This window comes from Phycodurus eques, chromosome 13, assembly GCF_024500275.1.
Source record: "Phycodurus eques isolate BA_2022a chromosome 13, UOR_Pequ_1.1, whole genome shotgun sequence".
Lineage (NCBI taxonomy): Eukaryota > Metazoa > Chordata > Actinopteri > Syngnathiformes > Syngnathidae > Phycodurus > Phycodurus eques.
The window spans coordinates 1,613,329-1,738,748 of record NC_084537.1 but is presented as its reverse complement, the minus strand read 5'-3'; the positions used below and the strand labels follow the sequence as shown (position 1 = coordinate 1,738,748).

Genomic DNA, 125,420 nt, shown 5'->3' with positions numbered 1-125,420 from the left:
TTTTTTTTTTTTTGCCTCGAAAGTTTAAAAATGGGCGACGCCGCCATGAAAGAATTTGGGGCAGCGGCCTCCTACTTGAGGAAATCAGACAGGGAGCGTTTGGAGGCTCAGACTCGTCCATTTGATATGAAGAAAGAATGCTTTGTTCCTGACAATGATGAGGAGTTTGTGAAGGCTTCCGTCACCAGCCGTGAGGGGGACAAAGTCACCGCTCAAACTGCAAAGGGGAAGGTCAGTGATCTGGCAGGGTGCTTCCTAACTATAAGTGTCAGAAGTGCAGACAACAAACTATTTAGTCCGAAATAACCAACATATGACACCAACACAAGAAGGCAGAACATTGTCTACTTCTATGCTCCAACTACGTAGTATTCAGGGATGTGCACACATAGCCACTAGGCGGTGTTCAAGCACATGCCTTTTGCCCTCAACGAAAATTATTTTCATTTTTCAATATTTAGAAATAAATATAAAAATTATCCCAGCAGCCATCAATTTTAGCCAAAGTGTTTTGAAATCTGACGGGCATTTTTTTTATTCCTTGGGAGAATTGCACATATGCTTCTGCCTTGCCCCTGCCCCCCTTCTTCTGTCATTTGAACAGGGGGGTGTTGACTTTTAAATCCACTGTTGCCTCACTTCAACTTCTTTGTTAATAGTTGTATTATTGACTGTGTTGATTGTGCTAACAAAAATAAACAAGTTAAACATACTTCAGTTTTTTCCCTGTTTTTGGGCTAGAGCACTTGCCCCCAAAACTGTCTGTGCATGCGCCTGATAGTATTTATTTATGTACTGTATCTGTGCATATGTACATTATATTGTATATGTATACAGTACAAATGCTCAACAACTACACTACCACTAATGTCTATTGGGTCTACTTAAACATAGTCCACACAATAAAGTGTTTGTTCACAATGAATGAAATTGCAGTCCAGTAATTGCTTCCAAATAATGAGCGGCTCACTTTCTTCACACTGATGTGTATGAATGGTATGCACAAAGAAGTGTGGCTATAAAAACCAAAGGGAAAAAAACCCTAAGAACTTTCAGTTCCAAATCAATGTGAGCAATGTCAGAAATACACCGATAGGCATAGCACAAGCGTTGTTGTTGTTAATGATATTAAAAATGGACTAAAAACATTGCATCTTCTTTGTTTTCAGACTGTGACAGTGAAGGATTGTGACGTGCATCCTCAGAACCCGCCAAAGTTTGATAAAATTGAAGACATGGCCATGTTCACCTTCCTCCACGAGCCCGCTGTGCTGTTTAACCTCAAAGAGCGTTATGCAGCATGGATGATCTATGTGCGTGAGGATCTTTCGAAACCATGTTAATGATGTTTCCTGAGAATTATCGGAAGCCGAGTCTAAGTGCCACTTATACCAGAGCATCGCTATGCCTCTTTTTCTTTGCTAGACCTACTCTGGGCTGTTCTGTGTCACTGTCAACCCCTACAAGTGGCTGCCAGTCTACAACCAAGAGGTGGTTGTTGCCTACAGGGGAAAGAAGAGGAGTGAAGCTCCTCCTCACATTTTCTCCATCTCTGACAATGCCTACCAGTACATGCTAACTGGTAATTATACAGCAGCTTTATAGACTGTATTCTCACATTAAAGTGATAAATACGAATTATGGAGGTTGTGCATACAGTTCTTAGTCATTCTTGCCTTTCCTTTCCAGACAGAGAAAATCAGTCAATTCTCATCACGTGAGTTAGATTTTAGTCCGTTTTTGTTTGTTTGTTTGTTTGTTACTTTTTGATAGAAGAATGATGCTTGAACCTAACCTACAGTTATAATCACCCACGTTAATACCATTATTGCTAATATTATCACAAAGTCCGTTGGAGGACATGACTAAACATTATTGATCGAATGCCAGTGTCATTACACATTTTCCCTTCCTACAGGAAGAAAAACTTTGATCTTTTTTAATATCTGTAGCCAAGCAAATCACTTTGTTTCCACAGTGGAGAATCCGGTGCTGGGAAAACTGTCAACACCAAGAGAGTCATCCAATATTTTGCCAGCATTGCAGCTGGCAGTGGAAAGAAAGACGTAGGCTCTGAGAAAAAGGTGTTTATCATGATTCTAAATCAAAATTGTAAATTGATTTCCTGGTTTTAGGAGTTACATTTGAATAAATACCTGTGTTTTCAGGGTACCTTGGAGGATCAAATCATCCAGGCTAACCCAGCTTTAGAGGCCTTTGGAAATGCCAAAACCATCAGAAATGACAACTCCTCCAGATTTGTAAGCTTCACTTATACAAAAAAATAATAATAATAATAATAAATTATGTTTGTTTGTGGATTGTATTCTAACACTTAATTTTTTTATTTTTTTTTTAACCAGGGCAAATTCATCCGAATTCACTTTGCTGCCAGTGGGAAGCTTGCATCGGCTGATATTGAGACATGTTGGTAACATTTCAGAAATGTTATCGGTTATGGCAATGGCCCAGCATTTTTTATTTTTTGTATTTGTTTGTTTGTTTGTGTATGTATATATGTCTGTATGTAGTATGTATGTACAGTATGTATATATTTGACCACCAATCTTTTAATATATGTCTACAGATCTGCTGGAGAAGTCCCGTGTCACCTTTCAGCTTAAGGCTGAAAGAGACTACCACATCTTCTATCAGATTCTCTCTCAGAAAAAACCAGAGCTTTTAGGTAAATGAAAAGCAGCTAACATTCAGATCGCTGATTAAGGCTTGTTTCATTGTGTGCGGCACACAAAGTAACATATTCGTTGTACTCTTTTAGAGATGCTGCTCATCACCAACAACCCCTACGATTATGCGTTCATCTCCCAAGGAGAGACAACCGTCGCCTCCATCAATGATGCTGAGGAGCTCATGGCCACTGATGTGAGGATGTCAAATGTTTTGCTTGTTAGACATGAGAGGCACTGCAAAAAGTCACAATAATGAGTCACGGCAGTCAGGCTATTAGTCGTTATTGAAATATTACTTTATGCTACTGCAACTTTATGCTATTACTTCTTTTTCTGTGTAGTGTACATCATCATACAAATGTTGATGACAGTTATTAATCAATATCATCCGTACGTTGAACGCAGGATGCCTTTGATGTGTTGGGCTTCACCCAAGAGGAAAAGAATGGCATTTACAAACTGACAGGTGCCGTCATGCACTATGGGAACATGAGGTTCAAAAACAAGCAGCGTGAGGAGCAGGCAGAGGCGGATGGCACTGAAGGCGAGATGGGCTCTCTGGATTTTCAAAACTTGTCCATAAAGACACAAAAATATGATCCTGATCATTTTTTCTCGTCCTCATAATTTTTTAGATGCTGACAAAGTTGCTTATCTAATGGGGATGAACTCTGCTGACCTCATAAAAGGTCTCTGTCATCCAAGAGTTAAAGTGGGAAATGAGTGGGTCACCAAGGGACAAAATGTTCAGCAGGTTGGTAAATGTTACCAAAGTGGTATGAATGTTATTGATTTTGTAACACATGATAATACTTGATGCACACATACCACATAGAAATAGAGTTTATGGACCAATGGAATAAAACCAAGACGTCGGTTGCATTAGGACAACACACCGTAGTTTATCCATTACAAGATTTGATGATTTCCATGACTACTACTACAGAAGCCTGCACTGTAGAGCCAACCCACTAACAACAAGACAACATCATACGTTGATTAATTTCTTGTTTCTTTTATAGGTCTACTATGCAGTCGGTGCATTGTCCAAGTCAGTGTATGAGAAGATGTTTCTGTGGATGGTAGTCCGTATTAACCAATCTCTGGACACAAAGCAGCCTCGCCAGTACTTCATTGGAGTTCTGGATATTGCTGGATTTGAGATCTTTGATGTGAGCTTCGTCTATTATTGCTTGATACAAAGATAAAATTCAGTTAGATTTTATTTTTAGGCAAATAATGACGATATGGGTGAGTAAATAAATGTTTATCCACCTTCCATTTCAGTTCAACACCTTTGAGCAGTTGTGTATCAACTTCACCAATGAAAAACTGCAACAGTTTTTCAACCATCACATGTTTGTGCTGGAGCAAGAAGAATACAAGAAAGAGGGCATTGAATGGACGTTCATAGATTTTGGTATGGACTTGCAGGCCTGTATTGACCTGATTGAAAAGGTGAGAAACACTTTTGTGAGAGGCTTTGATTGTTCAGACACAAAATTCAAACCTACCATCTAATGTTCTCCCTAGCCCATGGGTATCATGTCCATCCTTGAAGAAGAGTGCATGTTCCCCAAAGCCAGTGATGCGACCTTCAAAGCTAAACTGTATGACAACCACCTGGGGAAATCCAGCAACTTCCAGAAGCCCAGAATAGTCAAAGGGAAACCAGAAGCTCATTTTGCCCTGATGCACTATGCTGGCACTGTTGATTACAATATCAACAACTGGCTGGTGAAGAACAAGGATCCTCTAAATGAGACTGTTGTTGGACTTTACCAGAAGTCTAATTTGAAACTATTGGCATTACTCTTTGCAAATTATGCTGGGACAGATTCACCAGGTAAGAATGAACTAAATGCACACAGTGAGTGTATCCATTTCTTTCCCTACTTGTGTGCTATAAATGGTGTTTCCTGTACTTGAGCTCTACTCTTGTTAACTGGCAGATGCCGGAAAGGGAAAAGGCAGCAAGAAGAAGGGTTCATCCTTCCAGACTGTGTCAGCCTTGCACAGGGTTAGTACAGGCACGTGATCGTGTAATGGATCACTGGATCGAATGGAATTTGACGAAAACTTGATTTTCAGCGTAAAAATGTATCGCAATTATCACCCAGGTAAGGTGTTGTACACAGCGTATCACTACCTTCACAGGAGAATCTCAACAAGCTAATGACCAACTTGAGGTCTACTCACCCCCACTTTGTACGCTGCATCATCCCCAATGAGACCAAGACTCCTGGAGCCATGGAGAACCCGCTGGTCATGCACCAGCTGCGCTGTAACGGTGTGCTGGAAGGCATCAGAATCTGCAGGAAGGGCTTCCCCAACAGGATCCTCTATGGAGATTTCAAACAGAGGCAGGACATCTAAATAAATGTCTTTACACAAAAACTAATTTGTGTATTAATTGGGATTTTTTGTTTTCAGATATCGTATCCTGAATCCTGCCGCTATCCCTGAGGGTCAGTTTATCGACAGCAAGAAGGGAGCAGAAAAACTCCTTGGGTCTTTGGATATTGACCACAATCAATACAAGTTTGGACACACAAAGGCAAGTTATAAAGGGACTCATATAAACTAAAGTATCTACTTTGTGAATTCTAAATTCATCCAAAATATCTTAACTTGTGTAGTATTTATCTAATATTTGAGGTGATACGATAATAACACAGAAGGTAGTTGTTATGATCATGATTTGAATATAGTTTAATAAAAATGAACATCTCTCTGATTATTTGTTCACTTTAGTAATAATAAAGGTTAGTTATTACAGCACCAGTACACCAAGCATAACTTTCTGAAACTTAAAATAAACTCCGTAAGATGCCTCATTTTGTTCCCAAGCTGATCCAAAAAAGCTCGTAGATAATAACATTGATGTACAATTTTCTAAAGGTGTTCTTCAAAGCTGGTCTCCTTGGGCAACTCGAGGAGATGAGGGACGACCGCTTGTCTCTCATCATTACTGGAATCCAGTCTAGATCGAGAGGTCTCCTGGCAAGAATGGAATTCCAGAAGATTGTTGAAAGGAGGTTAGAGGAAATAGGCATACAAAATAGATTTTAGGACAAACAACTGTAATTGTTTTATCTATTTTCTGCATATTTTTAACAAACAGTTAAAACAATGGATGATCTTTGACAGGGATGCATTATTAGTAATCCAGTGGAATATTCGTGCGTTCATGGGGGTTAAGAATTGGCCATGGATGAAGCTGTTCTTCAAGATCAAACCTCTTTTGAGATCTGCTGAAGCAGAAAAGGAAATGGCCAACATGAAGGAAGAATTCCTGAAGTTGAAAGAAGCTTATGCAAAGTCAGAATCCCGCAGGAAGGAACTGGAGGAAAAAATGGTTTCTCTTCTCCAAGAGAAAAATGACCTGCAGCTCCAAGTTCAGGCTGTAAGTTTAATGATATCATTATTCAGTAATTAAGCACTTATTTATATGAATTATATAATTAAATAAATGAACGTGTATAAAATTGTGTTTGTAAATTAGGAGCAAGATAATCTTGCTGATGCTGAAGAAAGATGTGAGGGGTTGATCAAACACAAAATCCAAATGGAAGCAAAAGCCAAAGAGTTATCCGAAAGACTGGAGGATGAGGAGGAGATGAATGCTGAATTAACGGCAAAGAAAAGGAAGTTAGAGGATGAAAGTTCTGAGCTGAAGAAGGACATTGATGACTTGGAGTTAACGCTGGCTAAAGTGGAGAAAGAGAAGCATGCCACTGAGAACAAGGTATGACAACTACTTGGTTGTTGTTGTGTCCTAAAAGAAAGAATGAATAGGAAGTACACGAGACTTAACTGAACTATCACGATGCTTTCCAGGTGAAGAACCTGGTTGAAGAAATGGCGGCTTTGGATGAAATCATTGCCAAGTTAACCAAGGAAAAGAAAGCCTTACAAGAAGCTCATCAGCAAACACTGGATGACCTTCAGAGTGAGGAAGACAAAGTCAACACTCTGACCAAGGCCAAGTCAAAACTAGAGCAGCAAGTAGATGATGTATGTGTTTCAGTACTATTTGTTTGAAAAGTATGTTACTAGTCTAGGCACTTTTGAGCTAAAAGTTTTGAAAAAAAAAATTTCTAGCTTGAAGGGTCCCTTGAACAAGAGAAGAAGATTCGAATGGATCTTGAGAGAGCAAAGAGGAAGCTGGAGGGAGACTTAAAGTTGACCCAGGAGAGCCTAATGGATCTGGAGAATGACAAGCAGCAACTGGAAGAGCATCTAAAAAAGTAAACACCACTATTCTTTCAAGGAATATATAGTGAAGGCATAAACAGGAAAAGGTAAAGAAAAGATTTCCGTTAATGGCTACTTTTTGATTGCAGGAAGGACTTTGAAGTCAACCAGCTCACCAATAGAATAGAGGATGAGCAGGCAATTGCCATTCAGCTTCAAAAGAAACTGAAAGAGCTTCAGGTAAGAAATGGTTCAAGTAATGGTTTGAAATGTGTAACTTATCAAACAGTGACTAATTAATAGCGTCTGACCAGGCCCGCATCGAGGAGCTGGAAGAAGAGCTTGAGGCAGAGCGAGCTGCTCGAGCCAAAGTGGAAAAGCAGAGAGCAGACTTGGCCAGAGAACTAGAAGAGATCAGTGAGAGACTGGAGGAGGCTGGTGGAGCAACATCTGTACAAATTGAGATGAACAAGAAGAGGGAGGCTGAGTTCCAGAAACTCCGCAGAGACTTGGAAGAGGCCACTCTCCAGCATGAAGCCACTGCAGCCACTCTGAGAAAGAAACAAGCTGACAGTGTTGCTGACCTGGGAGAGCAGATAGACAACCTGCAGAGAGTCAAGCAGAAACTTGAGAAGGAGAAGAGTGAACTTAGGCTGGAATTGGATGATGTCATCTCCAATATGGAACATATCGTCAAAACAAAAGTTAGCTCAATGTTTGTTTGTCTGTAGCTTGGAGTTTATTAAATTTAGCCTGATACGGAACATTGATATTCCGACTGCAGACAACTCTTGAGAAGACATGCAGAACTGTAGAAGATCAGATGAATGAATACAAGACCAAGTTCGAAGAAGCCCAGCGGTGTATCAATGACTTCAACATGCAGAAAGCCAAGCTTCAAACTGAAAATGGTATGTAATGTGTTACTTTAATTTAAAGTTGTTCAACACCACTATGTCCAGACATGAATAAAATATGGCCAAAATGCTAGGTGAGCTCTCAAGACAACTTGAGGATAAAGACTCTCTCGTGTCTCAACTCACCAGAGGGAAAATGTCATACACTCAACAAATTGAAGACCTAAAACGACAATTGGAGGAGGAGAGCAAAGTAAGATCACCACTGCTTTGAGGCAGGTGCCTCACCATTTGATGTTTAGTAGAAAAGTGTTGTGTGTTTCATATACATAAACAATATTTTCCTGACAGGCCAAGAATGCATTAGCCCATGCTGTGCAGTCCTCTCGCCATGACTGTGACCTGCTCAGAGAGCAGTATGAGGAGGAGCAGGAGGCCAAGGCTGAACTGCAGCGCGGCATGTCCAAAGCCAACTCGGAGGTGGCTCAGTGGAGGACTAAGTATGAAACCGATGCCATCCAGAGGACTGAAGAACTGGAAGAGGCTAAGTAAGAGATTGAGATTTGATAATTTACCATGAGTAATTGAGACACGTTACTGTGTCTGGCAGCTCAGCTTTTTGTTGGCTAAATGAGCAGCCATTTATTGAATAGTTTTACTTTAAGTGAAAAATGTAACTGGGGGAACGTTAAAAGTTTTAAATTATATTTCCAAAGGAAGAAGCTGGCTCAGCGTCTACAGGATGCAGAGGAAGCTGTGGAAGCAGTGAATGCTAAATGTTCCTCTCTTGAGAAGACTAAACACAGGCTGCAGAATGAGATCGAAGATCTCATGGTGGATGTCGAGAGGTCAAATGCTGCTGCTGCTGCTCTGGACAAGAAGCAAAGAAACTTTGACAAGGTGAAGTGTGCATGAAACATTTGTACTGGTAGACCACAAAATTGATTGCACCATTGTGTACATGGCAGTTCGATGGATTATGATAGAGAGTTAAATAACTCAGAGGCTCATTAGGGAGATCACAATATTTGCGGATTTACATCATGCACCGACATTCATTGATATGATATGATGAGGGGTAAAGGACCTAATTAACAATGCATTGGTTCAAACATAAAAATATGGCTGAGGTCTGGATAGGTTTACATGAAAAAAAAAAAAAAAAACTGGGACTAGGGAAACAACATTTTGAAAATCTGGATCATAATTACAGTATTTCAAAATGCAAGAATGGCTGTGAAACCAGAAACCAGAAATTTCAATGGTCAACCAATATAAGACGAGCATCGAGCTCATTATACAAAATTACATTACCAGACCTGTAGCTTTGTGTTCATAAATTTCTCACATGTAATCAATCATTTGTGCCTTTTTATGCCTGATAGGTCTTATCTGAGTGGAAACAGAAATATGAGGAATCTCAATGTGAGCTGGAGGGCTCCCAGAAGGAAGCCAGAGCACTGAGCACAGAGCTATTCAAATTGAAGAACTCCTATGAAGAGTCTCTGGATCAGCTGGAGACCATGAAAAGGGAAAACAAGAATTTACAGGGTATGCTCTACTGCTGATGTGTACATCGCAGTTGTATTAAAGATCCAGAGTTTATCCCTTTATCCCTAATGCTGCTTGATATTCTACAGAGGAGATTTCTGATCTCACTGAGCAACTTGGTGAGAGTGGAAAGAATATTCATGAGCTGGAGAAATTAAGAAAACAATTGGACCAGGAGAAAAATGAGATCCAGTCTGCTCTTGAGGAAGCAGAGGTTAGGAAATATTACCTGTGAAAAATCCATTACTGTTTTAATCCAAATCATTTCAGTGAAACCTTGTCTCTGCCAGGCTTCCTTGGAGCATGAGGAGGGTAAGATTCTAAGAGCTCAGCTTGAGTTCAACCAGATCAAAGCTGACATTGAACGGAAACTAGCTGAGAAAGATGAAGAGATGGAGCAGTGCAAGAGGAACATGCAGAGGACAATCGAAACTCTTCAGAGTTCTCTAGAAGCTGAGTGTCGAAGCAGGAATGAGGCTCTCCGCTTGAAGAAGAAGATGGAGGGAGACCTCAATGAGATGGAGATTCAGCTAAGTCAGGCCAACAGGCAGGCAGCTGAGGCTCAGAAGCAACTCAAATCTGTTCATGCACATCTGAAGGTAATCTACAAGCAACACATTTTTACAAGATAGTAGAGTGATAACTAACAATATTATGATTCAATGTCATCCCATGAAGGATTGCCAAATTCAGCTGGATGAGTCTGTCCGTGCCAATGATGATCTTAAAGAGAACATTGCCATTGTGGAGAGACGTAACAACCTCATTCAGGCTGAGCTGGAAGAACTGAGGGCTGCTCTCGAACAAACTGAAAGAAGTCGCAAACTTGCGGAGCAAGAGTTGCTGGATGTTAGCGAGAGGGTCCAGCTACTGCACTCACAGGTGAGAGACTTTTATACAGCATAATCATAAAGGTTAACAGATGGATTTTTCCAGCAGCACTTTCTTACTTTCTGAAATCTCTCATCTGAATAAATGCAGAACACCGGTCTGATTAATCAGAAAAAGAAACTTGAAATTGACGCATCCCAGCTTCAGAATGAAGTAGAAGAAGCAGTCCAGGAGTCTAGGAACGCTGAGGAGAAAGCCAAGAAGGCCATCACCGATGCCGCCATGATGGCAGAAGAGCTGAAGAAAGAGCAGGACACCAGTGCTCACCTGGAGCGTATGAAGAAAAACATGGAGCAAACCATCAAAGACCTGCAGCACCGCCTGGATGAAGCTGAACAAATTGCAATGAAGGGAGGCAAGAAGCAGGTGCAGAAGCTCGAGGCCAGGGTAAGAGTTGAAACTATATCAGAAATTTCTCCCAAACGCATAAATGGGGCAAAAATCTGCATGGTCAGTAGAAAAATACAACAGAATGCCGCTATGGGACCAAAATTCAAAGGTTAATTTAACATTGGCAGCATTGATGATAATCCTGGTTGTGGCCCAGATGGTGTCTCAACTGTAATGTTTCACATTTAATGATGTGCTCACCTGCAGCCCTGTGGATCATTTAACATGATACAGACTCCTATTTACCAATTCTGCTGTATGATTACAGTAGAATTATACATTCATTTACTTCTATGGGAATAAATAGCCGATATTGTAATCAACAGTCACAACAAAGTGTATCAAGGGCAAAATTGGCCTCTGGGAGGTTGAAAGAAGTGGCATTTTTAACTTTTAAATTTAAACCGGATAATCCAGTTAATTTCCCATCGTGAGAGGATTCAAATGTAAAAAATCTTTGTTACCTTGAGAGACGTTTAACACAATCAACAACCGTTTGTTGGATTAACGGTACATTGTGGTGTTAGTTTGAACCACTGCAGTTCAGCCAAATTGCACATCAATTACTCAATCAATTACTCATATTAACTCGCCAAGTTACAAGTTTTTTCTTTATTTATTGGCTTTCAGGTGAAGGAGCTTGAAAATGAGGTGGAGTCTGAGCAAAAGAAGAGCAGCGAAGCAATAAAGGGAATCCGTAAATATGAGAGACGGATCAAGGAACTCACCTATCAGGTGGGATTTTTTTCATTTTTTTCCAGATAGTAGAAATGTTATGAACACAAATAGTATGTATGCCTCTTTAGACACTGTCCACACATTAATTGATTGATAATCGTAAAATATATTCCATCATTGAGGTATGCCACACACAGCTTTCAATGTGTCTCATCATATTAAAGTTAACGAGCTGAGAGAATATCTCCCTTGAACTTGTGTGTGTTACGTCCTCTTTATAATGACAGACTGAGGAAGATCGCAAGAATGTTGTGCGTCTCCAGGATCTGGTTGACAAACTACAACTGAAAGTCAAAGCATACAAAAGAGCTGCGGAGGAGGCTGTAAGTAGCTTTCAAAGTGTGCGCCATTAAACTTCCCCTCCTTTACGGTTAAATTGTGGGTTACTTCTACAATATACAGTACTCCCTTACTAAAATGTTTTCGTATTTAAGGTTTGTACATTATGTGAATGTGCGTGTAGCTGCAACAAGTTACCGTCACGTGTAAACAAGTACATCCTTTTACTTTGTGATTTGTTTTGGATTCAACTACCAAAAAAACAAAACAGTTAAAATCAACTGCACACTCAAGAAGTCGAAATTCCTTAATCATATCCTTTATATAACTTTGTGTTGTATGGTTTTCTGTAGGAAGAACAGGCCAATACTAATCTGAGCAAGTTCCGTAAACTGCAGCACGAGCTTGATGAGGCTGAAGAGAGAGCTGACATTGCTGAATCTCAGGTCAACAAGCTGCGCGCTAAAAGCCGTGATGTTGGCGCCAAGGTAAATGACGCTTCTACTCTATATTGCAGACAAACTTAACAGACCACTGTCTTTTATTGTATTTTCTAGGGCGGGCAGCTAACTCACGTGCCTTGCTGTGTAGAGTTTGTACGCTCTCCACTGCTTCAGAGGGTTTTCTCTGGCTATTTCGCCTTCCACCCCATATTCCAAAAACATGAATGTTAGGTTAATTGAAGACTCTAAATTGTCCATAGGTGCGAATGGGCGTGTGAATGGCTGTTTGTGCCACGGGATTGGCTGGCCGTCAGCCTAGGCCTGTCACTCAAAGTCAGATGGGATAGGCTGCAGGTCACCTGCAACACTAATGAGGACAAACCCGAAAATGGATGGAAGGATTTTCTCTGGCCGCTGTCAGTCAAGGGCCCAATCGTCATCACTTTTCTCCCCCTTACGGTGCCCCTGTTTAAAACAGAACACATTTACAGAGACGTTTCCCAGGGTTTTTTCAAAATAATTTATTATTGCGTGTTGTTAATTTTGTTATCTATCCCTAAATAATCTCACTTTGTCACTCTTCATTACAGAAAGGGCTCGATGAGGAGTGAAACATACAGACAGCCATGCAAGAACTTTGAGATCATCTGTAGTTGACTGTTTCCAAAGTGTCCGTAGAATAAAGCAAATGTGCAATAAAATGTATGCTCACTGTTTTTTCTTTTATTTCCAGCGAATACACTATATACCTGTGACATAAAGTCTGAAAGACCTTTTCAGTCAATAGCATGAGGTAGTGTGTCCAAACTTTTGAGTGGTATTTATACATTTGTATAAGAAAGAGAGAGTATTTCTTGATGTTAGACCATTTCATAGCAACCAAGAGCTACCACTGTGAACTTCATACTGATTTTGGACTATTATTGAAAGGGTGTGCTGTGTTCTTTTCTGACTCTGAGAGGCAAAATATTAGAAATAGAAAGATTGGTCCACTAAATCAATTTATTATTTCAATGGAGGTTACGTTGTCTGCGCCAAAAGGGGCATTGATGGATTTCACTACAGCACTTGCAGGAACCAGCAGTGTGCAAGTAATTCAGGCCCCGCCCCAACTGGTTTGCTGCCTTAACGGCCTGTATGTTTTTAATCGCACTTAAGCGTCACAAAAGGACCCTTGCCAGTCCACAAAATGCATGCACATTGATAAATGAACACCATGCAGGCACATGTTGAGAAAACAAGTTAAGTAGTTATTACATGAACTCATTTGTTTTATTTTAGTAAAATGCATTGTTAGTAGGCTCCAGCACGTCCGCGACCCTAGTGAGGGTAAGCGGTACAGAAAATGGAAGGATGGATGCATAGTTGGTGCAACTTTTAAGCAGAAAACATCTTCAAGTGATACATTATTGCTTTCATTTTAAATACAAACTAAGTTGGACTGGTCGTCAGTCAATGTTAATCACAAAACACAACCATTCACACTAGAATTTACACCTGTGGGCAATGTAGGGTGTTCATTTAACCTAGCAAGCATGTTTTGGGGAGGGAAAGCCATGCAAGCACATGCCGAGGGCGGTGGAGGTGCTTGCATATGGTCAAATTAGTGTAAAAACTACAATAATACAGTCATCAAATATACATGATGAACACACATTATATCGAAAAATATAACTGTCCATTGAATACTACATACATATAGTTTAAAAATGTACAATATATTAAACAAGAGAATATAAAAATGTTTTGTGTCCAAATTACTCAAAGGTAAATATAGTACATTTAGGTCGTAAATTAGCTCTATAGTTGAATGAATAAGTGGGTTACTGAATGTACTGCACTGTAATCAGCTGCAGTGGCACAAGTGTCACACACTGTAAATCTCACTCTGCCTGTTGATCTTAATCTTGATCTTAATTAAGTAAAGGTATCCCTTCGCAAAACTAAGTCAATCTGCTTAGATTTGGAATATTATTATATCTTTTAGGTTCTTCTACAAGTTGCTTTAAATTGAGGGAGTCTGCTCTGACAACTGAGAATGAGTGCAGCGATGTGAAATCAAAGTCAAATCAGGTTTTAGCCGATTGGTATACATTACTGCATGATAACGCACCATACGGTACTTCAAAAGTGAAGAAGAAATTCATTCACTTAGATGGGAGGTTAGCTGGTCTAATAATCTAAAATTCTGCACTTACTGTGAATGAGTGTGTCATACAACCAGATTTAGAGAAGGTGTGAGTGGTATTCATAGAGAAGGTGTGAGTGGTATTCATTTTTACATTTGTATTATGTTGATAGAATACGGTGTAAATACAAGTGTAGCCATCATCTTAAGATATTGATAACAAAAAGAAAAATCACGATATGTGTGGTTTCAATAAAAGGAGACGTAATTTCAAAATGCTTTGCACCTGTCGAGCCTCACCCACTATGAGGCCTGACAGCTGTTGCGCTTTTCAATCAGGGAGAAACAATCCCGGCAAGAATTTCACACCGTTATCTTTGTCGTCAAGGCCAAAGGAAAGAGAACAATGCCATGACGACACCACAAGATAAAGGGTTGGAGACCTCTCGGGGATCAGCTGTTGTGTGAGTGAAGTAAGTACATGACCTTCGCTCTCACTCAACAACTCACTCACAGATATGTTGCTGCTACCTTAACAACTGACCTTCATTGAACTTTTGGAGTAGGTGACCACAGCTGAGTGTTTGAAACGTCATTTACTGGAACATTTCAATTTCTAAAGATGATACAATAGCAGTGTTCTTGTTTTTTTTTTTTTTTTTTTTAATATATAGTCAACAAAATAACAAAAACAAAAAAAGGAAATAATTCCGTCGGCAAAAAAATCATTCATTGGATCTCACTAGGGATACAGTGGGTACGGAAAGTATTCAGACCCCCGAAAGTTTCTCACTCTTTATTTATCAGTTGCTAAAACCATTTAAGTTCTTTTTTCCCCTCATTAATGTACACACAGTTTACTGTTTCCAAAGTAAAGTAAAGTATTCCCCGTATTGACAGAACAAAAATTGAATTGTTGAAATTTTGGCAGAATTATTAAAAAAGAAAAAACTGAAATATCACACAGCCATAAGTATTCCGACCCTTTGCTGCGACACACATATTTTTAACTCGGCTGCTGTCCATTTCTTCTGCTCATCCTTGAGATGGTTCTACACCTTCACTGGAGTCCAGCTGTGTTTGATTATACCGATTGGACTTGATTAGGAAAGCCACGGCCCTGTCTATAGAAGACCTTACAGCTCACAGTGCATGTCCGAGCAAATGAGAATCATGAGGTCAGATGAACTGCCTGAAGAGCTTAAGACCAACTCCGTGACTGTTTTTGAATGGCCCAGCCAGAGTCCTGACTTAAACCCAATTGAGCATCTCTGACATCTATGATTAAATGTTTTGCTTTAAAAAAAAAAAAATGTATAGGAAAGAATTACGTAGAAATTACAATGTTTCATCATTTCTTCTCATGCAAAGAAAACCCACATGCCACAAACATATATATTACTGACTGAAGTCAGTAACTACTGTATATAATGAATAATGTAAAGTGTAAGGTTATTTTAACAATGCCTGTAAAACAGGCAATGGTTTAAAACCAGTTTGTGATCGCCACCTCACCTCTCACCCTCCCCGACGGCCTTGTTGATCACAACGAATGGCAGCAATTCAAACCTCCCCAATGAGGAGAAAGCTTTTTATATTGTGCAACCTTTATCCAAAATTGTATCCCATATTTGGCAGACAAACAACCTTTAATAATGGAAGGAGGGCTGCTGTAAGGTCAGAATCAGAATCAGAATCAGAATAATCTTTATTTGCCAAGTATGTCCAAAACACACAAGGAATTTGTCTCCGGTAGTTGGAGCCGCTCTAATACAACAGACAATCAATTTACAGAACACTTTGGGGACATAAAGACATTGACAAAAAACAATTGTGCAAAAAGATGCAGAGTCCTCTAGCACTTAGAGCAGTTCGAATGACTAATATTGCAATTGTCCGGTGCAATGACCATTGTGCAAAGGGCGCTGAGACTTCAAGGAGTGTATGCGGTTTAAAGTGACGAGTAGTGCGATCATCTGGGGCAATGTTGGTTGTGCAAATGTTACAGATACTCCTCAATCGATGTGCAAATGGAGCAGATGCTACTCTGGCATGAGTGGCCAGTATATGCAAATAGTGCAGCATGGCGAGACAACTACAGTGAGTGCACGAGTAATACATAATTGGCCCCACAGAAATGTGACAACGAACTCAAGTCAAAAAATTTCCAGCTTGTTGTAATGGAATTATAGGTTAGGTGTTTAAGAAGTTGATCGCAAGAGGGAAGAAGCTGTTGGAATGTCTATTAGTTGTAGTTTGCGTTGATCGGTAGCGCCTACCTGAGGGAAGGAGCTGGAAGAGCTGGTGACCGGGGTGCAGACGGTCCGAGAGGATTTTGCACGCCCTTGTCTTAGTTCTGGCAGCGTGCAAGTCCTCAATGGTGGGTAGGGGGGTACCGACAATCCTTTCAGCAGTTTTGATTGTCCGTTGCAGTCGGAGTTTGTCCTTTTTTGTAGCAGCACCAAACCAGACTGTGATGGAAGAACACAGGACTGATTCGATGACCGCTGTGTAGAACTGTCTCAGCAGCTCCGGTGGCAGGCCGTGCTTTCTCAGAAGCCGCAGGAAGTACATCCTCTGCTGGGCCTTTTTGAGGACGGAGTTGATGTTGGTTGCCCACTTCAGGTCCTGAGAGATTGTAATTCCCAGGAACTTGAAGGTCTCGACGGTTGACACAAGGCAGCTGGACAAACGTGAGGGGCAGCTGTGGCGAAGGATGCCTCCTGAAGTCCACGATCATCTCTACCGTCTTGAGCGTGTTCAGCTCCAGGTTGTGTCGGCCGCACCACAGCTCCAGCCGCTCCGCTTCCTGTCGATATGCAGACTCGTCACCGTCCTTGATGAGGCCGATGACAGTGGTGTCATCTGCAAACTTCAGGAGCTTGACAGTCGGGTTCGCTGAGGTGCAGTCGTTCGTGTAGCGAGAGAAGAGCAGTGGAGAGAGGACACAACCTTGGGGCGCCCCAGTGCTGATGCTGCGTGTGGATGAGGTGGCCTTCCCCAGCCTGACCTGCTGTGTCCTGCCCGTCAGAAAGCTGTAAATCCACTGGCAGATGGCAGGTGAGACGCTGAGCTGGAGAAGCTTGGTTGAAAGGAGTTCAGGGATGATGGTGTTGAACGCTGAGCTGAAGTCCACGAACAGGATCATCGCGTAGGTCCCTGCACTGTCGAGGTGTTCTAGGATGAAGTGCAGTCCCATGTTGACTGCATCATCCGCAGACCTGTTCGCTTGGTAGGCAAACTGCAGGGGGTCCAGCAGGGGACCTGTGACACTCTTGAGGTGGTCCAGCACGAGACGTTCAAAGGACTTCATGACCACAGATGTCAAAGCGACAGGCCTGTAGTCATTCAGACCAGAGATTGCAGGTTTCTTGGGGACTGGAATGATGGTGGAGCGTTTGAAACAGGATGGAACTTCGCACATTTCCAAAGAGCTGTTGAAGATCTGAGTGAAGACTGGAGCGAGCTGGTCCGCGCAGACTTTGAGGCAGGATGGGGACACATGGTGCGGTCCTGCCGCTTTGTTAATCTTCTGTTGTTTGAAGATGCGTCTCACATCCTGTTCATGGATGGTTAACGCAGAAGTCAGAGGTGTGGTTGTGGTCGCGGGTGCGGCCGGATGGGTGTGTGGAGTGAAACTGTCCTTTTCAAATCTGCAATAGAAGGTATTCAAGTCGTTGGCTAGTGTGCTATTGTTCTCAGCTTGGGGGGATCGTCGCTTGTAATTAGTCAGCGATTGGAATGCATGCCAGACTGATTTTGAGTCGTTCGCGCTAAACTGTTTTTCCAACTTTGCTGCATAGATCCTCTTTGCAATGTTAATTTCTTTAGTCAGCTGGTTTCTAGCTCGATTATACAGGGTTAACAGGTAAGCGAAGAATGATATGAAGTTAAAAATATTCTTCTCATATTGCTTTGCTTATTATAACACAAGTTGATTGGCTAAGTTTATCATGTTGGACTGTTGGAAACGGATCCTGGACTCAAACCAAACCAAACCAAACCACCCAAGGTGAGGGTGATTAACAGTATTTTTATTTTTTACGTGTACATTTTAAACAAAATGTCATGATTGACATGTAATGTTTGGCACACAGATCAGTATATGTAATCTCAATTTGCAGGGACATGCATTTATCTGATTTCCATGTAGATTATGCAACTACTGTACTGTTTTAAATTAAGATATTCTGACCTCTGCTGCAATAAATAATCTAACAGTGGTCATTAGCATCACGTCACATAGTTACTATATACAGTATTTGGTGTCTAATTCGTTGAATAAGCCAGCATGATATATGGACACTATATTATTTATAGATGTATTGATCTTAGGTTAAAATGGGTTATTCTGTCACGAATGAGTTTGGGTCGGGTGCTCCTTTTTTCTTTTTTTTTTTTTTTAAAAAAAGATTAGGAAGCGTTTGGATGAGCAGACTTGTGAATTTGATATGAAGAAGGGATGCTTCGTTCCTGACCCTGAGGTTAAGTACGTAAAGGCATCTATCACAGTTGAGATGGTGACAAGGTCACTGCTGACACCGAATTTGGAAAGGTACTTTCGTCAAAGCCATTTCTTGCAGAAAGTAACCCAGGTTTTGGTAATACATATAAATTCATTATTATCTGTCTACAGACTGTTGCAGTGAAGGAGACTGACACATCTCCTCAGAATCCACCAGTTTTAATGAACATTGAAAACATGGCCATGTTCACGTTCCTCCATAAGCCCACTGCACTATTGAACCTCGTCTGACGAGTCCACATTTCAAATTGTTTTTAGAAAACATGGACATCATGTCCCCCAGGCCAAAGAGGAAAAAGACCATCCGGATTGTTACCAGAGCAAAGTGCAAAAGCCAGCACCTGTGATGGTATGGGATGTGTTAGTGCCTATGTCTTGGGTAACTCGGTCATGTGTGTCATTCAGACTGCAAGGTACATACTGTCATGTTTGCATGTGTTGTGGTTGTTAGCTTCCCCCTGCCTTGTGCACACCTGCTCCAAAGTGCATCTAGCCCACCTGCACCTCATTGACACTTATTACCCCATGCATATAACCTTGTGTCTCATTCTATCTGGTCGCCAGTTCGTTGTACCATTCTTAATATTCCATGTCACTGACAGTAACAAGGCCCTTTGTGAAAAGACGATGGAGGGAGACTTCAGTGAGATCGAGATTCAGCTAATGAATAGACTGCACAACTCCAAACGCTCACTAATTCAAATTGTCGACATTCAAGTATTCCCAACTACAACTTGATGAGTCTTGTCCATAGCAGTCTTCAAGAGAATGTTGCCATGGTAGGTTTATTGAAGAATATCCCGTCGATGTGAGTGCGAATGGTTGTTTGCTTATACGTGCCCTGCGATTGGCTGGCGACCGGTTCAGGCTGCCTCTCGCCCGAAGATAGCTGGGTTAGACTCCAGCATGCCCGCGACCCTCGTGACCCCCTTATACGCCTCTAAGTAGGTCTACTGACCTTCAAGATTGAAGACACCATTAGAGGACACACCATGTTTGAACATGTCACTATGGTCAAATTATTTTCAATCTTTCCTCGGGGTACCATCATTTCTGTCTAGGCCTGTTTCATGAGTTCCATATCCATTTTCTGTACCGCTTCTCCTCACTAGGCTCGCAAGCGTGCCGCAGCTTATCCTAGAGGCAGGGTACACCCTGAATTGGTCGCCAGCCAATCGAAGGTGTTGCATGGGTTTGTTTTGTAAAATAAATCTGTGGAACCACAATTCAAAATCAATCTCTGATTTTCATTGGTTAATTTTCATTACATTTTTATTTATTAATTTTGTCAGATTGAACATTTTTGTCCACACACACACACACACACACACACACACACATACAGTACATCATATTACATTTACCCTACCCCTATAAGAGCGCCACCTGAAGGTTTCAGTATAATAAGGCCGTGTTTTGGAATGCCTGCACATTTTTTGTAATTACATTTAATTGCAAAGAATCACAATAAATAAACATATATAAGGAATTGATATTTTGCCACACTTCCAATGTACTCTCCCTTGGTACAATTAATATGAAACTGTATAATACCATAGTAGAATTCTGTGCCACTGCAGCTTGTATATTGTTAAAATCATAAACCCCTGACAATTACAACTCAAAAATATTTTCCTTGTTGCAACACCATATTTTTTGACACCACTTAAAGCATTACATTAAAATATATTTTTCAGGGGTAGAAGACACCCTATCTTCACTCCTAATTGAATTCAGTTGTCATTCAGTTGGTGTTGCAAAATTCAATCAGCAGAGGGCACTTGCCAACTCTGATAAGATGCTACTTGTTAAAACACTGTTTGGTCTTCCCTCTGGTTTGCTGAATAAAACATGTAGGATAATAAATTGGAACTACTAACCATTAAATCAGAGGTGATTTTTTTTTGTTGTTGTCTTTTTGGAGCGTCTGAAGAGTGCTGAAAGGAAAAGACAGACTTTTGAATTAAATTATGTGTATCGCGTCAAAGCAGACCATTTGACTGCCAAAATATGACACATTCACATCACTGCAAGATTTTTGTCATCTGAGGAATTGAATACGCTTGCATTTCCTGGACACATCTTAAGTCCACACAGAGGGGGTGGCCTCGTGTTTCGTATTCAAGTCAGGCAAGGTGCCTCACACCTTCCTTTATCTGCGCATTATAAATCTCAGACATAGAAGGACTGTGGACAGCTGAGTATGAGAACTTTGGTGGAAGGCAGCATGTGCTAAAGTGTGGGTACAGGCTAAGACCGATGAGCAATGGCACTAACATTTTTCTTCCATCGGGAATCAAATACAAACTTTTAGGGATGCAAAGATGCTGCTGGAAAGTTGCGGTTTTGGTGTGAATTTCACTTTCTGGTTGCCATTTTCCATGGTCGTGGTTATTTTAACAAATGATCTGACAGTATATTTCAGAATTCTTTTGCATATGATTGCTTGTGTATGATAAGGAATACGATGCAACGTTTCATGAGCTCAAACACGCTGTACATTGTTGTTTGCTTGTGGCCTTGTCACCTGTCACTGCTAATCAAAGAAGAAATTAAAATACGTCCTGGAAACGTATCATCACCAAGCGGTCCTTTGAATTAACAAAATCCCAGGGGTAGCCAGGAGAATTTAACAAGTTATCTTTGTACGAAAGTATACATACAAGACAACAATGCTGTGTGAAAAAGAAAGACAAAGGCTTTTGTACTCTGCCCCTTTTGCATAGAAGGTTGTAGTATAGGTCATAGTGGCTTCAATATACATTGGTATATTGGTATTTTAATGACTGTGAAAGCAACATAAATTGTATTAAACAATTACTTTTTTTAGGATAAAGGTAACCTTAGAAAGGGTCAAACAATTCTATATTTATTGATTATTTTGCTTGTTAATTAATTATAAATTTACACTCAGTCGAGGGATGAGATAATCGCAATAAGCACTACTTGGCTGCCACCAATTAAGACTGGGCTTTACGCGATCAGGATTTTTGGGACCGATCAGTGAGTTTAAAAAAACGATAACCGATCACCGATCCGATCACATGATAGAGGAATATGTACAGTAAATGACCTGTTCATTTACTTGTGTACCTAATTGCTCCAAAGATATATTGACAATAAATAATGTATCTTTGTTCCTGTATTTATGCCAGTGAGGCATAGTGACAAACAGAACAAATGATAAATGGTCTTCTATTAGATGGCAGGAAGTAAATACAATGATTCATGTTTTCACCTTTTGTGACATTTTTGTTTGTTGGTGTGCCGTGAGATTTTTCAATTGTAAAATATTTTCCTTGGCTCCATAAAGGTTGGAAATCTCTGCTCTAGTCCGATTGTGTATTAAAAAAAAAGATAAAAAAAGATAAAAGTCCACTGATCGTAAAAAACGGGATGCGGTGGTATCGGAAGACAAGATTTTATAGCAGTAGTCTGACATAGAGCAAATTTGTCTTGGAGTCTGATCCGGGCATTACGTGTTGTCTGTTCCACACCGCCGACTTTTTTTTTTTTTTTAAATAACTTTATTGGCCGTCAGATATTTACAGGTCTATGTCAAAAGACACGCGACAAGGGTAAAAAAAACTGAAAAAATATATACTGTGCACGATGGCGACGCGGAGTACATGTCTTTTGCGGAGCCGATCAATGTCGGCGAATTATGACATTAAAGCCGATCAGCATAAAATGCTAATTATCGTCCGATACCGATAAGGCCGATAAAATCGGTGTAAAGTCTAATTCAGACACTCTAAATTCAGCCTCTTATAATTTGCAATTTGGGGTTTGCATCACAGCGCCTCTGAGCTGCATCGTTCCGCTCAATACAATACTGATATAGAAACAAATTCAGATAAATTCGAGAGATTCTCCAATCTCATTAAAATACTGTATGTATTGAAAATACAACAATTACTTGTTTAATCGATTGTTTATTTACACAGTAGATCGAGGAAATTAACCCCTTGTCCTCATTAGTGTCGTTGGTAACCGGAGCCTATTTCGAGCTGACTTAGCTGGCTTTGCACCAAGAATTGGTCGCCAATCGATTGCAGGTCACATATGGACAAAAAAAAACTCGGACTCACATTCATACCGATGGACAATAATATGGAGTTTTCAATTAACCTGAGAAGAACGTTTTGGGCATGTGAGGGGAGACCACAAAAAACAAAAACGTAAAGGGGATAAGGTGTGTAAACCACGGTTTGAACCCAGATCTCCTGACTGTTACGCAGGCAATGATAAGCACTATTTTATCATCCTCTGTGGTCAATAAAATATCATTTCTTACACCTTACAAGTTTAGTCAGGAAGTAAGATGAACTTGCCAAATATTTGGAGAACACGTTTTGCTGAAAACCAGTGTCAGTATCACTGTTAATTTATTTTAAACTTATTGTGCAAGTAAAATGCATTACAGGCACTACCACTACCCAAATCTTTTACCAAGTTACCTATAATAGACAGCGTGTAAGAAAGTTGGAGTGCTTTTAATTGGATTTGGATCTGTAACAGCATCTACTGAAGGGGTAACGGGTTCTCAAAGCTGTATACAAAAAATGAAGTTGGACAATTTTAAGAGCCTTGGGACCGAGGGTATAGATCTACAGTAACTGTAAACGGTGATGAGTGATGATCATAAAGGGATGCCACAGCTGTGACCTTGGCCCTGTCTTGTCCCCTTGTAGACAGCAGCTGCAACTCTCTGTTCTACCTCTTGAAATGTGTTTCACACCACATCACTTGACAGACTATAGTTGATCTATCTTGTGTTTGGGGTCTCATAAATCTGGTTGCTTACAAGTAGGCGATACCTCATTTATAAAAGCAACAGAGCCAATGTATGTACAACGCAATCAGGCATTCATTCACCTATAATACAATGAAAACTGTGCAGTATATCCATTATTTGTCATCTGTTTTGTCCTTGCTATTTTCTGAGTCATGACGATAACACAAAATAAAAAGTTGGAGTTAAAGCAATACATTTATAGCCTGAATAAAGACTAACCCAGTATCACAACAATTATGTTCCACTTTGCATTCTTTAATTAAACTGTTATTACAAGTTGCTGTTAAAGCAGTACTGTACTTGATAGAGAGTGGTCTGTCCCCCCCCCCCCCCGCCTACTACCACCCCTTCCTTTTGTCATGTCCAGTCTGGCTTCTTGTTTTGTTGTGCACAAGGTGATAGCAACAAATAGCAGCACTAGACTCTACCCAATTTGGGGGATGTCTTTTTTCTGATATGCAAATGAGATGCCATTTCTCTCATATCCACCACCTTATTTGGCGGAGTAGCAACCTTTATTAATGGAGAGGACACCTGGCGCCAGCTACCAGAACTATCATTCTGCTTGGCAGAGGTTGACAGTTTAAGGTAAGCACAAGACTACACTACATATTCACTACGTCAGTTAAGTTTACTTAAATAAAGATATTTTTCTTCACTTAACTGTTTTTTTTTTTTTTGACCATTTCTATTTTTTTTTCATTCTGGTAGGTACTTGTTTCTTTCAGGTAGGCACTTGATGAAATTGACTGATGTGGTATAGATCTTTGAAAGAATGAGACATTCAAAGTTTAGAAACTAATAGCTTGCTTCTGTGTCGATACGATCAAAAGACAATGTAAATACACTTTTGAATTGCCATGGTTTAAAAAATGTGGAGCAAAAAGCAACTGGAACATCGTTTATTGATTTTCTCTTCTCAGAAGGAAAAGAAAAAGCAGCAAAATGGGTGATGCAGCAATGGCAGCGTTTGGGCCAGCTGCTCCTTTTCTTAGGAAGTCAGATAAGGAGCGTTTGGAAGCCCAAACTCGGCAATTCGATATGAAGAAGGAATGCTTCGTTCCTGACCCTGAGGTTGAGTACGTCAAGGCATCTGTCACTAATCGAGATGGTGACAAAGTTACTGCTCACACTGAGTTTGGAAAGGTATACGATTCATAGTCATTTAGTTGAAACCCTAAGAAACACCTATAGGCGTTCATCTTTAAGAAGCTATCATTTGATTTCTACAGACTGTGACGGTGAAGGATTGTGACGTGCATCCTCAGAACCCGCCAAAGTTTGATAAAATTGAAGACATGGCCATGTTCACCTTCCTCCACGAGCCCGCTGTGCTGTTTAACCTCAAAGAACGATACGCAGCATGGATGATCTATGTAAGAAAATCAATGCGATTTCCTGTCATTCTTTACGTCTCCGAATTTTTTTCTTTTTTTTTTAAATGTATCGTTTCATTTTTATTATGGCAGACCTACTCTGGGCTGTTCTGTGTCACTGTCAACCCCTACAAGTGGCTGCCAGTCTACAACCAAGAGGTGGTTGTTGCCTACAGGGGAAAGAAGAGGAGTGAAGCTCCTCCTCACATCTTCTCCATCTCTGACAACGCCTACCAGTACATGCTGGCAGGTACAGAATCTAGTCAAATACTCACTTTTAATATTCAATTTGAATGTAAAACACATGATTGATGAACACTTTCTTTGATTTACAGATCGAGAAAACCAGTCCATTCTCATCACGTAAGAAAGGCAGGAAAACACTTATGAGCATTTGATGTTATGCTTGATCTAACCACGAACTTGTTTTAACACAGAGGAGAATCTGGTGCTGGAAAGACTGTCAACACCAAGCGAGTCATTCAATACTTTGCCAGCATTGCTGCAGTTCCAAGTGGTAAAAAAGATCAAGCAATTGAAAAGAAGGTGACACATTTCAGAAGGGAGTGGGAACCTCCATCGTTGAACATCATTCCGATTTAGAATCAATCACGAATGAATGAAGCCATCCGGATCAAACTGTCACCAGTATAAAACGTTCATTTATAGAAATGAAAAGGGGTATGAAAGGAATTGAACGCTTGAAAAAAATAAAACATACAAACAAAATGTTTTGTTTTTAATATTGTGGCAACAACTGGCATACAAAAGTATAAAGAAGTAAAGAAATTGTGTCCTCACAATTAACTTTGATGACAAGTGACAGACATGTAGGGGAAGATAACTGCTTGTGCTTCTTTGGGTGAGTGTCGTCACATTAAAACTTAAAATGCAGCTCACCTTTTGGTGTCCAATCCAATCTCCTGCTCGTGTTATTGTCAAATTTGTCTTATCTTTCAGAGGAGGAAGGAAAGTGTTCCATTTTGGGCTCTATGGTTATTACTGCATTGTTTTCCCCTTTGCCATCGATGCCACTCTTCTGTGATGACTTAACAAAAATTGGAAAAAAAACAACAACTAAAAAGCCCTATTTTACCTGAAACGTTTTGGTCAATTACAAATTATAAAACCTTAACTGTGTTGGCTCTTTGAGCTATCACCAAATTAAAATAATTGCAGCCATGTTTATTTCCCTATAAAGACATGAAGTCATATATTTTCTCTTCAGGGTACCCTGGAGGATCAAATCATCCAGGCTAACCCTGCTCTGGAGGCCTTTGGTAATGCCAAGACTATCAGAAATGACAACTCTTCCAGATTTGTGAGTATATTATTGAGTAACTGAAGCTGATTTTCTATCAACATCAAGCATTTATTTCACTTTTCTTTTCAGGGAAAATTCATCAGAATTCATTTTGACAACCGAGGGAAGTTGGCTTCTGCGGACATTGAGACCTGTAAGTGAAGCTTTATCTCCCCGCGTGAATTTTTATAGGGCTGTCACTATTGAATCTCTTCAGAATCTATTCTCCTTTTGTTATTGATCAAAGAATTGAATAATAACCGTATATAGCCGGATAGATATATATACACATATATATGTCCTTTAATTTTTCTACTACAACAATATTCCATACATATACATCAAACAGATCTTCTGGAAAAGTCTCGCGTGACCTACCAGCTCAAAGCAGAGAGGGACTACCACATTTTCTACCAGATCTTGTCTCAGGTGAAACCTGAACTTCTCGGTAAGTACATTAATTGACAACTAGTGATGGGGATTATTACAAAATCAATACTTGCCCAAAGTAACGGCCCAACTTGCCCTTTTTTTAATTGTTTTATTCTATGCAACATCATTTTAGAAATGCTGCTTATTACCAACAACCCCTATGACTACGCCTTCATCTCCCAAGGAGAGACGACTGTGGCCTCCATCAACGACTCCGAGGAGCTTATGGCTACTGATGTGAGCTAAGAACTGATTGGATTGTAGTTTTAAATCCAACAATGTAATTCCTGTTTTTGATTGATAGTTTTGTCATTTTCAGGAGGCCTTTGATGTTTTGGGCTTCACTCAAGAAGAGAAGAACAGCATTTACAAGTTGACCGGCACCATCATGCACTACGGTAACATGAAGTTTAAGCAGAAGCAGCGAGAAGAGCAGGCGGAGGCTGATGGCACTGAAGGTAGGAATTAATTCAGTAATCTGTTAGCATGGCACATCCTATAATGACAATATTGGCCCACTTATCCTTGTCAAAAATGCATCGGAAAATAATATACAGAGGTGGTGTTGAAAGGTCAAAGGTCTTATGGTCAAATCCAAAGATTCTCTAAGAGCTATTAATTACATCTAGGTGTGGAAAAAAATCTGAAATTATTTTTCTTGGTCTCATTTCATTTCAACAAAGACTTGGCATTTTTAGGTTTTTAGACCTTCCGACTACACAATATACACACAGGTACACATGAGGAGTAAACTGTAAGTTGTCAAAGCATCACTAACAGAAACATCAGAAATGCAGACAAACGATGTCTGATGCCAAGTTGAATAAAAACAGACTATATGCAAATATTCTCCCTTCAGATGCTGACAAAGTAGCTTATCTAATGGGCCTGAACTCAGCTGACCTCATTAAAGGTCTCTGTCATCCAAGAGTTAAAGTGGGAAATGAGTGGGTCACCAAGGGACAAAATGTTGCCCAGGTAAGTATTTGTGGGGAATCTTTTGAGGAAAAGATAGGATTCCATTTTATAGGAATATCTTTTTTTTTTTTTTTCCAGGTTTACTATGCTATTGGTGCATTGTCCAAGTCAGTGTATGAGAAGATGTTTCTGTGGATGGTGATCCGTATTAACCAATCTCTGGCCACCAAGCAGCCTCGCCAATACTTCATTGGTGTTTTGGATATTGCTGGATTTGAGATCTTTGATGTGAGCTGTGTTTATTATTCATGGAGTAAAATAATATTTCCTGACTTATATTGGTTGGTATAGTCTACATAAGACGATAGAGGTAAAAATTAGGCAACTTTGTCCACTTTCTATTACAGTTCAACACCTTTGAGCAGCTGTGTATCAACTTCACCAATGAAAAACTGCAACAGTTTTTCAACCATCATATGTTTGTGCTGGAGCAGGAAGAGTACAAGAAGGAAGGCATTGAATGGACTTTCATAGATTTTGGTATGGACTTGCAGGCCTGTATTGACCTGATTGAAAAGGTGAGAGACTGGTTATAACAAGTTCCTCAGCTTTTTACAATAAAGCTTGACCAAAGAAATTTTCACTCCATCTCTTTATTTCTCCCTAGCCCATGGGTATCATGTCCATCCTTGAAGAAGAGTGCATGTTCCCCAAAGCCAGTGATGCAACCTTCAAAGCTAAGCTGTACGACAACCACCTGGGGAAATCCAACAACTTCCAGAAGCCCAGAATAGTCAAAGGGAAACCAGAGGCCCATTTTGCACTGATGCATTATGCTGGGACTGTTGATTACAATATCAATAACTGGCTGGTGAAGAACAAGGATCCTCTAAATGAGACTGTTGTTGGACTTTACCAGAAGTCTAATCTGAAACTATTGGCGATACTCTTTGCAAATTATGCTGGAGATGATTCTGGTATGTTCAGCATTTAGAAATAATCATCGTGACTAAATCAAATGTTGCAAGAATACAAACCTAAAATGTAATGGCTTCCAGTGCACTGTATCTTACAATCCAGTTATGTTCATTTTAGCTCAAGTGTCTGGCGGTAAGGGTAAAGGTGCCAAGAAGAAAGGGTCCTCCTTCCAAACTGTATCTGCATTACACAGGGTAAGAAATTAGCTTTTTAAAAGATTTTTTGTGGAAGAAGAGTTATGCAACTTCACGATTGTTACAGGCTCACTGATTATATAGCAACATCAGAGACAGCAGCACCAAGCGTGCATCAATAATTCTCAATAACGCTTACTAACAAATGATCACAGGGAAATTAGGGATCATCTATCCAAAATGGCTACAGCTGCATGAGCGCCTGTCACTAGCCATAGACTGCTTTTGTAATTTCAGCTGCTGCACAATGTCTGAGATAAGATGATGATTGAAATGTTTAACAGTCAAATGCTATTTGAAAAATAGGAAAAATATAATTACAAGTTGTATTTAAACGGCACAGTGATCAAACAGATATATTTATGGAGTGGATAGAGATATTTTTTTATATATAAATAGTAATAAGGACCTGTTGAAATGTGGGGTACTAATACTTTTGAATGTTAAAAATCATAAAGTGGCCGAAGAATTCATTGCTACAATGTACATACTGTATTACGAAACAAGCAGAATAAGCTCTCATACTGCTGATCAATAATCATTTCCCCATCAATTAAAAATAATATAGTGAGTGGGCTACTGCTTCATGGTGCCAGTGAACCAGTCAAGTCATTAAGGTATATAACATTGCAACACTGTGTACAGTGGGGATGGGGCACTGCTGACCTCGACTTGGGACGTTGTGAGTTAGTGGGGAGAATACTTTGAAGACCTCCTCAATTCCACCGACACGCCTTCCCATGAGGAAGCAGATTATGGGGTCTCTGAGGTGGGCTCTCCTATCTCTGGGGGTTGAGCTCACCGAGGTGGTTAAAAAGCTCCTCGGTGGCAAGGATGGTGGATGAGATTCGCCTGGAGTTCCTAAAGGCTCTGGATGTTGTGGGGCGTTGACATGCCTCTGCAACATCGCGTGGACATCGAGATCAGAGCCTCTGGATTGGCAGACTGGGGTGGTGGTGCCCCTTTTTAAGAAAGGGGACTGGAGAATGTGTTCCAACTTCAGGGGGATCACCCTCCTCAGCCTCAATGGTGCTGGAGCAGAGGGTCTGTCGGGAAGTCAAATCTCAGATTCAGGAGGAGCAGTGTGGTTTTTGTTCTGGCCGTGAAACTATGGACTCGCTCTACACCCTCGGCATGGTCCTCGAGGTGCATGGGAGTTCGCCCAACCAGTCTACATGTGTTTTGTAGACTTGGAGATGGCGTTCGACCGTGTACCTCAGGGACACAGGGTGCTTCAGGAGTATGGGGTACCAGACTTTCTGATACAGGCTGTTCGGTCCCTGTATGACCAGTGTCAGAGTTTGGTCCGCATTGATGGCAGTAAGTCGGACTCTCAACCTTCTGGGGAGGGTTGGACTCCGCCAAGGCTGCCATTTGTCACCTATTCTGTTCATAACTTTTATGGACAGAATTTCTAGGTGCAGCCAAGGCGTAGAAGGGGTACGGTTTGGTGACCACAGTATTGCATCTCTGCTTTTTACAGATGATGTGGTTCTGTTGCCTTCATCAAGCCATGATCTCCAACTCTCACAGGAGTGTGAAGCGACTGGGATGAATATCAGCACCTCCAGATCCTGCCCCAATTATTTTATTGATAATATTAACATTATTGGCAACATGGAAGATCTGGAGGATGGATATTTGTAGATGTTGGACCTAAATTGGTGGGGGAAAAAACAAAACAAAACAAACACACACATCAAAACATCACAGAGAAGGTATCAATGGAAAAATGGGTTTGTGGTAGCCAACTACGACTTTGGATTTCAGAGGAGAGCAATAAGTATGGGCTTCTTTTTCCTCCATCCCCATTTTGAAACAAGCTTGCTGTTTTGTTTGGTATTTTGTTTGTTTTTGCTATGTTTTGTCAGTTGGTAGTATTTGTTATGTTTGAAATTAAATGTTATTTGTTGATTGGTAGTATCAGTAGTGGTCACAGTTGAAAATTGTGACCAGTTGGGTAAACATTTGATGGTTGTCCTCAACATCCTGTTGTATAAGCACTAAATTAAAAACAGTTCATGTTTTAACAGTTTGGCAGCGTACAGAAAGAATATACAGTACCTACGGTATACTTACACAAAAACTAAATGCTGTCCATATCTAAGCAAATGCTTCATAGATTTAACATAAACGATGAAAACCTTGTCAAAAACCTGCAGGAGAATCTGAACAAGCTGATGACCAACTTGAGGTCTACTCACCCCCATTTTGTACGCTGCATCATCCCCAATGAGACCAAGACTCCCGGAACCATGGAGAACCCACTGGTCATGCACCAGCTGCGCTGTAACGGTGTGCTGGAAGGCATCAGAATCTGCAGAAAGGGCTTTCCCAACAGGATCCTCTATGGAGATTTCAAACAGAGGTTTGCATCTGAGTGAATTAACTCTTTAAAAACGCATGTAAACTGAATCAATTGGATAATTTCAAATGAGAAATGTTTCATTTTCTTTTAAGATACCGTATTCTGAACCCCAATGCAATTCCTGAAGGACAGTTTATCGACAACAAGAAGGCTGCGGAGAAACTGTTAGGTTCTCTGGATATTGACCACAACCAGTACAAACTTGGACACACTAAGGTCTGTAGGGCTATTGTATGCCTGGCATAACAGAATATTATTTTTTTATGATTGATGCCAATCCTAAATAATGTGCCCCTACAGGTGTTCTTCAAAGCCGGACTGCTGGGTCAGCTTGAAGAGATGCGAGATGCCCGATTAGCGCTGATCATTACTGGCATCCAAGCTCGGTCAAGGGGTCTTCTGGCAAGACTTGAATTCCAGAAGATTGTCGAACGGAGGTAGATAGTGAAAGCCAAACTGCCAAAAATTAATGCTCACTGATCACGCCAAACACTATATGACAGAGACACAGTTATACTTATATTTACACAGTTATACTTTTCAGTATAACTGTGTAAATGCAAGTGTGAATGGCTGTCTGTCTGTCAGCCCACCATCTAAAATCAGCTGGGATAGGCGAAACCTAAACCATGACCCAGTCAAGGATAAGCGTAAAAAAATGAATAGAGGAATTTCAATGTACTGTACAAAGTTCGAACCTAAAATCAATTATCATCTGTTCTCAACAGGGATGCGTTACTTGTGATCCAGTGGAACATCCGGGCCTTCATGGGGGTCAAGAATTGGCCCTGGATGAAGATGTTCTTCAAGATCAAACCTCTTCTCAAGTCAGCTGAGACTGAAAAGGAAATGGCCAACATGAAGGAAGAGTTCACCAAACTAAAAGAGGCTTATGCAAAATCAGAATCCGGGAAAAAGGAACTCGAAGAAAAAATGGTCACACTTCTTCAAGAGAAAAATGACTTACAGCTACAAGTTCAGGCTGTATGTCTAGCATCAGAAATACCAATCTTGTTATGACTAAAAAATAACACATTTTTAAAACGCCTGCCAACTCATCACTATGTGTCTTTGTTAATAACAGGAGCAGGATAATCTTTGTGATGTTGAAGAAAGATGTGAGGGCCTGATTAAAAACAAAATCCAGATGGAAGCAAAGTACAAAGAGTTGACTGAAAGACTGGAGGATGAGGAGGAGATGAATGCTGAACTAACAGCTAAGAAACGAAAATTGGAGGATGAGTGCTCTGAGCTAAAGAAAGACATTGATGATTTAGAATTAACCCTTGCTAAAGTGGAGAAGGAGAAACATGCCACTGAAAACAAGGTACAACCAAAATACACTACAAGCCCTTAAGAAATTCATGCAAGAGCTGAAAATAGAAATTTCTATGAGTAGGTGAAAAACCTGACAGAGGAAACGGCTGCCTTGGAGGAAATCATCGCCAAGCTGACCAAGGAGAAGAAAGCCTTACAAGAAGCTCATCAGCAAGCGCTGGATGATCTTCAGAGTGAAGAAGACAAAGTCAACTCTCTGACCAAGGCCAAATCAAAACTAGAGCAGCAAGTGGATGACGTAAGAGTCAAGATAAAAGGTATTTAGCCAATAATCAATGCTAGATAAACAAAATTATTGTAAATACCCAACAGTTGGAAGGATCCCTGGAGCAAGAGAAAAAAATGCGAATGGACCTTGAAAGAGCAAAGCGAAAGCTTGAAGGGGACTTAAAATTAGCTCAAGAGAGTCTTATGGACCTGGAAAATGACAAGCAACAACTTGAAGAGAGGCTTAAAAAGTAAGAAGTTCCAGATTTCAAAACACAAGCATGTTTTAAATAACATTTTGATTGACATATTTTTTGTCCATTCACAGGAAAGATTTTGAAATTAACCAATTTATGGGTAAAATAGAGGACGAGCAAGCCATGAGTACACAGCTACAGAAAAAATTGAAGGAGTTGCAGGTAATATTTTTTTTGAGAAAAATGTTAGTTCATACACCAATTGAAAATTAAATACATAAATGTGTTAGTTTGACAACACAATTAAAAGCAGCCTATCCAGACTTAAGGTTGGGAACCAAAAGGGCCTCAGATCATTTTTTTACTGGGTTGATTGACACAAAGGCATTTTGATTAATATTGGTTCTGTATTAATTAAAGTGTTCTTTACATAAAAATCCCAATTTGGCTCTTGAACTTCAAACAAATTTGGGAAATCCTTGTGATCAGCTTTTGTATTTGACTTTGCTTTGGTATAGGCCCGCATTGAGGAACTTGAGGAAGCGCTTGAGGCAGAAGGAGCTTCACGAGCCAAGGTGGAGAAGCAGAGAGCAGACTTGGCCAGAGAGCTGGAGGAGATCAGTGAGAGGCTGGAGGAGGCTGGTGGAGCAACATCTGCTCAGATTGAGATGAACAAGAAGAGGGAGGCTGAGTTCCAGAAACTCCGCAGAGACCTGGAAGAGTCCACTCTCCAGCATGAAGCCACTGCAGCCACTCTGAGAAAGAAACAAGCTGACAGTGTTGCTGACCTGGGAGAGCAGATAGACAACCTGCAGAGAGTCAAGCAGAAACTGGAGAAGGAGAAGAGTGAAATTAGACTGGAACTGGATGATGTCGTCTCCAATATGGAACATATTGTGAAGTCCAAGGTACTGTATGTCACATGTTTAATATACTGAACCTAAATACAGTGGTCTCCACCACTTTTTACAACACCAATTCCTATTGAAGTTGGGATGTTGTGTTAAACATAAATAAAAACAGAATACAATGATTTGCAAATCATTTTCAACCTATATTTAATTGAATACACTACAAAGACAAAATATTTAATGTTCAAACTGATACATTTTATTGTTTTTAGCAAATAATCATTAACTTGGAATTTTATGGCTGCAACACATTCCAAAAAAGCTGGGACAGGTGGCAAAAAAGACTGAGAAAGTTGAGGAATGCTCATCAAACACCTGTTTGGAACATCCCACAGGTGAACAGGCTAATTGGGAACAGGTGCATGCCATGATTGGGTAGAAAAGGAGCTTCCCTGTGGCCCATTATGAAGCGTAAAATACGACAACGGAGACCCCGGACTGCTGAACAGCTGAAGCTGTACATCGAGCAAGCATGGGAAAGAATTCCACCTACAAAGCTTCAACAATTAGTGTCCTCAGTTCCCCAAACGTTTATTGAATTTTGTTATAAGAAAAGGTGATGTAACACAGTGGTAAACATGACCCTGTCCCAGCTTTTTTGGAATGTGCTGGAGCCATAAAATTCTAAGTCAATTATTATTTGCTAAAAACAATCAAGTTTATCAGTTTGAACATTAAATATCTTGTCTTTGTAGTGTATTCAATTAAATATAGGTTGAACATGATTTGCAAATCATTGTATTCTGTTTTTAATTATGTTTAACACAGCATCCCAACTTAATTGGAATTGGGGTTGTACAACTGTTGCCAACAGCGTGGACAATCTGTTAGAGCGCGTGAACACAATATTAAGCGCCCGCTATTTGGATCTCAGTAAAAGATCGCAATCCTAGTAAATCACAAGCAACACACCGACTAACAACACAAGCAATCTGTTAGCGGGAACATGCAATATAGTGCCCACTATTTAGGATCTAAAATAAATCTGGCCCACAGTCAAAGGTCAGAGCCAAACATGGCAAACACATTTTAATTCTATTGATCCAGTTGTCTCCAAACACTGTGGAGATACAGTAGATCGTTCACCACTCTACTACCAGTTACACCTGTTGCACATTTGAATATCAATCACTGTTTTCTTCTTGGCAGAGTCATTTAGAGAAAATGTGCAGGTCCCTGGAAGACCAAATGAGTGAATATAAAACAAAGGCAGAAGAGGGACAGCGTACCATCAATGACTTCACCACACACAAAGCCAAACTTCAAACTGAAAATGGTATTGTAAGTTCAAATTAATTTGCATTATGTCAAATGTACCAACAAAAATGTGTATTATTCCTCTCTGAAAATTAGGTGAACTTGCAAGGCAACTTGAAGAGAAGGATTCTCTGGTGTCGCAACTCACTAGAGGAAAACAATCCTATACTCAACAAAGTGAAGACCTTAAAAGGCAACTGGAAGAGGAAGTCAAGGTAGCACATGACTTTGCGATGAAAATTGTATACATAAGTGTTATTACTAAATGAGGCACCGCCAAATATATTTCATTGCAGGCCAAGAATGCTTTAGCCCATGCTGTGCAGTCCTCTCGCCATGACTGTGACCTGCTCAGAGAGCAGTATGAGGAGGAGCAGGAGGCCAAGACTGAACTGCAGCGCAGCATGTCCAAGGCCAACTCTGAGGTGGCTCAGTGGAGAACGAAGTATGAAACTGATGCCGTCCAGAGGACTGAAGAACTGGAAGATGCTAAGTGAGTAAACTGTACTATATCCAATAGTGACGAGGACAGTGTCACAGTAAACTAAAGACCATGATTCATAATGCAGGAAGAAGCTGGCTCAGCATCTACAGGATGCTGAGGAAGCTGTGGAAGCAGTCAATGCTAAATGTTCCTCTCTGGAGAAAACCAAACACAGACTGCAGAATGAGATTGAAGATCTGATGGTGGATGTCGAGAGGTCAAACGCTGCTGCTGCTGCTCTGGACAAGAAGCAAAGGAACTTTGACAAGGTTTGAATCGTTAGCTATCAACTGCCAGTAATTGTCTTAATGCAGGAACACAATAAAAATGATCCACAAATCACGGACTGTCTTTCAGGTCTTGGCAGAGTGTAAACAGAAATATGAGGAGTCTCAATCAGAGCTGGAAAGCTCACAAAAGGAGGCAAGGACTTTGAGCACAGACCTTTTCAAACTGAAGAACTCCTATGAAGAAGCTCTCGAGCACCTAGAGACTATGAAGAGAGAAAACAAGAACATACAAGGTCAGTTAAAGTAAATATATTTTTTTTATAAATTGCAATATAATATGTACATCCATAGAACTGGTGTATTTACAATATGTTTCATTTCAATGCAAAGAGGAAATATCTGACCTCACTGAACAATTCAGTGAGGGAGGAAAGAGTATTCATGAGCTTGAAAAAATACGAAAGCAGTTGGAACAGGAAAAGTCTGACATTCAAACTGCTTTGGAAGAGGCAGAGGTAGGTTGCGTTGTCTAATAAAGAACTACATCCAATTCAGTCTGCATCATTAATAAATCAAGCTAGTGCAACTAATATACATGATTTGATCTTTATAGACCACATTGGAGCATGAGGAAGGAAAAATTCTCAGAGCCCAGCTTGAGTTCAGTCAGGTGAAGGCCGATTTTGAGCGCAAGCTGACTGAAAAAGATGAGGAGCTAGAGCAAGCAAAGAGAAACCAACAGAGAATTGTAGACAACCTTCAGTGCTCCCTTGAAGCGGAGACCCGAAGCAGGAATGAGGCCCTTCGTTTGAAGAAGAAGATGGAGGGAGACCTCAATGAGATGGAGATTCAGCTAAGTCAGGCCAACAGGCAGGCAACTGAAACTCAGAAACAACTCAAATCTGTTCATGCACACCTAAAGGTATGAAAGGATTGGGGAAGGGGGGGGGGGGGGGGGGGGGGCTCTAAGCTATCTCTAAAAGCATACTTTAACATTTGGGTTTTAATTTTCAAGGATTCCCAACTCCAACTTGATGAGTCTCTTCGTGCTAATGATGAGCTCAAAGAGAACATCCTCATGGTGGAGAGACGTAACAGTCTAATTCAAGCTGAGCTGGAAGAACTTCGGTCTGCTCTTGAGCAAACCGAGAGAGGACGCAAACTTGCTGAGCAAGAGCTGCTGGATATTAGCGAGAGGGTGCAGCTCCTGCACTCGCAGGTAGAAATGCAGTTCTACTAAATGTAAATTAATCTGAAATTATGTTTGGTGTCAGGGGCAATTCTTAGAGCAGAGGTTAAGGGGTGTTGAACTCCCAGCCAGGCAAGATTCTGTACATTTCACTGTTTTCTACATTTTAAGGCAATTTCATTCCCACATGGCTGAAAGAAAAGCATAACACTTGTTGGAAAAGTCTGTGAGCAACAGAAAGGGATGAATTGATTGAGGCGAAGGTAGCTTATTGCTCTGTGCAGGTATAATGCTAGCGTTCAGAACCCAGTCCGAGAGACGTGTGTGGAGCAAATAATTTTTGAGGCAATAGAGGGGTGCTGTGTTTTTGTCGTTGAAATATTACGTTCCAACCGAGTACTGTATGATTTTACACTTTTCTAGGTTGTTTAAAAAGGACAGAATTCTTTTTTGATCTCTCAAATCTCTCTTTAGGGGTTCTTGGACTCATTTTAGCGGTGTTTCAGCATCCCAAAAATAGGCTAGAAAAACCTATGGTTGATGTGCTAATGGTTTCTTTCTCCCTTTCAATAAGAACACCTGCCTGCTAAACCAGAAGAAAAAACTGGAAGCTGATACATCCCAACTTCAGAGTGAGGTTGAAGATGCAGTTCAGGAGTGCAGGAACGCTGAAGAGAAGGCCAAGAAGGCTATTACTGATGCTGCCATGATGGCAGAAGAGCTGAAGAAAGAACAGGACACCAGTGCTCACCTGGAGCGTATGAAGAAGAACATGGAGCAAACCGTCAAAGGCCTGCAGCACCGTCTGGATGAAGCTGAACAACTTGCAATGAAGGGAGGCAAGAAGCAGGTGCAGAAGCTTGAGGCCAGGGTAAGAGTCAATAAATCTCATGAAATCATAACACTGACCACATTGCAAATCTCCAGTGGACATTAAAAGTCTTCACAACCCTGTTCAAATGCAGTTTTTTTTATAACAAAAAATTAGACCAAAATAAAACATTTCAAAATGAATTTCACCTATAACGTGCAACTCAATTGAAAAACAAGAATTCATCTTTTCGAGAGCAGAAGTCAAAATGACCAACAATGAGGTTGCACAAGTGTGCAAACCCTTTTATAACAGAGGATGGGGTTGTGTTCAAATTTAACCAATCACAATCAAACTCATGTTAACGAGGGGTCAGCACACACCTGCCACAAGTACCTCTAATTACCTCCAAATAACGTTTTTCTCTTCTAGTATGCTTTGCCAGACGTTTTATGCTTTTTAGTAGAAGCCGGAAGGTGTTGTGCTAACACTCAGTGGTATTTTGAACTGTTCAAAATTCCCTCCACCTTGAATGAGGCGCAAGTTCGAGCCTTAGAAAAAAAGCCCCAAAGCCAGCACCATGCTTCATTGTGGCTATGGAATTTTTGGTTTTTGGTCATGAGGAGTTTTGTGTTTATGCCAAACATACCGTTTGGAATTATTGCCAATTATGAAATTAGGTTCCATCAGACAACAACCCATTTACTTTCTCACATGCGTTTGGGAGATTTTAGGTTCTTTTTTTTAATTCTTAGTAAAATTAGGCTTTTGTCTTGCCAAATGACCCCATTGCCCAGACATATGAAAATTGAGAGAAACTTTACAGCCAATACTTAACCAGGAAATCCTTCAATGTTGCTGCCAGCCTCCCTAACCAGTTTACTTCTGGTCTTTTCATCAATTTAGGCGAGATGTCCAGTTCTTGGTAATGCCACTGTTGTGACAAAATCCCTCCACTTGATAATGACCGTCTTCACTGTGCTCCATGGTATATTTTATTCCTTGGACATTCCTTTGTATCCTTTTCCTGATTGATACCTTTGAACAATTGGATCCCTCTGATGCCGTGAAAGCCCTTTGCGAACCATGGCTTGTGCTGTAAGATTTGACTACAAAAATGTCAGGAAAGGCCTCCTCTAATATCTAAATCTTATTTGGGGTGAATTTCAATGGTGGCCGGTGTGTGTCATTTAACATGAGTGTGAATGTGATTGGTTGAACACATCCATCCATTTTCTGTACCGCTTATCCTCATGAGGGTCGCGGGCATGCTGGAGCCAATCTTCGGGCGAGAGGCGGGCTACACCCTGAACCGGTCGCCAGCCAATCGCAGGCCACATAGAAACAAACAACCATTCACAATCACATTCACCCCTACGGGCAATTTAGAGTCTTCAATCAACCTACTATGTAATGTTTTTGGGATGTGGGAGGAAACCGGAGTACCCGGAGAAAACCCACACAGAACATGCAAACTTCACACAGGCGGGGCTGGGATTTGAACCCCGGTCCTCAGAACTGGGAGGCAGATGTGCTAACCAGTCGTCCACCGTGCCGCCCTAGTCGAACACAGTTGTTATATTTACTTCCCCTCTCTAGAAGATGTCTTTTTCCAGTTAACTTATACAGGTTACCGGCGGCATTCAAAAGCTTTGAAATGATTAATCTTGGTCTGATTTTTCGCCAAAACCCGGAATTTGAACAGGGATGTGTAGACATTTTATATCCCCTGTCGCATAGAACATATAAGACAACACTCATTTAACTTGAAATCAACTTCAAACATTCCATTCCATAATTTTTTTTTTTTCGCTTCACATTATCCTCCGAACAGATCAAAGAGCTGGAAAGTGAAGTTGAAATGGAACAAAGAAAGTCAAGCGATGCTGTCAAGGGTGCACGGAAGTATGAGAGACGCATCAAAGAGCTAACATACCAAGTAAGGTTAAATCAATGACAGAATGGATAACAATGCTTGCAATGTTTTCTGTTTCATGTGAAAAATATGGGTTGCTTTCTTTATTCATATTTATTTCAGACAGAAGAGGATCGTAAGAACCTAGCCCGTCTGCGAGACCTTGTGGATAAACTCCAGTTAAAAGTCAAATCCTATAAGAGGACTGCCGAGGAAGCTGTAAGCGCTCATCATATATTACTGTCGACTCTTACTGTAGTACAACCCTGGAACAGTAACGGATATGTGAAATGACCACGCAAAAACGTTGTATCAAGTCTGAATGCCTCACAGCGCACAAAAACTAAAACGTTTCATGGAAATTATGATGACTGACTCTTTTGAAACAGTCACAATCCCACTTAAAATGTGACGATGATCATAATGCTGCGTCTATAGGAAGAACAAGCAGACAGTCACATGGTGAAGTTCCGTAAGATTCAGCATGAGCTTGATGAAGCGGAGGAGAGAGCTGACATTGCTGAGTCTCAGGTCAACAAGCTGCGTGCCAAGAGTCGGGATGTTGGCCCAAAGGTCAGTTCCTAATGTTCGGTTCATGTTTTAAACACACCAAATGAGTCTTGGGTTCATATAGCTCCAAGTTGTGTTGTCACATGGATGTCATTGTAATCCAATTATACGGTATATTATAAATAAAACCGAAAGATTGACTAAATACTGTAGATACCGGTTGTTGCTACAGTCGACAGAGCAACGACTATCATGAATTCTGCCTTGGCGCATTCGATCTCTGGCAAATTGAATCAAAATAGAGCAATTGCTTAGTAAGAAATGGCTTGATTTTTTTTTACTATCAAGGTAAAACGAGTTTACGAATAATCCTTGACCAAAGGAAATGTCTAAATCAGGCAAGTCAGAAAATATAACTTGGATAGAAATTCTAAGGGAATTGTCTGATTTACCGTCTTTTGTCTGTTGTTGAAGAAAGGACAGAATGAAGAATGAAGCTCCATGATCCTCTTCTTGCGTCGGAGTTAGCTGTGGTCAAACTGATGCTGATTCCCTCAGTGTGTTATCCAGTAGAATAAAGAAATCTGCATCTCACACTGTGCTCTGCCTTTTTTTTTTTGGGTCATTATTCCCACTCCACCGCCATTCTATCTATCTATATATATATATTTATTTTTCACTACTAACATGCATTTTATTCTCATTTATGAGGGATGGACCTCAATCCTTAAAGCGCTTGTTGACCATTTAGGTCACTCATACTTATCATGTTATGTGTACATTAAACGAACAGTGTCTTCAAAATCACTTACAGATGTTCAAAAAAAAATAAAATCAAATGGTTAAAAACAGTTTAACGCTATATACAGCATCCACAATTGAGTACGACATAGTTCCGGCTTTGCATTTTTATCAGAATCTATTTATAATCTCTTAATTCACTCGAAAGGGTCTTTAAAGTGAAAGGAAAGTGATACAGTTTTCGGTCACTGTTGAGACCTCGAATACGGTTTCAAACATGCAAAAATTCAAATGTGATGCAAATAAAGAGGATGACTCAAATGTACGGCCCGGTCTTTTCTAACACACAAACACGCCAACAACTACATACACTGCACAATATATACAGTAAAGAGATCATCGAAATATCAGAAATCTTAAATCCAAATCATTTCTTGTCAATGATGACTTAAGTCCAACACAGTCATCTTTATATAACTTATTACACTTTAATATTAGTCTTATACATTGAGTGGGTTTTTTTGTAATTTTTTTTTACAAAAACAAGAAACATTTTAAAGTGATAAAGTGCATTAGTATTAAAATATATTCAATTACGCAATGAATATTGCAGATGTGACGATATAAACACGGATGTGTTCAAGAAACCTTTTTGTATGCGGAATTGTTTGTGCGAAAAGTCATAAATGTCTCACCCGCATGTTGTTTCTCCATTATGTGCAACGCTCAAGTGCACTTTCCCTCGGCAGGAGAGTCCTTCTGTGTTTTAGATCTGGGTCCCAATGCATTGTCTGAATGGTCGCTGGCATAAAGGACAAGACGAGAAAAGGACCCACGCAGGGCAAGGTCCAATACTCAACACCTCCTCAAGTGTCTGTCTCTAAATAACCATTCTAACAATAGCGCCTTCATCGGACGGACTTCAAACTTAAAGACGCACGTGCTGCCTCACTCCTTTCCTTTTTGCACATGCACGATGCGACCGCATAAGTGGAAGATGCAAAGACCGTGAACAGCTGAGAATGGCACACTTAACGAGAGGCTTACAGTTCATCCTTCTCCTCGCTCGCCAGGAATAGATTAAGAATAAGTTTCAGGAAACTAAGAAGTCAAACGCATGAACTGTAACGGATGTGAGATGGTCTAAAATTCCCATACCCTCCCTGATGAAAGACTGACAAATCTGACATCTCTGTAAGAAATACAGTATATTGTGGTGGGCCACTCGGAGGTTTTGTATGACTTTTGAGGCCTTCTTTTCCTGACACATTTTGTCAAATTCCAAATTGTGTGACGTAAGCGACATTTGTCTTCAGAGTTGCTACTGTCTCGCATTTGCAGAATGGTTAAAGGCTTGACTTTTTCCTCATTGAATACTGGAGGCCTACCAGGCAGATAACTAAAAACAGAAACAAGACTGCAGTGTATATAAAAAGTATACACACCCCTGTTCAAATGCCAGCTTTTTGTGTTGGAAAAGAATTTTGACCAAGATAAATCATTTGAAAACTTTTTTTCCACCAGTAATGTGACTCAGAACTCAACTGATTTATTTATTATTGATAAAGTTGTGTGTGTGTAGGTTAGAGAGAGAGATTATTGATAAATGAAACTAGCGAGCGGCTTGTAGATTATTGTAAGGAGTAAAAGTAAATATTTTTCTTAACATAAATACTTGAGTAAAAGTAAGAAGCTTCATGAAAACTACTCTGACAAGTACAATTTATCCAAAATGTTACTTGGGTTAATGTAACGGAGTAAATGTCGCGCATTCCTACCCGCCTCGGATCATTTTACACGTCATGGAAACAATGAGTCCCAGCCCTGAAACAATGAGTCTCTGCAATTTATCATCACGGAATACAGATAAGAGTAATCCTCCTCTACATTGCATTACATTTTTTTTTTTTTTTTTTTTAACAGTTGTTAATCTTTTATACTGTTTGTACAATATTTTTGTGTTATTCATTGCTCTCATCGCTCTCAATATATTATGTGTTTAGGCCTGCCACGATAGCACATTTTTTAGAACAATATATCTTCCCAAAAACCTTCAAGATAAACGATAGTATCACTGTTTTTTTTTTTTTTTTTTTATGCCACTGATATAACGATATTAGAACATAAAAAAGAATTGTACACATCTTACAAATTCTGTCCTGGTAATCGTACATATAAGCACAACTGCGTAATGTTCGCTCATTTCTTATATCAAATAGGGCTGCATTTCATAATACGAGCAAGTAAATAAAAAGAGAACATTATATGTGTTCAAATAAAGTGCTGAACTTAAGAAAAATGAAGTTTGAGTTTCCCCTTTTCCGTTTGGCATCTTGACACAATGATGTCTCAAACATCCATCCATCCATGTGTGAGGGAAAAAAATCAGTTCAGCGTGTGAAAGTGTTTCACTTGTGTACGAGTTGGGGGGGGGTAGCATCCATTGTGTGTATGCTAGGGATTCAGTCTAACCCTGGGGGAGCGTGGCCAAGAAATGACAACCGTGTTGACGTCTGCTCTTTTCTTCATCTTTTTATTACATGATGAACGTTCACATCACTGGTTGACAATCACAACGAACATCTCTTTCATACCAAAGATTCAGAATTGGAGGGGAAGATAAACTGTAGCTAAAAGATGGATGTCTCTAATCAGCAGTTAGTTTGTTGTCTTTTGCATGCTCTCTTACTCTGGTGTCGTGCCCTACACAATAACTGCACACACGACAGTGGGCCCACTTAGCAGCACTGAAAAGCAGAGTTTCTTTTTGTGTTACACGGTAAATGTGACTGCGGCACGCACTTGTGCACAGATCGACGTACAGTATATAATTGCACAATAAAACAGTATACTTATACAACAAGGTATACAGTCAATTAAGCAGGTTTGAATCTTTTCCATTCACAAATGGAAATTTTTTTTCTGACGAGCATTCAAGATCTACATTTCAGTGCTGAAATGCTGACAAGGCTTTTGTAAGTGAGGCATAACCTTTAATTTCTCACATACGTTTCAAAATGTATTCCAGTTAAATATAAACGATTGCTTGACCAAATGGAACAAATCCTTTTAACAGTGCAAATTGGTCCATAACAGTCCAATATTTAGAGTCAAGTTTTGAGTATTTTGATTATACCTGCCGTACGTCAGCATTTGTCGTCACTAATGGGCGGTCTAATAAAGAGCAATAACTATAAATAAGACGCCAAAAGACGATCATTGTTCACACTCATGTTTGGGGAATGGGAGTAACTGGAAGAAAGGGCTGGCTAGTGCGTGTCCTACCGTCCTGCACGAAATGCTGAAAAAAGTAGATGACCTATTTCAGCTTAAATATAGATAACATCTTTAAGTCTACTCTGATTCCAGGTTCAAATGATTTCATGTCTTTGTGTAAGCGTACTAAAACATCACACTTTGCTGCCCTTTCAACGGGTCCTACAATTGCATTTTTCATCCATCGTCCAGAGCAGAACAAGAACAGACCTCATACGTAAATTCCGCAGCTTACGTCTTTAATACATTTGAAAACATTCTTGAAATTTCAGAAGTCCCCGAAGGGGAACTCTGCCAAAAAAAAAAAAAAAAAAAAAAAAAAAAAAAAAAAAAAACCTCTCACACTGTTAATTTAATAATAATAATAATAATGCCATTTAAAGTTGTAACAGGTTTATGAGCAAAAATGTTCATCTGTCGACATCCACAACACACCGCGAAGCATGATTTTTGTTTTTAATTACATCAGGAGTGATAAAAAGGTGGTGCTATCAATATACAGGGGATAGTGAAATCCTCGTGGGAAAAGTAGAATTCCAGTGATATAATTGGACACAATTATATCACTGGAATATAACACAAACACGCATGGGTGGACATCATCTAATTATCACCTGTAGTGCAAGTTGCAGAGCTGCAACATTAACTCAGTCCTCCTCACGCTGATTCCAAAAGTACAAACGGAACGTGAAGCCAATATTAGATTGTTTGCAATATCACTGGTTAACCTGACTAACTTTTGTTCAGTGTAGAGCATGCCAAGTTCGGGTGTGCATTGCAGGGCTGCTGCCAGGGATTTGGTTCCTCATGAAGCAACATCGCATTGGGCCCCACCAATTCAATGTCCGTGTCAGTCATCATCACGTGACAATTACGGTATGCTAAAAGGTAGACAGTCAAATAGAAATATTCGTCGAGGTTTGGTCAGGGCACACTATAGTGCTGCTTTTTAGAAGTGGTTACAGCCAGTAGCACAACAGCAATGACCGAAGTTTGGCCAGAATCCACCAAAGCCATCAAATATTCACATCTTCTTCACGCTAAACCAAGACATTAAACCGACTACATGTTCATCTGGCCATACACATGAACAACTTACTATTTCTATCAAAGTGCTTTTATCTCTTTGCTCAGTTTTTGAAGTGAAGTAGTATGCCCAATTTAGTTTTACGCACGATCCACATATTTTACGCATAGGCATCCCATGGATATGCTTTGGAGGGTGCAAGTACAATAGCGAATATGATCATATTACTGTCTAGTTTTCCTTGTGACTTAATCATAAATTTAGCTACATAGTCTGGTTGGTTCCCAAAAAACACAGATGTACAGTACACAGCCGACTTTATCCATTCACAGTACTGTAAAAACAAAGGTTTCTATCAGTTTAGCGCCTCAAGAAACGAACGAGACTTGACATTCTTAGGGGAGCTGTACACCATGAACATGATTTGAATAGTATTTAACGTACGTATACATAAATAGCATGAGACACAGCTCAGCTTTGTGAGACAGCCTTAAGGTTTCCCAGCCAGACTATCAGTGTTCCAAACGCTGAGCGGCGCTCTACAAGATGGATGTGGAGGCAACACTTCACACATCTGACGACGACAGTCACAAATACCTTCACTGTTTAAGTGCATGACACTTGAGCGGGAAATTCATGAACTAAAGGCCCTTCCGTAAGTTGATGGTGGGCTGAACCACACAAAAAAGATTCTGTCGGTACGTTGGTGTATCACAGTGTAAAATGCAATAATGTTGTGAACTCTTTAAGTTCAGCAAAAATAATGCGCCATCACACTTTGGGTTCATTCGCTAAATGCCCTTCAATAACCTACTAAGAAAAAAAAAAACAACAACAAAAAAACATGCGCATTTATCGCTCTTAAAAAAAAAAAAAAAAAAAAAAAAAAAAAAAAAAAAAAGATTTTTAAAAGTATCTTTTAAATGTGTACTGAATTGGGCACAATGACACTACATGCAGATGACCAATGCTGAAGTACTGATGGCATTCATAATGTGCAGTCAAATAGTTCTCAGTGCTTTTTAAATACTTCTTTTAGTCGTAAGAAAAGCAACGATATTCATGTTGATATTTGACGACATGTTCTTGTGTGCTGCACAAACACATAACATTAAGGATCTAAAGCATACCATAAACTGGGCAAAATGTTTAAAAAAGCATCTACACAAAAAAACTACCCACTTCCTATTATTTACACTACAAATCCAGGCTCAAGTGAAATCAGAGATTCAGATTTGACCTCCCCCCGTTAATGTGCATTTGATTTCTTTGTATCAGTATCTTTTGGAGCACATTATTACACATTATGTCCAGGCAGCAAAATAAATCCACATTTCAATTTATTCAAATGTAACATACCCAGAAGACGGCACTTTAGATTCAACATTTCTCTCGTCCTGCTAAAATCGACCTTTTCTGCCCCGTGCGTCCGCATGCGTATATAATCACCAGTTAGTATCACTGTATTGCTCTAATCAACGTCTAATGAAAGACCAGAAGTGGAACTAAATGAATCCAAGGCTGGGTCGGGTACGTAAGACTACGATGAGTATGAGGTATCAACATACCTTATAATTTTTTTAATAGTATCAAGCATAGACCCTTGCACAGCAGCAGAACACATACCATCAATAACCTGACTTGTTTGGGTCGTTATAGCTGTGCAATGTGGATCTTTCGTTGCATGCGTGCGCTTGCATGCGGATGTACTTGGGATACTTTGTGCTTTATGCGTGTGTAATTAAAACTAACGGGTTCCAAAAGAGCACATTTTCCAAAGCAGCAAGAAGTATGCCGTCTCTGTCACTTCACTCATTCATGGAGCTCAGAGTAACACATCTTGCATCGCTTAAGGCCCAACGCACACTGAGGAATGCGGCTGAAGTGCACTGTCGTGGAAAAGCTACAGTTGGCGACTCCTCGCCGCACACCAAGCAACCGAGCGCTGCACATCTACCGAAGCGCCGCGCCAAGCTATTATTTTTTGATTGACAAGACAAAAATATGGCCCGGTTGTCAACGAACAAGCAGATGGCCACAAAGAAGAGGAAACGGGCAAGAAGAAAGGAGAGTGTGGACCTTTTGAGAGGCTATTGGCCTTACTCACTGACTGGACCCATGCATTTCAGCAACAGAGACTGCACGCTTTGCTTTCTAAGCACAGGTACGTAGGAAATTAGAAATATAGTTGAGAATCATTTGGAAACATAATGTATACATATATACTGTATTGGTACAGCTTGGCGGCTCACTTACTTACGCCAGACCCACAAACTTGTTTTTTGGTGAAAGCTTGCATTTTTAATTAGCCGTTACAGCTGCGACAATGTAACACCGTTCACCAAAAGCAAGGGCTGACGGTCGGCCACTCGCGAACACTCGTAGCAGAACTCTGCACACCGCACGACAGCTCGGTCGTTTTGTCCGCGTCGCTCGGTGTGCGACGGGCCTAAGCAATGTTGATGCAGATCTGAAGAATTAAATGAATGACAAATCCATGCATTCATCCATCCATCTTCTTCCGCTTATCCAGGGTTGCGGGGGCAACCTCTTAAGACAAATGACAAAAAAACTTTTACCATTACTGAGCTAAGCTAAACATTCCTGGTATGTCGCACAGGTCTTGTGCAAAAACCACGTGACCAGAAAGTCCAAGTGCTGCACACACTTTAATCAGTAGAACGCAAGAATATACTGCGCATGAGCCAACAGTTCAGCAATGCTGAAACATTCACCAAACACAAAACAGCCGACAGTTAAGTCGTGTATCAATAGACAATTATCACATACAGCCTACTGAATATTACGGTTTCCGGTGACAATTTATATGAAATGCAGTTTGAACAAGTGCAGCAGCGAGCAGATTAACTCCCGGGTTAAACACAACTCAAATGCAGCTAAATTAGGGTGACGCAGCAGTTCAATACAGATGCACAAAGTTCCACCTTTAAGTACAAGTCACGCAATTGACGACAAACTCCGTCTACCTGGTCTGTTATAGCTATGTTATACCAAAAGCGTTACGCGCAAAGGAATTCCAAAAAACTACTCTCCTATTGCTTTAAAAATGACCTTTACCTCCTTTACTCCTGACTGTATTAACCTGTTCAATCCTCATCCTCGACAGCTTTTACCCCCGTGATACTGATACCAATGAGTAACTGCGGGCATAAGGGATTCCATAGAGACGATGCTAAGCAAGCTCTCGTTACCTACAGTGACACAAAGTGCAGCGCTTGGAGTTACCGTAGATTTACAAATCACGAATTGTTGGCTAAAAGGATACGTGCGTCCATTCAAAGCAGATGCGTCATTTGCTCTCCAGCAGGCTTCATAGGTAAGCCTCACCTGGTTAGGAAGGTGTGGCGCTGGCTGAATGGATGTGAACATCAAAGTCATTTGCTACTGGTTGGTGGATCAGTGGATTGGTGAGTAAATTACTAATGTAGGTGAAGTTACTTTATGGAAAATATGCCCAACTAAAAATATTTATTTGAAGCGTTGGGGTGTACAGTGATGGGATTTCAGAATGGCATTTACGTCCTCTACGTCAGTGCTATGAGACAGAAGTTTCACAGACAAACATCAAGTGCTCTTCTCTATGGTGGGGTGAGCCAAAGGTCAACCGACTGGCATCGAAGGTCAGGGTTGGTGTACTGGCAGGCAGTGGAGCCCAGAGAAACACTAAGAGGCGGACTTTCAGCTTGGTGCTGCAGGAGGCGAGATGGAGGGCAGGGCCAAAGGGAAGTGACCATGGAAGGTTGGTTGGTCAACCGGCGAGCGCTTGGTGTACCCCACCAGAACTCTTGTGCTGAGATTCAATCTGCGAGAGGGAGGAAGACAGATTCAACTTGCAGTGCACAGTCACCAGCCTGCTCAGAAAGATTTACAATATTGTCATTTAATGCTCTTTTGTATTCAGTTCTGTGCTTTGTGTTTGTGTCCAAAAACGGGCTAGTTCATTTTTTTTTTTTTTTTTTTTTTTTTTATTACCCTCAAACTACTGACATTTCATTTTCCCACCGTTGCCACCCATTCAGTGAACACTAGTAGCCCCCTGCAGCTTTCACCCTACAATCTCAAAAACATGTTGCTTGAATGGGGATTTTTTTAAAATGAGGAATTCAAACAAAAACAGGACTTTTGTGCAAACAAAAACACACAACACAGTATGAAAGGAATGATGGTGAAATTACATTGATAACTTTGCATTCCCAGCACAAAATATTGTGCAGCCCCAACACTTACTTTTCTCAGCAATGCGCCTGTCAGTACCAAGGGGGTCTCTCACACCGTCCGCCCCAAAAGGACGAGGCATGGGCTCCTTAACCCCATTTTCCTTTGCAACACCTCCTGGTGCCGTCGTTGCCTTGGCAACGCCTGCTGGTCCCGCGTTTGGAAGTGACGGTGTCTTTTCCTCTCCTCTCTCCTCCTGTCGCCAGACAAAGACACGCGTGGTAGGCAAGGAACACAAAAGCACACAAACTATGTATTACTGTCCACTGCTAGTCATGCTACCACCCCATCTAGTGGTGATGACTGTGAAGAGCACAATGAGTCAGCAGAAGTCAAGTAAGTAACAGGCGACACACACGCTCCCTACATCCATCCATTTTCTAATCTATACCATGAGCTGGAGGCTATCCCCAGACTTTGGGCGAGAGTCAGGGTACGCACTAGACTGGTCAGCAACCAATCGCAGCGCACGTATAGACAAACAACCATTCAACGCTCACATCCACACGTCATGACAGTTAAACTTTACGTATGTTATTTTTGGAATGTGGGGCTGGGGGGACACACACAAACACAGGGACACCATTCAAACTCCACACAGGAAGATTTGAAACACTCGCAACCATGTACTATGAATACATTGGGCTACTAGATTAAAATTCCACCTTGTGTCCATTTGTCTGTGCATTGCCTTGGCCCACGTTGTCCAGTGAACCAATCTTGGACTTTGCCTTAATGTTAAGCTTATGAGATTCAATCTTCACATCACCACCACCTGCGTTAAATGTGTTAATATGAGACCAGAATAGAAGAAACGTTTTTGATTGGTTAGAGAATACGCAGACACACGTGCGCACGGACGAGAGACAACCTGGCTTGTACTTGATGTTGTCCTTGGAGCCGCACTTGGACGTGACCTTGCTCACATCGACCTTCTTGTTCAGGATCTGCACCTGAGGAGCAGAGATTTCAATCGATGAAGATTCCATTCGTGTAAATACCCACGCTCTGACCGACCCGCCATCAGTGATGTGACACCTGGCGCCTTTATAGAGGAACAAAACAACAACATCTCTTCCGGAGTCTCAACCTCAGTGCTGTCAACTGTATGTACAAACAACGGCCTGAATTCTTTTGAGTTCCCTACTGAAGAGCTAATTATAACAAATCATTAATAACGCTGAATAATATTTTATTATTGATACAGTATAATTAAATTGCTTTGTATTGATGGCATGGATGCATTATAACAGCGTATACACTGTATGACTGCTAACCAGAGTGGTAAAAAAGATTTGTTGAAGACACAAACATTCTTAAAAATCTATTTCATTCACATGCATGTCCGTGCACATCACAAACCTGTCTTTGAACAAATTATAATGCGCACAATTTATTGTAGGTGAATACCAGTACTGCAATTTTGCAGCCTCGGGGAAGCACACTTTGACAGCACATTAGTAAATACAGTCTTGAGATCACAAAAGGAAAAATAAATAATGGATATACTGTAAGATAAGGAGGAAAGCATGAGAACTGAAAATGTGGAGCTAGTTTCCCATCTCTCCTGAGGTCAGGACTCTTGGGTTCTTCAACTTTCGAAGTCATCCAACCATTCCTTCAGTTACTGGAGCCCCCAAAAGTTTTTAGCCCCCAAATTAAAGTTAGGTAAGAAAATGAAGGGGTCCATCAAACCCTTATTTGTTTAATAAAGATGTGTGACTCACTGTGTAGTTATTGACGCTAAATTACGGAATTTCTCTTATTTGCTTTAAGATATGCTCCCCCCCTTCCGGGGGGGCCCTTTTGATGCCTTTATTGATGGCTGCAAGCCTCGGAATACTGCTCAACGACAGGAATATTCAAGAAATTAATCAATGCCATCAATTTGGGGATTATCAACACAGTATGATTGTATTTATTGCCACTAACATCTTGTTGTTTTGTCAGGGTAGATACAAAACATGCATACAAAAATTAATAACGTATGAATTCTTCTTTTAAGATCCCATTCAAAAATTGTCAACAGCACCGGGATTGGTTGTATACTAGTTGTGATGAAACACATCATGCTTTTGGATACATGCATTAAGGCACAGATTAACTCGAAAGATGATGAATGCTAAACGTTCACATTCATCACAGTGAAGGCCAAACATCCATAAAGCAACGACAGAAAACATACCTTTTAGAATGCGGGGAATTTAAAACAGCAGTGTGAAGAACACTAAGGTAAAGATCAGTCTTATAAGGTGCAAAGATTTTGTCTAAATACAGCCCAGTCAGGTCTACATGCTAAAATATGCACACAGCCACGTAGCTTTTCATAACCCAAACTTCTTTCAGAAAGCAATGTAGGCTTTTCGTGGCTGCTACAGGAGGGAAATTGATTCTTAGTACGCCACAAATTTGGAATTTGCTTAAAAATGTTATCTCAGTCTCATGCCAAACCAATCTACTCTCACCAGCAGCAGCTTTACTTACATTGCCACCTCCAGGGACATGTTTGATATTGTCCTTGGAGCCACAGCGAGACGTGACATGGCTGAAGTCCAGCTTTTTGTGCACTATCTGAACCTAAAGACAGGCAGGGAGACACATAGGCAAGCAAGAAAAGGATAGGTATCAGAAAGAGGTGTTAAAAATATAGACAGAAAGAGAAAGAGAGTTGAGAGCAGCAGAAAAGAGCAGATCAGCTGGCAGCTTGAAGTTAACAGGAAACTTGCACTGTTATGGAAGTGTTTCTGTCATCCAAATCAAATGCTTCCTCTTTCATTAGCTCAGTGTTGGAATATCAGGTAAATGGAGCTGACGCATGAGGCTGTACTTTTTGTTGCTGTTGCAACAACCACTAGGCAGTTTTAAAAAGAATAATAAAGTAAAATACACAAATTTAAATCCAGTTTCCAAGATGAATGTTGACGTGAAAAAGATGAGGATACTGACTTAATAACAAAGTTCTTCCATTGACAGCATAAGAGAAAGCAAGCAAAAGGACAGGTGAGACAGAGCACATGCGTCACAATATTGTACTGCACAAAACATGCAGGGCAGTTGTGTCAGCGCATGCCATTCTACACAGAAATCCAAAGGTTGTTCGACTGTCACCGGGTTTGCGCACAAACTACCACGATGTTTTTGTTTTTTTTCAGGATGGATTACAGACAAAAGAAGAACGCTGACTTCTGTTACAGTGGTCAGGTCGAGTTCAAGCCATCATCATGCGTGATCTCACCTGAGACATCGGCAGATCTTGCGAGACTTCAGTCTAACTCAGGCAAATCAGTATTAACTACTGCGTGTTTTCCTTTTTTTTTTTTTTTTTTTAAGATATTCCAGAAGAAGGACCAGCTTCATCGCGATGTATTAAGATACGAACACGAATAAATAGCAGAATTTTCATGAAATAAGCCGATTGACAACTAAGTGTCAAGTATTAGACAGTATTTTAGTGCAAATGCCCCCTGGAGAAGATGCAATGAGGAACCAGGAGTTGATTGCTGGTAGCCATGTGCATGAGTCAGCAGAAGTCCAGGAAGGGTCCCTCGCTAACTACTGAACCGAGCACCATCACCTGTCATTTGAGGGTTTTGTGGTTGGAACATATAGCAATACGTTGAAACTAAACTCCCCCATTTTTGGGGGGTTTTGCAAGAATACATTGCATGTGCCTTCCCTAGTCTAAACACGGTATTTAGATGAATATTGCATTAGTGGAACACGAATTTAACAGTTTACTCCATCATCCTGTATTATTAAAATAAATGTAAAAGATTCATACGTGCAATTCAATGTCAATATGTGATAATTTAGAGAGGTGCAAGTATTATATCTGTCCACTGTGCTTGTGTAGATGAAGTTGTGTAGATGAAGTTGTCATCTACACAAGCACATTCCTTTAAAAGGTGGGTGCGCTCTGCTTGAGAGACTTGAACTTTTAACTCACGTGGCCGTGCTAAAGTTGGGCGAACATTATGTGCTGTGCCTCACAGTGTTGGTCCCAAAGCTTCATGGCAAGTAGGGCCGGCAGATTCTGCGGCTTCCCACAATTCTTTGGGTTGCTCTTTCCAACTACAGGTTGGTTGACTATGGCTTGTGTGTTAAAATAGTGACATTCCGGTCGTGTTCACTGCATCACAAAGCAACTTGATAACTTACCAAATGTACGAGCTGAAATTGCTCAGTAAGAGTCAATGTGAGTCATTTCTGCCACATTATAGTCAAATAGCCAATAATGTACCAGAGATGCGCAGGTGTGTAACAGCAGTACACTGATAAATAAAAAATAAAAACAAAATCTGCGATGTACTGAATATGCAATAAGTGGACCGGGCCCGATATGGCGAGGGACTATCGTATACAGTACATTTGAAAACTTTAATTCTTCACAGTGTGAAGAATTAGAATTATATTGTATTTCCTCATTTTGTGTCTGGGGGTATTTAACCACTCAACCAGGTGTAAGGCATTTATTAAGGGGCTGGCTTTTATTTAAAAATACTCATTTTAAAATAATATTTAATTACGATATATATTGTTTATGTCATGGATGCAGCCCTATGGGTGGGCACAAGCCAGTGCAAACTGTAGGCCGGTCCCAAGCCCGGATAAATGCAGAGGGTTGCGTCAGGAAGGGCATCCGGCTTAAAACTTTGCCAAACCAATATGAGCGGTCATCCAAAGAATTCCATACCGGATCGGTCGTAACAACGTCCGCCACCGGCGCCGGTGGAAATTCAGCTACTGTGGGTCAAAGTCGAAGAAGAGGTGGAAAGCGGGTTCTTCGGCAGAAAGAGGAGAGGAAAGCACAGCGCCTAGAACTGAATGTGGGGACTTTGAATGTTGGGACTATGACAGGAAAATCTCGAGAGTTGGTTGACATGATGATTAGGAGAAAGGTTGATATATTGCGTGTCCAGGAGAGCAGGTGGAAAGGAAAGATGACTTTGGCGGTAGGGAGAAAGATTAAGAAGACAAAGGTAGAGCACAGAACAATGTGGTGGAAGCTGAGAAAGGAAGAATGGTGTGCAGCTTTTCGGGAAGAGGTGAAACAGTCTCTCGGTGGACAGGAGAAGCTTCCAGAAGACTGGACCACTGCAGCCAAGGTGATCAGAGAGGCAGGCAGGAGAGTACTTGGTGTATCTTCTGGCAGGAAAGGAGAGAAGGAGACTTGGTGGTGGAACCTCACAGTACAGGAAATCATACAAGGAAAAGGTTAGCTAAGAAGAAGTGGGACACTGAGAGGACCGAAGAGAGGCGAAAGGAATACATTGAGATATGACACAGGGCAAAGGTAGAGGTGGCAAAGGCCAAACAAGAGGCATATGTATGCCAGGTTGGACACTAAAGAAGGCGAAAAGGATCTGTACAGGTTGGCCAGACAGGCAACGTGTATAGCAGCAGGTTAGGGTGATTAAGGACAGAGATGGAAATATGTTGACTGGTGCCAGTAGTGTGCTAGATAGATGGAACAAATACTTTGAGGAGTTGATGAATGAGGAAAATGAGAGAGAAGGGAGAGTAGAAGAGGCAAGTGTGGTGGACCGAATGGTTGTCGTTATTTGCCCTGTGACTGAATGGCGACCAGTTCAGGGTGTAGTCCGGCTTTCGCACAAAGTCAACTGGGACAGACTCCAGCAACCTCCCACCCTGAACAGGAAAAGTGGTATTGAGAACGGATGGATGGAAATCGTATTATAGAGAAAAAAAAGTCAGACTACCGGTATAATGAATTCTAAATAAAAATACAGTTAAAAAGCCAAAACAGAAGCAGACTGGGGATAAGTAATAAGAAGCAGTGTGGCGGCACCAATCATGAAATGGACAAATACATCACTGCCGAGCGAGCACAGAAGCTGCTCCAAATTGTTCTGACAAAACAATTGAACTGAAGACTCAACAAAAACACGGGCCAATTATCTGAGAACCGCAGCAAAACACTTTTGTGCACACCACATGGCAGCAACAAGTGGCAGTTTATTAGTTTAGCAGTATTAGTTCTCTGCATCATTGAATATTATTTCAGTGAAGTTTTAGAATCCATCACAAATGAGTTGAGTAGCCTGTATGCGTAACAACATTGCCATGGAAAGACAAAAATGGTACTTTCAAGAAAACACCATAGGCAGTTAAGAGTACTGTAGTTGTCCTGGTTTAGAGACTGTGCTCCACTTTTTTTTTTTTTCCTTTTACCAAAGCTCTGACGCATGGTGTGACTTCTTGTCATCCGTGCATTCACAAGCGATACTGTATACTTCTTCCTACAGCACCACAGCAGGCAGGCATGAGATGCCTACTCCCATTCTCGAGCTTCAACTCTTTCTCCAGGATGAAAACGGATTGCTGACGTGAGTGGCGCGGCAACAGCAGAGAATGACTCACTGAGAAGCGCGCACGTGCGCGCGAAGAAGGATGCTACTGGCATCATGCATAACAGTTATTAACTATCACTGAGGTCTAATATCATGTGATCATCTGCAAACATACATTTTCTGTTTACAATACACCGTGGTCTGCCATTAGCGGCATAGGGACGTTTGCCCCCACACATTTACACAATTAAATGAACATCTCTCTTGGCTACTCCAACATCCCTAAGTGATATTTGAGTGAGGAAAAAAATAGGACTAAGTCATTCAGTCCGAAATTTCCAGTGCAGCCTTCTGCCATGCGCAATTCATCTGCTTGTAATGTATTTCGGGGCAGGCACCCTTCTTGTTCACTTTGATGTCCATCTTCAGTTCAAAGGGCCGCTCAAAAACACAGGAATTTGAAAATTACTGTACATAGTGAGAGGATCGACCCAATTTACTGCCCCCCCCCCCCAAAAAAAAACAACAACAACAACAACACAATAAACAAACACACTAGTGCTTGTATTAACATACTGTAGATATTGTGATGTGTATTATTTCTGTGTACTGTATTATGAGTTGTGAAATCAGTGCAAGTTTATTCGAAGAAACAAGACTAGTTAAAATATGTGTGACTACCTACACACACGTCGGTGTGATTTACGGATAAAGAGGACTTAAGGAGGATGTTTAAAGTAGTTCAGTTTGGATATGTTTGACATTTTCTGAACTAAGAAGTGTGATTGTGGAATGGAAAGGGATGTGAAAATGAAAGTGTGGAATTGTAACACTGTCGAATCCATAAATTGTTACGTTAAATACTGTCCGTATCGACGCAGGATCCACAGCACAAGGGAGGAGATGATCTTTGAGCTAATGCCAGAGGTATTCCTTAATGCAGCGATAAGGAAATGATTCTCTTCAAACAAATGTTCCTTTCGAGCGACATAAAAAGGAAAATTGCAAATAGTTTGAACATTCAGCTAGGGAACTGAACTGATTTGATTTCCAGGTAGCCAAAGATACAGTAGTTTGAAGTAAACGGTTTGGATTAGTTGTATAAATGGTGGTACTCCGATAGCCTCACATCTGCAGTTTTTTCAGTTATCATCATCATCAAATGATGAACGAAAAGGAAAGATTTTGTTCTCATTAGTGTGTACTTAGGGGAAGCATAATAACTGGTTGGTTGATTCTTACCAATTCTGTGGACTCCAAGTGAAACAATTATTAATGAATTGCTTCTTCGCTGCAGGCAGCAGTGGTGCTGTTCATTTCGTTCCAGCTAGTTTGTGGCCTTAAAAGCATCACCGTGATGTCAATTTAGGCTAATGAGCGGCTAATCCTCGCAGACCTCTGCTATATGGCACAGCAACTGCATAATTCCGGCAATAGAAATAGAAGTTCAGAACATTCAAATAGAAATTCTTCAATCGTTTTGATTGCAACCCTGCACAATGTTTCAAGTGTATTCTTGAAATAAAGACATCTTTGTGGAAAATAATTAAATTTTCTCTGGCCATGTGGCAACGGTGGTGTATGTGGTCAATGTAAAGAGGAGCAGGGAGGATGGTACCGGTGTGTAGAAGTGAATATGTGGAGCCCGGCCGGGGACTCACTCTGGCCTTGGTGGAAGGATTGGAGGGGTCTGCTGTCTTGTTGTTCTGTATGGAAGAAACCTGGGGAGACACCCACCCCTTGGTCAGTAAATCTTGCTCTGTTGTAGGTATGTACATGATCATTATCTTCATTATGAAACATGGCTCTAGCAGTTTTGTAGTATTTGGCTGAAATGTGAGCCGAAGGTATGGCCCTATACATTTCATCTGGTTACTTCTGCCAACTGTCATGTAATCAATACAGTTGAAACCAATAGTTTACATACACTGTATAAGAAGACACCTGCACATTTTCCCCTCCCTCTCTGACATGAAATCAGACTAAACATTTACTGTTTTAAGTCAATTCGGATTACTAAAATTATTTATATTTGCCAGAATAATGATAGAAGTATTTATTTTGACATTTTTTCCCATTACTTTCTTCAAAGTCAGAATTTTACATACATTTTATTTGTATTTGTTACCTTTGCTTTTAAACTGCGTGACCTGGGTCCAACATTTTGGATATCCTTCCACAAGTTGGCAGGAATTTTTACCTATTACTCCTGACAGAACTGATGTAACTGAGCCAAGCTTTTAGGCCACTTTGCTGGCATATGCTTATTCAGGTCTGCCCATAAATTTCCAATAGGATTGATATCAGGGCATTGCGATGGCCACTCCAAAAGATTGACTTTGATTCTTAAGCGACTTTGTCACCACTTTAGCAGTATGCTTCGGGTCATCGTTCATTTGGAAGATCCATTTGCACCTCAGCTTTAACTTCCTGGCTGATGTCTGAAATATTTGCGCATAATTTTCTTTACTTATGAGGCCATCTATTTTGTGAAGTGCACCAGTCCCTTCTGTAGAAAAGCAACACTACACCATGATGCTGCCACCCCTGTATTTCAAAGTTGGGATGGTGTTCGCAGGCTGGCAAGCTTCCCTCTTTTACCTCCAAATGTAAAGACGTTCATTATGGCCAAACAATTTTAGTTTTGGCAGACCACAGGACATGTCTCCAAACATTATGATCTTTGTCTTTGCATACCATAGGAGGAAAAACTAATGATTTGCACAAAGGGGATTTTGCAAAATGTGATTTTATTGTACCAGCCCTCCTTTACAGGTATCATCTTTGGGCCAGCATAACTCCCCCAGAATTAACTTTAACCCAATTTCCACTATTTAAATATTAGTTTTATATTTGCTAATATTAGTTTTAAAGTTGGAGTTTGTTTTGTTCTATGCTTGTAACTTTGGAAAATGTGCACAATTATGCTTTTGCAGCGCAATGATATAGGAAATGAATTAGCCATTGGGGAATTTGCTGCTTTATGCAGGAATACTGTATAAGCCTAATGCCCCGATATAAGGACATACACGTATATTTTCTAAATACTTACTGTTAAAAAGATCATTTGTGAAGTAAAGAAGTCGAACTGACCCCATACTACCAAGAATAAATTAAAGGTTACCAGAGATGAGGTCTCAGGTGATTGAACAACGATTACAGTACAAACACCTGCAGTAACCAATCCCAGTGGAATCCACATCAAAACATGATGAGATGGATAAAAAAATGGTGATATGAAAAAAAACCCTTCTTTGGGCATTTCCCCAAGAAACCCCCCAAAAACGAGGTACGCATGAGGCATGGTAACAATGAAAAAGGCTGCACCTTTGTCACTGTAAATATAGCATGCGTGCACAGAAACAGTGTGGACGTGTCACTGAAAATGTGATACCATAAGGAACAGGATGGTGGGTTGGAACAGTACAAATGGGAGCATCTACAAAGCATGTACTGTAAGTGTACAGACCACGCTATTTAAGACAACATTGGTGCAAGGATGGTATGTAATTGTATTTTTACCCCATTGTGGCAAATCACCGATCATACGAAGTTGGAGCATAATCTATAAATACAAATTAGTCTTGCACAGCATGAGGGGCAGTCAAAAAGTAATGAGCCCAATTTTATTTAACCTACTGATAAGTGAATTTAGCCTTGCACTATTCCCAGGATTAACTGCTGAATATTGTCTGCCACTCCTTTACTTGTCACAGAGATTACTCAACGCAAGCTCTTTTTCTTCACCTTTGATCCTGGACACCCATTTTTTGACCGTGCTGTAGCCTAGTGCAGCTTCCCCATACACATATTGCAACCTTATGTTGTTCCAAATGTTTAGTGGTGTTTCTGCTTCTAAAGCAAGAAATTCAATCACAGCTCTCTGCTTCTGATGGGCATCCCAGAATTATGTAATTTCCAAAATGGCTGACAGGAAGAGGACAGGCTGAAACAAAACTAATTTGAGATCAACCTTCAAACAATTCAATTATAAATTAAAAACTGTGAACATTTCAGACTTTAAAAAAATAATAATTAGTGGGTTAAATTATTAATAATAATAATAATAATAATTAACTACTAATTAAGTTTTAGTATGTTACAAGTTCACAATACACAGAAAACGAAATTTGCAAAATATAGATGCAAAATGCGCCCTTAGTTTAGCAATTTGTGAAGAAATCATCACCTCATGATTTGCAAACCCCAAATTTAGCCCATTTGGTTGTCCTACCTTTCCTCCGCCAGGCTGGTACTTAATGTTGTCAATGGACCCGATCTTGGAACGGACGTTCTTCAGGTCTGGTGTTGGCGCGTTGATGGGCCTGAGGGTTCGAGGAGCACGGGGCACCGCTGGCTTCTTTTCCAGAGCAGTTTGCTTAGGAACAGGAGGCTTGGTGATGACCCTGCGACGTTGGGTGGGAGCGGCTTCACCGTTGGCTGTGTTAGCTGGAGTCGTCGGGGACGTGGTGGAACTGGGACGTGGACGAGCTACAGAGATAAGACAACCTTAAATCTCTTAAATGATGTACTGAACCATTATGGTGACACCTGTTGTATCAATTTAATAGACATCTCGTCAATAATGTAATTTTTTAGGCTTATTGAACATCACAAAGTTATTTTGTGTCAATGGAGAGTACAATTTTGGAACATTTTAAACCAGTAACTGACCATTCACATCCATAAAAAGTATGTATTTCTTTCATTGTAAATGAGGAAAAACACTGTGCTATTGTGTTGACCATGTTTTGTATTAGTATGAGTTAAGTTTCTCACCTGTAGGTTTGGTTTTCTTGGCCTCTCCTGACTTGTTCTCAGTCTTGTCATTCTTGTTTGCTGTAAGAAGATAACGGCAAACAAAGGTTACAGCGGTGCTTGGACAATGGAGAACCAATGGGAATATTGTGGGCTATACCACTTATCCTCATGAAGTCGCGGGTGAGCTGGAACCTATCTCGGCTGACTTTGCGTGAGCGGCGTGGGACAGCAAGGGCACATATAGACAAACTACCATTCAAACTCACACTTCACACAGGAAGGTGAGAACCCAGATTCAAAACCCTACCCTCAAAACTATGCGCCAACAGTGCCACTGTAACATAACAATAAAATTAGTTCCAAAAAAAGTACAAATAATTGCATTTGTGTACATTCCGTGAGATGTTGCAGGGACAACGAGGAAGGAGGGGCCTACACTAATGTTATCATCCGACCCGGTTAAGAAAACATCACCTCCGCCAACCGAAAACTATTTTTACACATGCCTTATGCCCACCGTTAGTATAAAAGTTCTACGGTGGTGACAGTTTGGAACAGATTACTTTTATTCGCTATTTTTTAAAGGAAAAAGTATTTTAAAAAAAAATAAAAATTAGAGGTCAACTAGCATTCCAGAATGGATAGTGTTACCTCAGCGGTTCCACTGTAGTTGACGTTTGGGTTAAGTCCTGCCGTGGAGACTGAAGCATCGACATAACAAAATATTTTTTTTCAGTTGTGTGTGTGTTTTCATTTACCAGCGGTTTTGGTCCCAGTAGAAGCAGAGGAATTGTTCTTATTGGCAACTGAACGGGGAGTAGGACTAGTCTTTTGCGCAGCTGGGCGTTTCTCAGCTGCTCCACTTTCTGGAATCTGAAAGTCAAACCAAAATAAATGTAAATTTATGTGTGTGTCCATCTGTCTAAAAGGATTATGAAAGTAGCTGAGTGCATAAATGCTGTTTTCCCGCCTCTTTATATTCAAAGATCCCAGAAGGAGAGTACAAAGACAAAATTAGTTGACAGCAGTTGTTAAAAGGAAGTGAAGCAACAAGATAAATGTGTTTCCAAATAACGTTTGCTGACATAAAGCAAAGAAAAACAACTTTAGACACGGAAACATTGGAGAAGAGTGTCTTGATTTTCTGTTACAGTTTTACAAAAGAACATTTGGCAGTGAGATACAGTGCATCCCAGTAGCCGGGTTTACATGCAGACTTTTTTGTCCTTCGATTGAAATCATTCCCATTGAAGATCCCTGGTCAACCTTTTACGTCAGTGGTGTATAAACGTGCACCGCATTTAATCGGAACAGCCGTGTGACATGCGCACATTGATGTAAATGTCATTTATCAAGATGGACATCAGGTGTCTATTTAGCCCAGTAGTTGGGATTGTTTTTATACTTTTAATAACTCATGATAAACGCTGGATAAAAAAACCAAGGAAGTTAAAAAACAAGATCTTCATTGCATATGAGCTCTGGTCGGAAGCCACCGTATTTCCGTGCGTAAACGATGACATCATGGTGCAAATCCGTCAAGACAGAGCCTGCGCAGATAGAGCATAGCCCGGCACCATTCCGATTCATGGTTGACATGACGAAAAGTTACTTTTGATCGATTTGGCAAAAGAATATTCCCCCCCCCCCCCCGTGAATCCGAATGAAATTCCATTCAGTCGGCCTGTATATTGGGGTTTTTATATGGAGCATTTTCATTTGGTTTGGACTTCTTGCCAGATTCTAATCAGAATACAAGGTTTCCATGTAAACCCTAGTGTTTCACTTTTTCCACATTTCATTACGTTACAGCCAGTAATCCAAAATAGAGTGAATTGATTTTTCCCTCAGAATTCTGCACACAACACCTTATAATGACAATGTGAAATCATAAAACTAAAAAATAATAACTAAGAAGTACGAAACCACATGCACTCAAGTATTCACAGCCTTTGCCTTGAATCTCAGAATCTGTGTCCACTGATAATCCTTGAGATGTTTCTACATCTTAAGAACCTGTAATGGACCTCTGGTCCATACAGTTGATTGGACATGATTTGGAAAGGTACACACCTGTCTATGTAAGGTCCCACAGTTGACAGTGCATGTCAGAGCACAATCCAAGCATGAATTCAAAGGTATTGTCTTTTGACCTCCAAGACATGATGGTCTCGAAGCACAGATCTAGGGAAGGCTAGAAAAATGTCTACAGCTTTGCTGGTCCCAAATAGAAGACGTTTGGAAACACAGGGAGTTAGCTGCCTCTCCAAACTGAACGACCAGGGGAAGTATGAAAATGGGCGTGCACCAGCTGCATCGTATATGGTGCAGAACTTCAAATTAAATAGTTAATCTTTTATTTTTGTCATGCCTTCATTTTTTATTTGAATAATCAGTACCCTCTAAAAGTATTGAAAAGGCAACGTCAATTCCTTTGTTTTTGTTGTATACGGAAGATGGGTGGGATGAAGGTATTACAATCCACTGTCCGAAGAAGACTTCAAGAGAAGAAATATACAGGCCATCCCACAAGATACAAACCACTCATCAGCGAAAAAGAATGATGGAAAGGCCAAAATATGGAGAAAGAAAGGATCTGCTTATGATCCAAAACGCACAAGCTCATCTGTGAAGCATGGTGAAGGTCATGTCATGGCTTGGGCTTGCATGGCTGCTTCTGGAGCAGGCTCACTCGTCTTTATTGATGATGTAACTCATGATGGTAGCAGCAGAATAAACTCTGAAGTCTACAAAACCATTTTGTCTGGCAATTTACAAAAATATTGATCCAAACTAATCGGGAGGAGCTTCATCTTGCAACAACACAATGACCCAAAACACACTGCCAACACAACAAAGGACTTCATTAAGGGAAAAAAGTGGAAGGTCTTAGACCGGCTAAGTCAATCACCGGACATTAACCCAATGGAGCATGCATTTTACCTGCTGAAGAGGAGACTGAAGGGAGAAACCCCCAGACACAAACAAGAACTGAAAGAGGCTGCAGTAAAACCTTGTAAAATCAGTTCAATAGAAGAAGGCAACAGTCAGGTGAAGTCCATGGGTCACAGTAATTCTGTTGCAGTAATTTTGTCAAATGCATTAGGCTACATAAAGAAAATAAACACACGTTTTTGCACTCAACGTAATACATAAGCAACACATCAACACCTTAAATATGCAGGAGTCACTTCAAAAACGGTATGCGCTGTGCTCAGTGTGAGTGTAGGCATACTTGGGATACACTTATCACGATCGTCTTTGCATCACCAAATTTGTAAGTAACAGTGTATTTATTATATTTGACTTTAATTTAATCCCGCTCGAAACATAATGCACAAACTGGACATTTGTGGTGATAGTAATAATTCAGCCACGCAGATGGTTCACTTGTGATGCGCCAATGACGTGATGTCATCTTTTGTAGATATCCCCGTGAAATGAGATCATTGAGGAAGGAATGTCTCAATTCCCCCAAACATCGCTACCTCCTGCCGCCTTACTCCTGCGTCAATGTCCTCGCTCCGCAATGGATTTTCTGGTGGGAGGAGCTAGCGTGTGAACTGAGGAGTGAGGAAGTTGCAAATACAGAAATGAGATGGGTCCTTTGTTTTCCAGATGTCATTCTCGGGTTCTCGGAACTGAACTGTGTGTGGTCACCGTGCCGCCCGCTTCCATACATGTGACATTATTTTTATTTTTAACCGCTAAACACCTTTTTCATCTCATCACCATAGAATGTTGTATTTAGAATTGAGAGGAAACAAATAATTTGTAAAATTTTGGAATGAGGCTGTAACATAGCAAAATGTGGAAAAGTGCTGCACTGTAAATACATTCCAGATGTACTGTAAATATGACAATACTCTTACAATAATGTCTTTCTTACTTTTGCAGATCCAGGTGCAATTGGAGAGCTCTTAGCAGCAGTGGGGGTTGCTGCCTTGGGCAGAGGGCTTTTTTTACTGGCTGGAGTCATGGTTGGGGAGGGGCGTTTGACTGAGGTGGCTTCACCATTGGTGTGGAGGGTGGATGGGCGAGATTTAAATGAGTTTGTTTTGGTCGAAACCACCTCAGTCTAACGGTTCAATGAAAATAAGCCACAAGAACACAATTGGAAATAAGGAAAAACAAGATACAGGGAGGAAGAAATGAATAGGTTTTGATCAAATAAAACAGGGAGAGAAATAGAAAAAGAACAAGCAGAAATGGAGTGAGCAATGTCATAGCACAGCAACAATCACAACAGCACATCAATTTTTCGATACCGTTTATCCTCATTAAGGTTGCAGGTGGGCCGGAGCCTATCCTATAATTTACAGTCTTCAATGAACCTAGCGTGCATGTTTTTGGAATGTGGCAGGAAGCTGGAGTACCCGCAGAAAACCCATGCAAGCACGGGGAGAACATGTGAACTCCACACAGGAAGGCCTGGGCCAAGATTCCAACAGCAAACCTCTTGACTGTAGGGCAGATGTGCTAACCCACTTAGACACTCCAATCAGAACAGTCACAAGTTAAGTAAAAACATATTCCTCAACATACTGTACTGTATGTTAGCAAATTGTCATCATGCTCCAGTTCATGTGAGCAGTAACGTATAAAAGCGAATGCTGAATATGCAGCACTCCAAATGCAGATTAAAGGTAAAATCAGATCTTCGAACGTGGATGTGTACATGCACTGAGAATGAAACAATATTGTACTTACTTGTATGTATTAACTGTTATCATTTGCATATTGTTATCATGTGGCTTAAGAAGTAAATTATTGTCAGAGAACATTTGGTGAATAACAGTCAACTGCTTTGAAGAATTTATTTAATCACCTGACAGGACTCTCTACATTTAAGTATGCGAAAAATGGTCAATGAGCTACAACTCGACCTATGATGCTGGATTGTAAAAAAAAATTAAAAAAAAAAATAAAATAAAAAAAATTCCAAAAAGCAGCAAGAGTAGCCTAACATGGCTCAACATTTCATAGCGCACGCCTAATAATTAAGGAAATTTCAAAGAACTGTAGTAGTTTAAATCATTGCTTTTATAATAAATATATAATAACGGGCTACATTAAATAGTACTAGTATGTATTTTTCATTGTTTAAATGTACACTAAAATTAAATGTTTTGTTTTTAACTCTTTCTGATAGATGGACACTTGACGGGCCTGCTAAATCAGAAGTACATCGACTTTGACAGAAGACCAACCGCAGATCTTTGTTTGTGTGTAAAACCAAGTGTTTGTGTCTCGCTATTTCTAGATCTGTCACCTTGAGTGTGTGAGAAAATACCGTATGTGTTATATATATATGTGTGTGTGTGTGTGTGTAAGATCCACCTTGCTCTTGCTGTCAGGGCTTTGCAGGGTCTTGCTGCCATTGCCTGTTGGAGACTTGGCAATCCCTTTTCCTCCTTTCTCATTCTTTTTCTCAGTCGGCTTCTTTTCCTCTTCTTTCTTATCTTCTTTGTTCGTTTTCTCTGGCTTGTCTGTCTTCTCTGCCTTCTCACTGACCTTGTTGTTTTTCTCAGCATCCATCTTGTCCATCTTTCCTTCATCTTTGAAAATCTTGTCAGGCTTCAGGTTCTTGTCAGGGCAATTGTCTTTGTTCTGCTGCTCCGCTTTCTCCTTCTTGTCAAAGGCATCCATCTTCTCTGTCTTGCTGGACAAGATGTCTTTCTTCTCCTGCTTGTCCTTGTCAACTTTCACTGAGAAAGTAACAATAACAAAAATTAATGTGAGCCTATTTTCCCCCAATCCCTGAAGACTGAATTCTGACGTAAACAGAAAACCAATTCCCAAAAACTCATCCATCCATCCATTTTCTGTTCCGGTTATCCTCACTAGGCTCACGGCCGTGCTGGAGCCTATCTCAGCTAACTCTTGGTGGGAGGCGGGGTACACCCTGAACTGGTTGCCAGCCAATCACAGGGCACATATAGACAAACAATTATTCACGCTCACATTCACACCTACGGGCAATTTAGAGTCTTCAATCAACATAGCGTGCATGTTTTTGGAACGTGGGAGCAAACCGGAGAAAACCCACGCAGGTACAAGGAGAACATACAAACTCCACACAGGCGAGGCAGATGTGCTAACCAGTCGTCCACCATGCCACCCTCCCAATAACCCAAATGTGATTCTTTGAGGTCATTTTATACTGGCCCTGTCAAATAACAGCTAATGGAAGGTGATGGGTAAGGTAATAATCTGTAGGCCACCAATCTACAGTTGCAGTCAGACGTTTACATTGACTTATCATAGATAAAAATTTTCATTTTAGGCTTTTAAGGCTTTGAACCGTTCTTTTTCTTCGGTTGAATGACCACATATATCTTCAATGAGCATTTCAACAAGAATGGGTGCACAAATTAGAATTTATTTTGGATTTTACTTAATCTACATTGAATCAACCATGGCAAACCTAGGTGAGGGAACAAACAATACAAGGCTCAAATGACCCCCTATGATGAATAAAATAAATGGACATCAGTTTCCTGCCTAGACGAGGGTCAACGGGGGCCCCCCTCTGGCGCTAGGGCTGGCGGTGGGGCTTGAAGGAGAGCGCCTGGTGGCTGGGCCTGCACCCATGAAGCCCGGCCCGACACAGCCCGTAGAGGCAATGTGGGTCTCCCTTCCCATGGGTTCACCACCTGTGGGAGGGGCCATGGGGGACGGGTGCGTAGAGAGTTGGGTGGCGGCCGAAGGCAGGGACCTTGGCGGTCTGATCCCCGGGTACAGAAACTGTCTCTAGGGATGTGGAATGTCACCTCTCTGGCAGAAAAGGAGCCCGAGCTGGTTAGCGAGGTTCAAAGGTTCCAGCTAGATATAGTCCGGCTCACCTCCACACACAGTTTGGGCTCCGGTACCAGTCCTCTTGAGAGGGGTTGGACTCTTTTCCACTCTGTAGCTGCCCACGGTGAGAGGCACCGAGCAGGTGTGGGCATATTTATTGCTCCCGACTCAGTACCACTACGTTCGGTTTTACCCCGGTGGACGACAGGGTAGCCTCCCTCTGCCTTCGGGTGAGGGGCCGGTTCCTGACTGTTGTTTTTGCGTAGACACCAAACAGCAGTTCAGAGTACCCACCATTTGTGGAGTCATTAGAGGGGGTGCTGGAGAGCGCTACCGCTGGGGACTCCCTCGCTCTGCTGGGGGACTTCAATGCTCACGTAGGCAATGACAGTGAGACCTGGAGGGGCGTGATTGGTAGGAACGCCCTCCACTCCTGACCAGAACATGAGTGGTGTTCTGTTATTGGACATCTGTGCTCGTCATGGATTGTCGATAACAAACACCATGTTCAGACATAAGGGTGTCCATGTGTGCACTTGGCACCAGGACACCCAAGGCCCCAGTTTGATGATAGACTTTATACTCGTGTCATCAGACCTCCGACCGCATGTCTTGGACACTCAGGTGAAGAGAGGGGCGCAGCTGTCAACTGATCACCACCTGGTGGTGAGTTGGCTCCGATGGTGGGGTGGGGAAAGATGCCGGTTCGACCTAGCAGACCGTTGGGAACGTCTGGCAGAGCTTCAGCTCCCACTCTGACAGAACTTTATGCACATCCTGGGGGACGCGGGGGAACATTGAGTCCGAGTGGACCATGTTCCGAGCCACCATTGTTGAGGTGGCCGACCGGATCTGTGGCTGTAAAGTTGTTGGTGCCTGTTATGGGGAAAACCCCCGAAACCGTTGGTGGACACTAGCGGTAGATGCAACCGGGGTGTCGAGGGGGTTTGGTTTGGTGACGTCAGTATCACGTCGCTGCTTTTTGCGGATGATGTGGTTCTGATGGCTTCATCAAGCTGTGAGCTTTAACTCTCACTGGAACGGTTCGCAGCGGAGTGTGAAGCTTGGATGAAAATCAGCACCTCCAAATCTGAGGCCATGGTCCTCAGTCAGAAAAGGGTGGAGATCCTGCCACAAGTGGAGGAGTTCAAGTATCTTGGGGTCGTGGTGAAGAAGGAGCTGAGCCGAAAGGCAAAGCTCTTCGATTTACCGGTTTGATCTACGTTCCTACCCTCACCTAGGGTCCCCTGCTGTGGGTCATGACTGAAAGAACAAAATCACAGATACAAGCGGCCGACATGAGTGTCGCTGCTCCTCCGCTTCGAAAGGAGACAGAAGAGGTGGCTTGGGCATCTGGTTAGGATGACCGCCTATCGCCCTCCTGGTGAGGTTTTCCGGCACGACCCACCAGAAGGAAGGATGACCCAGGACACGCTGGAGAGACTAAGTCTCTCAGCTGACGAAGGAACGCCTCAGGTTCCCCACGGAAGAGCTGGACGAAGTGGCTTGGGAGAGGGAAGTCTGGGCTTCCCGGCTTAAGCTGCTGCCCTTGCAATCTGACCTCGGATAAGAAGAAAATGGACGGATGGATGGATGAATACATTGAATCAAAATTATACATACAGTCTCAAATCCACACCAATATCTGTCAAATGTCTCTTAACAAGACTGAGGTCCTCCTGCAGTTGTGAATTGCGACGTATTTTAAAGACTCCAATAAATACAAATGCTGTTAATAACCAACACATTGTCAGAAACTATAAAAAAAAAAATCCCTACACCAGTTCTGCTCAACACTAACAAAACTTCTAACAGTGACTTAACTATTTCCGTGACTGGTGCAAATCCGGTGCCGTGCATGGCGTAACTCTACGAGGGGGCGGGTTAGACCGAGTTTTTAAAACCATGTTCGCTCCCATGCACCACAACTTAAACGTGGTATGAGCAGGCCTAAGTTTAGACTGACTTTGTGTGCTCCAAGATTTCACTCTGCCTAGCGCATCTCCAAGGGCACACCCTCCCTGCGCTGACACTGAACAGCTTGGCACAGACTGGTCTGCCAAACAGGCAAACATGCGCAGCGAGCCTTGTGCTGGCCTGAATGTCAAGATGCGTACCATTTGCACTCCGGCGCACATTGCGCAGTCTACAAACTTAAGAGTCCCATGTGTTGAAATGAAAATGTGTGTGCTGCAAAGATTGTACAGAAGTACACACAACTCTGAACACTAACGTGAAACTATAGGAGGACAACAGTCATACTTCATACAGCATTTTTCCATTTACATTTGTGCTATGCTAATCATGCGTGCTTAGAAGGGCCATGCTTTCTGCTTCTAGTATCATATCTTACATAACAGTGATACCGGACATCTGGTTATGCTCAGTCTTTACTGTCCCACCATTTTCCCAAGCGCTCATCTTTTCTCAATGATTACTGCGCCATCCACTTGCCATTTTATTTTTGTTGTACTATTCCAATAATGAGACAGATTATTTGACACCTTCCACAACTCTACCTACCTTCCAAAAAAAAAAAAAAAAAAAAAAAAAAAGAAGAGTTTGTTAGTTTAAAATGTGTCTTTCAATTAGGTCAGCCTGGAGCCTAAATCGGAAACAGGCTTTGCTGATGAACATCGATCACTGTTACGTGTGTGGTCAGGCAGTAATTTATCACCTAATTAATGAGCCTTTTTTGGAGTACAATTCCTTTCTTACAGCAGATGCCATAAGGCCTTTTTAATTTTTCCTCTGACAAAATGTGCGGTGTACCAACATGAACAAATTCGTACAATACACCTTTTCAGCTCTCCTCGTGTACTCAGCCCATCGATAGAGAAATTCAGTCTAGAGCCATTTCTCTTTCCAGTTTTTTCCAAATTACTTACTCGATATACCTTCAAAAAGATTTGGGTGAAAAACAATGCCAGAAATGGTGTGTGTATTTAGTCAATGGAACCGAATTGAAATTTGCTTGAAAATGTATTATCCCTTGGACCTTTTTATTTAGTATTTAGATTTTCTTTTTGTTTTACACATGTACCGGTAAGTTTGGATTTTCTCACTCTCTGTATATTAAAAAACTAAACTAAAATAAAGCTGCGATTGGCTGGCAACCAGTTCAGGGTGTACCCCGCCTCCTGCCCGATGATAGCTGGGATAGGCTCCAGCACGCCCGCGACCCGCGTGAGGAGAAGCGGCTCAGAAAATGGATGGATGAACTAAAATAGTAAAACATTCCCTTCACACACTCACACAAACGCATGCACAATTTTACTCCGTTGCTGCCAAAAGCATGCTGGTAGCTAGTTCTTTGCGCTGTTGTGATGACTAGCTCAGTTGGCGATTGTTGTGTTAACTTTGGGAAACATCTGAAAATGTGTCCTTAAATTTGTGTTGTACTTTGTGGATGCTAACCTCCTGTTAGGTTCCCCAAAGAGAACCTCCTGTTCCCTTTGGGGCTGCACAGAAAACATCGTAACGTATAACTGTTCGGTGACTTTCAGGACTCCATAAGTAACAGGAATTTGTTAAGGTGTGGTCATGGGGATTCACGAGAAGTACATCTTTGTATGCACCATCTAGCGAGGGTAGGTACGTGACGTCAAATGGAAAAGATGCATTTAAGCATTAGAACTGCCTGGGGAATTGGAGCTTCTGTGGACGCTACCACGCTACATACGATTTCACACTTGTTTTTTTTTTTTTTTTACATTTCCTAACCCAAATTCACATGCAAACCAATGTTCCTTAGTCATGTCTAGAAATCCGATTAAGACCCAAGTATGTAGAATATTCAGGTAAGGCTATTTAACAACCAGATTATTTTTGGTGAGATTTAGCGCAAACGCAGATCTAAAAGACACAGATACAGTTCCTGCTGTCAGTGAAGCCGTGTCTGAAAAATCTTGAAGATCACGTCATTTGAAGGGCTACATCTAGACACACATACAGTACCTTGTGTGTAGGTGTGTATGTGAGAGAGAGTGTGTTTGCCTGCACAGGCACAGCTCAAAATAGCTGCTCTATATTTGAATGAGTGCAGTCAATGTCTAATCAATGTCCTAGCTTTTCGCTGATAATTGCTTGCTCTAAAGAGATCTGGATGCTACAGAATTTTGTATACTCATGAAAAGAGTATTGGAATAGACTACAACAGAGGAAATAAAAATACATACATGGCTTATCTTTGATTAATTTGATATTTTTGCTCTGACATTTATATCATGGAAAAATTCAGCATGTGAAATAATCCTTTGTTTTTTGTTTTTTTTTATATCACGTATGCAGTGCAACCAATATAAAGATGTGAATATAACTGTGAGAGTGAAAAATGACAAGGGATACAGTAATTGAATTACGATATACAGTGGAACCTCAGGTTACGAATTGAATCCATTCTGTTACTCAATTTGCGACCCAGCACATTTCCCATTTAGGTGAATGAAAATTAATCAGTTTCATCCCACAACAAAGTTATATTTACCATATTTTTTATCGGTGTGCCGTTAAAAACAAATATCAATTGATATCGAAATAATTGAAAATAGCACAGTGCACAAAATCTTAGTCTTAACTTTTTCAAAAACACTATGCTTTGGGAACCACATTGCATTGTGGGGTGTGGTGGCCATTTTGGGCGCGTGAACGCAAACAAAGCTGAAGCCTCGCAAACGGTATCGCCAGGGAGCTCTCATACCGTGGCCAAAACTGAAACCCGTGGAGTCTTTCACCTCTCTCGATGCGGTTAACACTCGCAGGCCAGGACCGGTTTCCCTGCTTGTCTCTTTCTTCTTTGTTTCGTCGGCAAGATCACACCCGAAAAAAAGATGTTCAAAGCGGCTTGCCAGCGTGGAGACCCACGGAGTGTTAGGCACGAATGTGTGATGCATGGAGCCATTGATGTTTACACAGCGAGAAGAAAAAAAAAAAAAAGCACGAATCAGCCTTCTGTGGCCATGGCAAGACTGTTCTTGAACCAAGCTAATTTTTCTTCAAACGTTCTGTTCGTAAACCAAATTGTCAACTAGGTGGTTCGTAAATCAGTGAAAGCCCTTCTTTAAAATAATGCACTGGTAATAAAAAAAACAAAAACAGTATTGTACATACAGTCTCCAGTTATATACAGAATTTTTTTTGCACAGTTTCCCCACTTTGTTTAAGATCATCAAAAAATATATACATAGACAAAGATAACTCAACTAAACATAAAATGCTGTATTTCAGTGGTTCGTTTATTTATTAGGGAAAAAAAGACATTCACAGAGACCCGTGTGAAAAGGTAATGGACCCCGTTGTTAAATCATGAATTAACTGTGGCTAATCACATGTTTTTGGGTTATTTTTCACTGACCACACCCAAGCCTGATTACCTCCAAACCTGTTCAATCAAGAAATCACTTAAATGGAACCTGTTTGACAAAACAAAGTGAGCAAAAATATCTCAAAAGGGTGCAACAAAATGCCATGATCCAAAGGAATTCAAGAACAGACGGAAAATATAGTAATTGACATCTGTCAGTCTGGAAAGGGTTACAAAGCCATTCCCAAAGCTCTAGGACCACAACGAACCATGAAAAGAGCAATTATCCTCAAATGGAGAAAACATGAACAGTGGTAAACCATCCATGACCTTGAAAAATGCTGTTTATGCTAAAAAAACAAAACAAAACAAAAAACAAAACAATTTGACATTGAAGAGTGGGCCAAAATATTGTTACAGAGATGTGAAAGTCTCATTGCCAGTGACAGAAACGTTTGATTTCAGTTGTTGCCGCTGAGAGTGCCCCAAACAGTTTTTCGCCCACCCCCCTTCATAAATAAAATCACCGTTTAAAAAGGTTATGTCTACTTGGATCATCTTTGGCTGAGATTTACATTTGTCTGATGATCTTAAACATTTAAGTGGGAACATTTTGCCAAAACAAATAAATAAATAAATACAAATTTAAGAATTGGGCCACACTTTTTGAAGGCACTGCAAAGTAAAGCTTTCAGTGTGTCTATCTGATTTGATCAGGTTACTATTACAGTAGTAGTAGTGCCTGTACGTGTATGTTTACTTATTTTAAAATGTTCAAGCAGTCTAACAACATCGCCTTTTTTAACAATGTAACAATGGCTTCCAATGACGAAATTGGAGGCATGACCACAAGTCTTTTCACAAAGTAACATTGAAATCAGTTTACTTATCGATTAACTCAACCATGACAAGCATGCATCAATTAGATATGGTTGAGCAAAACTCCACCTTTAATGTAAATTATAAATCAAAACATCACATTAAATATAAGGAGTTTTTAGCATTAGTTTAATAAAAGTATAGCATCTGGTTGTATTTCCCACCATGTCAGTTTTTAAGCTCTTCTGCAAGTTGGAAGTACAGCGGAACCTCAACCGGCAAAAGATTATGCTTTATTATTCATTTAATATTTAATTTTTGTATATATGTATTCTTTCAATTCTTATTATTTTTAATCCCACCCATTGGCACACTGTGAGACGTGTCAACAGTCTCAAACTTTAAGTTGGACATTGATTTTGATCTCTCACCTTGGGCAACTGGAAAAGGTGAAAGCCCTTTCAAACAGTAAGCCATGCCTTAATCACATCACAGCTGGATTACTCTAATGAACTTTACTTTGGAGTCAGCCAGTTCAGCCATTCAAATGTCTCCAGTTCCTCTTAACTGTAACACATAAGAGGGAGCATATAACTCCTATTCTGGCCTCCTTCCACCGGCTGCCTATGCACTTTAGATTTATTTTAGGGGTCTTAAATATGCTTTTAAATCTCTAAATGGTCTTGCCCCTTACCTCTCTCAGCTGCTCCATGCATACACTTCTGCCCAGTGACTCCGGGCAGCTGACCAGCAACCGAAGTTAACACAGAAGCACAAAGGGGACAGAGCTTTTTCCATTTCTGATCCCAACCTATAGAATGACCTTCCACATCAGACAAGTCCCCTTGCTGCCCATTTAAAAAACAAGAATAATGTCTTAAAACCCTTTATTATTCCTTTCTTTTCAACTCAACAGGAGCTTGCCCTTGTTTTAGTGTTGTATTTCTTTGCATCGTTGTTTATTGTTTTATGTTTAAATGTTTAATATTGTAATCCTCAATTTTTTTTATTGACGTACAGTACTTTGTTACAGCAGTGTTTATAGCAGTGTATATATCTATATATAGTATATAGTGTTTAGAGCAATGTGCTATAAATAAGGTTGAGTTGAGTTCATGATGGTGATAGTTTAACCCTGGGAAAACTAAGATATATTCATCGACCTAACTCATACAAACAAAATCTCACATTGTGTCGTGACACTCTCTACAGTAGTTTCTCAATGGACATTTTTGTAAGAGCGTGTCGGTGGACATAGATACCTGATGGGGTTGGCACAGAAATTAAAACATTGGTCTCGCAGCTCCCATGATGTCTCCTAGGTGGTGGAGATGACGGTAACACAGGTGATATCATTAATGGAGATGACAACATCGATGCCATTGCAGCTGAAGCTTCCGTGGCATCTGTCACTGTAAGCGAGCGCCGGACCACCATGTGTGGGTAGGGCACCCTGATCGGCGCTATCTCTGATGAGCCTCGCATACTGTTCAGGAATATTTCAGCATTTAATGTGGGAACAGAGAGGTGTGAGCAATCAGACATTGCCCGTCTGACCACACTTCGCTGCGGCAGCTCGTTGGCATGACGATTTTTTGTCTCACTGTTTACAGTAACACCTGATGCTACTTTCCAGTCTTCAATGCAATTTGACTCTTGTGATATTGCATCCTTACTTTCTGTGCCACCTGTGCAAGGTGGAGCGCACAACTTCACCTTTTCAGTATGATTTGAGTTTCCTTTTTCCATCACTCTGCCCGCCCCAATGATATTAGCCTGATTAGATGAGGCAGGGACTACTGAAAGCCTTGGAAATGAGGCCATGTTGCTTCCCGTTAGGTTAGATATAGACTGAGCAGCAGGTTCTTTATCAGGATTTTGCCCCCCTAAAGGTGAAGAAGATGAAAATAAAGAAGAACAAAGAGTATTTCCCCAATTAGATTTATCTCCTGAAAATGAGCTGGCACTTGCTTCCTCAGACACAAATTCGTGTTTTGGAGGAATAGGTGTGCCCTGTTCTTGTCTAACTTCCTGGTATTGCTGAATGAAAACTCCATCTCTGCTTGGGAGAGACCAGTTCAAGTTCTGCTGTAAAAGGTTTGGTCCAAATTTAACATTTGATCCAGGCATAGGTTCCAGTGCGGAGTTGAATAATTTCCCAGGTGAGACAGAAGGAGAAGTTAATGAAGAGGAAGGGGAGGAATAGGGAGAAAAAGGACTGCTGGGAGTGTCTCCTGCACTCCCTAGTGAAACTCCTTCCTTTTGTTTTCCCTCCTTCAGTCTCCCACCTGTTGGTTTGTTATCCTCTACCTTCACCACAGGCAGATTTAGACCCAGGGTCTCTAGTGTAATTCCAGAGGATGTTTTGCCACACCCTAATCTCAATTCCTCTTCAGTTAAAGTCACATCGAAAGGGGTGGTAGCAACCTTTCCTTCGGGTGCCACCTGGCCTGGGTCATGCGAGCCACTATGGTGTGCAGAGGACAATGTCAAGGGTGACAGTGGAGCGGAGGCCAGGACAGCAGGGATGTTGGCAGCTGAGAGGGTAATTACAGGTGTCTGTGGCTGCTGTTGATGCCCACCCGATGGTTGTCTGCACCCGTTGTTACCAGCAATAATGCCAGGCTGCTGCCACTGTGAGCCAGACAAAAAGGACATTTTCCTGTTGGCGTCCCCGTCCTTTCTCGAGCAGTTTTGTTGTTTAACTCCTTAGTCTTTTCTGTTGTTTAAGTCCTTCTTCGTCTTTGTCTTCTTCTTGCTTTTTAGTATCCACTTAGGGTCATTAGGATCTTGTCCAGTAGGGTGAAATGCTCTAATTGTTAGAGCTTAAAGAAAGAAGGGGAAAAAAAACATCCTTTTTAAAGTGTTGCCTTGAATTGGTTTGTGTGCGCGATTGTGCCAATGGGTGAGGAGTGCGTGCATGCAATGTGTATTTGCATGTCTTAACAAGTGAGGCAAGAGGAGTCAGATAAGAGCGAATGTGTGTCTGGTTGTCTTGCTTCCTCTCTGAGCACTGCACAGATCAGCTGTGGGGATAAATTGCATCTTGCTCTCTCGCTCTCTCTCTCTTTCCTGACATCACACGGTCACATGACAACCAGGAATATTCCCTCATTCGCTGGCACTAAATTTCATCTAGTCCCTAGTGACAAACATGCTCAAGCATATGCAAGACCACACATTTCCATACACTCACATGCATTTAATAAACAGCCATGCTCACATACAGAACAATGGCTGTCACGGTGTTTCAGCTGGCATATGACAACCGCCTTTCACATAAACGCGGAGAGATTTGCACAAGAACACTGAAGACTGCAATTACCCTGACGAGTCTGATGAGGTCGTGCCCCCTCTTGATTGGCAACATGGGGGGAAAAAAGAACGTAAGATATATGTATTTAAACCATGTTGATTTGCTCGTCTTAAAATGTATTTTATTCGCATTTTATATTTACACAGTTGACTACATTAACACTGATCCACTCCACAAAATTATATAATGGTGGTGGTAAAATTCTGCTTCCTGAAGATATATACATATGCCCTGATTGTTCGTGTATAATGCGCACTCCCAAAGTTGACCTCAAAATTCTGGACAACCCTTCAACCTATGTATAAAGCATTTATACAATGTATGATTATGCTTCTACCCATATAATCAAAACATGAAGTATTATCCGTATTTTGTTAGTTTTTTCAAAGAATTATTCTGAAGCACTTTATTTGAACACATAATATATAATACTACGTCTTTCGGCTGGCCTGGGAACGCTTCTGTTCAACCATCAAAATCAACAACCATCAAATTAATGATGGTCGTTCAGTCATCAGTCGTATTTAATAAAAATAAATAAATAAATAATAATAATGTTTCACAAATTCTGCCTGGGTATGTAAACTTATGTGCACAATTGTACATGTATGCAGTCATATGTACCCCTGTCATATTGGAATAAAAGTGTAGTCTACAACTTTTTCATAACCTCTAGGTGACATAGTAGAATGAAAGTGTAAACATTTTTCATAACCTTTAAGGGGCGGTGGCATAGTGGAATGACAAACAAGCGTACAGCTTTTTCATAACTTCTCGATGGTGGCATACATTTATAAAATGTGAAAGTATTTTTCATTTTCTCCTCTACCCATGTATAATACGCACGATTGACTTTTGACAATTTTGGGGGGTAAAAAATGCGCACTATACACGGGAAATTACGGTAATAAATGCATATACTGATTCCAATTGTTTGCAAATTACAACTTTACACTAATGCAAGGTTCAGGTGACACAGCCAATCTGGATATGAGCCAAGGCAGTGTACACAAATTTGTAGAAACATTAACGTGTGGAAATTTAATATTAATCCGATATCTGCTAATGCAACTGCAGAGTAAAATGTTAGCTTGAATATAATCTACCATTGAAAGTCATAAGTCATCAAATGCTGCAATTGTTGATAAACACACACACACACACACACACACACACACACACACGCACACGTCCACCCAAACAACACAAGCTGAAAATCAGAGTGTGTAGCTGGCATGAGGGTGCGTAAATGACAGTTTAGACTTGACCGGAAAATTCACGCAGCTGTGCGCCCTTGCTGTATATAAAGGGAAGTGTATCGTTTGTTGCTCCCCCAACCTGCCTAAACAGGACACTTCTTTATGAACAGGGAGAATTTATGGAGTATCTTTTTTGTAATACTCCCCATGGGAATACTGCGGTGACAAAATATTCATTGCCAACTATACAGACCTATACATACTGTATATTAGAAATATTACTATATAATTGAGTCATACCGGTCTTAATCCATGCTGGGTGATATACTGACTGGTGTCCAAAGAGACTGTGCCCCTCTCCTCTCTCTCTGCACTTTTTCACATTGAGGTTCTGCTAATTTGCTGGTACATTGTCGTCTCAAAAGTTGGTGTGCAAAGTAATTTCACTACATTACTTAATATCTCCTAAATTTTCCAATTGTCTTCACTACTGAAGTTTGACTTGTCAGTCGAGAGCTAGTATTTACATACACAACCCTCCTACCACAGAGCTGAGATCACATCCAGCTGTCACTGATGGACGGCCAGTTTAGGACGCTCGGATGCTGTGCCCCATTTTGGTCCTATTGATTGCATTGAAGAGGAGCTACTGCACATGTCAAAACCTTGAAGGAGAGTCCGAAATACAGTGTATACTCTCCCCAAACCGGAATGCGTAAAAAGAAAATCATACAAAACAAGCAAAGAGCTAACCAACTTTCCTCACCATTAACTATATTCAATTATCCTGCTCATCTAAAAATATATATACATACAGTGGGTACGGAAAGTTTTCAGACCACCTTAAATTTTTCACTCTGTTATATTACAGCCATTTATTAAAATGTACATGTTCTCCCAGTGCCTGCGTGGGTTTTCTCCGGGCACTCCGGTTTCCTCCCACATCCCAAAAACATGCGTGCTAGCTTGATTGAAGACTCTAAATTACCCGTAGGTGTGAATGTGCGTGCGAATGGTTGTTTGTTTGTATGTGCCCTGCGATTGGCTGGCAACCAGTTCAGGGTGTACCCCGCCTTCTGTCCGATGATAGCTGGAATAGGCTCAAGCACGCCCGCGACCCTAGTGAGGAGAAGCGGCTCAAGAAAAAGGATGGATATATCCAGAATTTGAGCGGTAATATGGAAATTGTGCAACTTACTTAGTTGCTATGAAGTTGTTTATGTCTTGAGCATTTACACTTTTCTCTTTACTGTTATCCAAGATGACTATTTCAGTGGGCCACCACCATTTTCCCTGTCAATGGGTTCTGTCAACAAAGACTTTGCATTGGACTACCATGAAATTTGTGTATTTATTTCTTGAATGGCGGCACGGTGAACGACTGGTTAACACGTCTGCCTCGCAGTTCTGAGGACCGGGGTTCAAATCCCTGTGTGGAGTTTGCATGTTCTCCCCGTGCCTGCGTGGGTTTTCTCCAGGTACTCCGGTTGCCTCCCACATCCCCAAAACCTGTGTGATAGGTTGAAGACTCTAAATTGCCCGTAGGCGTGAATGTGAGTGCAAATGCTTGTTTGTTTCTATGTGCCCTGCGATTAGCTGGCGACCGGTTCAGGGTGTACCCCGCCTCCCGCCCGAAGATAACCGGGATAGGCTCCAGCATGCCCACGACCCTCATGAGGATAAGCAGTACAGAAAATGGATGGATATTTCTTGATTGTCCTTACTATTCTGGCCCGAAATTTTAAATCATCAATATGTTTTTGAAGATAGGAATTCAAGCATGGCTTGTTTAAGCATCGGGCATATTAACCAATATAAAAAAAAAATGCTAAATTGGAAAACATTTTTTTTATAAGTGTCTTTACCGTTATTATTCGATCTATATGAAAAAGACCTACATAGTAAAGCATGTTTCTGTAATGGGTATAAATGTTATAAATGTTTGTTCAATGTGCCCCATTTTAACTTTGAGCATTGTTTTTTCAGGTGAGTTTTTTTTTTTTATTCATAAACACAGACAGACTCATTGAGGTCATTGTAAATGGTCTTTTGAAGGTCAGATATTTCTGAGCGGCTGGAGACATGGGGGCCAAAAGGAGGCAGAGGATGCTACAGCTGCCTGCCTGCCTGCCTGCCTGCGGTTCTGGGAAAAGAGACAAAAAGGGTGGAGGGGGCTGTAGGAGGGGTAGTGTTGGGGATCTTGTCACAGCGTTTCTATTTTTAATCTTCAACCTCACTGACTGTCACACCCAGTCCACTCCTTCTCTATTCCTCCATCCCTCACTTGAACAGTGGCTTAGTTGCTATGGCAACCGCCTCCCACGTCTCCCCGACAACGCCGTCCCCTCTCCACCAACGCCCTCAATGGCCCACCCCACCCCTGCAGTGCAGATGCAGTGATTATTGCGTTGTGACAGAGACTCAGACAATCTGGGCGGCCAACGGAAGACATCGTGTGGTTGTAGGAGACAGAAAGGGGCAAAACGTGAGATACAGGGTAAAATAAATTAAACTATAGGAAGGACTGCCAAGATTAAAAAAAAATAATAATGTGAATTTTGACCAAAAAAAATTGTTCCTGATCCAGGAGAATAAATTTGGTCAGATTCTCATGCATTTCGAGGAGAAAATAAGAAATTAAATTTAAAGTTGTGAAAAAATATCGAACAACAATGAAATGAACTTGCAATACATTACAAAATTATTGCTGCCTTTGTAAAACTAAAGCATCACAATAGTTTGCCAACAAACAAGTTTAACATATTTAGATAAGTTAGTACAAAAATACTAAACTTTTCCTGTCATTAATGAAAACCTCATCTGTGTAACTTTTTTCCCCCCCCAGAGGTAAGCCATGTGTCTCTTAATTGTTCTTTAACTGATTGAGAGCAGACACAGCCCCGTTTCAGCTAAGTCCTTTATTGTCAAGCCAAACATATTCAAAATCAAACGGTGTCGGAACCTGGTTCATTAAATCAAATTAATTACATCAGCTCCAGTCAGACATTTGCACAACCGGAAGATTTCATGGCGCACAACCAACACAATAATTTGTCCAACTCTCTAGTAACGGCCTCGTATCCCACTAGAATACTGTGCTACTGAGTGGCAGTCGTATCCCATCTCCACATTCAGAACCACAACAAGAACAACCTGTAGCGAGCTAACAATTTTTAAAGCAGTTACACACATCCGATTTCTATACCGCTTATTCTCACTAGTGTTACGGATGAACTGGAGACTTTGGGAGAGAAACCACGCCCTGCTTAACTGTCATTGGTCAATCAAATACCACACATCATTAATATGCCCACACGTGCTATAAATCCCACTGGGTCGTCGTGGGGCCTTCAACAGTCAATCAAAACCGCACATGAGCGTTCACACGCCAGAAATACATTTCAATCTTCGCAAACGAGACCCAGCCGACTGGTTTGACTGGTTTTCATGTTTACCTATGGCTAAAACAAAGCATGGAGTCTATGTCACCGAAACCGAAATTCGCCTGTGCGGTCAGTGAATGGGGTGACGCTGTCCTTTCCTGTCCTCTCTCATCTAGTCCTATTGGTTAGTTGTTGCATGTCCTCACCGGGTGTCCACAAATAACAACGCAACTCCTTTGTAACGGTTTTTACCCCTATTCCTCTTGTCTGTTCTGTTACTTCTGTATGTCCCCTCAAACCTTTTCCTGTCCTGCTAAAGTTTGAATAAACCTCACCAAAAAAAAACAAAACAAAAAAAAAAACTGTGTATTTCAAACTCCCGTAACATAGCAAAACTGTTCCAACATAAAAGGCATACAGATTTACCACTCTGCATGATCATGCAGCTGAACAGGACAGGTTAAAAAGGAAATTGAACCCAAAAAAAAAAAAAGTTGCCTGGTGTTAAAGTAAAAAAATAAATAAATAAATCAAGTGTCCATTGTATTGACATAAAACACTTAAATCCAAAAGATCACACAAGCAGCAGCAAAAAGAGCGCCGACGGATGTTGCTGCATCCTCACACTTTAATCCAATGTTAAACTCAGTCTGTCTCTTCTGTCCTGTACAAATACAGTTTCTACACACTGGTTGTAACTGACGACAAATGACCCGAAACTGCGTCACACGACGCCATTAGGAGCAATTAAAAGGAATAATTTCTCGTGCACTGTCTTCCGCATGTCCTCAGCAGGAACAGATTCCTCAAGATCAAGAGGAAATGAGCAGACATGCGAGAGATCATTTCTTTGAACACTATTTGAGGAGAAAGGTGCAGAAGCAGAAATTAAAAGGAGACTGGTAAATGGAAAGATTGAGTGTATGCCACGAAATGGTACATCTGACAAAACAGCTGCAAACCTTGAATCTGCTAAATATTTGTAGCACATAGATCTATCTATCTATCTTCAAGACAAAGTGAAACAACAACCACAAGCTCAAAACAAGGTACAGGTATGCCCCTCTCTCTTTCTATCCCATGGAAATGTAAATACTGATGTATTAATAAAGAAAAACATGAAAATGGAAATTGCTATATACAATAATTAAAACAAGCAGTCCACCTTGATACAGACGACATCATTTCTTGACAGTGTCGTTTGGCAGACTTTAAGGAATGTACAGTATACTTTATGTATTAAGTGTTTGTTTAGCCAGTTATTACAACCTATAACCAATAGTGATCTGTGTTTTCTTAAAATATAACACAATCCTATACACGAGATGCCATGACTGGTGATGGTGAGCTGAGGCGCTCAATGGAATAACAATAGTCCAAGGTAGGAAGCGCAGTTCAGCTGCTTCCATGTCAATATGTGCGATTTTAGAAAGGCGCAGTTATGTATTTGTCCAGTTGCGATCACCATTCGCACACTTCACACAAGCACATGCCTTTAAAAGGCAGGTGTGCTCCGCTTGAGTGACATGATAGTCAAGCCACCCGGATGTACAAAGGCTGAGCGATTTGCTGGCTAAACCATTAGGCAATGTGCCTCACATTGACTCAGCATTGTAGGCAACAAAAAACATCATGCCGCTTCCCAGAATTCCTTGCGGTGCGCTTTTTAAAATCAAGCTAAACATTGCTCTTTACTTGCATTTGTTTCATATTGTAAATTGGGGTCCAGTGTCTTGCCCAAGGACACTTCGACAGCGGACAGTCGGAGGGATTACTGCGGTTTAATGATTTCTATTATTTCTATGGGGGAAATTAAGCAAGCCCCCCAAAAAAACAACTCATGATTGAGTTGTTTTTTTGTTGTTGTTGCTCACTGTATATATACTCTTTTGCGTCAAAGATAAATTCATGATATGCACATGGAACAAACTTATTGAAATATGACTTACCTGTTGCTACTTCGATGACAGCAGTTTGAGAAAGAGGAAAAGAGAAAGACAACATTAAGAATCACCATGCTTGAAAGACAATTATTACACATTAACATACACATTCCATTACACATTAACTGTCAAACAATATATTATCACACATTATAAATTCAAGGAAGTGCAAAAACATGTCCAGTAAGAAGTTGCAGTTGACAGTTTTCAGATTAGTCACAATTACACCAGACGGGGTGAAAAAAACACCACCCTTGAGACTTCTTTTACCATATCGAAAGTATCATTAGATGAACAGATAATATATGAATTCAGAATATTTGCCATGTCTAATTTGAAAACAAATATGGCTTACAGACACACTGCCACTTACTGGTCAGATTTTAGTGATGAAACCTATATAGCACAATAAATCATGAAAATAACTTTTCATTCAAGAGAAAACAAATATAAGCAGAGCATTAAGTTGGAAGTATTATATGAGTGAATACAGTTCAGGACCAAATGCATAGTATAAAACTGTTACACCTAAGATGGTTGGAGATGATGATGGCTGATCTAAAGTATTTCACAAATGCATCATTTTTTGAGACAATGACAAAGGGTGATCCATATATTCATCTATCAAGTAGCCTGTAAATGAGACAAAACGTTCGGCAGCGTTACAGTATAAACTGCCCTTCAGTAGACATTACCATTATGTTTAAGGTCAGAATTAAACAAAAACATTTTTTATTTTTTTTTTATTTAAAGGATATGGGGGATTCCATTTTTAGCATTAAATGGGTATAGTGGATAAACTTTTAAAAGTCTTCAGGCCCCTGTTCGAATGCTAGGTTTCTGCGAGTCTTCTGCTAGAAAGCAAAAAAATTAAATGAAATAAAAAATGTCACGAAAACCCTACCAGAACATCTAAACTTGCGAGGCACTTTAAATCGTGGCAGGTGTGCGCTGACTCCCGTTTAATAGGAGTTGTAATGGAACTAGTTAATTCTGGACACAGCGCCATCCCGGTTACAAGAGGGTGTGCACACTTGCAGAACCAACCATGTTATCGCAATTGTTTATTCCTTCCTTAGAAGATTAAAAAAAAAATCACGTGCGTGGTACAGGTTACAGATATCATTAATGGTGGAAAAGGTTTTGAAAAGAATTGTATCTTGGTGTCATGTCACAAAAACATGGCATTTGAACACAATGTCGACTTTTCATATGCACAGTAGAAACACACATTTATTTTTTTACATGATGCCTAATCTTTCAAACTCTAATAAAGTCTACTTTTAATAACATAACAACTGTGTGCATCTCGAGGACCAGCGCTGAGACATTTTACTGCCAGCTGGCTTCACACCGCGAGGACTCGGGTAATGTTGGCTGGAGGGCACTGAGAGACGTTATACAAGCATTTGGCCTTAAGAGGAAGGACGGAGAAGAATCCGATTTAGCAGCTCAAGTAATAAAGAGGTTATGGATAAGGTTATAGAGCAATACACAGCCGCAAAGCAGAGTGGAACCGTCAATCAAGGTTTGTTAATTTGGTCCAGTATTTGTGAAAGCACTTATGAAGGAATATACGTTGTCGGTATTAAGCGTTCTAGTCAAGTCGTAAAGCCGAAAGTGTGTCTTCAATATTTTTTGGTTGGTGTGCTGTTGTATGCTCACCTGCCGAACCCTTTTCATTCAAAATATGGACCAAGGACCAAGCAAGCCTGGTAATCCATCCGCAAACAAAAAGGCATGCACAGCACAAGACAAATATATGCAACTTCCTGCTATACCAGCATGAACTATTTTCGATTATTAGCCCGATGTTAGTCATACTCTTCCCTGTAGTTCACCAACCTTCCAGTGGGGGGAGCACTGGCGACGCAGACTCCTGGTGCTTGGAGTGTGTGAGAGAGGGAGGGACTGCAGGTGTGGTGAACAGAGGGGTGGTGGCTGCAGCTTTGGCGGGAGTTTCTGATGATGCTGGCTTTACAGCTTCACTGATAGTGGAAGGAAGACAACCGACTGCAGCGCCACCGATGCTTCCGGAAGAGGCTGCTGCATGAACAATAGTCGTGGACGCATTTGGACTTGGAGCTGTCGCGGGGGTTATGCGCGAGGCTGAGGGGACAAAAGGCTTAGCATCAACGTTGAGAACTGACTCAAGGGCAGTTTTAGGATATTGGGTTTCTATGACAGGTGAGGGCAGGGCCTTTGATGACACAGCAAAGGTTGGAGGAACATCTGAAGCGGTATTGGGTGGGTAGAAACCAGAGGAGGTTTGTGAAGAAGGGACAACGACATCTGCTGATGTGGACAAGGCAGCTGAAGCAAGTACGGGTGTGTTCGTAACAGGGGTGGCATTCTGTGAGTCGTGAGTAGAACCCGGTGGAGTCTGGAGGACTGAATCGAAAAAAGAGAATGTCTGGGAGACGGGGCTCAGATTGTCCCCGGTCACCAATGCTAAATTCCCACTAATGACCCCGACTGCACTCCTCTTGTTGGTAGCGTTGCCGGGTGAGCGAATAGGTTGAGGTTTGCTGGTCACATCGGTAGACACAGGCCTGATATCGACACGCATGGGCTCCACGGAGCGGGGAGATGAATCTGCTGCAAGCCTATCGTGGGAGTGAATGCTCAAACTTGTCGGTATTTGCATAGACTCAGAGAAACCTTGACTGGGGCTGGACTTGAGAGCCTTGGAGTCCAAAGAGTCAAAGTCTGTTGCTGTAGCCCAGGTAGGAGGAAGTGCAGGTGGTATGGGAGACACCGGTTGCTGGGGTGCTCCCCACTCCTCTGGAAGCCTTGCCCGACTCTTCAACTTCTTGCCTTTCACTCGACCCCCTGCTCCACTCTCACGGATTTCCCACTCCCAGTTGTCTTCTTCCTCGTCATCCTCCTCCGCCTCCTGTCCGCCCTTATCCTGCAAGCCGCGTTTGTCGGAATGGCCGTTATTCTCCTGACTATCCAAGAAGCTGTACGCCTCGCCACGCCCCTTCCTCTTCTTCTTCTTCCGCCTCTGCTGTTGCTTGCCAGCCTCACACGCCGATCGCTCAGGGCTGAGGGGGTCAGAAGCGGAGGAAGTGGGGCTGCTGTCATCCACCGAGCCGCTGGGAGAGAGGGTCGGAGCTGCCGAGGGGGGAAGGTTTTATAAGAGCAGGAACCAGTCACATACCGTGTCAGAAAATCAACCACCAAAAAGAAAAAAAAATAATAATTACTGAAGGTCTTTTTGCTTTATTGGCTTTTGTCTCATTTCAGTATGTAAAAACGGTTCGGGGTCTGAAGACGATTTCTGAAGCTTTGTCTCCTTTCTTTGACAACAAAATACCACCTAGCCTATTGTATTTATATTTAAAGGTCCCCTTCCATCAAAATCCAAAGGTTTCCACTGTTTTATGCAAAACAAAGCTTATTTGCAGAGCTTCATTACATGTTGAATATTAATGAGTCTCAAATGATAGGCAAAAAAGACCAAATATAATAGCTTGAAAAAGGGCATCTTCATCTTCGTTTTCAACCCAAAACATCCTACAAAACCGACCAAAGGACATTTTATAGAAAATACAAAAATACTTTTTGATGGCATGGGATCTTTCAGTGATAATATCCATGAGGCCTTTTTAGGGGGTTATGGCAAACCCTGTAGAGACAAAGAATGCCATGATGTTTTTTTTTTTTTCATGTGGACGATATGTATTCTTTTGGTGTGGACAGAGACTTGTTTGACACCAGAGACGGGGAATGTCATTAGAAAATACCTATGGAAATGTAGACAAATTGGGGGAGCATTACTCTTTGCTTGCTGCAATAAAGATGTAGGACCATGTGTGCATTCTATTTTAATTGTGCTATATGGCCAAGATTAAAGATTAAAGATTTGACATGACTACAAAAGAATCATTTGCTTCAATAATAGATTCAAGGGACCTCGGGTGACCGTAATGTAATTGTTCACATTCTGATTGAGGATAGTAACCACGGTGTGGCTGCTTTAGACACACACTGAGCTTTTGCATACAGTATTATGCGAAAATCTATGCTATTTGAAATGCATCTCAGCAGTGCAGTGGAGCCTTCAAATTGTAACATCCTTCAGTTCTCGAAACTAAAGGTTCCAGGAAAACCATGCCTCAAAAGTCACAAAGAAATTTCCTGCAGGACACCATGCAAGATTTTCAACAAATCGCACAAGTCGTCAATACTTAGATTACATACTGTAGCTCCGTAGGACACCAGAACAGTGACCATGGGAAGTGTTAACTCCACAAGTGTGCTTTTTCTGTGGACTTTGTTGTGACCAAAGAAGGGTTACAATTAGTAATCGATAATTACCAATAAGGTAAAATAATCAACGTCTGAAATGGAACTGACAGATTGACCTTGGAATAGATTCATTCAATGTCCATTTCTTTTATCGTTTAAAAATATGAACAAATCACATTGTGGACCAACTTCACAAAGTGGATTGCGGTAGCTATTTAAGGTTCCACTGTACTTGTTTTCTTCAAACTTAAATAATAATAATTATTTTATATGTAATAATGTAATGTAATAATTTTACATTAAAAACATTTTTAAAATCATTTTTAGAGGTACTGTAAAATACAATCATTCATAATAATATTCACTTTTACTATTTCTAAATTTGTTTTAAGATTCATAGCACACTTCAGTAACCAATTACCAATTAAAGTGGGTATGGAGGAGACATAAATTGGATTCCCATTTAATTGACATCATCATGACCCAGACCATGACCCAGGGTGCAAAAGGCCTTCTTTATGAAGCAGGTTCACACAACATCGCAAAATAGACATACAAAGTCAATGACCACAATAGATGACAATAAATGCAGTGCATTGCAGATACGGCATTACATGCATGCTTCCAAGCAAATTCATGCGTGCTGAGAGCATCATGGAAACCAATGCGCCATTGCTACACATGCACCGACACAAAAAAAAAACTAAATAAAATCATGTTAAACACAACGTTTCGGAATACGTAACACAAAAGATAGGGAATGACAAACAATGCATGCAAATTATTCCCAAAATCTACATATAATCTTGTGTATATTAACTTGTTTGAAATGATCCAATTATTTGTTTCTTGTTATCTGTCCTGTCATTACAGACGATATAGAACTCTGGTATTTATTCATGCGGTCATTCATTTTCCGTACCGATGATCGTCACGCGGGTCGCGGGCGTGCTGGAGCCTAACCCAGCTATGTTCGGGCGAGGTGGCGGGGTACAACCTGAACTGGCCTCCAGCCAATCACAGCTCTGGTATTTATATATTTGGTAAATATTACTAAATATCAATTTACCGGCTGGAACAGAACGAGAGGCAGAAATAAGAACAAATAGACCTAAACTGAAAACAGGGAATGTTAAAAACAAAGAAACTGATTTTCCATGACCTTTTCAATCTGCTTATCACATTCTCTTTTCGTCCAAAATATTTTAGGTCTTAGATCATAGGATAACATAAATCCAAATCTAGGAAAAGGTGCACTGCACCCCAAATCCGACTTTTCACTACTCATCTATTGGCTGCTATTTTATCCATGTGGCGGGTGAATCTCCTGCGATAAACAGCTCAAAGAGGAGTTGGAGTATTAAGGCATTTAATGGATGTATTGAGTTTGGCACAGTAGCAACAGATGCATTAATGTTACAGCGCAGGCTGCCTCAAAACACAGTGTGGGCAACAATATCTCCGGTTTCTAAATCTGATGGAAATATGATGATTATATAGGCTAACAGGGGTAGATGATCGTGTAATTATAATGCTTTTAATTTTCCTTTAAGCTTCTAATTTGAATAGACCCACCAGGCAATGTTATCTTTATTATCTTGCTTTTGTTTTGTTTTTTCTTTATGCTACAGAAACTACTGAGTTGTGCACTTCCAATAAATAAATGAGAAGATGCAGGGGAACTAAAGATAGGCGTAAAGGTGACATACTGTAAACACAGCACTGTAACTGCTCAGTCACGCGAAAAGGCTGCCCTCTGCTGCTCAAAGTATGTCCTCTGCGGTCACGTTACACTGCTCATGACACCGCCCACACTGGGGCTTCAAAAATGATATTTGCAGCTTTCATTTCTGGACTGATCGTAGGTAACAGAATTCTAGGCTGGGCACAGTATGAAAAGCTTGATAGTGCATGCAATTTAAATATTTCATATTGTCATTTCACTGATTTTCAACTATCTTTTCTGCCCCAGCGTCACAAATGCAACCAAAGCATTTCTGTTACCTGGGCTGCGATCCAAAGAATGGATTCCTGGAGCACCAGAAGAAAATGGATCACTTGGTTTGAAAGGGTTGTTGCCACTGGTAATACTGATGTTTTGGGCCTCTGAACCAAAGAGGCCGGAGGTTTTCTGTGTATCCATAGCTTTTCCCATCCCCATCTGGCCTAGAGATGAGTTCACGTTCGTCTGGAAAGGTGGCAAGCTGGAACCCATATTCCCACTCATTCCAGACTGAGAGAATCCTGGAACAGAGGAAACGGTGATGTTTCTCATTTCAGTTTCTATTTCATGGCAACTGAGGTTTGGGAATCATTTTCATAAAATTCTTACACAAAAAAAAAAATTCATTATTATTCATTTTTACACTAATCACAACCCCTCAAGGGGAAATTCAACTGACACTCAGCTGTATACATTTTGTGTTGTACACAACACAGAGAAGCAGCTCACGCACATGAGGAGAGATGTCAAAATGAAGGGGCACGCAACCAGTGCACAACATCTTCAGCTCGGGGTGCGTAAGTTCCTTGCTCAAGGTCATCTCAGCAGAAGTCAGGTATGGGGCTAGCCCCCCTCGAACAACTCCTTGACATTTTATGTCCACAGTAGACAATAACCGTGGCTCTTTGATTCCGAAGTTCAAGTTCTTCCAGATGACCAACTGCTGCCCACTAATTGCAACTTTCACTTGCGTTATCCAAATTATCTTGTTCAAAAGACCAGATCATGTAAAAAAAAAATTAATTCAATTAAAAAATTGTCATTTTTATATTAAAAGAAGTGAACTACAACTCCCAGAGATCTACTTCTTCTCCTTTGGGCTTGTCCCGTTAGGGGTCACCACCGCGTGTCATCCTTTTCCATGTAAGCCTGCATCTGCTGCATCCTCCTCTCCAACACCAACTGCCCTCATGTCTTCCCTCGCTACATCCATCAACCTTCTTTTTGGTCTTCCTCTCGCTCGCTTTGCCTGGCAGCTCCATCCTCATCATCCTTCTACCAATATACTCACTATTTCTCCTCTGGACTTGTCCAAACCATCCAAGTCTGCTCTCTCATTTTTTTTTTAATTAGCAATCTTAGCTTCGAAGATTATTTCTTGAGTTCAATCATTTTGTCAGGCACTCATTGCGAATGAATGGTAGCAGCAAATTAATTTGATTTGAACCTACTGTAGATAGCTTAACAATTCAGTCGTGCCAGGAATCATACGAGGTAAAAACGTTACATACAACTTAAAACTTCAGATTTCCAACAATATGAACGTCACAAAATTGGAGACATCGTGATGTCAGGACGCTTTTTACAGCGCACACACCTGCCAACTCTGTACATAGAGAAGCCTGCACATTTGGTTTTGATTATTGATGTTGAGAATTTGTGGTGGTATTTTGTTTTCAGTATTTACACCAGAAATGACACAATAACAGATCTTACGATGGACATTTTTATAGTTTGTAAATATGACCTCAACCTTATGGTATATCAAACTAAAACGCTAATATAAATAATACTGACATAAACTAAATGAACACATCAATAATCTCAAAATACTCTGATTATTGTGTTTAATGGTCCCATATTTTGGCTATTTAGACCTCCATAGAGTTACTCTTTAACATTGACTTAGTAGAAAAGTGTCAATTTAATTTAAAATAAACCACCTTAGTTTGGTCATACGCGTGTCCAGACAAAGCCCCTTTGACAGTTACTTCTGTTTGACCCAGTTTTGCATCTGCTTTGCCCATATTTGGCAAAGACCTCTCCCTTTCCTGTGATTGGTTGCCTCCGTGGAGAAGACCCTCTTGTGAGAGCACACGTTTGTTATGTTGATAGTGCTGGCTCAGGAGTGGAGTGGTAGGCAGAGATCTTTGCCAGTGACGTAGACAAGCTGGAGAAATTTGAATGACCGGATTTCAGGCCTCTTGGCAGACAAACATCTGGAACTCAACAATTTGAATTCATATTTCACATTTACAGACACACCATTGAACCAATATTACATCGCAAATACTAGAAAAAGTTGCTTTGGTAAAATAGGGCACCTTTAACATCAAAATGACGGTACTTCAGTCATCAAAATGAGATGGAAAAATAAGAGAACCTAGAAATTACTCAGGCATGCTGGTATCCTCTGGCTCCACTGGTCAGTCATCCCACCCATCATAGGACCTTGGAAAGCAAGAGCGAGGTAGACTGAACCAGACAGTTAGTCATTTACAATACCAGTGAGCCCCCATCAACTTTTGGTTTGGTATTCATAAAATCACATTTTTTTCAGTGGAACCCTTACGCAGCTATTTGCTGAAAAACTCACCTATTCATGTTTTTTTTGTGTGCTTTTTGTATAACACTAAAATGCCACACAACGGCAAGGAAGTATGTTGAAGTGATTCGTCGCGACTGAACAACTAACATCTTTGTATGTGGGGAGGAGCCAAGTTTAGCCTGGGTTGTTTCTGAGAGTTACAGAGAGCCTTCTGCCCTTTCTTTTCACTATTTGCTGCAGGGCTCAGTTCCTATCACGCTTATTATACTAAATGAAAATAAATGAAATAACTAAAGCTAAAATTGAAAAAACAAATAAAACGAGACCCATCTTCCTGGACACCCCAGCAACACGAAGATCACTCGTGGAGAACCTCCTGACCAGGCCAGTAAGACTGAGCTTGCTGTCTGCGACGATCTGCGAATAGAAGATTACGGCTTGCTGTGCAGGAAAGTGCCACTCACGGTCTCCTTGAAAATGTAACATGCAAAAAAACTCAAATCTTAATTTTTTTTTTCAACTAAATAATGTTTTTTATTATTGTTTGTTTTTAAAAATGAAAACAAGAATAAAGCTATCTTATGAATGCTTGTAGCGGTACAAAAATAGCCAATTTCCATTTTGGATGGATGGATAGTCCCTCAGCCACAACACCGAGAAGGTTGCAGTGATTGTGAGGTTAGTGGAAGGTTAGTAATACATAAATTGAATTGTATTCGTTGTTTTACCAAGTGCTTCTCAATATTATCACATTATTTAAGTTGAAAAAAGAAGATCAGTGCTGGTCTCGAGCAGTCTCAATGGAAAATCCTCATTCCAGCCAGTCAGAAACCGAGACAAAACCAAGACTTCTGGGAGTCAAGTACGAGACAAGATCAAGACCTTCAAAATGTGGTTTCGAGACCAAGACCGGTCCCGAGTGTTACAACGTTGTCTTTGTATTGCTGTTACCATTCTGAAATCACTAAAACATTGGTTTCAATAAATGTAAAAGCTCAATCAAGTTTGAAGGGAAATAAATTGAATATTCTTCAATGGCCCAACGCAATAGAGCACTTACTACTACTTGTCTTACTAAAGACAATTGTGAAGGTGACGAGGCTCACAAAGAGGGTGAAAGCTGACTAAATAGCATAAATTCCAGTCTGCAAGAGTTCAGTGCCACACTGTGTAGGGGAAATGTCAAAAAAATAACAGCTAAATTTGACATTTATTCTTCTTCTTCTGAGACTCTTCTATCACATGACACACCTGACACTTTCCTATTCTACCCGTTCCAACCTGCTTGAATCTGTTTCTTCACCTCCTCGCCACATTCAATGTTGCTCTGGACTGTTGTATTTAAAGTTTCCCACCCTCGCTATCGCTTCTCCCTGTAGCCTCACGCTTCCCCCTCGACCCGTCTCTTTCATACACATGGTGTGTATTCTGTTTTACGTTGGCTAATCTGCATTCCTCTCCTTTCCAGTGCATGCCTGCACCTTGATGTTCTTCCACTTGCTCCCTGCTTTCACTGCAGATCTCAATGTCATCTGCGAACATCAAGGTCCATGGGGATTCCAGTCTCTGTCAGCCTATCCATCACTATTGCAAAGAGGAAGGGGTTAGGAGTTGATCCCTGATATTGGCATATAGTGAATTTGAGGCTTGAGAAGCCATCCATAGCTCTATTCACCCAAGCTGCTCTTTGCTTCCCCAAAACAAGCCAATGAATATTCTCATTCATCCAGGTAATTTCTCTCTCTTCTGGTTGTCTTAGAAGAAATTTCGCCTCTCTTCCAAGCAGGCTTTATCAGTTCATGCAACAAGGCTTAGTTGGGACAGAGTAGCCTGATGACCCAAAACGCATACAAAAACTCCATGAAGGAGAGGAACTTCTACGATAACTCAACTTGGACAGACTACAGTATGTGCCACAGCCACAAAGACATAAAACCGTCATTTAGCAGTCACGCAAACATTCAAGTTATAGTTCCTTAAGATAAAACTCTGCAAATGTGAGTTAGAGTAAACATTAGGTACCAAAGAAATAATTTTTCATTTGCAAACTCTTACCAGACAGGTAGTCAGAAGTGAATGCTGGCTGTCCAGGTGGGTCTTGGCGTCCACCTGGTAAAATCACTGAAGAGGTGGTCTCAAGTCCTGCTGGAAAAAAAAACACATCAGCTAAGATGATACCGTATATATCAAAATAATTCTCTCCAAGCTACTGACTTCACCCACTATGGAGACCATCAGGGGCCACAGTTTCCTGCAGGCATTTACTCACGGGGATCACTTGGGAAGAGGGATACATGGTGATACTCAAACACTTTTTATCCATCTTGTTGTACTCATCCCCGAGAAAGATCTAAACATGATGTTTGTCTGTCACTTGCTGCTTGCACGTCAAACATTTCCCAAAACTGGATGCATCAGCACCAAGCGTCTCACCCTCTCTCTCGATGCATGCGAGTATTCGTGCATCTCTGACAATGACGCATGCAGACAAAACGTGTCGTTGAAGGGGCCATCGCAACCGTTCGACCAGAAGGGAGCGACAGCATCTGTGGTTCTTTGGCCACACTTGCTCTTGGCAGTAGTGTCTTAGAATCATCACATTTGTGAGTGCCATGGAAGGACATAGAAGTGCCAATCACACTGACTCATGCGCACACTCACACAAATGGCAAAATATACAATTATTACAATATTGATGCTTAAAGCGCAAAACGTCCATCTAATCTGTAGGATTTTGTGATTGACTGATTTCACTTAGAATAATGAGCCTTGCGGCACGGTGGACGACTGGTTAGAGCGTCTCCCTCTCAGTTCTGAGGACCCGGGTTCAATCCCCGGCCCTGCCTGTGTGGAGTTTGCATGTTCTCCCCGTGCCTGCGTGGGTTTTCTCCGGGTACTGCGGAAAACCCAAAACACAGAAAACCCAAAACACAGCTTGAACAAAGCTGTGTTTGGAAACTCAAGCAAGATGCCATTTTTTTTTATTTCCTGAAAAGTTGCCATTTTGGACGTGAGGGGATTGCACTAGACAGCTACGATGTATAAAAAATGACCCAAAAACATGCATGGTAGGTTAATTGAAGACTCTAAATTGCCCGTAGGCGTTTCGAATGGTTGCTTGTTTATATGTGCCCTGCGATTGGCTGACGACCAGTTCAGGGTGTACCCCGCTTCTCGCCCAAAGATTTCATAACTTCAGGCGACAAGGGTCTCCCAGTCAAAAGCTCAAGGTCACTTTATGACACAAAACAATCATCAATAATCACCAAAATGTACAGTATGTGGATATCTCTATGGTCACTTACACCTCTGAAAATGTCAGAACAATCAGCCCGCTATTTTTGATTGTCTAGACGCTAAGCGTTTTCCTCTCTAGACGCTCACGAGAGAAAAAGAAACCCGCTTTAAGTCCATAAAATCCAAAATATTGGGCCGATTTGTCTGATATTTACATAGTTTGAAGTGGGCATAAGTAGTATGTCCACATTAGATTTGGTGACAATTGATCGCGGTTTTCGCCGGTGCCGCCAGAGTCGCTGGCCTGTGGAGCTGGAAAGAAAAAAGGAACCAGCCGTTCCAGTCTCGATGGCTGTGAGAAAGAAATAAAGAACTAGTTAGGGTGACATGCTAACCGTGACTCACGGAGGAGAGAAATTAAGGAACCAGCTGGCACCTATATGGAGAGGAGAGTGCAATGATATACTGTATGACAGCAGTATAAGGTATAATACCAACTTGAACAAAGCTGTGTTTGGAAACTCAAGCAAGATGCCATTTTTTTTTATTTCCTGAAAAGTTGCCATTTTGGACGTGAGGGGATTGCACTAGACAGCTACGATGTATAAAAAATGAGTTAATGCTGCCACTTTATATTATAGTACCGGTACCATCCTTTGTCCACACTGGCTATGCAGTGAATTGGGTCTCCACTTCTGCGACTGATGTCACACAGAGACATGGGGGCGTGTCAATTTTGTTGATGAAAATGGGGCGTTCCAAAAGCAATTAGTTATTGACAAATTGCTCTAAAATGAATTGTTGTTATTGGAAATGACTGCCAGTTTCATTTTCTTGAGCGAAAATTATATGAAATCAATTTGTTGTGAAGTATGGACCCTTAAGACCCCACACTCCTTTTAAAGAAAATTGAAATCCAAGAGAGTTCTGTATTTCTTCACTTTCAGGCAACTTTCATATTTGAGGCAAGAAGTTTTGCATTAAGATGATGCATTAAGTGTGTCGGTGAGCAGCAAACTCTTTGCTCCATGCTTGCATTGAGCAGTTTTGGGTTTTTTTACTATAAAAAATATACTCAATGTATCTTGAGTATCAGTGTTATTGGTGTGCCAGAAACTTGAGCACTGAGAAAGATGAAAAGGCAGTAAAAAGATCCAGTGTGTAACGGACTCCTGAGATGTACACACATTGAATGTGGAATCCAGTCAGGCCTCTGAGGACTGCAGTCATTCTCAAGCCTGAAGGTCAAAACTTCTTCTTTTAAGCCTAACTGCATTTCAGCATCACTAAACTGAAAGCCCTCCCTACAGTTCTCGTGCAAGTAAAAGCTTCCAAAGTGGGGTACCACCCCAAAAATAGATATCCACTGCGTAGGTGGGAGTGAGTGGTTTAAAATCAACATCATGTACTGCAGCATTTCAAAAGATGCAAAGCTGACCTTTTCCGGTTTCCTTTGTTGTGCAGGTACACATTTACTCCTCAAAGGCTTTATTATGCCAAAGCCAATACAGTTGGCATTGCAACAAGGAAGTCCTTGTTGCAATGTTTAGTGATTAAGCTGCATGGTACATCATGACATCCAGTGACATCATGACCAATCAAGTGATGTTGCAATATTGTTTAATCAACATTGCGTTTCATCCAATGACAACTGAAAAGCCAGCCAATGATGATACAGTCAGGCGGTGCAGGTGCAGGAGGGCAGGCCTTAAACTGTGACATCAAAGCCTAACTATGAAGTTAAGAAGTTGGCCAGATGTAGCCAAATGTAAAATTGACCTGTTGAGATTCAAGACCATCCGCTGTACTCTTCAATGAAGTGGAGTCCGGTGGAAGAGATTTCGCCACTGAGCCACTCTGGCTCATTAATAACCATAGACGAACTTGACTGCTGAGAGTAGCTGATTGGCTGCGGTCTGCTCTTCTTGCAATCAAATACGAAGCAACTTTCCGCACTTAAATTGATGGTGTCCACAGCCAGGTGCTTTAGTAAAGTATTCGTGTTGGCCTTATTAACAATGTTATTTTTGCACGTATTGTATCAAATTCAAATTGTATGTCTTTGTGGCTGTGGCACATACTGTAGTCTGTCCAAGTATTCAACCCTTCTTTGAATCAATTTAGCAAAAGTAGAGCCTCGATTTCGACCTCGTTGACAATTTTTTTCGGATTTGACGACAAGCAACTGTGGTACAGATTTGCCGCAACCATGCGTAATGTTACAGCAGATCTCCGGCAGAATTATCAATCTTGATCATGTGATCAAACTCTTGGTATGACCAAAGCATTTCGGCCCAATGGTATAGAGAAAAAAGCAACATAGTTATTCCACAGAACACGATGACATTGTGTTAAAAGTATATGAAATGTATGACTTATTATTATTTTTTTTTAATGTCTAATAACCGTGTTCTCATTTTTCCAGATTTGGCCTAATTTGAACTCATGGCCATGTTCTTTGCACTCTGTTTTCCTCCCACTTTCCAAAATAATGCAAATTGGGTGAAATGAAGATTATAAATCGAACACAGCTCGGGTTCTGATCGGGTGGGCCATTCCTCCCAATCACACCCTTCGAGGGCTCACTGTCATTGCCCCAGAAAAACGGCCCTATCGGAAGCCCTCTCCAGCACCCCCAGCGAGGACTCCAAAAAGTGTTAGTACTTTGAACTGCGGTTTGATGCATAGGCACAAACAATAGTCAGGACCTGTCCCCCCACCCAAAGGCGGAGGGAGGCTACCCTCTTGTCCACCGGGGTGAGCCCCAACGGCGCCGAGCCGGGTGACAATAAGTCACGTTATCCTTTCGGGCTGTGATCGCCTTCGAGCCCCACCTCCAGACCTGGCTCCAGAGGGTGGCCCCGGTGACGCATGTCCGAGCAAGGGAAAACGTATCATTTGTATACGTCAAAGGGATCTTTTCAGCCATGGTTTGTCTGGTCCCTCATCTAGGACCGGTTTGCCATGGGTGACCGTGCCAGGGGCATAACTCCCCAGACAACTGAGCTCCCAGGATCATTGGGACACAAACCCCTCCACGACGATAAGGTGTAAAGTGCTCTACAAATACAATTTAAGTGAGTGAGTTGAGTTACTGTATGTAAAAGCTTCTTTGGTAGAGGATGTCAAAGCCTTCTGTGGTAAAAAGCTTTGCTTACAGTACATCATAGTTACCTTAACATATCTGCTGAACTCAGCACACTTACAGAGCCATCTTAGGAATGGACTCTGACAGCTTAGGACAAGGTGCGTGTATGGCTGTGTGTGTTGAGTTGGTTTGAGAGCATACATAATAGAACCAAACACAGACAGCCTGAATGTGAGGGTGCTGATGTTGAAGCTCCGCTGTCCTGCAGTCACATCTGACAGTAGCGTATAATGCGCACAGTCAAAACGGCAGATCCACACACACACGCACACAAACACACACATACACAAATACACGGCAGAGATCATCAGACATGCACAGCTTGATCAAAACATATACAGCAGCATACTTCAGGCGCCGACGCCTTGAACACCTTCTATTGTAGATTTGCAAAGGACCCTGCTTGTACTGTATTTGTGTGTTTACTGAGTGGTAAAATCTGAGATTTTCGATTCAGTCCGATCCAATCTGATACTCGGTATTTTTTCGCTGACATCGGACCAATTTCCAATCTCAAAGATCGGATCGGGACGCCCCTACTTGATGCAGTACACTAAAAAAGGTTAAAGAAAAAAGACATACACGATAGATAGCAACAAAACCAGCGGACATAAAATGAGAATGACATTTTCCTCAAAATTCCAGACAACATCCCATAACACATGGTAAGACATTTGGCGAAGCCTCTCGATCACATGTATCCTCTGGCAGTATGTGACATTTTAAAGAGGGATGATGATTTTCAGTCATCTTCCAGTAAACAAACTGTGCTTGCATGTTCTTGGACACATTATCCTGCATGGAATTGTAAAGCATCTTTGAGTGTCTAGGCAAGCGCTATATCAGTTTAATGCATTATTATTATTATTATTATTATTATCACCACCAGCCTAAAGTTATGCCTAATGACAAAGTATACTACTTATTTTATACAGCAATCAACACCTCATTACAAAAAATAATTTCCTCTTCGACTCTTAAGAGTGAAATGTTGGTAGTGACTCACCACTCTTGGCGTCCTTTCCATCCAGTAAAGGTCGGTAGTCACTCTTGGTCATTGTCTCTCCCACCTTGTCGTCATAGCTCTCTTTCTCCAGCGTACTCATAAAGTCTCTCTTCAGTAGAGCCTCGGCAGGGGCGCCACCTGGGACCCCACCTCCACCCCCACCCAGAGCATCTCGCAGGCTCAGGTCCATAGTCTTCTAACTGGAGAAATAAAATAGAGACACACACCATTGTTTGTATTATTCAGAATGGAGCTCTTTCTTGTCTTCCTCTTCCCAAAGTCACTTCACTGCCTGATTGACATCTACATATGAGAGCATCACATTTATGTTACATTTAAATATGCGACTACAGTCAACACCTACGGAGGATCTGATTGTCTCTCTCAAAAGAGACGCAACTGCTCAGTTCACAAAAAGTAAAGACCCTTTTCAATGACAACCCTGTACCCCATCCGTCCACGCTCTCTGCCATTGGGAAACTTTAGCCTATCCCATCTGACTTTGCGTAGGATACAGACTACACACTGTGCCGATTCAATTGAAGAAGAATTGAGACCACGCCAGCTGTGTGAAAGTAGACTTAATGTACCACTACACTATTAATAGCCACACAAAACGTTTTGTGATGTTTTTTGTTGTTGTTTTGTAATCTGAAATACAATACTGGATTTACTGACTTCACAGATTAGTGATTATGTTCATTTTAATTTAGAGTTTTTATCTTATTGTATGGACAATTTTTTTTCTTGAATTTTCTACTCTCTGTTGTACTGTAGATTGAGGTCAGGTAAGGGTTCTATAACAGTTCTTCCACACCAAATCTCATTCAAGCATGTTTGTTTTGACTACTCTTGCTTTGTGTATTTGGGGACAATCTTGGTGGAGCATAAAAGGACCATACCCAAACTATTCTTACAAAGTTCAAGGCATACAAATGTCCAAAAAGGTATAGGTAATAATGTAAAATTCGGGGGGAACAAACTCGGGATTAAATACAATGTAGTGTACGTACTAATAGCTACTGTATTTATGCTCTTCATTTTATTGTGAGTGACTGTAACATGCACCACATACTGTACTAAACATACCCAGGGATCTTGTTTGATGTGCGTCCCGCGTCTGACACGCACAAAAATCAGCAGGGACGCATGAAGCATCTTTAATCTGCGTCCGTTGATGCGTGTTTTAAGACCCACACCACATTTGTGGTGCACACAACTGGGACTAATGTTTAATATTTTTTTTAAGTGCAATTTTTGCGAACAGAGCCTGAGTCTGTTTTATTTATATATTTTGTATTTATCTAAGATATTTGATTTATTGTTCTACACAACAGCCGTATCATATTAAAAGTACATGAACATACCTCAAGGAAGCCATGAATTAAAGTCCTCTCCTGACCACCGGTGACCACCAGCACACGTTTTTCCCCATTTTGTTCTGACAATACACGACACGATCAATTGTTGTGGTCGTGGCAGTAGTAACTAGTGTATCTGGTCGCGTTTGCGTTGACAAGGTAAAGCCCAGTGATCGTAAAAGACGGTATGCGGTGGTATTGGAATACAAGGTTTTATTGCAGTAGTCTGACATAGTGCAATTGTGAAAGACCAAATTTGTCTTGTAGTCAGATTGGGGCATTACGTGTTGTCCGTCCCACACTGCCGACATGTTTTTTTTTTAAATAACTTTATTGGCTGTCAGATATTTACAGTACAACGTCAAAAGACACGTGACGAGGCTAAAAATAAACCAGCTTTTGGATTCAAATATACTGTACACGATGGCAACGCGGAATAAATGTCTTTTGCGGAGCCAATCAATGACGTCATTGATCGGAGCGGCAAATTATGACATTAAAGCCGATCAGCATTAAATGCAAATTATCGGCCAATACCGATCAGGCCTATCACACACACACACACATATATATATATATATATATACACATATTTCAGAGAGAGCAAGAGCAATGGATAACACAAAAATATTGTACAAATGAAAATTGGCAACATTGCGGGACCGCAAAGCAACAAGAGTCATATAGCAGAAGATTACTGTAACTACTTTGTAATGATGTTGCAGGGACTCATTGTTCGAGGGCTGGGACTCATTGTTTCCAGACGTGCATCCTGTGACTCACATAGTCTCGATTGTAAAATGATCTGTGCATACCAGGGCTCGAGCAAAATCGTGTTGGTGCGAATGGGTCACACCACTGCTACCAGCGGAAAAGTTCACGTAGAGCCCCGCATACCCAGATGATTAATAAAGTATTGTGATGCTCATAACTACAATTTTAGTGCTCAAAATGAAATATCCCCAAAAATTATATCATAGCAAATCAATTTGCAGATTTGCTAAATCAGAGAAACAGAAAGAACGGTCAAATGTCCACGAAATTCAAAATAGAAACAACAATGTTCATTCATTGTCATGACACCTGTGAAATTATACAATTATTAGGCATAAATAGTGTCCTGACACTTAAGACACCATGACCTCTGAACAAACTCCTTATTCTTTCAGATCAGTTTTTGTTTTCATCCCAGTGTCCAGCTTCGCAGCACAACAAGATCTTATTGTCTCAACTACCAAAGACACACCAACACGCACGCATGCACGCGCGCGCACACGCACACACACACACACACTCTAAATGGCCAGCAGCCAGTTTTGAGGGCATGCAGTACTGTAAACACGGATCTGTAAGCCATTGTTTCAGGGAAGTGGCGCAGTAGAGTGGAGAACTTTTTTCAGAAATTTTTTTTGCCCCTCTCGTCTTCGTCAGCTAAGAATGAATGAATTGCTCACGAAACCATTTCATTATTTTAACATCTAAAGGAGGTAGTCCTGAATAGGCAGTTCCTAACCTTCATAACGCTCTCAGCGTATTAGTCTCTAATAATTCATCTGTCCGTTGGAACAGTTTCATAATCCAAAATATTCAGTGGCCTCAATTTGGAGCTCTTTGTTTTCTCTCATCCATTCTGCACATATTTTTGGATTGCAATGAACATGTGTAAAACAGTACTGTATTTGGAAAAAGTAATGATAGGAACATGGGCCAAAATTTTGAGTGGCAAAATAGGTTAGGATTAAAATGCATGGTCGGTTTAAAATAGCCGGCACGGTGGACACTGGTTAGCAGATCTGCCTCACAGTTCTGAGGGCCCGGGTTCAAATCCGACCTCGCCTGTGTGGAGTTTGCATGTTCTCCCGTGCCTGCGTGGGTTTTCTCCGGGTACTGCGGTTTCCTCCCACATCCCAAAAACATGCATGGTAGGTTAATTGAAGACTCTAAATTGCCCGTAGGTGTGAATATGAGTGCGAATGGTTGTTTGTTTCGACGTGACCTGCGATCGGCTGGCGGCCAGTTCAGGGTGTTCCCCGCCTCCCGCCGGAATATAGCTGGGATAGGCGGTAAAGAAAATGGATGGATCAATGGATGGTTTCAAATAACATTTTGATTTGACCTTCGACCAATCCTACCTCAGTCATCATGTGTGTTTTGACATACAAGAATAAGGAGATCAACAATTGGAAATAATGTACCCAGCTAGTTGGGCAATTCTAAATTGTATATCCTTGCAAATCTAATGTTCTAACACAGAACTACACTTGAGTTGAGCAATGAAGTAATTACTGATTTACTGATCTGACATTTGACCTGAGGTACTTTGGCCATCCTGTGTCACATAGAAAGAAAAATCTAATGAAAAATCTTTAAAAAAAAAAAAAAAAATCTTTTAGAACAGTATTAGCATTACTGATCAGTCAATTAATTGTTCAGAAATGTGGCTTGTATGAATTTATAGTGTTTTGAAGCTTGGCTACAGTCAGCAGAAAATTGTTGATTCAATCTCCACGAGTTTGTGGCCTGGAGAAGAACAACCTCCTTGCACTTCCCACTCGCTGCCTGACTACTGTTTGTGAGCAACAGGTTTGCGGCATTACTGCCTGAGGGAACCCTCCCACGCACTCTTCCAGGCAATCGAGAAGCTGCCATCAGGACGGAGGCTATCGTGTCCTGCCTTTAGGACCCAGAGGAGGGGATGCACCGTTGTCCTCCAACTGGACTCTCAGAACTCTGACCTCTAGGACCCACATTTTACACATTTACTTATTAATTTCATAATTTATTTATGTTGTTGTTGGAAACTTGTGGAAATAACTGTTCTGCTCTCTGCTCCTTTAATTAAAGACATTTCTCTGAATCTAAATCCGAACCTGAATTCAAACATGATGTCAGCTATATCAGTGATTCCCAACAATGGCGCCATAGCACATTAGTGCGCCGTGAGAGATCTTCAACAGAAAATGATTTAATTTCACTTCATCTGTCCGAAGATTATGATATATTAATTACAAATATATCTTTAATAATTCAGCTATGCCAGCGACATAAAGTGATAGGCAGAACAATTCAATGCTCTTCCATTATGGTAGCAGGTACAATAAATACGGTGGCACTGAGCTGCAAAACCCAACAGCAAATAACTAAACACAACTGCAAATGGAAAAAAAATGACAGCAAATAACTAAGCACAACAACAAATAACTGAACAAAGCAGCAAATCAAAAAACATAAAAACAAACAACTCATCACAACAGCAAATAACTACACAACTGCAAATGGAAAAAAAATAACAGCAAATAACTAATCACAACAACAAAGAACCAAACACAACAGCAAATGAAAAAAATCACAACAGCAGATAATCACAATAACAAATAACTATTCTAAACACAAAAGCAAATTAAAAAAACCCAGAAACTAACTAACCACAACAACAGATCAAAAAACACAACAGCAAATCACAAAACAAAATGAAATTAAGCTACTGGAAGAGCTAGGTACTGGTGGGGGAGATAAGAATTGCTGATTGGATGAGATGGAGGACTTGACTGGAACCTTCGACGTTTGAAGTTATTCCGCGTCTGGCATGGTTGTTGAAATGATCGTTTGCAGTGATCCAAATGTAGCATTTTGACTGGCGAAAAACCCCGCAGGCACGGGGAGAACATGCAAACTCCACACAGGCGGGGCCGGGGATTGAACCCCTGTCCTCAGAACTGTGATGCAGGCGCTCTAACCAGTCATCCGCCGTGCCGCACCTTGTGACATATTATCTCCAATTAATATTCAAGCACCATCCCACTTCGTGGTGGCCACACACCCACTCATCTCAGGAAAAATTACTGAGTGACAACGCACTGCATCTTGTGCAAAGCTAAAAACTTTGCATCACCTGCCAAACTCATACGAGTGAAGCGATAAATGGCTTCGATTCATTTTTGGAGGAATTCTTAAGCACTTCAGAACCAGAATTGTGCTGTATTCAGGCCCATTTTGTGGAGGATGATTTCATAAACTTGAGCTTTCACAAACTGCTCTATACTGTATACAAAGAGCATACATCGATTGTTTTACAACAATACTTCACTATATTTAGCATGTATAATGTAACTGTGGATTAAATAGCGAAGCTTGCGGTCAATGTCACTAAAACGTGCACAAGCGATGTGCTGTTTACAACCTCTCAAAATATCCTCCTCTTTGATTTTCACCCACGTGCCCTCCTCTGCGAGGTTGTGAGTTGCCAACTGCTATTTCCGCTCAAGTTCCCTAATAGTAGGCGAACAATCCAAAATTCTGCTTCACAATGACGGTAAGACACCATATTGAAGGATCCGTCGGTATGAATGCCTGGCTGCCGAGATATCGCCAACGGCCAATCAGAGCAAAACTGTTTTACATATTTAAATTCAGAAGATGAGCGATCCAATCAGAGCAAAGCTTATTTACATGTTGCATATTAATTAACAGGTATTTAGTTACTTTATTTATTGACGTGTTCAACTGCCAGGGAAAAAAAAGACCGATTAGATTAACTTGAAAAAGAGGCATTCTGGCCATTTTCAACCCAAATTATCAAGCAAACTGGATCAAAGGATATCAAAGAAATTTTAAATAAACGTTTGATGGCATGGGACCTTCAGAACCAGTAAACTGCAGTGGCGTGTATGTGAAGGCAATGTTTGCATAACATAAAGCCATCTGAGAAGACGACCATTCGAGATCCATTCGTACAGAGAAGGTTAAGTTCCTAATACAGTACATTGTACTAATCCTCCCATCAACAGGTACTTACATACCATGATATACAATTCCAAATTGTTGTGGTATATATTATTTGCATTAGGTTAAATTAGCACCGTAGAAATATTAGGCCATAAGGAGTCTTTTTCAATAGCTGTTCTCTTCTGAGGGCAGCATTATGATGTAACTGACGGCAACCAAAAAGCACTACATGTCTACTAAGTGTGTATGTAGAAGGGGATGAGCGAGAGGGAGTGAGTAACGGAGGGAGGGAGAGAGAGAGAGGTGGAGTTGTGAGACAGCTGTTGAGCTCGGAGAGATTAAAAACCATCTCGGTATTCACAATCCCTGGCTTCCAGCATCCGCCACCTCTCCCTCTCTGAGCCCAACCGCCCGCAACATCATCATCTCATCCGCCAAAACACCGGGAGCTCTCACGCAATCGACGCATCTACACCCATGAGCAAACACACACAGCATGGAGGCCAAAATAATATTCCGCTGCATCTTTTTGGACTCATTTTCTCAATTGCATGTATTTGATTCATTCGAGGGCTGTTTAAACACTCTCAAACATTTATTTCAGCGTGCAACGCGACCTTGTACGACCTGCTTATATGGTTGTCCTCACACTGTCAGAATACAGTCAGTCCATTCGAGATGGCATATTTACAAAACCAATTATTAGTTTGCATGAGTGCACTTAAGCACCCTCAGAGGGCAAAGTCCAAAGCATCAGGTTTAGCACTCCCCTTCATGAAAACAGTTTAGCCACAGGTTAGTCAGGCTTAGTGATGAGTCATTGTACAACATCCCTGATCTGAGCGAGTGATGTAACAGCAATGAATGGAGAGGTTAGTGGCTCAGAAGAAAAAAACATTTCCTGCTTTCATAGGATTATATGAGTTGGAAAAGCACGAAGAGTCATGTCAGTAATACTGATGATGGGCTATGTTAATTTGTCTAAAGTTTATGTCGGACGAATTACTGCTCGACATGAATTTATGTGATCAAGCAGCATTCCAGGAAGTACAGTGATCCAGTGACAGGGAATAAATACATAGGATGAGGTGTTTACTGTTACAATACGAAGGAATAAGTCATCTCATCTGCATTTCGACTATAATCCTAAACAATGCTTTCAATTAAATCAATTTATAAATTGCAAACTATTCATGCCTTAGTTGGAAGTCACTACGAAATAGAAAATGGTTGCAAAAAGGAGATGGCAGCCTCTCGTAACACTCTTGTCAGCTTATTAATAACTCACAAATATGAAGGAACCCAATTCAGAAAAAGTTTTACAATTGATAATCAAACTGAATGCGATACCCTTTTCTGGTAAGGCGATTAGTCCAAATCATGAAATGTGTGCTACGATCTTCTGTATATGTTCTTAACCAAACACACGACACCAAAAAAAGGCTTTGTAAATTGTCCAAGCTACAGTATTTAAATTGTTAATTCTGTAATTTTCCATCGCCTACTTAATCCATTGTTAGCATTAGCAGATGCTAATGTATAGCATTACACAACATTTTATCAAGGTAAAAATAGTAATCGCCTAAAAAGTAATTTTTTTTAAATAAACAAAACTTTAAAAAAATAATAATAATAATATATATATTTTTTTTTACTAATCAGAACTATATATTTACTGTTCTATCTATGCCTGTGGTGTATAGTGACAGGCAGAATAATTAAATGCACTTCCACTGGATAGCAATAGGTCCAATAAACCTATGCATCCACCTGTTGCACTTCGTACAACAGAACAAACAAGTCATGATTCCTTGCAAATTATCAGCTTTGTATTCAACTCAACAAGCCCCGGACTTCACACCAAGTACATTTGTGATTAAAGTGAGACAATCATTATTTCAGTATTCATACATTGCTACTTTTATTTTTGTTTGGTGGTTTATCGTGAGTAGGCACGGTGAATGACCTTTGAATGGTTTTCTCCGGGCACTCCGGTTTCCTCCCACATCCCAAAAACATGCACGGTAGATTAATTGAAGACTCTAAATTGCCCGTAGGTGTGAATGTGAGCGCGAATGGCTGTTTGTTTCTATGCGCTCTGCGATTGGCTGGCGACCAGTTCCGGGTGTACCCCGCCTCTCGTCCGAAGATAGCTGGGATGGGTTCCAGCCCGCACGCGACCCGCGTGAGGATAAGCGGTGCAGAAAATGGATGGATGGATGCAAATAACAGCTTCCTCTTCCACCTTTCTCTCTCTCTCTCTCTCTCTCTCTCTCTCTCTCTCTCTCTCTCTCTCTCTCTCTCTCTCTCTCTCTCTCTCTCTCTCCCGATGCTGTTAGCTGTTGACTTTCATGAGAAGTGATTTGATTCGGACATTTGAAACAACAAATCGAAATACACGGACAAAAAGGACATGACAAGTTTTCCCTTTTTAAAATTGAGTGCATTAAATTGCTTCGTTAAAACTGTGCATGGTTGTCCAGGCAGTCAGTTACCAGGGTGACTCAGCACCTTGCTAATGTGTCCTTCCTGACAGGCACAAGCTCTGACACACACACACGCACACACACAGTGTGTGCTTCTGAAGAGCAGAAAGCTTGATGAGTGCTGACAACACACTGTCACCTTTATGTACACACACGCAAACACTCACACACACGCACGCACACACACGCATCAAGCTGTCAGTAGATGAGAACTCTGCAGAGATTGTATTCAACCTGCCCGACGAATTATTTTTACCAGTATTGAGTTTGCAAACTGTCCCTGTAAAGTGAAATCATAGATTTGTTTCTAAATTCATTATACGTTTGAAGATAATTGCTGAAGAGTGCAAAGAACTATACCGGAATGTAGTAATCAATTGTGGGGATATCGTGTTTAACTGAAATGAAAAAAAAAAATATATATATATATATATATATATATATATATATATATATATATATATATATATATAAATATATATATATATATGTATTTTTTATATATATTTATTTTTTATATAAATATTTTGTCACTCATAACAATTAGAAGAAAGTTAATTTGTATGACAGAGTTACAAATTAGTCTATGTACATGTATTTGTAATCATTTAAATCTATCATATTAAATTATGAATATACGGGGCAAGTACCGGATCTGACAGGGCCACCACAACTTGGCTCAAAAAGGCTTAATGTCGGCCCTTCATTGCTGTTATATTTTATATATATTTTATATTTTCCATCAGGTTCAGGAGAACTGACAGTTTTATTGGCTGAAAGTGAAAATATACAGTACAATATATTTATTGTCAGTCATTTCCATCTTTAAAAGTCGGTCAGGAGCCAATTGTTAAAAACTCAACAAATTTATACCAACGTACTTGAAGTCGCCTTGCAACGGTCTCAATAGCTGCTGTTGGCGTTTGTTGATTGAATGCAATAACCTTTGGTAGGAAAAAAATAAAAAATAAAAATGCAAAAAAAAAAAGTTTGAAAAACGGGTGGATTTGAATTCTCCATCATTGTGACATAGTTTTGTCAATGAATAATCCGGTACCAACCCACTTCATGGTTCCTACACACCCGCTCGTCTCAAGAAAAACTAGCTGAGTGAAAAAACGGCTCAGACTTGTGCAAAGCTTGAACTTTGTGTCACCTGCCAAACTCTCTTCTGAAGGAGCCGCTGCAAAGCTACGCAAACACAGTTTAAAAAAGCATACATGTATTGTGTTTTACAACAACTGTAATTATAACGTAACTGCGGATTAAATAGCGATGTCACTAAAATGTGCACAAGTGACGAACACCGCGACATGATTGAGTGGGAGCACAGGACCATCCTCTTTTGTTTTCGCCCCCATCCCCTCTTCTGTGAGGTAGTGAGTTGCCAACTATCAGGTTTTGGGAATTCTGCTACACAATCGTAGTAGGACTCCATATTGAAGGATCCGTCACTATGAATGCTTGGCCGCTGGGATATTGCAAATGGCCAATCAGAGCAAAGCTAATTTACATGTCGAATATTAATGAGAGATCCGTCCGGCAACACCAGGCATATTGCTCACACTGTGTTTATTCAATGTAAACCCAGTTCAAAATAGCAGTCCACAATAGTACATCATCATTCACTGTGTTCTCTTTCTCTGAACAATATGTGGGTTTTATTGTATATATGTATTATTCAAAACCAAAGTCATTATTCAATAAAATCAAAAACAGTAATTTGGTATAAAGTACACTCCAATCTGGCTCACAAAAATGACACATTTATTTACAGAAGGAATTCACATCATTCACTCCTTAAAAGAATGATCTATAATTAGTAGTTTCAAAGAGCATCAAGATCATCTGGTGCTTCGGTCGTTCTGAGCACCAAAGCGGTCGTTTTTATCCTGATTTTCACACTCTGCCGATTAATCTAAGAGAAAAGGTTGAATCAGAATCATCAGGTCTTTGCGGGGACGAAGCACTAAGCGATAATAACGGCACGTTCAGACGGTGAGGTTGTGCAATCTCGTGTTTTCCCACCTACGACTGGGGATTAGAAATTGTCTTTTAAAGACAATGCTCCTATTGTACTGCCTGTCCCTGCCTGATACACTGTTGTACTGAATGAGGGGGCACGTTTCGTGTAGAAGCAACCTACTAAAACAGCCTGAACTGCCTTTGTCTCGAAATACTTAAGAGATAGACCTACTGGCTTTTTATTCACTCACCAGCACATATATGACTCAGCCTCTATGGATGATGGGCACAAATTGTGGGCTGTACCAGCTGTACTCGATGACCCCCAACCGAACTGCCTGCCCGTTTGACTGGTAATCTGAAAGGGATTGAATGTAATCTCACCGATGCCCACAGTGCAAATTATGTATCATCATGTCAAAAGACATGCATTTGCATAGCTCTGAATATCTAACCACAATATCTTATAGTGTGTATTGTAGTTCCCAAAAAGAAATAAAAGCTGCTTTACATTTACATCGCATTTTTTCCACTTTGATCAAAGGTTGTAGTAAAGAAAGAACGAAGAGAATTTCCTCGTTTCTTAGAACCGTTCAGCTCAACCTTAGCTGGAAAAGGAAAGTTATAAATCGAAGTTTGAAACCTACATCTAAAATGAATTATTGTGTTTTCTTTATTTTACTAGTGCTGCTACTTTCAGCAAGGCCTATGTTTTGAAAGGAAAATAATAATATTCATCATAATAAGTGTCCAGTTTACCGTAAAGATTTAACTACAATTGCTATATACCATGTGTCATCATTAAATTGCGTCATGGTTTCCTATCAACAAAAAAGGCTGAACGTTTTACAGAAAATATGGATGGACATAAAATGTCATTGGTGAGAATGAATGCTCAAAGCTTAATGAAAATGTCATGATAATGCTGCCAGTTCATAGTTTGGTTTTGAAAACCAAACCTTAACCTCAATTACGTTTAGGAATATGAACATTCAAGTCGGGTAGTGATTTCACCAACATGACAGTAATCCAGTTCATCGCCATTGGATCTTGCACAGTGGGTCAAAGTATTAAAACAAGGCCCTCCTGTGGGTTTCTTTGTTGTTGTTGTTGTTGTTTTACAGTATACTGTATGTTCTCGCCGTGCTCGTGTGGGTTTTCTCCAACCACTTTAGCTTTCTCCCACATTCCAAAATAACACGAATTAGGTTTATAAAACCATATTCATTGTTCATCAATGTGGATGAGAGTGTGATTTTTTTTTTTGTGCCCTGTGGTTTACTGACTGGCAGCCAGTCCAGGGTGGCCTCTTGCCCAAAGTCAACCGGGATAGGCGACAATGGATGGATGCCTGTTTGAATATGCTTTATGATACACAACCACAAGCATCTTTATGTGTGGTTAGTTCATGCGCGCAATTATCGATGACGAAACATGGTTTCTAGTTCAGTGCAATTGATCATAAAGTTCTCAAATTCACCAGAAACCGTACATGTACTGTGCTGTAGTGGCATTGAATCTTGAGACCACTGGGGAAATATGATCCAACATTCCCTTTGCGTATATGACATACCAAAACTGGTTTTGTATACTCTGTCAATAACCTTAAGTCAGCAATTACTTGACAATAAAGATAAAGAGAGTTGTGTTTAGCCTTTATGGGACACAACACGCATCCTATCAGAATATGTAGATCTTTACAAATAATATTCCTGTGGTTCTTTTTTACACTTGTATCACTGTTGTTTTTAAAATGCTACTTAAAACACGGCCTGTACAAGTCAATCAATGTTTTTGAGACCTTTTGACACTAGAGTGGAGTATTTCTATTTCCATCATTTATGAGGGAAAAAAACTTTCACAAGATTGTGATCAACCTTAACAGGTTCCAATGTAATCTAACGCAAACATTGATTGTACAGTATAGTCACAAAGTCCAAGTTAATTAACATTCCACTCACGTTTGGCACAAATTTCTAGACTTTTACTTCCACACCACATCCTTCTGATGTTGCATTCTCGACCACAGATTGCCTCCTAAAGTCAATGTAATAATGACTAATGCTTTTAAGCGCATTGCTCAAACTCTAACGCAACTTCTTTTTCTGTAGCAGACGAAAGTGAAACCTTGCATCGAATGCACTGTGCATTACTACAGGATGTGGCGCATCATATTGTCACTCACTTTAATAAACCCTCTTATGACCTTTAACTTTGTCAAAAGTGCAATGGTGCTTATGATAAATTTACCAGAAATGTGATGGTTATATCAAAATAAAACATTGGAATAAATGTGAAAGCTGTTTGTTTCAGGAATAAACCACACAACCAAAAATCATTCTTACATTTGTAACCTATTTAGATTACCATGTACAGTAGGTACGGAAAGACCCCCTTAAATTTTTCACTCTTTGTTATATTGCAGCCATTTGTTAAAATAATTTAAAGTTATTTTTCCTCATTAAATCTAAACACAGAACCCCATATTGACAGAAAAAAACCATAAATGTTGCAATTTTTGCTGATTTATTAAAAAAGGAAAACTGAAATATCACACAGCCATAAGTATTCAGACCCTTTTCTGTGACACTCATATTTAACTCGGGTGCTGTCCATTTCTTCTGATCATCCTGGAGATGGTTCTACACCAATGGTACAAAAACATTATGCTGCATTTAAGGTTCCTAAGAGCACAGTGGCCTCCATAATCCTGAAATGGAAGACGTTCGGGACGACCAGAACCCTTCCTAGAGCTGGCCGTCCGGCCAAACTGAGCAATCGGGGGAGAAGAGCCTTGTAAAGAACAACCCAAAGATCACTGTGGCTGAGCTCCAGAGATGCAGTCGGGAGATGGGAGAAAGTTCTAGAAAGTTAACCATCACTGCCGCCCTCCACGAGTCGGGGCTTTATGGCAGCGCAGCGCGACGGAAGCCTCTCCTCAGTGCAAGACACATGGAAGCCCGCATGGAGTTCGCTTAAAAAACACCTGAAGGACTCCAAGATGGTCACGGGAGTGCTGGAACCAATCCCAGCTATCTTCGGGCGAGAGGCGGCATACACCCTGAACCGGTCACCAGCCAATCGCAGGGCACATAGAAACAAACAACCATTCGCACCCACATTCACACCTACGGGCAATTCAGTCTCTCCAATCAACCTACCACGCATGCTTTTGGGAAGTGGGAGGAAGCCGGAGAAAAGCCACGCAGGCACGGGGAGAACATGCAAACTCCACACAGGCGGGGCCGGGATTTGAACCCCGGTCCCCAGAACTGTGAGGCATATGTGCCAGCCGGTCCAGCGTGTCGGCCCAAACTATTTTCTACACTCAAAATATGTGATGAAAGTCATTATCATGTTTGTATCAGAATAATAAAAATGCCCAAATACATCAATTATTCGATTTTTCAGAGGTGAAGAAATCACGTTGCCACAGACTAAAACCGCACATGGACATCTGCTGCAAAATGGCCATTAATGGGTCAATCCAGAAAGGCACTCGACTGCAAGGACTGCATGAGAACATTAGAGAAAATGCTGAAATGTTCCGCCTCTGGCTATGAAATGGTTAACGGAAATGTGTACAACTAACATTGAAAAGGCCGCATTTCACTGTAAACACAATGCACTTTTGCTTTTATTTTATATTTTAATATTTAACAGGCTTCCTGTATTTCATTTTGCATTTTGGCATAAAAATATGATTTAAGAAAAGGAGAACACGAAATAACAATTGGATACAATGTGAATACGGTTAGAAAGTTACCACCTCTGTCTCAAAAAGTCTCAAATTTGTGATATAGAAAAGATGAGACAAAGGGAAATCGTTTCGAAAATTTGTCCACCATTAATGTGACATATAACCTGTACAACTCAATTGAAAATAAATGAAATATTTTCGAGAGGGGCAGTAAAAATAAACAACTGACATGATATCGTTGCACAAATATGCACACCCTCTTATAACTGTGGATGTGGCTGTATTCAGAATTGACCAATCATATTCAAACTCATCTGAAATGGGAGTCAGCAGACACCTGCCACAATTTAAAGTGCCTCTGCTTTACCCCAAATAAAGTGCAGCTCTTTTAGTAGACTTTGACTGACATTGTTTTGCTTTCTACCAGAAGACTGGAGATTTTGCAAACACTGACCGCCATTTAGAATTGTTCATAATTCCCTTCACCTTGACCAAGGCAACAGTCCCAGCTGAAGAAAAAAATGTCCCAACGTTGCCACCACCAGACTTCACTGTACGGATGATAAACAGTGTTGTGCTTCCGCCGAACGTACCTTTTGGGATTATGGCCAAAAGGTTGAACATTAGTTACAGTCAACCATAGCACGTTTTCCCATATGCGTTTGAGGTTTCCAGTGTGTTTTGGCAAAATGTAACCAGGTGTGGATTTTTTTCTTTGTAAGACAAGGCATCGGTCTTGCCACCTTCCCACTTTGGGCAAACATGTGAAGAAGATGGGAAATTGTTGTAACATGTGCTCAACAGCCAGTACTTGCCAGAAATTCCAGTAGCTCCTCTAACGTTCCTCTTGGCCTTTCAGCAGTCTGCTTGTCTTCTGTCTATTGTGCCATATTTGCTCAACTTGATGATGACTGCCTTCACTGTGTTCCATGGTAAATGTAACCCTTAGAAATTATTTTGTACCCTTTTCGTGAGGGATACCTTGGAACAATGAGAGCCCTCCGATGCTGCGGAAGCTCTCTGTGGACCACGGCTTGTGCCATAAGATGTGACAATATGTTTCAAGAAAAGCCTACTCGAACATCTGAAATTAATTCTGGGTTAATCAGAGGTGCCATCACTGATAGTGTAGTGTGCATTCACTGGAGTTGCGTGCAGGCCGCGTGGGGTTCAGTTCCAACTCAGTGCCCGTGTGAATGTGAGTGTGAATGGTTGTCTGCTTCTGCATGTGCCCTGCGACCGACTTGACGATCAATTCAGGGCGTAGTCCGCCTTTCGCCCGAACTCAGCTGGGATAGGCTCCAGCAACCCGCAACCCTGACCAGGATAAGAGAACGGATGGATGGATAATCAGAGGTACTGTAAAGACCCTGTAAAATGTATTTCTAAATACAATTGTACGTTACATATGTTTGAAGATAAGTGCTTAAAATGTGCAAAGACTGAAAACAATGGAGCACTGAATTGTTGAAATATAGCGTTAAAAGTATTTTTCACCATCGCAGCTGTACGGCTTTTTGGGGGCTAAAAACAAGCCCAAGCACGCATTTGGGCTTCTGTGCACATTGTGGCCGTAAGTCGGCCCTCCCCCACCATATAAGCACTGAGCGCCATCATTTCATCAGTGGCTCTCCGGCGCAATTGTGAGTGACTCATAGGCTTTACACGATCAGAATTGTTGGCGCCGATCACCGATCAGCGAGTTTCAAAAAACGATAACCGATCCGATCACATGATGGAGCAATGTGTCTATTTAAATGATATGTTAATTTACTGTATATATTTGTGCACCTAATTGCTCCAAAAAAATATTTTTTTACAATAAATAATATAACTTTGTTCCTCTATTTATGCCAGTGAGGCATAGTGACAGACAGAACAGATGAATGGTCTTCTATTCGATGGCAGGAAGTAAATACAGCAATTCATGTGTCCACCTTTTTATTGCTACTCTGTCATCTAATCAATCCTGCTCCGATTTTATTAATATGTTGAAAATTACTGGGAGTGGAACAATCCTTCCTGGTGGGAATGCTGAAAAAATTGTCAGTCTCTATAGTCCAATAATAGAATACAGACTACAGACACTTGACCACATGCTGTATGAAGAAACATATTTGATTGACAGGTCAAAGTGGAGCAGGGCATTTTTCAGCACATGAGGTGGACACGCAGACAGCGTCCGACAGCCTCAAGAGTGGCTCTATTTTTCATTGTTTTGGATCATTTTATATACTTTTGAGATTGTTCTATGCCTTCAAATTTGGCAGGCCTGTTAACAATACTCTTCTGTTTTTGTCGCTGTACAGGGTCTTTAAACGGTGCCAGATGTGCGGTGACTTCCATTAAACAAGAGTTTGAAACGTGATTGATTAATGTTGAGCAAAAGGGGTGTGTGCACTTGTGCAACCACGTCGTCTCAGTTGTTTATTTTCACGCCCCCCTCAAAGTCAAAGTCACTGCACATTGGAGGAAGTTAAGGAAGAAAATTTGGCCTCATGCGTGTGCATTTCTCCGGCATCCGGCTGTGCGCGTCCTGAAAATAACGCTTCAACACCGCAAGATGAGTTTCCACTCATAAGAAAAAGAACTCCAATTGATCGACGAGAACGTCCGCGATGGTTTCACTCTCGCAATATTAACACGAGAAGGGGGCCAATCTGTGAAATCTCACTACTGTAGAAAGCCATCGAGAAAGAAACACAGAACAATGTGTGGGCCTGTTAACCCTCACACAGACGGACGGAGCGTGCATCATTTTATAACAATAAGCTCTGTTCCTATGGATATAACGCACTCTCTGCATGGTAGGCGCCATAGGGTCCGAAAAGGAGATTTTACATAACCAGGCCTTCCATCCAAGTCTGCCTTCATTCGAAAGAGGCATCGTGTAATAAAGGCAAGACATGAGAAATATAGTCGCACGTCGGCTATTCCACGATTCTTTCAGCTAGCTGGCGTGCACAGACAATTCCACCCCCCCTCCACAAAAAATAGATCACAAGCTCCACGGGCTCGTCCTTTTCAACGTGTGCGAATGCGGCATCACTGTAACAAAGGGGCACGAATGCACGCATCTCCGCAGGAGACAGACGCCAAAACCCACCCACCCACCCGACCCCCCCTCCCCCTATACACGCCCACCATGGGGAAACGTCGCGTGAAACAATTACATATTGCTACTCCGCCGTCTAATGAGCTATAAATAGGCCACATCCGTACCTCCACACTCTGTTGCCATTGATATCACACGCATTTCATCACCCGTTTGCCTTTTACACGCGATGCCATAACAGCGCGAACGGTTTGAATTGGAGAAACAAAATCACTCACGTTTTGCGGGTGCGTCTTGTTTTGCGGTCGCGCGTGTGTGGCTGTCAAGTCGGAGACGGATTAAAATATCTCGCCACCTTTCGCCGCTCGCATAAAACTGGTGCCAGGACTCTGACGTCAGATCCGCCCACAATAGCCGGTTAAGCCAATCAGAAGCAGGGAAGAGAAAAACCTTTTAGCACAATCTGCACGCGTTTCGGGCGCTGTTGCCTTCAGGTGCTATCGTAAAGACAAGCATTCTCCCCAAATTTATGGTAAGGCATGACGTTTGCGTCGGGACCCGTTTTCATAAAATTTTTGTTGAAAGTCAAAATGGCTTGTGATTCATATGGAATTATATTGTTCAAAAAATTCAGATGCAACAATTAAATCCCACTTCATTAGCCTTAAATGGAACATGCCATCAATTAAGAATACGCTACTGTACTGTAAATCGAGGGAGCTGTGAGTTCCCACAAAATGAGCAAGTCACTTACAAAAAGGCAGCTTTGAAACTACAACCTTGACACCAAAATAGAATGGAACCAATTGTATTAAATCCATTAGACCCCCCCCCTCCCCCCGCCTTTTTTTTGTTTTCCAGTGGACTGTATATTGTATATTATATTTTATTTATAACGTGTCCTGTTCAGCTGCATGGCCATGTGGAATGGGCGATTAGGATGCCTTTTGTGCTGGAACAATTTTGCTGTGCAACGGGGTAGTTGGAAATACTTCTCTCCTTATATTTTCTTTTTGTAATGATGCTGATGTTTATTGTAAATGCAGCCGGACAGAAAAGGGTTTTAGGGGATAGACCGAGGCACAGAACGGACAAGGGGGAAAGGGGAGCGAACCCCAGAAAAACAATAGTTGGACAGTCGAGGTATTTGACGACAAGTAACGTTACAAAGGCAAATCATGCTTTTATTTGTGGGCGAGGGGGACACCCGGTGAGCACATGCAATAACTAACCAACAGGAGATGAGAGAGGACAGAAAAGCGCAGGACAGGATGCAGGAAATGAGCAAGGCGGTGCTATTGATGAGTGGTGCGGTGGGATGCTTTTATAGCGCCTAAACACCTGTAAGAACCTGTGAGTTGATATGTTAATACAACCTGTGTTATTATTAGTGGTCCCAGCACAAACAATTAAAGCCTATAGTGTGTCTAGGGAACTTATTAGTGAGTGAGCACCAAATCACATGCATATTAGTCAACTGGTGTACGGAGTTGCTGTGCCGGCACATCGAGGGAGGTTGGGCCTGCTCCCCCAAAAGCCAGCGAGCCCATCCCGTGGAGGACTCAGCCAGGGGGGACACCGCCAACTCCCCAAGATCCAGGGCAGTCCCCCAGCTCAAGCAAAATGCCCCGACCAGTGCCAAAGGGTACCGGACCATCACCACCCAGCCAGCACCCCCCCCACCCGACCCTGCAGTCCAGACCCGTCTCCCATTGAAAATGTGTAGCGCATTATGGAGCGTAAAATACGACAACGGAGACCCCGGACTGTTGAACAGCTGAAGCTGTACATCGAGCAAGAATGGGAAAGAATTCCACCTACAAAGCTTCAACAATTAGCGTCCTCAATTCTCATTGTGATGGTTATATCAAAATAAAACATTCTCACATTTATTGAATGTTGTTAAAAGAAAAGGTGATGTAACACAGTGGTAAACATGACCGTGTCCTACCTTATTTGGAACCATGTTGCAGCCATAAAATTCCAAGTTAATGATTATTATCTAAAAACAAAGTTTGAACATTACATATCTTGTCTTTGTAGTGTATTCAATTAAATATAGGTCCAACATGATTCGCAAATCATTGTATTCTTTTTTATTTATGTTTAACACAGTGTCCCAACTTCATTGGAATTGGGGTTTGTATGTGGTGCATTAAGAATCCGCAGGGGAAAAGGCATGGCGGGTCAGCGAGCAGGCCGGCGTGCTGGAACACCTGGCCGAGTGCCCTCCCCAGCCTGACTCTGCCTTCCCCCCACTGACGGGAGTACAATGCATTAAAACTGGAGGACCGGCCGGGCAGAGTAGGGGGGCCAGGGAGACCAGCACAAATGTGCCATGACTCAGCCCGGCGTCCGCCCCATCATACCTCGTGCCAGTCCCCCAGGGGACCCTGAATGAGATGTGAATGTGCCCAATGTACGAAATATGTACTGTGTGAGTAATACAAATGTGCTCCCTAGAATGCTTCTGTCCAAAAATCCAGATCAATCTGTTCATTGGCTTCAATTCATTGCTCCCCGACGGTGACTTCCCAAACTAGTATGCAAGGTGACATCACAGTAATTGGGTTTGATCAGAGGAGACAATGAGGCAGCTCACAGGGATGAGGTTCAGCATCTGGCTATGTGGTGTATTGACTAAACCTGAATCTTAAGACCAAAGAGATGATTATGGACTCCAGGCGAGCTTGGAGCCAAGCACAAGCCCCTGTTAACATCAACAGTGTCAGGCTTCAAGTTCTTTAGCAGCCACATCTCTATCGCTTTCCTCTCTCTCTGTTGAGCTTCTGTCGCTGGGGATTTTCAGATGATTTATGTCATCGAGTGGACTCCATGGTTATTCCTCTAAATGTACCCTGAGATTTACTGGCGACCAATCCAGGAAGAAGCCCACCACCTCTCACCCGAAGCTGCTATAGGCTCAAGTTTCCCACAACCCAATATGAGGACAAGCATTTTCAATACTGGATGGATGGATGCATGAAGTCTATAAGATTTTCTATCATATAAGGCATACTTGTCTGTGAAGGTGCACTTTAAAGGTGTGTGTGTGTGTGTGTGTGTGTGTGCTGGGTTTAATATGTGGCTTTTCATTTGCGTATGCACGTATTGTATGTCCAAACAATCAGTCCTATCAGCTTTGGGAGAAAGTTAGTCCTAAATAGAGGTAACCTGTCCCTTTGCTTGGCTTTCGTGTCGAGGAGAATAGACTCACAAATGTATGTGTGTATGCCATTGGACAGACAGATTTTTCCAGTTTGTATGCGACAGATGCGTGGTACTACAAACCAGCCGAATGTGATCTTACCGTTCTGCAGAATGAAATATATTTTAACTCTCACCATGTGTTGACGTGTCCTCAGATCTGATTATAATATGGTATTAAAAGTGGTCACTTGAGGTCGTACAAGCAAAACGTAAAGTGGATTTGAAGGGTAAAAATGTTGGAGTTTTGAAACATGGGTTTTTATTTTTTTAAATATTTTTTATTAAGATCTGCACTTCACCTACACAAACCTGGTTAGCAGAGCCAGTTGTGTGTAATCATTTGTAATGTTGGCTGCCTGAAGTACAGTAGTATATAGACAAAAAATAGATAAAACTGACAAGCCCGATCTCTCCTGATGTCAGTTAGTCGTACAATTAGATCTGATGTTCCACATTTATACATTAGCCGAAGCAATTAAAAATTAGCGTAACTATTCTTTCATCTCTCAACCTTTTTCTAAAATTTGCCTGAATTGCAGCCTAGCATATGACAACAAGTAATATGTTTTACCCGACGTGACTCATGACAGACTGTCCTTTTTAGAGGGGACTCTTTCTATAGGATTATCGAGGATTATGGAGGTGACATTATAATCTCTCACAAATCACAAGGACATTCACAGAGCAAATGGACACAATATTAGTAGTAATATGATCTTTAAAAATGTGAATATCAGGGAAACGTTTATTTATTTCCCTAATTCCATTCAAAAATGTAAACTTTCATAGATTATAGATTCAGGGCCCACAATTTAAATAATTTCAAGTATTGATTTGTTCATTTTTACATAATTTTGGTTTCCAGCTCATAAAACCCACCAAATTAGGAATTCAAAAAATTAGAATCAACATTTACTTCTCAGTTTTTGTAGAAAAAAAGAAAGAAATTAGGGTCACATTAAATCAATCAAAATATGGTACTTTCAAAAATGATATGTTCATCTTCAATACTTGGTTGGGAATCTCTTTGCTTGAATCACTGCCTCGATGCGTTGTGGCATTTTAGCATTCAGCCTGTGGCATTGCCTGGGAGTTATGGAAGCCCAGATTGGGTCTGGTGCCCTTCATTTTCCTCTTTATAATACACCATAGATTCTCAATGGGGTTTAGATCCAGCGAGTTGACTGGCCAATCAAGCACTAGGATGGCATGGGCATCAAACCAGTTTTTGGTGCCTCTAGCGGTATGGGTAGGGGCCAGGTCCTGCTGGAAGATGAAATCTGCATCTCCATCCAGATCCTCAGCAGAAGGAATCATGGGTTCTGTTCTTCACCCGTCTTCCTCCGTACCGTTAGACTTTGATCCCCGAATGAAAGCCACGCTTTACTTTCATCGGAAAAGAGGACCTTAGACCACTGGCCAACAGTCCAATCCTTCTTTTCCTTGGCCCAGTTGAGACGCTTCCTACGTCGGCTCAGGCTCAGAAGCGCTTGACCCGAGGAACCCGACAGTTGTAGCCCATCTCCCGGATGCTTCTGAATGTGGTGGGTTTTGAAGATTCCCGCCTCATGCCACTCGTTCTGGATTTCTGCTAGATTCTTGAATCTTCTCTGTTTGATAATCCGCTGAAGCCCACGGTCATCTCTTATGCTGGTGCATATTCTATTCTCCTGCCACATTTTGTCCTTCAACTAGACTTTCCATAGACATGCTTGGACACAGTACCCCGTGAACAGCCAGCCTCCTTAGCTATGAATGTTTGTGGCTTACCCATCCTGTGGAGGGTATCAATGATGGTCTTCTGGCCAGTTGTCAAGTCTGCAGTCTTCCCCATATTTAACCCAACTGAGACAATTGAACCAAACTAAAGCAATTTACTGACACCTGGGGAAACCTGTGCTGGTGCTTTGAGTTTAGTGGATGATTAGTGTGCGACACTCAGGTTAAAACATTTATGGCCTGCAAAATCTGGACTGATTTCTTCACTGTATTTTAATTTTTTGAATTCCTGATTTTGTTGGTTTTATGAGCTGGAAGCCCAAATTATGTAAAAATAAACAAATAAATTGTTTTAATTGTGGGCCCTGAATCTATAATCTGTGAAAGTTTAACTCTTTGCATGGAATTATGCAAATAAATCCAATTTTCCATGATATTCAAATTTTTGGGAAAGGGTCTGTATAAGACTATTCATTCCAGCTGACTCTGGGCGAGAGGCGGTGTTCACCCTGTACTGGTGAAACTAGCCGCATGAATTGCTGTGGTGTGATTTTGGCCCATTCCTCCACACAAGCAGTCTTCAAATCTTGACGGGTCTGTGGGCTTCTTTTATGGCCCTTGAGTTTGAGTTGTTTCCATAAATTTTCGATTGTGAAGTTTACCAGTACCATTTCCTGAAAAGCAGCCCCACACCATTATGTTGCCACCTCCGAACTTCACTGTTGCTATGGTGTTTTTAGGGTGATGTGCAGTGCCATTTCTCCTCCAAACATAGTGTGCATTATGGCATCCAAACAATTACATTTTGCTCTCATCCGACCAGACTATATTCTCCCAGTATTTAACTGGCTTGTCCAAATGTTGTTCAGCAAACTTTAAATGAGCTTTGACATTTCATCTTTTTTTTCAGCAATGGGGTCTTGCGTGGTGAGTGTGCATACAGTGCAAGTTTCTTTGCACTCCTCTGGCAGAAATCTTGCGAGGAGCACCTGATCGGGGCAAAATTATGTTGGTATGATTGGCTTTCCACTTACGTATTGTGGCTCCAACCGGGCTCACTGGAACATTCAGAAGTTTAGATATGCGCCTGTAACCAATGCAATCGTTCATTGTTTTTTGCAACAATTAGGTTGTGAAGCTTTTGAGACAGCGCTCTGCTCTTACCCATCATAAGATCTGTCTTGACTCACACCTCGGCAATGAGACCTTTTTGTAGGCCATCAATTAGGACTGAACCAGTTGATGTTCATTTGCACTGACAATGGGCTGGATTGCTGTTTGATTATTGATAGATTTAAGTTGTCAGTCCCTTTTTGCAACTCCCTTTCTTCATGTGTTCAATACTTTTCCCCTGTCATTTCACATTTTTACACACAACTTAATCCATCTATCCATTGTCTGTACCGCTTCATCATCACAAGGGTCACAGGCGTGCTGGAGCCTATCTCAGCTTTCTTTGGGCAGGAGACGGGGTACACCCCGAACTGGTTGCCAGCCAATCGCAGGGCACATATAAACAAACAACCATTCGCGCACAGATTCACACCTATGGGCAATTTAGAGTCCTCGATCAAATTACCACGCATGTTTTTGGGATGTGGGAGGAAACCGCAGTGCCCGGAGAAAACCCACGCAGGCATGGGTAGAACATGCTAGCTCCCCACAGGCGGGGCCGGGATTTGAACCCCGGTCCTCAGAACTGTGAGGCAGATGTGCTAACCAGTTGTCCACCGTGCCGCCACACAACTTAATTTCTGAGTTTATTTGTTCAACTTTCTTTGTATGTGTGGATTACTTGGGTTGTTCCAAACATCTGGTGAAATGTTCACATCAATGGCACCTTTGGAAGTATTGTATGTTTAGTGAGAAAAATGTGTTCAATACGGTATTTATTCCAGCCGCTGTATATTTTTCTAAAGTAACAGTACTTCTACTTTAGTAAAAAACGTGTGTCGTTTGAAAAATTCAGCGTGTAATGTCAGCAATATGTCACCAATAGTGTTCTGCATTAGGTGCCACGGAGAACGTGCCCACCACGCCCCACATTTTTGCCATATAAAAACAAGATGCCACCCAGGTTGATGAAACTCTGAGTAGCAGCTTGCTCTGCGGTCTGTCTGTACTTGACCAAAATTTACAGCGAGTTGTAAAGCGTGCGTAATGAGCTCATTGTTCAGCAGTCTGGCCTGTGACTTTGCATTTGGCAGTAAACACTGAACACTTTACATAACATTACTTTGGCCACCGTTGGCAGCAACTATCAAGCAGCTTGGGAGACAAACACCATATATCTTTCAAATCTAGATTAAAACACAGTTGTGCTCATAACCTATTTTGTAAGTAAAAGAAAAAAAAAAAAGTTGACCTATGTAACCTGTGTTTTGGGCTGAAATATGTCTAGACGTTTCATTATTTCAGACACTAGTCTCGCGCATGACTGAATAAAATTATGTCATAATTATTTGCATCATGATGTTTTAATTGGATGTGTGTACTTTCATGAAGAAATTTCATGATGTCACACCACATAGCATACAGTATTAAAAAGTAGGCCACACGGGCCAGATGTTGGAGATCTGCGGACCAATCCAGACGAGTTTCCCACTGGAAACTCATCATCTATGCGATGATGACCTAAATAAGGAATGAACCCCTGCAGTGCTGGAGCTTAGTTTAGAGATTGACATAGTAATATACTGCACGTATCATTTTAAAAAAAATTCCTTAAATTCAAACGCACATGAAAGCTGTAATGGGAATTTTGTTTTAATTGGAATTACCAAACATTTGTAGATTCAAGGGAAGGGCGATGACATTTGTTAGAATTCTATTTGAAATAATATCGACATTAATAAAGAGAGTTCTTTATGGGGGGGATTGGGAGATTTTCTGATGGTCCGTGATGAGACCAACCCAGGGGGTGCGGCTGAATGAAAGATTTGGAAGGGAGAGTGGGGAAATTTGGAGGGGGATTTGGAGTGAGGCTATGCAGGGGGTGTCTGGGTTAGATTGGGGGATGTGACAGGGGCTGGGGAATTGAGAATGTTGACGCACTCGTTAGAAGAGATTATTTGATTTTCAGAATTAGACTGAGGTCCATAAAGGGAAACGTAAGCATTGTTGCTGCGGAGTTAGGTTGTCAGGTTGTGTCTCAGTTGTCTTTTGTTTTTTGGGATGTTCAGCTGGCTCCCACCTTTCTTGCGTCCTTTCGGGCAGTATTTCTCAACCAGGGGTCCGTGGACCCCTAGTGGTCTGTGGTGTAATTGCAAGTAGTCCAAGAAAATAAAATACCTTTTAAAAGAGATCCTATGTCATTTATAGAGATAGAACGATTTTACTCAAATGTGACTGAGCCCTTTATCTATCTAAACTACAAAGGGTACAGGACTTTGCAGGGGGTCCCGGACCCTAAAAAGGTCCCTAGATCAGACTACAGGATTTGAGCCCCGATTTTGGCCCGATTAGCTATCGCAGGCGATTCCCCAGATCGGGCCCGACATATTCTGTCGGGAACGACATACTGTAACTTCTTGCAGTGTGACATAATCTCGGACCAAAGATTTGGCCTTCCGATTTTTGCTGTGGCACTTCTATTTGGATTTTGCCTTGCACCAGTGTTTGCTCTTTTGGCATTTAACAGTTCTCTTTGTTACTTTAGTTTTTTTTTCTTTTTTCTTTTTTTTTTAAATGAAGACAGTTGAATCTGTATACCCTATTCCGACTTCAGGGTCCATCCTGTCACAAATGGCAACATTGGTAAAGGTCGGAGTTTTCTGTCCGTCTCAGTAATTTCTCAATAACATCTGCTTTTAAAGACCAGCTGGAAAATGGTAAAACCTAAATATATGGCTGGTGGTGACTTTGTGCAAGCGCCATGCATTTGCAGTCTGAAGAAAGAGTGAACCATACAGTGGGTACGGAAAGTATTCAGACCCCCTTAAAATATTCAATCTTTGTTATATTGCGGCCATTTGCTAAAATCATTGAAGTTCATTTTTTTCCTCATGAATGTACACACAGCACCCCATACTGACATACACACCAAAAAAATGGAGTTGTTGAATTT

General features: G+C 41.1%; 3 protein-coding genes across 8 annotated transcripts in view; 2 read left to right on the top strand and 1 right to left on the bottom strand.

Annotated features, from left to right (window-relative positions):
- LOC133412138 (myosin-7) overlaps positions 1–12,727 on the top strand; it is a 13,050-nt gene extending 323 nt beyond the window's left edge. Inside the window, exons 3-39 of the mRNA XM_061695262.1 lie at positions 24–231; positions 1,170–1,313; positions 1,426–1,582; positions 1,690–1,717; positions 1,979–2,084; positions 2,169–2,261; positions 2,364–2,427; positions 2,588–2,686; positions 2,780–2,883; positions 3,096–3,234; positions 3,326–3,444; positions 3,713–3,862; positions 3,978–4,148; positions 4,224–4,536; positions 4,643–4,710; positions 4,848–5,053; positions 5,124–5,247; positions 5,592–5,728; positions 5,841–6,096; positions 6,196–6,438; positions 6,531–6,707; positions 6,795–6,940; positions 7,037–7,127; positions 7,202–7,591; positions 7,672–7,798; positions 7,879–7,997; positions 8,096–8,292; positions 8,461–8,644; positions 9,130–9,295; positions 9,385–9,509; positions 9,586–9,894; positions 9,974–10,177; positions 10,277–10,573; positions 11,207–11,311; positions 11,542–11,637; positions 11,947–12,081; positions 12,627–12,727. Coding sequence (XP_061551246.1) covers positions 31–231; positions 1,170–1,313; positions 1,426–1,582; positions 1,690–1,717; positions 1,979–2,084; positions 2,169–2,261; positions 2,364–2,427; positions 2,588–2,686; positions 2,780–2,883; positions 3,096–3,234; positions 3,326–3,444; positions 3,713–3,862; positions 3,978–4,148; positions 4,224–4,536; positions 4,643–4,710; positions 4,848–5,053; positions 5,124–5,247; positions 5,592–5,728; positions 5,841–6,096; positions 6,196–6,438; positions 6,531–6,707; positions 6,795–6,940; positions 7,037–7,127; positions 7,202–7,591; positions 7,672–7,798; positions 7,879–7,997; positions 8,096–8,292; positions 8,461–8,644; positions 9,130–9,295; positions 9,385–9,509; positions 9,586–9,894; positions 9,974–10,177; positions 10,277–10,573; positions 11,207–11,311; positions 11,542–11,637; positions 11,947–12,081; positions 12,627–12,647 — 5,811 coding nt within the window. The 5' untranslated portion in view covers positions 24–30 and the 3' untranslated portion in view covers positions 12,648–12,727. The remainder of the gene's footprint in view (positions 1–23; positions 232–1,169; positions 1,314–1,425; positions 1,583–1,689; positions 1,718–1,978; positions 2,085–2,168; positions 2,262–2,363; positions 2,428–2,587; positions 2,687–2,779; positions 2,884–3,095; positions 3,235–3,325; positions 3,445–3,712; positions 3,863–3,977; positions 4,149–4,223; positions 4,537–4,642; positions 4,711–4,847; positions 5,054–5,123; positions 5,248–5,591; positions 5,729–5,840; positions 6,097–6,195; positions 6,439–6,530; positions 6,708–6,794; positions 6,941–7,036; positions 7,128–7,201; positions 7,592–7,671; positions 7,799–7,878; positions 7,998–8,095; positions 8,293–8,460; positions 8,645–9,129; positions 9,296–9,384; positions 9,510–9,585; positions 9,895–9,973; positions 10,178–10,276; positions 10,574–11,206; positions 11,312–11,541; positions 11,638–11,946; positions 12,082–12,626) is intronic.
- Positions 12,728–24,432: 11,705 nt separating this feature from the next.
- Positions 24,433–40,600, top strand: LOC133412140 (myosin-7-like). 2 transcript variants are annotated; one of them, XM_061695265.1, is made up of 37 exons: positions 24,433–24,633; positions 24,720–24,863; positions 24,957–25,113; positions 25,199–25,226; positions 25,301–25,409; positions 26,092–26,184; positions 26,257–26,320; positions 26,516–26,614; positions 26,732–26,835; positions 26,918–27,056; positions 27,458–27,576; positions 27,655–27,804; positions 27,924–28,094; positions 28,184–28,493; positions 28,618–28,688; positions 30,851–31,056; positions 31,149–31,272; positions 31,357–31,493; positions 31,785–32,040; positions 32,141–32,383; positions 32,456–32,632; positions 32,707–32,852; positions 32,930–33,020; positions 33,317–33,706; positions 34,859–34,985; positions 35,063–35,181; positions 35,263–35,459; positions 35,536–35,719; positions 35,808–35,973; positions 36,071–36,195; positions 36,294–36,602; positions 36,696–36,899; positions 37,444–37,740; positions 39,515–39,619; positions 39,719–39,814; positions 40,034–40,168; positions 40,580–40,600. In XM_061695265.1, exons 1-37 carry the CDS (start codon positions 24,433–24,435, stop codon positions 40,598–40,600), a joined length of 5,814 nt encoding a protein of 1,937 aa, XP_061551249.1. The 2 variants fall into 2 exon arrangements, with proteins under 2 accessions (XP_061551249.1, XP_061551248.1); XM_061695264.1 differs by having other exon boundaries at positions 28,612–28,688.
- Positions 40,601–47,805: 7,205 nt separating this feature from the next.
- On the bottom strand, positions 47,806–116,798 carry map4l (microtubule associated protein 4 like). Of its 5 annotated transcripts, XM_061695271.1 has the most exons (16): positions 116,704–116,798; positions 99,134–99,333; positions 93,798–93,887; positions 89,476–89,715; positions 85,063–86,334; positions 65,798–66,165; positions 64,347–64,535; positions 61,216–61,330; positions 60,476–60,535; positions 59,931–60,187; positions 57,358–57,417; positions 51,870–51,962; positions 50,257–50,338; positions 50,051–50,160; positions 49,398–49,581; positions 47,806–48,972 (listed from the first exon to the last, which is right to left on the bottom strand). In XM_061695271.1, the coding sequence occupies exons 2-16, from the start codon at positions 99,321–99,323 to the stop codon at positions 48,968–48,970; spliced, it is 3,315 nt and encodes a 1,104-aa protein (XP_061551255.1). In that variant the 5' UTR covers positions 99,324–99,333; positions 116,704–116,798; the 3' UTR covers positions 47,806–48,967. The 5 variants fall into 5 exon arrangements, with proteins under 5 accessions (XP_061551255.1, XP_061551252.1, XP_061551250.1 ...); XM_061695268.1 differs by lacking the exons at positions 85,063–86,334; positions 89,476–89,715; positions 93,798–93,887; positions 99,134–99,333; positions 116,704–116,798 and adding an exon at positions 74,639–76,572; XM_061695266.1 differs by lacking the exons at positions 85,063–86,334; positions 89,476–89,715; positions 93,798–93,887; positions 99,134–99,333; positions 116,704–116,798 and adding an exon at positions 74,639–76,574 and having other exon boundaries at positions 50,051–50,338.
- Between the last annotated feature and the right edge of the window lie 8,622 nt (positions 116,799–125,420).

What these genes read in the sequence shown, in the direction of transcription:
- LOC133412140 (XM_061695264.1), top strand. Translation starts at nt 24,433, where the DNA reads ATGGGTGATGCAGCAATGGCAGCGTTTGGGCCAGCTGCTCCTTTTCTT. An exon ending in AACATATTGTGAAGTCCAAG is followed by an intron (nt 33,707 to 34,858) that starts GTACTGTATGTC and finishes TCTTCTTGGCAG; the next exon opens with AGTCATTTAGAGAAAATGTG. An exon ending in CTGCTTTGGAAGAGGCAGAG is followed by an intron (nt 36,196 to 36,293) that starts GTAGGTTGCGTT and finishes TGATCTTTATAG; the next exon opens with ACCACATTGGAGCATGAGGA.
- map4l (XM_061695271.1), bottom strand. Translation starts at nt 99,323, where the DNA reads ATGGACCTGAGCCTGCGAGATGCTCTGGGTGGGGGTGGAGGTGGGGTC. An exon ending in TGGAAAGGACGCCAAGAGTG is followed by an intron (nt 93,888 to 99,133) that starts GTGAGTCACTAC and finishes TTTTTTTTCCAG; the next exon opens with CAGGACTTGAGACCACCTCT. An exon ending in ATGTCCCTGGAGGTGGCAAT is followed by an intron (nt 50,339 to 51,869) that starts GTAAGTAAAGCT and finishes TCTGCTCCTCAG; the next exon opens with GTGCAGATCCTGAACAAGAA.